The sequence below is a fragment of the Gigantopelta aegis genome, chromosome 3 (assembly GCF_016097555.1).
Source record: "Gigantopelta aegis isolate Gae_Host chromosome 3, Gae_host_genome, whole genome shotgun sequence".
Classification (NCBI taxonomy): Eukaryota; Metazoa; Mollusca; class Gastropoda; order Neomphalida; family Peltospiridae; genus Gigantopelta; species Gigantopelta aegis.
The window spans coordinates 4,478,090-4,620,689 of record NC_054701.1 but is presented as its reverse complement, the minus strand read 5'-3'; the positions used below and the strand labels follow the sequence as shown (position 1 = coordinate 4,620,689).

Sequence of the window (142,600 nt, the reverse complement as noted above, 5' to 3'; positions counted from 1 at the left end):
TAAATAGGTCAAGGCTAGGTGATGAGTCACACACCAAGTACGTCAAGGCTATGACTACACCAAGGTCGCACACCTGCCCAGTTATGCCAGTCACTGCTCTCTAAGTCGGTCATGGTGAGTCATACACCAAGTATGCCATACACACCCCAAGGTCAGACTGACGTCACACCTATGAATCACACCAAGGTCAAGGTCACGGAAAGTAGGCCATGGCCCTCAACAGGCCCCCATACTACTGCTGTTTAAAATTTATAAAAGTGCATAAAATAAAATGTTCAATAAAAAAACATTTCAAACCTATAACCACCCAATATACTCCTTTGAATATATTTAGTTTTTACAGGCCCGTAGGAACGACTGGGGGGGGCACTGACGGACTGAGTATAAACTCTATATCAGATTTTGGTTACAATGGCAAAAATTAATGTGATAAAGAAAAGCTCACAAGTGGGGGGCACCCCTCCCCACCCCCCACCCCAGTTCCTACGGGCCTGTTTTATTACGTACCGTCAAATTATTTTCTGGCAGAAAACCTGGTACCTTTGGCAGAGGTTGAAACAATTGGTCATCTAATTTTCGACTGTTACCATAAAATAATATAATTAATCACTTTTGGCATCTAGCAATTTAAAGCAAAATGAACAATAGTTACCATATGGAATAAGCATCATATATTATTTTGTTTTACCTGTAATATATTTTACCTGTAATATATTTTCATCAGGACTTCCTTCTTCCTCCATGAATGATTAAAAAAAATAACACTGGATATATTGTAATTATTGTTGTTTTATTCCATTATATAACAAATGTCAGTATGTGGAGCAAACTACCTGAAACAGTTGGTTTAAAATCATGATTACAAAATCCTAAAGATAAAAGGAACTGGTTCCTAACTTCACCCTCTACATATTATCTACATTTGTATAGACCTGTAGGAACGATATTTGAAGTGTGTGTGTGTGGGGGGGGGGGGGGGGGTACAGTCTCTAGTGAGGGATACAAACTAGATTGTTTTATCTTTATATCTTTATTTATGCAAAGTAGTGAAAATGTAAAACATACATTTTCATCCTAGAGTGTGTGATGGAGAACAAGCCCCTAGGCCCGCCCCTCCCCAGTTCCTACGGGCCTGTTGTATTTTATATTAATAAATGCAAAGACTACATAATAATATTGTCGATAAGACATATTAGTTGTAAAGTGATTGTCAGTAAGTGGCAACAGTATATTTTCCAACATTTCTGTGTTTCTGTACCCGGCTGTGGACAGTTTCGGCAGACTGGTAACACATTTTCTTAATAATTAAAAATAAACGGTTTAACCAAACACATTAAAACTTGGAGGGTAACTAGTTAAGAGAACAAAGTTTTTTGTTAAATTATTATATCTTGCTTTGGTGAGGAGGGGACGCTTTTTGCAAATTTGCGAAATCGGCCTATGGATTATCCACTGACGTGTCATATTTACATCTATAGATGCTGAACAAGATTTATGATGAAATATTATAAAATTGTGTGTGTTTTTCTTCTAATTAGGTCCATTTGCTTCAGTTTACATTAAAAATGTCATAAAAAATTATGTTTAAAAAAATGCTTGTATGCTAGTCTATGACCGTGTGGCTTCCTCGTCTTCGTCGGCAGTTGATTCATCCGAATTTTCGTCTAAGACAACATTTCCAGGATTAGGGACGAAGTCTCTAATAAGTGGTTCAAACTGATACGGTTTGATGCCATTAGCACAAGCTGGACACAATTCTTCGTCACTCGAATCGCTAAGTAAAGCGCTCGCCTAATGTGCGGTCGGTCTAGGATCGATCCCCATCGTTGGGCCCATTTGGGCTATTTCTCGTTCCAGCCAGTGCACCACGACAGGTATATCAAAGGACATGGTGTGGGCTATTCAGTCTGTGAGATTGTGCATATAAAAGAACCCTTGCTACAAATGAAAAAAAAAAAAATGTAGCGGGTTTCCTTTCTAAGACTATATGTCGAAATTACCAAATGTTTGACATCCAGTAGCCGATTATTAATAAATCAATGTGCTCTAGTGGTGTCGTTGAAAAAAGCAAAGTTTATCTTTATTCTTTCCCAGCCAGTGCACCACGTTTGGTACGTCAAATGCCGTGGTATTTGCTATATCCTGTCTGTGGGATGGTGCATATAAAAGATCCCTTGCTACTAATGAACAAAAAGGAAAAAAAGTGGCGGGTTTCCTTTCTAAGACTGTTTGACATCCAGTAGCCAATGATTAATAAATCAACGACAATGTGCTCTAGTTGTGTCGTTAAACAAAACAAATTTTATGTTTATCGTTTAAATAAAATAAAACTCTTATTCTCTTTCTTTATTTTAAAGCGATTATCTTGAGTTTGTGTTAAAACATGATTAAATGGAAGAGCCTTTTTATCGATGACAATTACGTTACATACATTTTCTTGTTTAGAATATTAGTGTTTTTATATAAAACGTGTGCATGCCTTTTTCATCCTTTTACATTTCGGCTCTGGGTTTTGTAGTAGTGGGCTTTGTGACCGTGAACTTGGTGGCTATGAACTTGGTAGCTATGGGCTTGGTGGCTGTGGACGTTTGTGACTGTGGAACGCCTGATATCATCGCTGTTTTACAGTGATCATGTGTGCAAGGCATCATAGCTGTATGCTTTCCATTGGGCTCTGTCCTGTGCATATTTGGGTTTTCTCAGCTAGTCTTGGCGGTGGCGATTCTCCTGCGGGCGATGCAGAGATACATACTGCGAATCTCCTGGGAGAGTGGCGGTCCTCATGCGAGCGATGCAAGGGAATGGGGCGTCATGTTGCTAATCTCCTGGGAGAGTGGCGGTCCTCATGCGAGCGATGCAAGGAAATGGGGTGTAATGTTGCGAAACCCCATGGGAGAGTGGCGGTCCTCATGCGAGCGATGCAAGGGAATGGGGCGTCATGTTGCGAATCTCTTGGGAGAGTGGCGGTCCTCATGCGAGCGATGCAAGGAAATGGGGCGTAATGTTGCGAAACCCCATGGGAGAGTGGCGGTCCTCATGCGAGCGATGCTAGGGAATGGGGCGTCATGTTGCGAATCTCCTGGGAGAGTGGCGGTCCTCATGCGAGCGATGCAAGGGAATGGGGCGTCATGTTGCGAATCTCCTGGGAGAGTGGCGGTCCTCCTGCGGGCAATGCAAGGGGATGGGGCGTCATGTTGCGGGTCTCCTGGGAGAGTGGCGGTCCTCCTGCGGGCGATGCAAGGGAATTGGGCGTCATGTTGCGGATCTCCGGGGAGAGTGGCGGCTCTCCCAGGGACGAGCACCTGATAGTGGATCACGGAAGCAATCACGGCTTTGCCTAAAACGTCATTTCGACTCTGCCTCTGATTACGGTATACGGTTTTGTCATTCAGATTTAATAATCACAAAATATTTAGTATTATATCCAAAGTAAATAATAAAATGAAACACTGTTGACAAATTTTACATCAAACCAAGCCAAACAATTTTACTCTTGGTTACTCTTTATTTTGTTAAATAAATTTTGCAAAGATAAAAAAAAAAAAAGGAAAAAAAAAAGGGTTCAAACAATTGGAAAAAATTAATTAAATTCTTAGTTGCTTTGCCGTTCATTGCGGTAATCGTGAGACGTAAGTGTAGGCTATGAAAAGGAGCACAATCAAATTCGTAAGTTAATCTAACTTTGGACCGGCCTCGGTGGCGTCGTGGCAGGCCATCGGTCTACAGGCTGGTAGGTACTGGGTTCGGATCCCAGTCGAGGCATGGGATTTTTAATCGAGATACCGACTCCAAACCCTGAGTGAGTGCTCCGCAAGGCTCAATGGGTAGGTGTAAACCACTTGCACCGACCAGTGATCCATAACTGGTTCAACAAAGGCCATGGTTTGTGCTATCCTGCCTGTGGGAAGCGCAAATAAAAGATCCCTTGCTGCCTGTCGTAAAAAGAGTAGCCTATGTGGCGACAGCGGGTTTCCTCTAAAAACAGTGTCAGAATGACCATATGTTTGACGTCCAATAGCCGATGATAAGATAAAAAATCAATGTGCTCTAGCGGCGTCGTTAAATAAAACAAACTTTACTTTAATCTAACTTTGTAACAAACGAGCTCAGAATAAAGGGAGTACATGTGTTTCATCCAGTTATTTAAACATCAGAGCTGTTAATTAATCCCTTAAAGGGACATTTCTGAGTGTGCTGCAATGTTTAAGATGTTATCGACTAACAGAGACTTTTTTGACGACTGTAATTACATATCAAATATATTTTTGTGCATAAAATATTAGTGGCTGTATATTAAACGTGTTTCTGATCGTCCTAATATTTGTAGTAGGTTAATTTTCATTTTATTTCCTAAAAACTATTTTTTCGTACGTACGAAATTATTTTAAGACAAACTCCAGTTTGGGCTTCTTACAAATATCAAGACGACCAAAAACACATTGAATACACAAACACTGATATTCTAAACAAGAAAATATATTTAATATGTATGTTTAATCGTAGAAATTTTTCGTGTGAAACGAACGCACCCCAAGTCTGTGAAATTTGTCGTGACGTAGGCATTGTTGTGCTTCGAGCGACATCTACCGGTGACATCAGAATACTAACTTTCAAAATTATTTCAAGCAATTGGGACATGGGGATTCCCATGGTATTTATCGATATAAAACCTGCTTTTTCACTCCATTTGATAAAAACGTGATCCAAGTGTGTTACAGGTTTGTAGATTAACCAAATTATAATTTATTTTCGCTGGATGGAACTAGGGTGTGCGGCTTTAAATGAACACAATGGGACTGGATAATTTCGTCAGAGACCAAATCCGGGGTGGACGTGCCTGAACCTTGATTGGATATGGGCACGTTAAAAAAAGTACCCTCACCCGTCCGGTGCAGTTTAGAGGGGTTTCCGGTTTAGAGGGTTAAATTTTAATGTTAAAAGATACGCAAATCATGGGACCGTATATATATATATATATATATATATATATATATATATATATATATATATATATATATATATATATATATATATATATATATATACGGTCCCATGATTTGCGTATCTTTTAACACTAAAATATATATATGTGGCATAAGAACTATTTTGTTTTGGTGTATAAATATTCTAGGCGACAAGACTACAGGTTATAAGGCAATCACTACTTGTAGACATGTATATACTGTCCCGGACCAGTTAACTGGCTATCCAGAGAACGGGCCCGGGGCGGACATGCTTGAAACCCCAGTGGTATATAAGCATGCAAATAAATATTGGAATGGAATGTATATACTCTGTAAAACGGTAAGTTTATGTTGTGAAGCTGAACAGTTCATTTCATTTAGTTCTCATATTATGGAGGAATGCCACATCATTAAAACAGCTCATTAATGTCTTAAAATAGCAAACATTCACCGGGTATGGCTGATATCATTCTAAAGACAGTTGCTAGGTAGTATCTATGTACTCTTTGTTAAAAAAAACTTAATTACGTTTGATGAAGTTAATAACAAAGTCAAAAGTCAAAATAATCTTTTATTTAAAGTCGGTGCTCAGTGTCAAAAAAAAGGAAACAAAAAAGGTTTTATAGATTTTAACCGACTGGTTTAATAATAAATGTAATAACAAAATAAATGTAATTATAAAATAAGAAAATTTAAACAACACTGACAATAATATTTAAAGATATTCCATATAGTAAATGACATACAATTCCACGAACACCCCACCCCACCCCCACTCTCCCCAAACCCTACGAACACAAACAAATCTAAAATAATAATAATAATAATAATAATAATAATAATAATAACAACAACAACAACAAATAACAAAAACGGCTCACATGCATACTAATATGGTGCTATGTTGGACTAAAACCGTAAAGCTACAAACAGCAATAGAACAAATGAGTATAAATCATTAAAACAAAGTACAGCCGAAATACTCGTCATAAGTGGAAATGTATCTAATAAAAACTAATCAGCAACATATTGTGGAGAAATGTGACATTAAAACTAAAATTATGTACACACATGACGTCTAGTAAACTAAAATTAATCTTCTATTCTTTCGTCAGTAACTACTCCACTAAATTCTCGTAAATCAAAATTCGTCAATAGCTAGTTCCTGCAATAGACTACAGCCTACTCGGATTATGCCATGAATGTATTTCAAGTGTTGGCATAATAATATTAGTTTTTAGAAAAAATAAAAATAATTTTAAAAATAAAATATTAACACAAATAAAACGGAATCAGTCACATATTTTTAATTTCCTCGAAGTATCCGAACAAGACATTGTTAAAACATTTTAAAGTTGAGTGGCAATCGACAGGAGCTTCTACTCTGTGACATACATAATCGAATATAATGTATTCCAGATTCCTCACAACAGTGATTTAAACAAGTTATACATTAATGTTTTAAATGATAAAAAATAAACGAGTTCAGTGGATTACAATCGGTGTTTCCCAATGTGCATTACTGAATCAGACAGTATTCCGTTACATGTTTAGGAATGGATGGGCAGTTTGGCCTATGCCTAGATATGCTTAAACCAGTATTATCATTCAACCAATATTGCTTATATTTGTATCATACAAAAATAAATTTAGTGAAATATATTTCACATACTAGTAATCATTTGTTTTGTGGGTGGTGTGAAAGTAGAAGCCAAAAAAAGACGTTTTTCAAAACCCTTACAACAATACTGACACACAAACAAGAAAGAAAGAAAGAAAGAAGGGGGGGGGGGGGGGGGGAGAAGAAATAGACAGAGAAAAATGCTGTTGTTTAGTGTACAGATATCATGAATTTGGTGTAAAAAGACTCCATCAATGTCCTTTAATCCAGAAACCATTTGTATCAATGTCATGAAATACAACTAGTAGAAAGTTCAGAATTCACACCTAAGATCAATCAATTAAAAAGCAGGAAAAAAAACACAGGCCCTATCTGTACATTTGTCATCGGTATCTACAAGAGAAAATGGTGATGGGGTATTAATTAATGTTAAATTAGGCACGGCCAGTCATCTTGTCAGTTCCGTCTCCAGTGAGTTGATTAAATAAACGTTGTCGATGAAAGTTTAGTATGCAAGCGTTCTGAGGCAGAGTGATAGGCAGCACAATAGGAAGAGTAGTGGTGATGTCACAGCCGTGATGACGTTTGCTTGGTTGCAGCCGGTGCCTCGGCAGGACATAAGGCAGCCGTTGTAGATCTTGCCCTTGAACTCGAACGGTCCACATGTGTTGAGCATGGCCGACATGCCGCACGACCGAACCAACATCGTCAGGTTCGAGTTCTCTAAAAGACAAAACACAATACATAAACTAAAAACCTCAAAACAATATATGAATGAATGAAAAACACCAAATATACCAACAGACGAAGACGTTAATTCAGAAGTGGTCTCGCGTCACAAAAGGGTTTAATGGCTACTGCTAAGACAATTAAAAAAGCAAAGAATACTCTTTGAAACAATGGAAGGAAATAGTTGATTAAATTTGGTCTTAGCTTTACGTTTATTCAAATACTCTGAATTTAAAACTTGGTCTGAGAGCTAGAGGAGAAACCCACGTCTGCAACATTATCTTTTTTTCTTTGCAACTAGCAAAAATGTTTTGCACACATGTATCATACGCAACCAGTTTTAGTGAGGTTTTCTTTCTTTGTGTTTTTCTTCTTTCTTTGTTTTCAGCCGGAAAGCACGCATGCTCACCCTCCAATGTAGATGAACTTTATACACAACACACATAATCAAGATTCAAGTCAATTAAAAAAAGGCCATTTGAGTCACAAAACGGAACCGATGAATTGGCATGTAACTATAATGAAAAATGTTAAAACTCATATAAGAACATATTTATAGTTCCATTTTGTATCATATTTATGTCCCGAGTGAAATAATTTTCAGTTGCCACGAGGGACATAAACATGATATAAAATGGTAGCGAGTTTAATATCCTATTTATTACCCATAATTGATCTTAATTTATATCACTCAACTCGTTTAGTTAACGTTCCAGGGCCCCGTTACACGAAGCGATCTTAGCCCTACTATTGTTGTAAATACCTACCATCGAGACCTTCAATTTTTTTTTTACGATCGTCAGCCCGCTCCACGACGCGGCGTAGCTTACTATCGTCGTAAATTACAGTGAAAATTTGCAATTGGTACGAGTCAGTTGTAAGCCACTAACGTAGCTGTCAAATGACAGTTAGATGATGATTTGATAATTTTCTAAGAAGGATACTAACTCTTTGTGTAAAAATGGATCTAATATATACCAAATACCTTTTATAAAACTCTGTGATCGATGAAAAACAGTCTAGGCCTAATGACCTTCACACAAAAATAAGGGAGACAACTCTCATGTCTTATGCATTCGGCAATTATCGCTCACCGAATAAATTGACAAAGTTACTTCATGGTTGTCCCATACCAATGAATACATCCAACATCTTCCGAAAAGACTGTAAACAATTTATTATTTAACTAATTCGCACTTCTTTACAAAGAATCTATTAATAATTAAAGGAGCACTTACGACTACCGTAAGGTTGCTTTGTGGAACGGCTGTAAAGTTTACGGTGCCAGTTGTAAAACTCACCTTAAATAACTACAGTTAACTTTAGCTACGATTCGTTCGTGGAACGGCTGTAAAGTTTACGGTGCCAGTTGTAAAACTCACCTTAAATCACTACAGTTAACCTTAGCTACGATTCGTTCGTGGAACGGCTGTAAAGTTTACGGTGCCAGTTGTAAAACTCACCTTAAATCACTACAGTTAACCTTAGCTACGATTCGTTCGTGGAACGGCTGTAAAGTTTACGGTGCCAGTTGTAAAACTCACCTTAAATCACTACAGTTAACCTTAGCTACGATTCGTTCGTGGAACGGCTGTAAAGTTTACGGTGCCAGTTGTAAAACTCACCTTAAATCACTACAGTTAACCTTAGCTACGATTCGTTCGTGGAACGGCTGTAAAGTTTACGGTGCCAGTTGTAAAACTCACCTTAAATCACTACAGTTAACCTTAGCTACGATTCGTTCGTGGAACGGCTGTAAAGTGTACGGTGCCAGTTGTAAAACCCACCTTAAATCACTACAGTTAAAGGGACAAACCCTAGTTACGTTTATTTGTTAACCATTACGGCGTTGTTTTTCGCTATTAAACCCCATTTTTCACAAATAAAATTGCACTTTACTTACATTTTATTATTTAGAATACACATTTCCATTCACCTGAAGTGCTTTTTGGTAATCCTGATGTTTGTAAAACCACGAAATGCATTTTTTGCATTTTTTCACAAAACGTGTTGTCGAGAAAAAACCGTTAAGCAAGCGAGGTCCAATCTATTTTTAATGTCACAGACGTTGGTATATCACGTGACCGTTATCATTTTGGTTCGGTTTGTTTTCTCGTGCACGGTTCGCGCAATCAACATCCGATTTGTTGTTGTTCATTTGTGAGATTTTTCTTCACAGTTCGTGAACATTTTCAGTAACAATAAAGTTCAGACAAGTAAGTGTCTCAATACAAAACGTTACAAACCCTTAAAACCAATAATTTTGCTAAGTCTTACGATATCTGGAGAGGGGATACAACCAGGACAGAACAGTTGGAACATGTCCAGGAGAGGTGAAACGAACGCACCCCAAGTCTGTGAAATTTGTCGTGACGTAGGCATTGTTGTGCTTCTACCGGTGACATCAGAATACTAACTTTCAAAATTATTTCAAGCAATTGGGACATGGGGATTCCCATGGTATTTATCGATATAAAACCTGCTTTTTCACTCCATTTGATAAAAACGTGATCTAAGTGTGTTACAGGTGTATAGATTAACCAAATTATAATTTATTTTCGCTGGATGGAACTAGGGTGTGCGGCTTTAACCTTAGCTACAATTCGTTCGTGGACCGGGGCCCTGTAAGGTTGTAGAACGCCAATCGATGACGTCACGAAGTGTTACGTCCCACTTGGCGTTCTCGTGGTTTTAGTGGGATGTATCACTTTGATATGTAGAACGCCAATCGACGACGTCACGAAGTGTTACGTCCCACTTGGCGTTCTCATGAGTCATGGTTTTAGTGGGATGTATCACTTTGATATGTACAAAGATATTTCTAACCATATGGGTAATAATATTAAGTTTTAAACACATACAATCTCGCAAAACATAAAAATATTTCCCAAAACAAATCTCAGTATAAATAAAAAAAGGTTTCTTGACAATTTGCCATCAAAGTCTCTAGGTTAAATCTCTTTGGTAGACTGGAAAATAGGACCTGATACAACAGCCAAGATAAAGCACCTGCACGTAAAGTTCTTAGTGTTTACAGTATCACTGATTACCAGTAACAATTCAGGTGAACTGCCTACCTTTTGCTGATTTAGCATTTTACCTTCACCCTTGTACTGAAATGAGATAAATTTAATTTACACAATTTGATGGTAATTTGTTATTTACGTAAAATGTTTTGTAAAAGAAAATGTAAAAAATATTGATTGAATACTTCATAATACGATTTTATATGAATTTTAACATTATTCAATAGAGAGTTACATGCCAGTCCATCAGTTCCCTTTTGACGCAAACGGACTATTGCACCACGACTGGTGTATCACAGGCCGTGGTATGTGCAAACGGACTATTGCACCGCAACTGGTGTATCACAGGCCGTGGTATGTGTAAACGGACTATTGCACCACGACTGGTGTATCACAGGCCGTGGTATGTACAAACGGACTATTGCACCACGACTGGTGTATCACAGGCCGTGGTATGTGCTATCGCTAACAGAAATGTATCATGGAACTACTAACTATATTTGCCCTTTATCTTGGTGCAGTATTTTGCGGGGAACACTCCCACACGATTTTCGACGCCCTGCTGACAGTCGGGGTCGTACGTCCCTGCCGCGGGACTAAAGGGATCCTCGCAGCTGGGGTTGCTGCCGTTCAGAGACGTGCACGTAAAACATCCCAGTGGCTGCTTCACTGAAACAAATAACAAGCTTTAGTCCAACACCAACAGTAATATGTTCAACAACAACAATAACAACAACAACAACAACAACGCTAGTTTCGGCTATTAGGTAACAGGGTAGCTTGAGTGTCCTATAACTCCCCCCATTGACTGTATATAAACAAAGGGGAGGGCTAGAGGACATTCGAGCTAGTGGCGAGTGTGGATGATTGTCATTGATGTAATATCAGACCCTTATCGTGTCATGATTTCTATATTTTTTTATAAATGTTTGTGTGATACACTTGATCACGGGAATTCGTCAATACGGACTACGCTTCATCATAAACATTCGCTTTTTGTTTACGCAATATATAAAAATACAAAATGTTAAATGGAGAATTAGACCCGATTATCCATTTGGCACGACATGTGACACAACCGTGACATAACTGCATAAAATTTAATACGCTTATTTATCACATTTATTGCTGTAGCCAGCCCCCCACACCACCTTTTGTTTGTGTGTCGCCTCACATGACGACTCATAAACAATGTGAGTGACAACCCTCCCCCAATGTGGGTGGCCTCAATGCAAAATCCTGGATAAGTCAGTGTTATAGTTTAACACAAGAACCTCAGTGTTCAAATACCTAATAAATAATACATATAGTCGCTATTATATAGTAGAAGCAACACAATGCGTTGTGTTATGTTTCAAGAATTCGTTTATTAATTTATACAGCTCTATAATGTATATATACAGCTAGCAAAATGTAAGACCCGTGTTAATACTTTATATTATATAAAACAAAACAAGTGTACAGTATTAAAAAAATATAGTGTTTCAGTTCATCATCAGATGTATTTAAAAAATATTTAAAGAAATAATTTTCCGTTACATGTTTCAGTTCATCATCAGCAAGGAGCTACTGCCATATGTATGTATGTATGTATGTATGTATGTACGTACGTATGTATACGTATGTATATATATCACAAAAATCCACTGAGTTATTATGTAATATTGTTTGCTTAATAGCAAATGCATCATACACTGTACTAATCCGCTGTAATAATGTAAGATAAATTAAATATCTACATTATACAATATGAACTTTACGCTACAACAATCCAAATGTTAATACCATACAAACTGTATATGCTTTACCGAGTCGAGATAAAAAAAATTCACTTATTACTAGTATTACAAAAGAGAGAAATATCTCAGAGATGATTTTATCTACTAGTAACATTTGATCTGTTAACTTGTGATACGATATCTATAATACCTAGTGAGTTTCTAGGAGTATGAAAAACATCTGCCACATTTAAACTGGCAACCAAACAAGTTTACAATTTACATTAGATGCTGACCTCTTGCCTCAGTTATCTCGCAGATAAACAAAACGAAAAGCAAGTGGTAAATCCTGTTCATTTGCGATCATGTGTCCGCTCTTCTTTAAAATCAGCCTGCCACTTCTGTGGTAAACAAGGACTAAACTCTCTTTGTAAGAAGGCGTTGTTTTGTCAGTCTGTTAAAACCGGATCGCCAGTAAAACCGCGCGATTGACTCCATATTGATTGCTGTAGGTCCGCCATTTTAGATTTTCTTGAGAACTGCGTTTCTACTTCTTCCGTTATTGACCGGTTTTGGACTGGCCGACGCGGGTTGGTCTTGAATGGTTAGTAGTCGAATGGTAATAACATGCCGCTGCCGAGAAGGCCTGACCATTCATCGCTCATTCGCAACGCTTTGTTATTAGGAACGCAATTCCTAACATGCTGGGAAATGCATTATTGCATACCAATCAGTGTTTGGAGGGATCGATATGCTATGCAGTCATATATATTTTTTTCTTCTGTTGTATAGTAAATTACAGACCTGTGAACTATAAATATAAATCAATTACTATTTTGATGGAAATATTAATAACGTCATTTTCGTCCTAGAATTATGGATTGTATTTATGTTTAAGAGAGCCATCCGATATTGTAGTGATAGTAATTAGTTGTGTCCATAATAATATGTGATATTGGTAGTAATAGTGGATATTCATGATCGACATTGACGGCAATTACTATAAGTGTTATTAGACTCTTGCGGAGCGGGGTGTAACTTAGTCGTAGAGCGTTCGTACGATGTGCGATGGGTTATAGTGTGTTCCAATAAAGTGCACAAATCACCTGTTTACTGACATATTTCTTTTATTTTCAAGAGTAAACACCATCTTGAGAGCTGAATTAGGTAGACTATAATTAAATAGATATTTACAAAATATTTACTTTTCTGTTTAATATGTAAGAAATAATCGACGAAAATTATTTTTTATTCTATTTCCGACAGCACTATATAAGAGAAAGAAATAGACATGATCTAAATGTCCGTAATTAGCCGAAGTTTGACGAACTGGGTAGAGGGTTTTCCTCTGTCTACGTGTTCTATTTTTAGTTGCAAGCGATCGTCATCAACGAGGTTCCGCGTTTCCGGCCTTTTCCTTGGCTGTCTCACCAGTTAGTGTTTATATTTTTCGGGGTTAAATGATATCGCTTTGCATCCACATAGTTGTGGTGTTAGATTATTATTAAAATAAACTACATCATACAAGAAAGGGCTATTTTATTGAATGGATTATTTTTACGTTCATACAGTTGATAATTGATCAAATATTTGCATTATTGTTCAACACATTTTAACATTTTATTTCTACGAACACCATCAATGGAGACAGTTTTAAAGAAAATGTGCTGCAGTAGTCAGTGTAATAGAAGAATATTTGGAATGGGTTCATTTTATAGCTGATGTGCCCTGCTCTTAACCATTTTAAAATGTAGAGCTGCCAAAAAGAAACAATCGCCTAACCGGTGAAACGCACCCCACCGCTTTCACGGCTCGCAGAGTATTTGAGAGTGGAGGGGGAGGGCGAGGAGGGGGGGGGGGGGGGGGCAGCACTATCGGTGCGATTGCCTGGCTGATGAAAATGTAGAGGTCCAAAGAGCCTGAAAAAGTAAGAGTAGATTATCAAAAGGCTGGAAATGTTGTATTTGAATACCCAACAGTACATAAAATAAAATATTGTGGTGAGTATGCCCCGCCTGCTACTGACCATGGTCGGGCTGCTGGTGCTCCCTTGCACCTGCCTGTGCAGGCGGTCCCACCTTTCCTATCCTGGACGGAGGAGCCTGCCGAGGCCGGCTCGTGTGCCCAGGACAGGCGTGCGGCACAACAGCTTGCTCTGAATGTGCATGTAAAGCCCTTAGCCCGAGTACTCTGACTGTAAGAGAGCTAGACGGACATTTGGACATAAACACGCTCTCATTACAGTCAGAGACCAACCTATGTCTTTTTTTGGCAATTCCTGACTACCAAACGGTAGGCAACGAGTCCCGCTCTAATACCACAACAATCCTATGTTTGACGTCAAATACCTTTACATCAATCATTTTCGAGTTAAGTGATACAAAAAAATCCACATATTAATCACTAATACACTTACTACAGAAAGAAACCCGACAGCACCCACATTCAGCTACGCTTCGTGACACTCGTCGCAACAATTGCAAAGCTCGGCGATCTATTTCGAGACGTAGACCACGTGATCGCGCACTGGGCAATTCCGCCTTGTGCAGCAGTTACAGGGGCCGTCTCATATCAAGTGAAGTTACAACATGGAAGAGTTGGCTAATGCCGTTTTGGATGAATTTGGATTTCATTACGTCATTAAAACAATTACACATTATTGATTCCATTTTGAATTTGAAGGATACATTTGGGTGTTATCGACAGGATACGGCAAAAGTATGTGCTACGTACTGCCTCCTCTTATGAAAGATAAAATAAGTAGTAATTTAATTTGATTATTTTATGTTTTATGAATTAGTCATTAGTACAGTAGTAGAGTGTGTGTGTGTGGGGTTTTTTTTCTCAACAATTACGTAACGCTCTTGAGGGGATGGGGTATCATAAGATGTATTCTGAGGCGTTAAGGGGAAGGATGGCAATGCTTGTTACTGCAAAATCAAAATTGAATCGGTGCATAGCTCATTCGATCTTTAAAACTTATCTTATAGTTGTTTTGCTATTCAGATCAAACTAAAAAATATTGAAATTTGTTTTGTTCAACGACACCACTAGAGCACATTGATTAATTAATCACTAGCTATTGGATGTCAAACATTTGGTAACTCTGATATGAGTATTGGAGAAGAAACCCGCTACATTAGCAATGGATCTTTTATATGTACTTTCCCACAGGCCACTGACCAGTTCTGGTGCATTAGTTGGAACGACAAAGAAATCAATTGGTTGAATGGATCCATCGAGGTTGTTCGATCCTGCGACGCGAACACTCAAACGACTGAGCTGAAACCCACTCCCTAAGAAATATGCGGAAATGACTCAAATGTGAAACTGTGGTGTAATATCTCATTAAAAAGCAAAAAGAAAAATAAAGAAGAAAAAGGCGGTAGGATACTAGTAAATTAAGTAATAAAAATAGTTCAAATTTTGTTTTGGGTTGGTTGTAAGTATTCTGTTTGCTTAATAACTAATTTCATATGAACGATCGTTTTATCCAAGCAAATGTAAATCACATATATGTATGGTAGTTAATAATTATTGACAATGAATTAACCTACATAGAACACAGCCCAATTGTTTTCAACAACTGAACAAAGACCGATTCTGTAACACAATACTCAATGATCAGTTGTAGACAGGAGTTCCGTCATAGTAGACAAGCTGACGCCTAGGGACCGATGGCGATGAGTTTCGCCGTATGCATGTATGGCCACAAATGACTGCCAGGTCCGATGTCGGGAATTAACCTGCTTATATCAGTTTGATGTTCAAGTACGCTACCACGATATCTGATCAGGGCCACAAACTGTACTCAGAACGAGAGGGTGTGTGGGAGTTTTAAAAAAAGGTTTAGAACTTTTTTCAGCGTAGAATGTAGCCACAATTAATGAGATTACCCATCGATACGCATTGGCAGTTAACAGTACGACAATGATATTTGTCGCTGATTTACAAGTTCTTTTTTGACTGACGATTTGTTTATGAAAATAATAACCGCTTGATATGAGACGGCCCCTGTAAGTGCTGCACAAGGCGGAATCGCCAAGTGCGCGATCACATGGTCTACGTCTCGAAATAGATCGCCGAGCTTTGCAATTGTTGCAACGGAGTGTCACGAAGCGTAGCTGAATGTGGGTGCTGTTGGGTTTCTTTCTGTAGTAAGTGTATTAGTGATTAATATGTGGATTTTTTTGTATCACTTAACTCGAAAATGATTGATGTAAAGGTATTTGACGTCAAACATAGGATTGTTGTGGTATTAGAGCGGGACTCGTTGCCTACCGTTTGGTAGTCAGGAATTGCCAAAAAAAGACATAGGTATTAGATGTAGGTAGACATAGGTATTAATGAGAGCGTGTTTATGTCCAAATGTCCGTCTAGCTCTCTTACAGTCAGAGTACTCGGGCTAGTAAAGCCCTATGACCTGACCTGACCGAGTATGCCCCACACCTCACCTAACAGTAACATGTTCAGGGCCCCTTTCCACGAAGCAATCTTGGACCTAATTGTATATGGTAGCTTAAGGTAATCTTAGGGCTAAGATCGCTTCGTGGAACAGGGCCCAGGCCCTTTGGACCTCCAAATTTTAATCAGCCGGGCCATTTTACTCACTACCCCCCCCCTCCCCCCTTCCTCCACAGTTTTAAATACTCTGTGGGTCCTGGATGTGGTGAGGATATGAAGAACACATTTTCCTAGCCCACCTGTGTGTGTGCGTGTGAAAAAGAGATGGTGCGCTTAGAATTTGGTTACTTAAGTTAAATTGTTATTGTGAGAGGGCCACAGGAGAGATTAGCAAAATGATGCTAACTGAGTTTACCCTCTTAAAATAAAGAATTTATTGTTATTATTTAGGGGATAATATCACTGTTTCGTTGTTAACTTTACAACCGTGTCCAGGGTATCGGCGCACTTGGTATTTTGCTCAAGTATGCTTAGGATGTTGTTAGTGTTTTTAACGAATTAAAGTTCAATTCCATTTTTAATGTTTAATCAGGTATCAACATATTTATTGTTAAGGGTACAATTAATATTTTTTTTAGAATTATCAACAGTTATGTCATAATTTCAAAATAAATTATTCACTTGCTTTCGTGTATATAAACGCGAAGTAGGTCAGCCTTATTGATAATAAGAATGTAAAAACCAGTCTAAAAACACCTTTCCCACATTTTTTAAATTATAGTAAACAGTATAATTATTTTTTTCTGTTATTTTTATTTAAACTAAAGGAAAACACAGACAAATGCAAACAAAACAAAAGTTTTACACCTTGATTGACAGTCATTCCAGTTCACAACTGTCACATTGTTACCAAAAAAAAAAAGGCGAAATAAGATCCATGTGTGCCACAATCTGCCCGAGAAAAAATCCATGTAGGCATCTTAGCCATGCATGACAATGAACATGTATGCATCTGCAGTACTGTGCCACTCAAGAAAAAGATTCCGAATCTGATCACGAGATGGGTCATGTGTGATCGTTCATTTTAATAGTAATATTTTTTAACAAGAAAACAAAAAAGTATTAAAATAATCCTGCGACTATAGTGTAGCATTTACGGGCTACAAAGTGAGGTCATGTGCAGGTTATAAATAGCGGGGTCAACGATCCACATCTGCTGCGCCGAATCACCGGACATGCAAATCGTTTTGGATACAAGGGAGTGTCTACATTTATGAACAATTTTGAAATGTTTATTTATTACAGACCAAACAATTTGTAGTGTATCTCAGATTATGTACTGCTTCATTGGTAAGAGAGACATTTTATTAAGTATTTCACAGTGTTCACATAGAAAATAGTCTTTGAATGCTTAGGTGTGCCAATACACTGGACAGCACTGTATAAGGATTTATCACAAAATTTGGATTTAGGGACAAATTTGTGAAGGGCCAGTAAGATTTTTTTTCAACTGGCCCAGCTGGTGACCATGGTTTTCATGTTGAATTTTCAACCCTGCACCAGGTGTATAAATTTTACCATTGTTAAGGAGCTTTAGCAACAAAAGTGCCATACGCTATTCTCTCTACCCAGGGCAATTGCCGTTGGTGCTGTTGTTACATTCAAATCCTGCAGGTAATAATATAGTCAACTAGTTTTGAAAATATGTGACATCATGAGCCACTGTTCATATCGAACCACGTGTAATTAATAATAATCCGAATCTGTATTATGGTTGATATTCTTTATTTCAGAAAAGACGTAGCCCAGTAAATATTTCAAGCCATGGCCAAGTCGAAGAATCACACGAATCACAACCAGAGTAAGTGCAGCATTGTTGGGAGTGGCTACAACTATTTGTGTGTGTTAGTGAAAAATGGCTCTTATACTACGAGATGTCACATACAGGTTTATGAGTGTAGTCTACTTTTATACTTATTAGACCCCTACCGGTCCAACTGGAGGGGACTAGTGGTTTTATCTCCGTCGTCCAGTTCCACACACAGTTTTCCCCGATGTTCTTTTTCACAATGCCTTGTTGAGTTGAAATTTTGTGTATAGCTTTATTAGGTTTATTATTTTTACAGATTAAGTTTGACTTTTGTGGCCATGTATCCATTTTTCACTTAGGATATATAATTTAGTTTTTCTGATTTTTTTTTCTGGTATTGCATCAGTATATTGAGGAATAATTTTGTGTATAGCTTTATGATGTAGTGTTACAAATCAAGTTGGACTTGCATGGCAATTTACTCATTTATTCAAGGTTTTATCACCTATGTTTCTAGACTCAAATAATTGGCACCCATCCCCACCATTCCTCAAAAGCTATGTCGTTTTTATTCAAAAAATTTGAGTAAAAAATTCCCAATTAATGTAAATAATTCTAATTTTGAAAACAATACATAAAACTAGATATTAATTTGAATAAAAACAAGTATATGTATGGTATTAGTCTTCACTGGTGCAGAAAATATTTCACTAGCCTGCCGGACCAGAACCAACTAAAATGTACTAGACGGCCAGAATGTCTAGTAGTCTGCCAGCCTATGGAACTATATATTTTATTGTTTAATAATAATATAATATAATATATTGACAAAAACATTAATAAAGACATTTGGTAAGTCATCAACATCAAGTGGCAAGTAAAATCAAGACCCAAACCTTGTTTGACAAATCAGTAAAGTTTTATTATTCTGGTAATGATGAAGTTCATCACATTTCTTTCATATAGACAGTGTTCGAGATTAACGGTATCCCGATATCCCAGGGATACCAGAATTTAATTTTGGATACCAGACTTCAAGAACCCAGTATCCCACCGGGATACCATATTTAATACTAAATTCTCAGGTGGGATACCAGATTTTGAAATGTTAGTATCCAACTGGGATATTGGCCAAAAATTTTAATCTCGAACACTGATAGATTTACAAAATTCAAGTGACATCTTTCAATTATTTAACAGAACAATATATTCCAATCACACTGGCAACATACTATCAACATAAATAAGCTATTTTTAGGAAGCATTGACTTTTGACCGGCTCTGTTTTGGGTATTTTGTGCTTGCGTATTTCGGAACTCCGAAGTAGTCTGTTGACAAAAATAAACAATACATGTATCACATTGACAGTAGTGTTATCCAAGTGCAGTGTTTCTGCCAGATATTTTTGTTTGGGTATGGCGCTATGGAATTGAATAGAACCACAGTCATGAGGGGGTATGGGGGCCCTCTCCCAGAAAGAAAATGGATTACGTTTAGGGTTAGGGTTGAGAAAATCATACAGTAATGACAAGAGTAATTAATTTTGTCAGGGCTTCTAGATTATGGTAGCTCCACTCCCGTGGCTAGTGATATTCAACGTTGGGCTAGTAAATAACTACTGTTACCATGCCAGACAGGGCTTCTAGATTATGGTAGCTCCACTCCCGTGGCTAGTGATATTCAACGTTGGGCTAGTAAATAACTACTGTTACCATGCCAGACAGGGCTTCTAGATTATGGTAGCTCCACTCCCGTGGCTAGTGATATTCAACGTTGGGCTAGTAAATAACTACTGTTACCATGCCAGACAGGGCTTCTAGATTATGGTAGCTCCACTCCCGTGGCTAGTGATATTCAACGTTGGGCTAGTAAATAACTACTGTTACCATGCCAGACAGGGCTTCTAGATTATGGTAGCTCCACTCCCGTGGCTAGTGATATTCAGCGTTGGGCTAGTAAATAACTACTGTTACCATGCCAGACAGGGCTTCTAGATTATGGTAGCTCCACTCCCGTGGCTAGTGATATTCAACGTTGGGCTAGTAAATAACTACTGTTACCATGCCAGACAGGGCTTCTAGATTATGGTAGCTCCACTCCCGTGGCTAGTGATATTCAACGTTGGGCTAGTAAATAACTACTGTTACCATGCCAGACAGGGCTTCTAGATTATGGTAGCTCCACTCCCGTGGCTAGTGATATTCAGCGTTGGGCTAGTAAATAACTACTGTTACCATGCCAGACAGGGCTTCTAGATTATGGTAGCTCCACTCCCGTGGCTAGTGATATTCAACGTTGGGCTAGTAAATAACTACTGTTACCATGCCAGACAGGGCTTCTAGATTATGGTAGCTCCACTCCCGTGGCTAGTGATATTCAACGTTGGGCTAGTAAATAACTACTGTTACCATGCCAGACAGGGCTTCTAGATTATGGTAGCTCCACTCCCGTGGCTAGTGATATTCAACGTTGGGCTAGTAAATAACTACTGTTACCATGCCCGATGGCTAGTAAAAAAAAAGTTGTCAAATGCTGCATTAAGTCTATTTTGTAAATATGAATATCCTGTTCCCACTCCTACCTCCCCAATCTTAGTGTTTTTAAGTTCTATTTCCCTGTTTAGGTGCCATATCTGATTATTACTATTAGTGAAATTGTATTTACTTTTAGGTAAAGTAGGGCTAGTGGATTTTTAATCATGGCCAGTAAAATACATTAATTACTGAACCCATGGCTAGTGGATTTTATATAAAAAAAATTAGAAGCCCTGAAAAAGGTTAACTTAAAAAAAAAATCTGCCAAAACATTTGGGTATGGCGCCATACCCGTTTTGCCCTCTGGCAGAAACCCTGAGGTGGTACATGTATTGTGTATTTTTGTATCATTCTGAACAATTTGTTTGAATGGTTTGAAATTCTAGCATGACAGATGCATAACCGTGGATTCAAAAACGCCACCAGTTGGTCAGAAAAAGACAGATCATCCGTCGGACTGGTAGTTGCATTTTTTAACCCGTCCATCAGAATTTTTACTCTCATTTGGCGAGCAGACAAGTACTTTCCGCACACCTGGCCCCGTGCTTATAAACCTTAAAGTCGAGACTTTTAATAAAGTCCAGACTTTAACGTCATGGCAACGCCATTCAAATAGCATTACGTTAAAGTCTGGACTTTATTAAAGTCTACACTTTAAGTTTTATAAGCACGGGCCCTGGTCTTTTTAATTCTAGAAAGGCTTACTAAGATGTTTTTTTTAAATCAAACTGAAAATTCTAAAAAAAATTGTAAAACAACACTAAAATTCCCAGTCAAAGCAATGGTTGTCAAGTCAAATTTTAGAAGTAAAACCCTGTTATTACAGAGTTATGGCCCTTGACTTTAGCAGATACAAACATTAGTTTTTTTTAGACTTTTTGTGTGCAATGCCTCAAGATATCCAGCTGAAATTTTGTATATAGCTTTATGATGTTCTTGGGGTTGGGACATAACCAAGTGGTAAAGCGCTTGCCTGATGCGCAGTTGGTCTAGGATCGATCCTCGTCAGGGAGTCCATTGGGCTATTTTTTGTTCCAGGCAGTGCTCCACAACTGGTGTAACAAAGGCAGTGGTATGTACTATCCTGTGTGGGATGGTGCATAAAAAAGAGCCCTTGCTGCTAATTGAAAAGAGTAGCTCATGATGTGGCAACAGCGGGTTTCCTCACAATATCTGTGTAGTCCTTAACCATATATATAATAGTAATTTTTTTTTATAAAATGTGTTGAGTGCATCATTAAATAAAAATATTTTCTTCCTTATCATGTTCTGTTGCAGATCAAGTTTAACTTTCATAGCAATTTACGTAGACAATAATTTCTGATAATTAGTCATCAAAATTGTAGAACCTAAGGTTTGTTTTCCATTATTATGTGTATGTATCATACATTGTTACCATGATTAAAAAAGAAGAAATTCGGATGAATTCTGATGATACAAGGAAACTGAAAAAAGTTTTCTCATAAAACTTGAAATTCTGAGGCGTTGATTGGAAATTTTACTATTTATTTCAGATTCGAAAGCTCACAGGAATGGTATCCACAAACCCAAGTCCTACCGATGTCCATCTATGAAGGGTGTAAGTTGTTTTGTACATTAACGTCAGTTCATGTTTATATCCTCCATTAAAACACCTCTGAGGATTGATAATTTGCATAACCCATTTATGGCTTACTCGAGACCAAATTCATGTCGCCCATTTCCTTTTTGTGCAAGTGAGCATTAAAGTCACAATGGTAAAGTGTGTGCCAAAAATAACAAAAACTACTGAAATATTAAGCCTAAATTAGCTTGAAATAATTCAAAATGCATTTCTGAATATCTACCACTCTTCAAATCACTTCATTTCACATCCTCAATTAATGTGATCCTTAAAGATCTTGTTAATGCTCAGAACAATCAGACAAATGTTGTGCCCAAATTGGTGAGATCTGAATCCCTGGACTATGAAAGATCTGCCATATGTATGGGATGGTTGCCCAGCAGACAGCGGATTATTTTGTCAAAAGTATTTTCTGTGTAGTTAAAAACTTCTGATCCTTGTCTTTTGGCAATGTAAAATACTACAGGTTTTTTATATACCATCTATGATGGGTTGTATTATGGTATGGTGTTGTACGTCCATCTGTTAACTTTTTCATGTCTGGTTAGGTCACTGTGACTTACTTTTCATGGTCTACTGCACATAACAGTAAATCCTTGTCCAAACGGTATCTTGCATACAGATGCATTCAGGACCATCAAAGCTCGCGTGTAGAAACAACTTGGGATGGTGGTGTGTCGCATAGTAGGTCACTGTGACACAAATAAATCAGATAATTGTCTATATTTTGAAGATCATAGGAAAATCTTGTTTAGCCTTTGAAGAAGTCAGGAATGTTTACTGTTCATCCATCACATTACAAACATTTCACATAATTATAATTGAATCATACCGTAACATATTCATTAGTATCTATGGTTTTCCATCAAACTCCAGACGGGCTTAACATGTACCTCACCAGTACTCTTGTTTACCATTAGCTTACACATTGCTTGCAGTGTTTGTCTTAAATTATCACATTTGGCAAATCAACATGTTACTGATCCTGTTATTTGCGGTAGCTCAAAATTAATTTGATCCAAAATAAAAAAGCTACATACCTTGAAAACTCTGAACAGAAGTGTTGATAATTTGAGTTTTTAATGAATCTAATGACTATTTTTGGAGAACATTTTGTTTTTAAAATCTTGATTAGTGATATTTCTAGTCAACTGAAAATTGATCAGCATCAACTGTTTAATAGTTTAAAATTGTGTAGTGATCTCTGAAACATGGGTGCGAATCATGATGCGATGCTGAACAAAATGTTGCTTGAATATAAGTAATACTATGGTTTCAGGTTGATCCAAAGTTCTTGAAGAATCTGAAGTTCTCCAGGAAACACAACAAAAGAGGCAAAGTAGTGGCTGCTGTTGCTCCCACTGCAGATAAGGGCAAAAAATAGACTGGAACACTCGACATCACAGAGACTGGAACCTTTATCCAGTTGTCATCACTTGAAATATGTACATGTTGATGGGGAGACAACAATAAAGAAATAGGTCTCCAGCTGCTGTTGTGGTTTTTGTTTTCACATGGAGTATCTTCCATTTGTTTCCCCGACTGATACATGTGTGTGTGTGTGTGTGTGTGTGTGTGTGTGTGTGTGTGTGTGTGTGTGTGTGTGTGTGTGTGTGTGTGTGTGTGTGTGTGTGTGTGTGTGTGTGCTGTTCAGTAGGCTAAAACTCCCTGTAAGGCTGATGGGAGAACTTAATGTATTCATTCATTGATAGCTATTTTCATGCTAGTAGCCAATTAAGGTTCAAGTACACTGTCCTGGGCATACACCTCGGCTATCTGGGTTGTCTGTCCAGGATGGAGTCTGAGGGTTAATGAGCGAGGTTTTGTGTAGTGGTCTTACACCTAGCCATTTAATGAACGAATGTTTAACGACATCCTAACAAAATATACATCAGCTATTAGGTGTCCCAAAAGGTAAGTACATGTATATGGAAATATTTATACAATTATGTAAAAAACTTTAAAGAGTTGTAGGTAAAAGCACACTGCAGTACAAATATTGAGGTAAGTCTATTTTAAAATTTGGTATAGAAAGGCGTGTTTCTAGTCCTTAAACCACCTCTGGGTGGGAGCCAACACCTAAGAGCCGTATGTCCAATAATTGGTTAACGTGGCAGCCACAAGTTTCACAGCCTTTAACATTCCACTAATGGAACACCAATTGGGATGGGGGAAACCATTCAGTCTACAGACAGCATTTTTATTTGGTTCAATAGATGTAGACCATGAGATCCCGATCACATACACACAGATATGGGGCTTGATTTACATGAAACCAGAGTAGGAACTGTATTCTGAATACAATAATCCAGTCAGTCGTGACTTGTGACGGTTGTGACATGGCTTCACTCGAGGGGAGTGTGTTGTGGTGTTGGTAGCAGACATTTCCTTATAGCTAGTGGACATTTTTCTATTGGGTTGGGGGATTTTGCTCAGTCTGTAGAGGTACTTGTGTCTCAGTATCGAACCACCTTGGTGGATCCATTCAGCTGATTGGGGTTTTTTAAAGTTCCAACCAGTATACCATAACTGGTCAAAGGCTGTGGTATATGCTTTCCTGTTTATAGGAAAGTGCAGATAACGGATCCCTTGCTGCATTAGGAAAAGTTTAGCGGGTTTCCTCCGATGACTACGTGTCCTAATTACGAAATGTTTGACATCCAATAGCCAACGATTAATTAATGTGTTCTAGTGGTGTCGTTAAACAGAACAAAAAAAACTTTCCCATTTGGCTTAGCTGCTAGTCTCTGGTTCAAATCCCCTTGTAGACATTTAAAGAATGGGATACAGGTCAGGCCCAAAGTATAACCAGAAAGATCTACTAAATGTATAATTTTGTTACTAGTATATAATTTATTAAAGGAGGGGACAATTAAGGCATTTGGCCTGGTATGCATATTCAATGATATATAATGCACATATTGCTTAATATCAACAAGTATAATCATATAGTTGATGAAACGGTTAAATGTGATGGCTATTGTATATAACGGGCACATCTATTTTGTACCATACCAGTGAATATGCCCTCTGGCGAGCTGGTGGTTACGTAATACCTAACGTGTCACGTCAGGAATTAGTCTTCGAACTGAAGAAACAAAACATACCTGATTTTTGTGGATGCATCGCATTGTTCTGTAAGGATAGCCATCCCAGTAAGCAAGCAATAATTGTATATTATTTTTCAATACAAAATAAACCATTGTCAAAGTGTTGAAATAACTGTATTATGTTTTGTACATAAATTAACCCATGTACTGAAATAATAATCGGTGTTTTCTTGGTTAATTGGTATTTTCTTTCCGTGGCCTGTACCCGTGGTTCCTGATTGGCAGGTGTATATTTAGACAGTCCCCAGACACTGGCTATACACACTAAAAAGACTTCTCTTTTATTAAGATCACAGGGTATTGTGGTGTGATAACCGTACGGATACTCCTCAAATCGTAATGGACATTATCAGCCGTTGTGCTTTATTACTGTAAGTAATTCTGTAACCTCTTGATTAAGTAGACTTTCCCATCTAAAATCACAAAACTGACCAATTACGTCGTCCCAAAGAAAAGTATCGATCACTTGGGTATTTTGAGTGGTCGTTTTTGCTATAAGGAATGTACCCTACCAATAGGCCTAATAATATGCATTTTTTTCTTTGGGTTTTTAAAAAAAAAAGAAATATTTTAACTCCATTTCGTTCTGTTGATGCAAATTGAAATATACTAGTATTTAGTTAAATAGTTTATTATACTATCAAGTCATTTATGTTTTACAAGTCGGGTTGATGACAAAAAAAGAAACTCAAAAGGGTACAAATGGGTTATAACTCCGATTTTATGTTTCCTACCGGTTCATGCTTTGTGAATATAAGGTCATTGCATGTCCCAAACACATTCCCACGGTTACATTCGATAAAACGCAGCTACTGTACAATAAAGTTCCAAAATGTGAATATTCGCAAAAACGCAGCCACGTGCAAACCATGTCACCACTGCACGTGCGTTGTCTGCACATGCAACATGAACACCGACAGTATAAAAGTGCAGGGTGTTCGCTTGCCTGGCCTCTGTATCTGGCCGACAGTTGACAATCCAGGACATGCCACGTCTCGGTGAACCGCAGAGAAACAATGCCATCGGCCGACTAGACGCAGGCGAATCCAGAACGGCCGTTGCCAGGGCATTCCATGTGTCCCCAAGCACCATCTCCAGACTGGGGGACCGTTACCAGCAACATGGATCAACACGTGACCTCCCTAGATCCGGTCGACCACGGTTCACTACCCCCGGGCAGGACCGCTACATCCGGGTACGCCACCTTCGGGAACGATCGACTACTGCCACCTCCACAGCCGCAGCAATACCAGGTTTGCGCAGGATATCCGACCAGACCGTACGGAACCGCCTACGTGAGGTAGGAATTCGTGCCAGACGTCCAGTTCGAGGTGTCATCTTAACACCACAACACCGTCGACTCCGACTGCAGTGGTGCCAGATGCATCGACAATGGCCTCAACTGCGATGGAGACAGGTGTGGTTCAGTGACGAGTCCCGATTTCTGCTCCGACATCATGATGGAAGATGTCGCGTGTATAGGCGTCGTGGTGAACGTTATGCGGCAAACTGCGTGCAGGAAGTGGACAGATTCGGCGGGGGTAGTGTCATGGTGTGGGCAGCCATCTCACACACTGGCAGAACTGACCTGGTCCACGTGCAGGGCAACCTGAATGCACAGGGCTACATTGACCAGATCCTCCGGCCACACATCGTTCCAGTTATGGCCAACGCCAACGCAGTGTTCCAACATGACAACGCCAGGCCTCACACAGCACGTCTCACAACGGCTTTCCTACAGAACAACAACATTAATGTCCTTCCTTGGCCATCGATATCACCGGATTTGAAACCAATTGAGCATCTATGGGACGAGTTGGACCAACGCCTGCGACAGCGACAACCACAGCCCCAGACCCTGCCCGAGCTGGCAGCAACCTTGCAGGCCGAGTGGGCCACCATCCCCCGGGACGTCATCCGTACTCTGGTTGCTTCAATGGGCAGGCGGTGCCAGGCAGTTGTCAACACACGCGGAGGCCACACCCGGTATTGACTCCAGATGACCTTGACCTTGGTGGTGTGTCCTATCACTTACTCACAATGGACTAGAGTGAATTGTGAACAATCCTGCAACATTTGGTAATTATCGGACTCACCATTCAATAATTAAATCAATTCTCCAAATGTTACGACAATGTGGTTTTGCGTTTCTTCTTTTGAAGAGTATATATATATATTCTAAGTTCAAGGGCCATAACTCTGTAAAAAATTAGATCATAATGCTATATACAATATTTCAGCTCCGTATATTTGAGGCATTTAAAAAAATAAACCCCATCTGTAAAACTATGTGGGAAAGATGAACATGTAGTCGTAAGGACGGAGACGAAACATCTAGTTGCCTCCCTTGGACCAGTAGGGGACTAGTGATGTGCAGCTTCTCTATCCTGTTGTACTGATCTCCCACAAATGTCTAGTACGTGAAATCAAGTGAAGTGTTTTCTTTCACCTTCCATACATTATTAGGGGGCAGGATTTAGCTCCGTTGGTCGAGTGCTCGCTTAAGGTGCCTGCGTCGCATGATCGCACCTCCTCTGTGGATCTATTCAACTGATTGGGGTTTCTCGTTCTAACCAGTGCACAACTGGTCAAAGGTCATGGAATGTGCTTTCCTGTCTGTGGGAAAGCGCATATAAAAGATCCCTTGCTGCATTAGGACAAATGTAGCAGGTTTTTTCTGAAGACTATGAGTCAGAATTACCAAATGTTTGACATCCAATAGCGAAAGATTAATTAATCAATGTGCTCCAGTGGTGTTGTTAAACAAAACAAACTTTAAACTTTTCATAGATTATATTAATGATTTTACAAAACAAAGCAACAATAACACTGATCCTTTGCATAATATATTTCATTTATTTTTGTTTAAATATTAAAATATAGTGACAAACACAGAACAATGGTGTCGCTCTCTATTCTGCTGGTTCACAATACATCTAGTTTGTTAGCACTTTACAAGACTATCACATAAACATACACAGCTAAAACTGTGCAAGGGTTAACTTTGATTCAATGCTGTTTTCTTCTTCACTGAAAGACTAGATGTTAGATAGATTCTAAAACATAAAATAAAAACTTCCTATAGGTATTGAACTGCACAAGCAGTTTGTTGATACATTTAAATATATTTCGATAAAACAATCCATTTGCATATAAACAGCAAAATATACAGGTTTTTATGAAAACTAGGGTATCTGAATTCTACAGTGTATTCTTGTATAAACATAAAATGTAAGTTTGCCTTGCGGAAGGGGTGGTCTCTCTAAAATTATTGCAATGTTTTATTAGGTGAAAAAGTTACAAATGGGTTGAGTACAACCTAATGGACTTTTATGTGAAGAAACTCTTTTCTTCAGTACTCGTCTCTACAAGCTGAGAAATGGAAGTTCTCCTCTGCAAACTGGGCATCTGGCCAGGGCTTCTATTCTTTACAAATGTTATTTTATTGCTCTAGTCCATCTTTTTAGGGGTGGGGGTGGGGGATGGCATGATGCTTTATGAAATATTTATCCCATGATAGCCTCATTTAGGGTGGCCATGTTAAAGTTTTGTATAATAGGACAAAAACCTTATGTTATGATCCATATCTCACCCCACCCCTCGGTTCCTACTGGCCTGTTAGTGAAGCAGTTGATATGGGCTTTAACTAACACCTGACACTTTATTAAAGTTTTTTCTTCTTCATCAAATTAAACAATTTAAAGACTCCGTGACACGTGTGTCATATGGAGAAAAGTCGAGACCTGTTTACAATACGTAACACACAGCAATACATATATACACATTTAGGGTTTAAGCTGGATGCCAAAGATAATTAGCAATTTGGTGAATTTGATCAGAAAATCTAGCCAAATTAAAGTAACTGCATTTAGCTAAACAGAATTATTTTTTAAAATAGGTATACACCTACAAATAAGTTTGTGAATGAACTATTTGGTGAATTTGTAATAACATACATTCGCCACATTAAATTTTAATTAACATTTGGCAAACATCAGCTTAAACCCTGACATTATGATAAACTAATGACAGACGTCGGTGAAACAAGTCCAAGACAACAGATTAATTAATTAAACATACACAAGCAAGTATTAAGTTTAATGCATCATTGCTGACTTCACCAGTATATTAATGCATAGTCACATGAAGATTTTAACATCAACTTTACGTTTAAAAACAACACATTATCATAGGAAGGTAAGTGTATCTCATCTGGTGTTTTGTAATTTGAAAACTTTAAAAAAGTAATCATATTCAAACCTATAGTGTAATTTGTTTATTTGTTATGACACAAAAGATTGGAATACATTTTACTGAAACTACATTTTATAAATTGTACTTATAATATGAATTCCAAATACATGTATCATCTTAACATTCTAGGTTTAATGCAGAAGCATAGAGCTGGAAGTAGAAAGTAGTATACTATATTCTATACAAATATGCTGAATCTAAATGAATTGAGGGTTTTAAGTTGTTTATAGGCAGTGAATAATCTTTTAATTACTGTCACCAAAATGCTTTTTTAAACATTACTTTTAATTTTTAAAATATTCACAAAATAGATATAGTTTGCACATCAACAACATTCTTTGAGCAACAAAAAACAATCACATATAAAGAATATGGGTACTCTAACTTCAGACATCTTGTGTTTGAGCCTGCTAGGTTCATTAAAGGTTACAATTTAATAGTGGATTATTATTAGCTACAAATAATTTGTGTCACATTATTAATAATTTTGTATTGCAAATACCATATTTAATGTAACAGACACCTCTATTCAACAACACTTAAATGCATATTCATTATATAGTTTGAGTAAATCATTTCAAATTATTAAAACATAACTATACTTAATTTTAAAAAATAAAAACAATTGCCACTAAAGTGGACAATGGGTTTGGTAGGATTTTATAACTGCATTTAAAAATGTGGTTACATCGTCAAGAATTATGTGATAGAACATAAATGTTAAAATGTAATGTTACACAAATTCTACAATGAACAAATTAATATTTACAGAAAAAAACTTTATAACAATATTGCACTAAAATTATTTGACAAGTCTACCTGTCAAAGGTGTTGACACTGTATGAAGTGTAAAGGTTTTAATCTACATCCCTCAGTTAAAGTTCTTAAGTAATGACAAACTCTATAAGAGGAGGCAAGACACACTAGAAGGGTGGCTGCTTTATTGAGGTGTCTATTAGAGCAGGTTTGACTAAGGTTTGTCAATGCTATAGGTAACACAGCTTATGTTAGTGAAACCTCTAAATTTTACATTAGTTTTTTAATCTGGCAACACAAGCCAACTGACTATGTTATTATGCAGTCCTATAACCATGATTACAGTGAATAATTTATATACACTTAACCAAGTCTTATAATCATTCACAACTGTTTCATCTAAACTATAATACATATTTATATTTTTACTGATCTATAAAATAAAAACCCAAATTATCATTTTAAAGCAATTCCAAATACATATATGTATATGAAAATTTATTTGTAGAAAAAAACAACATGAACATTGACAGCGAATATTAACAGACAAAGATACACAGCCTGCATGCAGATTTGATCCAAGAGATGGATCAGAGATGAAAACATTTAAATTTCTGAATTCTTCTTATTCTTTGATAAAACATTCACATAAAATGATAGTCCCTAATTTTCAAGACTAATATTTCCTGGATTGTCCATCTTAAGGCTATTTCCACTGACAAGGATACATCCCCAGATTAATATTGGTTATCAGTGAAATATAGATCTAAGTAGCGTTTTTAAAAAGTTAACTGGTGGCTAAAACAGTTATTAGTAAAATACAGAGGTATACAGCATTTTAAGAGAAATAAACTGGTGGCTGAAACGTCACAACTGTAAGCCATTTAAGAATCATTTAATATTTTGGGTGTGGGCTCATAAAATGCACTACAAAGTATTAGAGGGAAAGAAATGCTACCACCATACTGGTATTATTAATGACACATACACAGCCTGGCAGTAAAATTGTCTGGAATTGTATCATATTTAAAGGACTATCCTGAGTATTCAACCCTAGCAATTTAGACTTCTGTTTGTTCCCCCAAACACACATTCTGCTTTTTCCTGGGTTTTTTTTTTTTAAACATTGTCTTACCCATAACATGTTTTAAATATAAAGCATTATGCAAATAACTACATTTGGAATAACTTCTGGCCGAATTATTTAAAAATTTGTTTGGCCATTGGAAGATATAATAATTTTGTACATTTGAATTTATTTTCGACAAAAACCAATATTAACTGAGAAATGTATTGATATTATAGAAATATTCATATTCTAAGCAAGAAAATGTAAGTAAATTGTAATTTTAATAATGATGAAATATTTTGTTTGCTGAAAACGTTTTAAAATGGCTTCCAACACAGGATCGCCCCTTTAATTTTATTATATTCAGCTGATGGAACATGTAAAGATATTAATAGTATTAGCAATTGTTAAGCTGCTGGACAGTGAAAACTCTGTTATAATACTAGTGTCTCTAAGAAATGAGTACTAGGAATAAGTATATAAGTAACTGAACAATTAATATCAGTTAAACATGTTTAGCACCGTACAATAGGAACAAAACCTTCAACTATTTACAACAATAAGATATCTATAAACATACAGCAGTGTGAACATGTATACAGCCAGTGCTTGGCTGTGCCCTACATACGAACACTTTGGTTTGCATAGATTGTGTTATTACAATCATTTCAGGCTTAATGCCCATATACATAGAACGTATATGTCCGACATTAAAGTTTTTAGGTATGCAAGGCCACCAATCTAGGCCCATGGCAAATATAGTAACATGTAAAGCAAAAGGTAACACTATTTTAATATACCAGTAATAATACATTTACACAATGTGTATTTTGAGATTGTCTATTATATTAAACTTTGTATGTATCAAGTACTATCGACATATATTCATCAATATTATTAAGAATTGAAATTTTAATTTGACATTGTTAACTTTGATGTTGAAAAAGTTATATAATTTATGCTTTATTTGTACCAGATATATACTTAAAATAAAACACTAGCTAATACCTGAGGTTTATATTTAAAAATATTATCGATTATTTTTTAAATTTGTTGCTAAATTGTAGGTTTATTATGTAATGGCTTTTTCACAGATACACAAGCACCACTTATCGTATTACACATTAGTACATACAAAATTATATAACTATGTTTTCTATAAGTTTGATTTTAATTATGCATTTACATTACTAACTGATAAACACTTTAACTATTACATCACAAAGCCATAACAATAAGTTTGAATAAACTTGCAGATTATAAATGCTTTAAAAAATTCTCACACTAACAACTATTAATATTGATATTATAACATCAATACAACGTTTTAGTGGGTAACATGCAAGATCTAAACTGTACACTCAAAAATCACAAGTCATGGCCAACAGCTAAATTATGTGCAGTGGCTTACAAACTAAAGTTATCAATATCATGATTTACTATCATGAACCGAGTCTAATGTATTAGCTTAAAACCTGTACAAGAATTGTAATAATTGACATAAACACTATATTATGTCCCTTCAACATTGCTATTGACATTTTAGAAGAGAAATGGTAAAACAGTGTAATATGATTGGCTAATATCCACAGTGAAATATCCTATCAAGGAAAGAGAAATATTGTGTTGACATTGGCACATTGTATCAGTGAGGTCCTGCTTGGGTTGAGGAGGGGTGCAGGTGGAAATATATTTGATACAACAAATTTTATAATAACAATAGTCTTGAGCTGTGTAAAAATAATAACACATAGGACAAGTTATTTAAAATGTTAATCTTATAAAAATAACTGTATAAATCATGTTTAAAATCTAACATTAAGGCACTTGCTTGTATTTAGGTTCTGCAAAAACATTTTAAAAACTGTTGTGAATCTAGTAAAATTTGAGATTAACTATTTATATTAATATAATTATATAGATGTAAAAGAAACATTATTAAAATAACATTGCTAAGGCACTTCCTAGCATTCATGTTTATTATAAACATTTGAAAATTTGAAAAAACATAGTGAAGACAATAAATATAAATTTCTGAAGTCTCTACAGTTTATAGCATACATACTGGTATTAAGGTACGGTATGTTATCAAAATTATTTGTCGTGTTTTGACTTTTCCTACCACAATGAGAAAAGCACCAATAAAATATAGACCAGAAGTACGTGGCTGGATCATATTATTATACGATTAATTCTGCTTCTGTATTCAACAGTATGTAATGTCTTTATGTACAACAACTGACAATTACTTACTATAATTATATATGCACATATCTCTTGTACAAACCTTTCTCAGATCAGTTTTGGTTAATATAAAACAAATGATGTGAGAAATTCTGAATGCAAACGTTATTTACATTCAAAAAGACACAGCAAACAAGAACTCATTCTGCTTGATTGTCGGACTTCAACATAACATCACAGACACGTCAAACTGCAGGCTCACTTTCAAAAAGAGATTTTCACACTTGTTTTGAAAATATGCATATCAACAGATTTTTGTAAGACTTTATTGTCCATACAATTTAAACAAATTAACGATGCTAAAATATAACAATCTCATCAACACTGTAACAACAGCTTGACATGACGTTCTTAGGGTTGGTAAAATTGGCAAAACGTTGTATAGCTATAGAGACCTATAGTGATAGATCCCTGCAAACCCATATCATAATGGCAGACCAATGTTTTGAAAACAAATATGCCAGTATTTAAAACCCCACATGGTCCCACATGAAAAGAAACAAACATGCCAGTATTTAAAACCCCACATGATCCCACATGAAAAGAAACAAAATTTGCTGCAAGCACAGATATTGAAAGCCCTATTTCTCATTGGTGGGTTTAATACGAGGCATAAACCTCAAACTATAACTCAGTCAGAGGTTGGCCCCATAACAGCCATGCTTGAATAGTGTTTTTGATGTAAGTATGCCAAAAATATCCTATACACTCAAATTATGCTCAGATATACTTGGTTTACAATGAATTGCCCATCATTTAAGAAAGAAATTCATGTGCAAAGTCATTGCATTGTAACAGATTTTGAGTGGAAATCAAAACTGACTAGTATATGTGAAACACTACCTTCAGTTCATTGTCTCTCAAAGAGAATTTAAACCATGAATCATTAATCAATGAGAAATTGAGCCTTACAGACTTACGAAAACTCCATTTAATAACTATCACCAAGTTTTCCTATTTGCTTGCTGCACAAGTGTACAAGAGAACGTAAGACAATGAGATGTGGCTATATGTGGTTAATGCCTTGAGAACACGTTACAAACACCACTGAAAACACAGACACAGTGAACAGCGTCGTCAGAGAAAGGTCACTCTGCAGCGGCCGCCTTGTTGGCGTCGTGGTCGCGCAGGTGTCGGTAGATGCTCTGTACGTACGTGAAGACACACTTCCAGTCCGGGTTCTTCATCTTCACCATATCGTCCGTGTCAAGCAGGGGAGCAATGTCCGCCTCTTTCCTGGCAAAATAAAACAGTTCTTCACAATTAAAACTTGACATCTCACCTCCCCATCGTGTAATATAATTTCCTAATGCAAACACAAACACAGCTCGCTTGCTATTAATGTATATTTTGATTGTCTTGACACGACAAACATGTTTTCTGTCATGTTTTTTTTAGCATATGTATAGACTAAAATGTAGAAGCAACAGCAAAACATTAACACAACCAGCCCAGACCTTTCCATTATCAAACACGTGGGGCATCATCACATGTTATCTCTGTCAATATCAAGGGTTTTCCCGAATTAAAAATGACCATTTAATCTGGAGCATACCATAACGGATTCATGCATGTTACTGCATTAACTTTATGTGATGAACCAATACCTATAACTAAGTACCTAACACAAAGATGGTGTCGGTTATAAACTGGCTGCTAGGTCGTCCTATTGTGTAACACTTCGGCTGACACATTTCGATCTCAAGCCACAGAATAATAACTGAACTAAATTAAAACTAGCAATATCAGTTTACAACACTTTAATTTCACAATTGAAAATAACTTGACATGTATCAACTCACTCTGCAGTGTTAAATGCTAAATCAAAGTTGTATCTCCTGTTTTTCGGTGACAGTGCGTTGTAGTCGAATGCCTGTGGGAAGAAGTGGTGAATCAGAGCACAGAACGCCAGACCGTTGTTCCAGGAGCTGGAGAAGTTGGTGATCTGAATATTCTGAAATTAACCAATCAGAATCATCGTTAAATTAACCAATCAAAATATTTTTAAATTAACAAATCATGCAATTAACCAATCACAGTATTTAAGACAGAATAGTTAAGAATCTAATCAAATAATTTTCAATCATTATATGCAGTTATAATCTACTGAACAGTTGTACAAATATTATTTGTTTTTACCTTAAGTAAGAATGTTTGTGAGTAAAATCTTTTGAATTGTAATTTTTTTTAATATACTAACTTTGGAATAATATTTACAGAAAATATGGAATCATTTTAATTTTTTACTCATGAATGCTGATGAATTAAAAACTATTCTTTTAATGGAAGACAAACACTTCATTTTCCACTCATATAGTGAAGAAAACCGTGATATAATTGTGTGAAATAGCACAATGAAAGTGAACTAGGACTAAATCTACAGGAAAGCCATGCACTGAATTTAATTTTTAAAACTAACTTCATAACAGAAGATTCTTAAAAATCTAGAAACCAAAGCAAATGATCATTGTAAACAATGGTACTGGTACAATATTTATTAGAACTGAGCATTCTTGAAACTATTAAAACTGATTACTTCCTGTTTGTGTTCCACGTTAATGTTGATTTTAATGATCACACGATTAAATAAGTAGCAGATCTATCAACAGCAGCCAATTATAATCGTCAGTGAATATATTTATTTTAAAAAAAGCAAATAAAGCAAAAGAAGTTTAAAAGAAGTACAAATCAAAATAATAAATCTGAGCTTGTCATATAACACAAAATATCTGAAATCTTTCAAATAAAAGCTGATGGAACTGGTTCAAACCTCTTCACACCAGCAGTATAAAAATACAGTTTCAATACTTTTAGTATTCAAACAGTTAGCTTTCTTATAGCTTTTAATTGCTATAGACATTGGTTTGTGATGTATGCTGTCCTATAGAACATTGGTTTGTGATGTATGCTGTCCTATAGAACATTGGTTTGTGATGTATGCTGTCCTATAGAACATTGGTTTGTGATGTATGCTCTCCTACAGAATATTGGTTTGTGATGTATGCTGTCCTACAGAACACTGGTTTGTGATGTATGCTGTCCTACAGAACATTAGTTTGTGATGTATGCTGTCCTATAGAACATTGGTTTGTGATGTATGCTCTCCTACAGAACATTGGTTTGTGATGTATGCTGTCCTACAGAACATTGGTTTGTGATGTATGCTGTCCTACAGAACATTGGTTTGTGATGTATGCTCTCCTACAGAACATTGGTTTGTGATGTATGCTCTCCTACAGAACATTGGTTTGTGATGTATGCTGTCCTATAGAACATTGGTATCATACTAATACATTTAAACATCATTGCTGGTATCTTCATGTTGGAGGGACTGAAGCAGTTTGAGATAACGGTAGGTCGAGATGAACATAGTATTTTGTGGAAAAGTATACCATGAGGCCATTTATTGACCTTAAAAAGTTGAAGTTAAAGTTTTTTTGTTTAACAACACCACTAGAGCCACTGATTTACTAATCATGGGCTACTGGATGTCAAACATTTGGTAATACTGACACATAGTCTTGGAGAAAACCAGCTTCATTTTTGTATTAGCAGCAAGTGATCTTTAATATGTACTTTCCCACAGGCAGGACAGCATATACCACAACCTTTGATATACCAGCTGTGAGGCACTGGTTAGGATGGGAAAAGAAAGCAATTGGGGAAAGGGTTCATTGAGGGGGTTTGATCCCACAACCCACACATCTAAGGCGAGTGCTCTACAGACTGATCTAGATTGCAGCCTTCTTGACCTTCAAATAGCCTGGGACAAGATAACAGGGCTCACGATACCAACACTGGACTGTACTTAATAAAATATATCATACATTGTCAACAAAATCTTTAATAGAAGTGAAGTATTTTTAAATGCAAGCATATGTATACAAATGTAAAACAGCAAATTCTACTACTAACTAACTACACCAAGCTGTAATGTGTCAAATATGCTGTGATCTACAGAGAAACATCATTATTCAAACAGAAAAACTAAATCTATAGCTTTTACAACACGAAAGTAAAAACAGTTACTTGTATGTACAATGTATCATTATAATGTAATTGTAATAAGATTATGAACTAATATCTGAATTAATCATGTTTTCAACATTAAATAAAATGCTTATAACATTTGTATCATTTAATAATTAGTTAAATTACGTAATTTAAAAGTAATAACTGTGCAGAAAAAGGGTTAGGTTGGTTAGATACTGAAGACAATAAAAGCATGCAAAAGTATCAACAGAATATGAACAGACATGCAAGGCTCCAGTGTTTGTTAAAACCTACACCTCCACATACCATCAACACCATCAAAGCAAACCAAAACAAAACATTCAAAGCAACCAAATGCCCATGTCTGGGGAAACACACAAGAACTGAACAAAACCCAAACAAGATCATGCCAAGGGACACAACTCCCATCATGCGAGAATGTTAGATGCGCTACCTCGTACTCGGCTGTCTTTGACTTGCACCAGTCGAGGAGTATTTGTTTTATGGTGCTGGGAGAGCGCACCATGCCCTTACCTCCGCCCACACTTAATGGAGGAAAAAATAAACAGTATGGCAATGAAAACATGGAATGATAAACAAACGTGCTTCGTTGAAGTCATCTGTGGAATCTTAGTCTATCAAAACTCGTCCTGTGAACAGATATGCCTTCTAAGCATGCTCACTGCAGTCCATTGTTTTATTTTAACTACGTCATTATGTACTTTGTTTAATTCAACAAAACATTTTTAGAAGCTAAACTTTATTGTTATAAAACAATATATATATTTACCGTAAATGGAAATATTTTCACGTGCTAACTAGGGATTTCGTGGGAAATAAAGTTGTGATGACACCATCAATGAAAATAAAGAAAGAAAAACTCCTCACCATACAGGTGCATCAGTTATGCTATAGTCCTCACTGTAACTAGTAGCCAAGATCAGTTTCAAAGACGCACTGTATACCGGATCGTGTAATACTGACTGCACGAATACTCTATATATATGAAGGGCCTTCCAAATTATTAGCAAAATGTAAATAAATCTCATTTGTATCATTAATTAATGATCATGGATAGCATAATTCAGCTATGGGTAAATGTTTACTGTGACACTATGACATATCATCAAATTATATATTAATTTCAATAGTTGGCAATCAGCCATTCTTCATTTTCACAAATTGACCTTTAACCTTTAACTGATGGGCGTCATGTGACTCGCTATTTTATTTGGAGGTAAAACTGAGAAGGAGGGAGAGTCAGTGGTTAAATTATGGCCTGTACCTAAACGATGATACAATGTTTGGAGGTAAAACTGAGAAGGAGGGAGAGTCAGTGGTTAAATTATGGCCTGTACCTAAACGATGAAACAATGTTTGGAGGTAAAACTGAGAAGGAGGGAGAGTCAGTGGTTAAATTATGGCCTGTACCTAAACGATGAAACAATGTTTGGAGGTAAAACTGAGAAGGAGGGAGAGTCAGTGGTTAAATTATGGCCTGTACCTAAACGATGATACAATGTTTGGAGGTAAAACTGAGAAGGAGGGAGTGTCAGTGGTTAAATTATGGCCTGTACCTAAACGATGATACAATGTTTGGAGGTAAAACTGAGAAGGAGGGAGTGTCAGTGGTTAAATTATGGCCTGTACCTAAACGATGATACAATGTTTGGAGGTAAAACTGAGGAGGGAGAGTCAGTGGTTAAATTATGGCCTGTACCTAAACGATGATACAATGTTTGGAGGTAAAACTGAGAAGGAGGGAGAGTCAGTGGTTAAATTATGGCCTGTACCTAAACGATGATACAATGTTTGGAGGTAAAACTGAGAAGGAGGGAGAGTCAGTGGTTAAATTATGGCCTGTACCTAAACGATGATACAATGTTTGGAGGTAAAACTGAGAAGGAGGGAGAGTCAGTGGTTAAATTATGGCCTGTACCTAAACGATGATACAATGTTTGGAGGTAAAACTGAGAAGGAGGGAGAGTCAGTGGTTAAATTATGGCCTGTACCTAAACGATGATACAATGTTTGGAGGTAAAACTGAGAAGGAGGGAGAGTCAGTGGTTAAATTATGGCCTGTACCTAAACGATGATACAATGTTTGGAGGTAAAACTGAGAAGGAGGGAGAGTCAGTGGTTAAATTATGGCCTGTACCTAAACGATGATACAATGTTTGGAGGTAAAACTGAGAAGGAGGGAGAGTCAGTGGTTAAATTATGGCCTGTACCTAAACGATGATACAATGTTTGGAGGTAAAACTGAGAAGGAGGGAGAGTCAGTGGTTAAATTATGGCCTGTACCTAAACGATGATACAATGTTTGGAGGTAAAACTGAGAAGGAGGGAGAGTCAGTGGTTAAATTATGGCCTGTACCTAAACGATGATACAATGTTTGGAGGTAAAACTGAGAAGGAGGGAGAGTCAGTGGTTAAATTATGGCCTGTACCTAAACGATGATACAATGTTTGGAGGTAAAACTGAGAAGGAGGGAGTGTCAGTGGTTAAATTATGGCCTGTACCTAAACGATGATACAATGTTTGGAGGTAAAACTGAGAAGGAGGGAGAGTCAGTGGTTAAATTATTGCCTGTACCTAAACGATGATACAATGTTTGGAGGTAAAACTGAGAAGGAGGGAGAGTCAGTGGTTAAATTATGGCCTGTACCTAAACGATGATACAATGTTTGGAGGTAAAACTGAGAAGGAGGGAGAGTCAGTGGTTAAACTGAGAAGGAGGGAGAGTCAGTGGTTAAATTATGGCCTGTAATTATGGTCTGTACCTAAACGATGATACAATGTTTGGAGGTAAAACTGAGAAGGAGGGAGAGTCAGTGGTTAAATTATGGCCTGTACCTAAACGATGATACAATGTTTGGAGGTAAAACTGAGAAGGAGGGAGAGTCAGTGGTTAAATTATGGCCTGTACCTAAACGATGATACAATGTTTGGAGGTAAAACTGAGAAGGAGGGAGAGTCAGTGGTTAAATTATGGTCTGTACCTAAATGATGATACAATGTTTGCACTAACTGACATCACTGACCTTCAGTGATCCTTTCTATATTGAAGGGAATTAAATTAAAATTCCGCAATTATCACATTAATTTTTCTTGTGGACGTATTTCCCTTTACGGTATTCATAAAGTCATTCGATGCAGCTGACAACATTTATATAATGAAAAAATAAACCAAAACCAAAAACCCAAACAAAAACAACTAAAACGAAACAAACAAACAAAAAACTGGACATCATAGATCATGTTGTGTTTTATCAACAAAAGCAAGTTCTGTTAAGTCCATCTTGATGGAATGACAATGGTTTTACCGACAAGTACAATGTAGGTTTAAAACTTGACTGCAGTTCTACAGGTGACTGGAACTCTAGGTCAGTTTCTCGACTACATTTTGCCATTACAAACTACAGGAAACTGAAGGTTAATGTTTATTTAAATTACTCTATGTTATGTAGCAAACCCTACAAGTTCTAAATCAGGGTTGCTGAGTTTTTAACCCATCTTCAACACATCCGCCGGGAAATTCTGAAGATGTGTCCAAGACAGATGTGCTTGAACCTTAAGTGGATGTAAGCACATGTCAAATGGTTGACTGACTGACTGACTGTCCGGTTGACTGACTGACTGATTGACTGATAAGTTTTCATTAACAGTTGAAGGCTTTAGAATGTTAGGTATACTTTCACTCGACTTTCAGGATGCATCAGTTTTTGTTTTTAATACATGATGGATTTTAAAAATCACTTTAGAAGTAGACACACTTAAGTTATGCTGGAAAGGCAGTATGGTAGTACTAAACAAATTCAAGTTTAAGCTAAATGTACCCTCCAAAAAAACTAAAAATGAAACTGTTAAAATAAAAAAATGCAACAGCCCTCTAGATGGCACCTACTGCAATTTTTTATACAGATAGTACACAATATTTTAGTGGCCAAATGCAAAATATGGTTGCATATGCAACATAATGGGCTGTGCCAGTATATTTTAAAAATAAATTAGTCCCCAATCTGACAAATGAATTTCTGGTTAGCCTTAAACACTGTATGCCAGATTCCCACCTGAGCAGCTGTATGATGCGTTAGTGTCATGATAAATACACCAACTATAAAATCTGAAACAAATGCTTGTATTAGTAAACATTTACAACGTCTCATCTGTGTCAGGGTGTTAAGTACTTGACGTAAACGGTTCTAACACAATAACAAGACTAATTGCATGATGCGCTCAACATTGCAGGATACATTATTCAGTGGACATCAACGTTTGTACAGTGGACAACTGTGTCCAGGAAGCATTGCCATGACAACCACTGTGGGGCCACATGCGGGTGTAATACCTCGTAGTCTTTGGTCATGGCTTTTGTCCAGTTTAGCATGGACTCTTTAATGGAGCTGGAGCTCCGCACCATTCCACCTCCCATTCTTAGTATGGGCAAAAGAAAAACAGTCATAATAAGCATGAAATAAAGAGACACGTATTTCCGTCAACTGTAATTTGTAAATGTTTGGCTTGCTTCCCTTTAATGCAATTTCACATGTGATTCTGCTCTGTTATATACACCTCCTTTACTGGTTGAACAAATAGTATATTAAAAATTTTATAATAATTATTTATGTTAATGTATGCATGTCCGAATACCAGTACGGTTCCTGATTTTATATTATTTTAGTTTTTTCACAAATTTGGAATTGAGTGATCTCCCCTTGAATAAAGATCAGGGAAAAATGGAAGCACGTTTTTTTTTTTTTTTTTTTTTTTTTTTTTAAATGTATGTAACCTCACACTGCAAGTGACCGTTTTATAACAGCTCACAAATTTAATAACATAGTGCCGATAGACAGTATCTTTTCCAAATATGCACGATTGCCCATGTGCAGGAAGATAAAGTCAATTGTTGAGCAATTTTTCCAGATGTAAGTTTGCAATGCTGTTAACTCATAATGCAAAGAATTTACTAGCATATTAAAAGTACTTTGACAACATAAATTGTGTTTATAGTAATCCGCTTGTGAAGACGTAAATATGGAAATGCACATTTCCACACAAGGAAACTTGCACGATAAATTGTGCAAGGAATAGCATTAATGGAAAGCAGGCCTTACAGCTATTTCAATTGTGGAAAACACCCACAAAGACTGAGTGACTACTCTGTGTCAGGAAAGGCTTGTAATCTCTTATGCTTCCCACCACTTGCCTGGAGATTTAGGATATCAGAAAATGGATCATCTTGCAATAAAATTGTAAATAAATAAAATTTTATTGTAAACTTCACATGATTGCTTGCCTATCCGCATTTCAGGAGAATAATCTGCAGCTCTCCTCAAGTTTGTTTACAACACAAAGATATTAAAAAAAATTCTGTATATGCCAATCAAACTGTGAGATTTAGATTTTAATAGCCAGTACTCGAAAAAAAAAAATTTTTTTAGTTCCTCTGAGACAAAACGCACCAAAACATGACTGAATTAGTCAAAATGAAAATATATTTGGAAACCAAAACTTGAGTCCTCAAACTTGCACAATATTACAGAACTAAACTGAATAACTAAAAATATTAAATAGACTTGATATTCCATAAGTTGATTTCATTAAGAGAAGCCTATATCTCCATGAAGAGTGGAAATAACCAATATTATACACCAAGGATACATTGTCTCAGATGTGCTAAATTATTGTTAAACAATGTACTGAGTTGCCATTAAACAAAATTAATATTCCTTTTATTTCCATCTAATGGTAAAATCAATCCCAACTTAGAAATTTATTTTTAATTTTTGAAACCACCACAGTAAGGAAAATATATTAATTGCTAGTGAACACTGACTTCCATAGACGTCCATCAACACCAGCAGCAATAAGTGCAACAACTACAACCACTGACCAATGAAGACAAAATCCCTGACCAACCAGTGATGCTATCCTTTTGTTAACGTCAACCGAATCTAAAATCTATACAAAGTGTCACTCATTTCACTGGACTCTCACTCACTTCAACAGTTTGTCCTATCAGCTCACCCGTAAATAAAATGTGTTGAGTGCATCGTTAAATAAAACATTTCCTTCCTTCCTTGTGCAAACTCACAAAATCAAATGCACATACCTTGAAAATATGAGAAACTCCTGCATGTTTTCCTCATCTGTAGTAAAAACTTACTAAACTTTCAACAAAACCAACATGTATGCAAAACCATTTCTAGAATTATAATAAAAAATTCAAACTGAAATGATGATTATACAGTATAGTTTGACTACAAGAACACTACAAGATATTTACAAATGTTCATCCATCTTAGATACACCATCCTATATGATTCAGAACCTGACTTATTCCTGCTAGCCATTATATTACTGCATCAGTGGTTGTTAAAGATGGAAAGTAACAGAGAAGTAACAGAGACTGTTAAAGGTGTGAAATCCAGTACATTTTTATGAGAAAAGCTTTCTCTACACTAGCTGCATCTATAATATATTCTGCTGTACTGTCAGGTCAGACAGTTTGTCTCTGTCATGTGACCAGTCATGTGACCAGTCATGTGACCAGTACCTCATATTCCTCGGTGTTCTGTTTACAAAAGTCGAGAATCTCCTGTTTTTTGCTGTCACCATGTCTAGATATTTTGGTGGCTGCGTTCCTAGCCAGAGCCACGGTAGCTAAAGCACTGTGGGTGAAAAATGAATTAACAGACATCATGCAACACTTGTACAATATTGCTGATTACAAAACGTGCATTAATACTACTGGGTACCACCAGTGATGGAAACACTGGGACATCATACAGTCCATTCACAAATATCGACATTTTTATCAGTGTACAACGAGTATTCATTTTCACTACTTTTGTCCTCAGGTTGTGTGGTAAATCTAACTGATTTTGCAAGGCCAACATTGACATTCCTGTCCTCTGCCACCACAACCCCCACCCCCACTGTTTGTAAACTCATGAAAATGTTCTACTCATCATCATGTTATAGTGATGGCAACAGACTTGCAAAGACAATGTGATGTTGATTAAGAGAGCTTTGCTAATAAGGTCCTGCATTTGTAATAAAAGTAATGTCACATCAAATGCAGTGTTTTGTAGCATAAAACTGATTTCATATCACTGAGTGTGCAGCAGACTGAAGTTGTGTTTTCTGGCATAAAAACGGAAATAAATGTTTGTTAATCAGAAAAGAACAACATAACAATGTGACTGTATAATTTATCTTAGCAAGCTTGAGACGGACCTGGATCAACCCCTGCAACTGACCACGGCAATAAGCAATGACTTGGAGATAGCCACATAGTTTTACATTCTCCATGACTTTGTTTTTCGGACTAATATGGACTATATTTGCTTTGTTTTTCGGACTAATATGGACTATATTTGCTTTGTTTTTCGGACTAATATGGACTATATTTGCTTTGTTTTTCGGACTAATATGGACTATATTTGCTTTTCGGACTAATATGGACTATATTTGCTTTGTTTTTCGGACTAATATGGACTATATTTGCTTTGTTTTTCGGACTAATATGGACTATATTTGCTTTGTTTTTCGGACTAATATGGACTATATTTGTTTTTCGGACTAATATGGACTATATTTGTTTTTCCGACTAATATGGACTATATTTGTTTTTCCGACTAATATGGACTATATTTGTTTTTCCGACTAATATGGACTATATTTGTTTTTTGGACTAATATGGACTATATTTGTTTTTCCCGACTAATATGGACTATATTTGTTTTTCGGACTAATATGGACTATATTTGTTTTTCCGACTAATATGGACTATTTGTTTTTCCGACTAATATGGACTATATTTGTTTTTCGGACTAATATGGACTATATTTGTTTTTCGGACTAATATGGACTATATTTGTTTTTCCGACTAATATGGACTATATTTGTTTTTCGGACTAATATGGACTATATTTGCTTTTTTGTCCCACAGCATGTTTTTGTTTTCCATGGACATTTGTTTTTAATTGCAAGGGTTGAGAATGATTCTCAAGTAAAAAAAGCTGCTTGTGTTGAAATTTTGAATAAATGTTTTATTCTGAATTATCCATTATTATTGCTTGAAGTATTTTGGCTTATGACATCACTGCACACATTTAGAATCTTACTGTCACCTTGTATAAAATATGCCTAAAATACAATGTAATTTTTAATACAAAATGTGACAAATCTAGCAGAAATTAAAACAAAATATAAAAGTGATAACACTCATTTTGTGTGATCATCTGCTTGTTATTTTGTTCATTTAAGACCATTGGTCTCCTTAACATTTTGGGGTGTAACAATATATAGCCCTCGAAATTCAGCTCAACTTTCGACTGCAATTTATCATAAATACCGGTAATAACAAAGTAAACACCCTGTAATAATAAAATGCTGATGCAATAACTTTTTGTGGCAGTACTGCCGATTTCTGTCGTGAATTTTAAGTGCTGAATATGACCTGTATACTACTGAGAGGTGTAAGAACCTACTTTGGTTTGCTGGGTCCACTGGGGTTGTTAGCACCATCCATCTGTTTGAAGGCTGCCATGGCTCCTTTCGGACCAGCTGGCTTTGCTGAAGAAAAATACACACACCATCCATTTAATAATATTACTGAAGCTAAAACTATTTGAAACTGTGGAATATGTTGGAATAGACAACATAGCTAGCCTTTTGGGGCTACTCCAATTTACTGGTTTAATTAGATGAAAATATTAAAGAAAGCAAAATGAAGGCTACAATAATTGGTTTGATAGATGATGATTTTATCGAACATGTGATGCAATGTTAGTGGTGTTCTGATTATTGATTATAATAGTAAACAATTGATCAGTTGAGTTATAGCAATGTTAGGACAAATGACGAGATGCCTCATCGCCTGTCATAGAGAATGTTAAATGTAACTACTCCTATACAGATTACATGAGGAGATATGTTATATCTGCCAGCATTTGTGTCTCTTTTTATGGATATATAAAGAAAGCTGATAATGAAGAGCTATTAAAGGTAAAACTGGTGAGAGTAGTATATGTACTAGTAAACACGATGACAGGTGATGAGTAGATCAAGTTTTGAAAGGCGACTGAATATCAGAACTGTTTTCTTGCTATGCATACTAACAAAGGGTAGAACTTTTGTTTCCCGCTAAAAGAAAAATTACAAACCTATACTGCTAATGGATTAGGGATGGGTTTGGTGTGGACATAGAATTTGTCTTGTTAATATATTGCCTTCACTGAAATATTATAAATATAACTAAATAAAATAAAACATGATATTTTAGTCATATATTGATATAAAACAAACAGCATATCATGCAACAACTGTGTATAAAATGCTAAATCAAATTCCAAAATTCACAAATGTGCATGCTGTCATAAATTAAAATTATATCTAAGAAGAATAAAAAACAAGAACACTCCAAGAATAATAAATTAAATACTGCTATTCACAATTTGTCAAAGAATTAAACCATCCAATATTGTAGTCACACCTAACACCCACCCATCATACATTTCAATAAAATAATTAATTTACTATGATTTTCTAAAATTATAATAGATCATATTATAGGGAAGGGCTTGATAGGACAGGAAACTTTCTCCAACCATTATAAAGTATTACCTCCCCATGACTCAGTCTTCTGTGACTTTTGTACAATTCCATTATGGCTGTTCCACGACTCTGTTTGCACGGATATAGAACCACTTGTGCCAGGGCCACTGGCATTAGTTAGCTGGTCAAGTATGTGAATAGCCACGTTTTCTAACAAGGGAAAGGCAATGAAAACCAAACAAATAATAAACACAACTTCAAATCAATACAACAATCACAGCGGTTGGTTAAAAACTAAAATATCTGTTATCATAATTTTGAAAATAACATACATAATGAGTTGTTTAATTCTCTTCACTCCCATTGAATGGAATTTCTTTTATTGAACTAACAGTAATGTATGTGAATAGTATTGGTACATAAAGGTGTTAAATTGTTAATCAAAAGCATTTAGAAATTCTAATATTACATTGTTAATACCAGTACATATTATACACACAAAATAAATACAGTTGAATCCCATTGGCTCAAACCCCATCGGTGCTCGACCAATCAGGTAGTTTGACCTAACCATTCGGTAACAATGTTTAACTTGTGACTTTGTGTTTGGTTTGAGCGTTGCAATATATATTATGGTTACCGATATATGAACGATAGATGAACTTTGGGGACAAAGTGATGATAAACAAGATTTTTCTTTTAACCAACCAAAACAAAAACAAAAAATCCATGGAAAAACTCAATCCTTTGTTTTTTTTCCAAGGGGAACTTGCAAACTTAAAAAACTAATTTTGTGGAAGAAATTCTAGGTACATGTTTTTTGACATTTGGTCTGAATAATGTGGTGTCCAGAAATTGTAATTCTATTTTCATTCTCACACCATGCAACTAGTTAGAGAGCAGGCACACACACTGAGTGTTGTTATTTTTAACTCTGAGAGAATGTCTTCTCCAACATCACTTAGCATGTATAGAATAAACAATCAGAACTGAGGTTACTGTGGCATAATGTTTGTAATTAAAACAAGCTATGTTCTAACATGCATCATGCGAGAGAGAGAGAGAGAGAGAGAGGGGAGAGAGTGAGAGAGAGAGAGAGAGAGAGAGAGAGAGAGAGAGAGAGAGAGAGAGAGAGAGAGAGAGAGAGAGAGAGAGAGAGAGAGAGAGAGGGAGAGGGAGAGAGAGAGAGAGAGACAGACAGACAGACAGACAGACAGACAGACAGACAGAGAGAGAGAGAGAGAGAGAGAGAGAGAGAGAGAGAGAGAGAGAGAGAGAGAGAGAGAGAGAGAGAGGGAGAGGGAGAGAGAGACAGACAGACAGACAGACAGACAGAGAGAGAGAGAGAGAGAGAGAGAGACAGAGAGAGAGAGAGAGAGAGACAGAGAAGAGAGAAGAGAAGCCTCCTGTGGTTATTAACACTAGTATTAGCATCCACTTGGTAATGACTGATATTGAATAACACAAATATTATATTTTTGTCAAATGAGATTCACGTATTTGTGTATTCACAAATCTCTCCTATTTTTCTACTTTTCTGCAGTTCATTTGATAAAGAACACAGTTAAAAACACTGGTTTTTAGCCCAACAATAAACGGTACCTGTGATCAGTGCAGGTTTCTCCTCTGCTGCTGCTGTTTATTCTTTACCATTATCCATTGTTACATAGCTAACATATAACGATTTATAATTGATTAGGTGCCATTTAGATGATTGTGCATTATATCAACTGCCCCCTAACCATGACCATATAATAGAAACTTTCATTTCATAAAACTGATTCTAACGTTAACAATGTTCAAATGTTTTAATGTCAAGTGAATGACTAAACTGCCAAACAAAGCAAACAATAAACCAAGAAACTGACCTGCCCCTGGTTTAGAATACTGCATTCCACCAAACCCAGATGTCTTGGAAACCGTTTCTGTCTTTTTAATAGTTGTTGTCCGAGTGCCACCTGAAAACCGATATCTGCATTTAGTTTTGGAACATTATGTTATACAATGTGTTATGACTGTGTAATTTCAGACTCAGTTTGTTATAACTGTATGCACTTGTATAAAGTTTGAATGTGTCATTTCTTGTAGCCACCAGGGTTAACCTAAAATCATTTATTATGTATGTATTTAATTTTATTATTAATATGTTTCACAGTAATGGTGTACTGGTACATGTTCATATTGGTTAAATATTTCAGTCACAGAATTTTTTAAAGGCTTTTTCATTATTTGTAAAACAAAGATTTTAATTATTTTTATGCACATTCATATTCCAATAACTAAATGAAGAATTAATTAATGTATGAAAGAACGAACGAGTAAATGAACAATGAATGAAATAATGAATGAGTGAAGAATGAATGAGTGAAGAATGAATTTGTGAATGAATGAAGAATGAATGTGTGAATGAATGAATGAAATGAATGAATGGTGTGAATGAATGAAATATATTTTTCAAAATTTAATAAATATCCATGAACAGTAATATTTTCCAAAAAAGAAAAGAACACTGAATAACTATATTAAAGTGGTGACCTCCAGGTGTTTGTTCGACATGAGTGGCCGTTGTTGTGGTGGTGGTGGTGCCGGGCCGCGTGTGAGTCTCTTTGTGTGCAGCGATGTCCTTGTATGCGTCGAGGGCCTTCTGCTTCTCCTCGTCGGCCACCTTGTGTTTGTCAGTGATGGCGTGCTGGGAGGCGGCGAGGAACTGGTCCTGGCGGTCGCACATCGGCTTCTCCTCCTTGTAGCGCTGCAGCTTCTTCCGCTTCTCCTCCTCCGCCTGCTGGTGGCGCTTCTTGATCAGGTCCTCTGTCTCCTTCTCACGCTGCACGCGCTTTTCCTCACGCTCAACTACAACACATTAACATCGTGTTATATCATAAACATGGTCTCCTCATGCTGCACACACTTCTCTTCCCGCTCAACTACACACGTTAACATCATGTTACATCATAAACACGGTCTCCTTCTCACACTGCACGCACTTCTCCTCACACTCAACTACAACACATTAACATCATGTTACATCATAAACATTAACATCATGTTACATCATAAACATGGTCTCCTTCTCACACTGCACACACTTCTCCTCACACTCAACTACAACACATTAACATCATGTTACATCATAAACATGGTCTCCTTCTCACACTGCACACACTTCTCTTCACGCTCAACTACACACATTAACATCATGTTACATCATAAACACGGTCTCCTTCTCACACTGCACGCACTTCTCCTCACACTCAACTACAACACATTAACATCATGTTACATCATAAACATGGTCTCCTTCTCACACTGCACACACTTCTCCTCACACTCAACTACAACACATTAACATCATGTTACATCATAAACATGGTCTCCTTCTCACACTGCACACACTTCTCTTCACGCTCAACTACACACATTAACATCATGTTACATCATAAACACGGTCTCCTTCTCACACTGCACGCACTTCTCCTCACACTCAACTACAACACATTAACATCATGTTACATCATAAACATGGTCTCCTTCTCACACTGCACACACTTCTCTTCACACTCAACTACAACACATTAACATCATGTTACATCATAAACATGGTCTCCTTCTCACGCTGCACGCACTTCTCCTCACACTCAACTACAACACATTAACATCATGTTACATCATAAACATGATCTCCTTCTCATGCTGCACACGCTTCTCCTCATGCTCAACTACAACACATTAACATCATGTTACATCATAAACATGGTCTCCTTCTCATGCTGCACGCATTTCTCCTCATGCTCAGCTACAACACATTAACATCATGTTACATCATAAACATGGTCTCCTTCTCACGCTGCATGCGCTTCTCTTCCCGCTTAACTACAAACACATTAACATCATGTTACATCATAAACATGGTCTCCTTCTTACACTGCATGCACTTCTCCTCACGCTCAACTACAACACAACACATCATGTTACATCATAAACATGGTCTCCTTCTCACACTGCACATGCTTCTCTTCCTGCTCAACTACAACACAACACACCATGTTATAGCATAAACATGGTCTCCTTCTCACGCTGCATGCATTAACATCATTTTCCAGACTTATGTCATAAATGTAGTCTCTCTGCATTTGCTTCTGTTCTACTATACTGAACAAAATGGAAAACTTGACACATATTATTTGTCCTCTGATAACCTCACAACGATATGTATGTTCATTAATGCAGACATTTGTCGATGGGAGGGATGTCATAAAGAGCAAAACACAATATGTCATTACGATGTTTAATTGTGTAACATATTATGGCTTGGAATGTTGAAGTGGGGGTCCAAATCAACGTTCACATGATTTCAAATTAACTCATTATGCAGTGTCAGTATCACGTGTGACCTCCCTGGGCTTGGATAACTACCCAACACCGTCTTCTCATGGATCTCAGCAATCGTGTGAAACATTGAACCGGAAGTCGCCTCCATTCAGCCACCAGCGCCTGTCCCAATGCCTGCAGTGTCTGAGATGCGTTAACATGGTTTCTGACACATCTTCCGAGCTCATCCCAGACATGTTCAATTTAATTCATGTCGGGTGATCGGACTGGCCAAGCCATGACTGGGATACCGGCATTTTGAAGAAAGTTCCGTGTTAATGCCGCTGTGTGGGGGGTTGCGTTATCATGTTGAAAGGTCAACCCAGGCCCATGAATGGCACCAGCACCGGTCTAAGCACTTGGTCGCAGTAGACTTGGGCGGTCATGTTCCCCTGGATGACGACAAGCCTTGACCTTCCATTGCTGGTGAATGCTCCCCACACCATCACGCTTCCTCCGCCGAAACGGTCGACCTCTCTGACACAGCACTGAGCATGACGTTCACCACGTCTTCACCACGTCCTTATTCTGCCATCGGCGAAACTCATTGTGAATCGGGATTCGTCGCTAAAGACCACTGTGTTCCATTGTCTCTGAGTGAATCTGACATGGCGTCTCGTCCACAGAAGTCGCTGTTGACGATGTAAACGGGTAAGAATGGGACCAAAGTATGGCCTTCGGACTCTCAGTCCAGTGGTGCGCAGTCGGTTCCTGATGGTCTGTGTGGTTACCCTCCCTCCCAGGGGCACCCTGCTGGTGGAAGTTGCTGTCGTAAAGTGGTCACGGAGATGACGTAAACGGATGTACCGGTCCTCCCTTTGTGACGTCATACGCCGAGGACCTGGTCGGGGGTGATCTGCAACTGACCCAGTTTGATGAAGACAGGTCCTCAGGTTATTTATTGTTTGTCTGCTGCAACCAAACACATGTGCAACGACCATCACGGACTGCCCTCCATATAGATGCCCTATGGCACGATTTCGTTCTTCATTTGACAGTCTCTGCATTTCCAATAGCAACAAATTCAGTAGCGAAAGTGTGTTTTTCCAAGTGATGTGATGACAGGCTACAAGTTTCAATCGATTTGGGACGCGAAATGCAATTCGTGCCAATTCTGCACGTGCAAAACATGATTTCCATCAATTTGACCCGGCACATGCGCTCACGTGTTTCGCAAGCAATCTGATCAGCTTGTTGGCAAGCTAGTGTCAAGGTAATAATGATTCGCTCACTAAAATTTTATGAATGGCTGAGTTCCTTTTTATAAATGTATTTTCAAACTGTAAAGTTTTCCATTTTGTTCAGTATATACTAACTACAGATCGACTGAAAAGAATGAAAATCAATTTTTAAAACAGTTGTATATATTTGTGTACAGCTGTACTGATGGAAAGAAATAAAGGAGCACACACACAGTACCAGATAATATTGAGATAATACTGACTGCAACCAAAGCCACACCCAGAGTACAGGGAAGTTAACTGTGTTACTGGTAGACATACCCACGGTACTGACATTCAGTCCCACAGCCACCACCCAGAGTACAGGAAAGTTAACTGTGTTACTGGTAGACATACCCACGGTACTGACATTCAGTCCCACAGCCACCACCCAGAGTACAGGGAAGTTAACTGTGTTACTGGTAGACATACCCACGGTACTGACATTCAGTCCCACAGCCACCACCCAGAGTACAGGGAAGTTAACTGTGTTACTGGTAGACATACCCACGGTACTGACATTCAGTCCCACATTACATCTCTGTATTGTATACAGACATAACTACTTTAATAGTGAATTAAATTTGGTCTGAGATACCATGTGCTCCCTTATTGTTTTCTATCAGTATATATATATTTTCTCAACATATTTTTTCTTAAAGTCATATTTTGTCAAAGAATAAATCACAATAAATATTTGAAAATGGGAAGATGATAGACACATGTACTTACTTCTCATCTGTTCCCGTATTATGCGTAACCGAGCCCGGATTTTCTTTCTTTCATCAAAATCATCTGTTTTGTTCATCTAAAAAGAAAAAAGGTAACCTTACTACTCGTATAAAACTCCAGATCTTTTTAATGAGTTTCCCAGACAGGGCAGTACATACCATAGTATTTGCTGTAGAGTGATTGATACTAAGAGCCTACATACCTCAGTTGACAGCTCTACCATAAACATTACATACATGATACACCTTGAAAGCGTAACAGCTTAAAAGTAAAGTGGAGATAATTATGAATAATGTTTAGCAAACCTACATGGAGAGGTACAAGGTAACAGTAATGATCTTACGATGGTTGTCATGTTAATTAGTCAAAGTTTAACACTGAACTGAGATTCAAACAGTGGTAAAACTTACCAAGATTCAAACTGTGGTAAAACTGACCAAGATTCAAACTGTGGTAAAACTGACCAAGATTCAAACTGTGGTAAAACTTACCAAGATTCAAACTGTGGTAAAACTGACCAAGATTTAAACTGTGGTAAAACTGACCAAGATTCAAACTGTGGTAAAACTGACCAAGATTTAAACTGTGGTAAAACTGACCAAGATTTAAACTGTGGTAAAACTGACCAAGATTTAAACTGTGGTAAAACTGACCAAGACTCACTGTGGTAAAACTGACCAAGATTCAAACTATGGTAAAACTGACCAAGATTTAAACTGTGGTAAAACTGACCAAGATTTAAACTGTGGTAAAACTGACCAAGATTTAAACTAAGGTAAAACTGACCAAGATTTAAACTGTGGTAAAACTGACCAAGACTCACTGTTGTCAAACTGACCAAGATTCAAACTATGGTAAAACTGACCAAGACTCACTGTTGTCAAACTGACAAAGATTCAAACTGTGGTAAAACTGACCAAGATTCAAACTGTGGTAAAACTGACCAAGATTCAAACTGTGGTAAAACTGACCAAGATTCAAACTGCGGTAAAACTGACCAAGACTCACTGCGGTAAAACTGACCAAGACTCACTGTTGTCAAACTGACCAAGATTCAAACTGTGGTAAAACTGACCAAGACTCACTGTTGTCAAACTGACAAAGATTCAAACTGTGGTAAAACTGACCAAGATTCAAACTGTGGTAAAACTGACCAAGATTCAAACTGTGGTAAAACTGACCAAGACTCACTGCGGTAAAACTGACCAAGATTCAAACTGTGGTAAAACTGACCAAGATTCAAACTGTGGTAAAACTGACCAAGATTCAAACTGGTAAAACTGACCAAGACTCACTGTGGTAAAACTGACCAAGATTTAAACTGTGGTAAAACTGACCAAGATTTAAACTGTGGTAAAACTGACCAAGACTCGAGCTGTGGTAAAACTGACCAAGATTCAAACTGTGGTAAAACTGACCAAGACTCACTGTGGTAAAACTGACCAAAATTCAAGCTGTGGTACAACTGACCAAGATTCAAACTGGTAAAACTGACCAAGATTCAAACCGGTAAAACTGACCAAGATTCAAACTGGTAAAACTGACCAAGATTCAAACTGGTAAAACTGACCAAGATTCAAACTGGTAAAACTGACCAAGATTCAAACTGGTAAAACTGACACAGTTTGAGAACTGTGGTGTAACTGACTGTGGTAAAACTAACGATGTTTTAATCTGTGTGCTAATCGACTTACCAGCTTCATGAGCTCTTCCTCATCGTTACAGTCATCGTAGGATGGCATGGTTGCCTCCCCTGTTGTGCCAGCGTCCACCTGGGCCTGTTGCTGTCTCAGGTAATACGAGTTTCTCTGAAACATAACAACACACCATTATAATACTGGTTTGATACGAGTTTCTCTGAAACATAACAACACACCATTATAATACTGGTTTGATACGAGTTTCTCTGAAACATAACAACACACCATTATAATACTGGTTTGATAATTTTATCTTGCTGCGACTGCCACAGCATACAGATCACTATTACTTTTATAGCAGCAGGTGATCTTTTATATGCACTTCTTCCCAATCAGGACAGCATGTACCATGACCTTTGATGTGTTGCAGTCAAATTATGCATGAATTTCCTTTCATGTGAATGATATCCAAGCGTTTATTAATGAAACAGCTTTTTAAAAAATCGGCACTTGAAATGATTATGGCAAAGCTCTTATTATCTGCATGATAAAACCACTTTGGACTTCAAAACCAAATACAGATGTATGCATGTAGTTAATACTTTAAATATACATGTAGCTAAAAGTTTAAAGGTGTATCTCCAGCAGAAAGAAGTCACCATTTAGGCTTGCTCTGCGTGTACATGCATACTTTACTGTAGACTATCTTTGTGTCACGGTTAGCTCGCACTAAATGACAGGCAATTAGCAATGTAGTAGGCTATTGTTAAAGATAGAGGTATGTCCAGCTGACCTACAAATAACTCAACAATTACTACCTGAAAAAGTCAGGGCTCAGGGTTGAAAATTAGCAGTCGCCTGGTCGCCTGTGCGACCTTTATCGGCTAAAGGTGACTAAGAATTTTATAAAGATAGTCCGTGGGGCGACCATCGATTTCAGGGTCTGCCGAGTATAGTACCATTTGAAAAAGAAACACACTGAAACTGTATCGAATGTGACAAAACACAACATCTGTGCTGACGTGAACTACAGATCTGGCATCAGACGTGATAGAACATGCTCTATATTTTGACAGCATCATACTGACCAGACAGCCTCAACTTCTGTGATTTTGGTCTGGGCTTCTAAAAATAAAGTTCAAAACATTGCAGACACTGCATGTATTTAATAAAATCTTCAAGTAGTCGGCTGATTGGAATGGACTGGATATGCCATAATTATCTAGTAGACCTATTTTTTTGCATTTTAATTTAACATCAAACTACATAGGTTAAATCTTAGGTAATTGATGGAACATCCACGATAATCTAAACGACAAAACCATAATACATGATCAGAGCTGTATCTCTGCCTAGTGCAGTTACCGTATTGTTCCTATTTGTAGCGCCCGGCCGGGCGCGATGCAAAACACAAAGGGGGCGCGCTAATTAGAGTACTAGAACATGTTTCGTAATACGTGTGAAAAATCCTCGTATCAAACTGTCAATGCATCTGGCTCGCTGAGACATCAAAAGCTTTGCCGCCGAGTCACTCCTCCAGTGACATTTTCTTGTTCAAATGACGTAGCATACCGTACATCGTCAGCTGATTTATCGAAATACATGGTACTGTGCACGTAGGCATATAGGGCCTGCGGAGTATATTTGAAAGTGGGGTGGGGGAGGGGTGTGTGATTGAGACCCCTCATACTCGCCCACTTCATTTTGTCACCCAGTCTGAATATATTTTTATTTAGCAAAAAAAACAAAAAAACATTTACCCGTTTTTTAAACGGTGTTACGGTGTTGGTGTAAATACCTTCCAGTATGTTTGTACTTCCGGTTTTGAACAGCGTTAACGGAGTGTCGTGCGTTCATTCTGCGTGGAGATAACAGCGACATACATTTGATAAACGACATGTGTGACATACTGTTCGCCCATACTAGTGTCGTAGTGCTTCACCTGTTTGGATTTTATTTGTTTACCAATTATAATCATTGCAAGTCAGCAGTTAGGTGAGCCAGTTTTACTATTTTACGGGTACCGTTTCATGATACATTTCTTGTGATCATAGGGGGCGCTTATATTAGAGGGGGCGCTACAAATAGGAACAATACGGTAAATGGTATTTGGCAAAATAGTGGTTGATTCCATGAATCTCTATCTAGTGCCTCATCTATAGGACAGTCACTCTTGACAAAATCCTTTACTGGAGATTTCTTCCCTCTTGCGCAACTCAACCACTGAGGACTGCCACTCCCAGGCTAGTTTACTAAACAGCGGGGTTCCATTCTTTAGTCTCTTTGTACTGCATTATCAATTACTTCAGAGACCATGCAAGTGAAGCTGCATACCTTGGCTTTTCTAACATTTGGTCTTCACCGAAATAAATTAATAATGAAATTTAATCTGTATAATTTAATGGTAATTTGTAAAGAAACTTTTTTTTATTAATATTGTATTTCTTTTTCAAAAAAATATTATTTCTGTTGGTATGGTTTAAAACTTAAATGGTTTTATATAAATTTTAACTTTATTCATTATGAATTGCAAATTCATCTGTTTTCTTTTGACAAACCTCAAAACCACTTAAATATTGAGTTTTACCACCTGAAAACAAGAGTGAATGTTTCAAATATACCTATCCAAAATTGTTCTTGAAAAATAATGTTAATGTTTTGACTTTGAAATCCTTAAAGAATGGATAACCTTGCCTTAATTTATAGCTACACATTATCTGAATGGTTTTCAATTTAACTGATAAAAATAAGTAATAATTTAAATCAATATTTTCATCTGAGTACAAGTATTGTAACATCTAATAAACAAGTTGTTATGTTTTTTTATTGAGTAAACTTTCACAAAGACTGGACCATATACTTTTAACTGCGTACATGACACTGTAAACATGTAAAAGTACTGATGAAAACCATGTCTGTATATAGCGCTGATATTGAGATGAAAGCTTCTGTTATTTTGGTCAATGGAGAGAGCAGGAAAGAAACTTGGATTTGACTGGGTTATCTTTGACAGCTCTGTATCCATGTATGTTTGATTGGGGTTACTCAACTTTAGGTACAGTTTGAGGGTGCACGCCTTAGACCTCAAAATGGGACTAATTTACATGATTCTAATCATTTTAGGTCTAATACGTTTAGGAGTTTTTTTCAAACAACCCAAACCCACCATTTGGGCATGACAAGTTAGGGCTTGAAACAGGAAGTACAGGGATGTGAGACGGTCTGGAACAAAAAAGCTTACTGCGGCCAGGGTCCAGGGGCCGCTCAAGAGCCTCTGAAGGAAAACTGTTGTTTGCAATCCCTGGAACTGCCAAAAATTGCATTCAATGCTAATACATCTAAGCTGATTATAACTTATAATATAAGGCACACATCATAAACTTGAAACAATGAAAACATGCAAATGAACTTTGTGTGGTCAACAGTATTGAACATCATGTTTTTGTTTTTATAGACAAAATGAAAAAGCTCATTTACGCATTTCCGTGTAGTTCAGACATCCCTGTAAGAAACAAATATGGCCTGCTGGATAAAAAAAATAGCACAGAGTGAGGTGAGGGTTTGGTATAGTGTGTGAAACATGATGACCTCTGAGATGGATTTTGAGGAATTATGAAATTAAAATCCAACAGAATTAACAGTTGTATAGCAGATGAGATAATCATACAAATATCTTTCTCTTGAAAAAGGACAATTTTTTTATGGTTTTTGCAGATGAATGTCTATTTCACCTGCTAGGTATAAAAAATGGATGGCTTTTCGCTTTTTGCAGGCCGCTATTTCTAGCCATGGAATGTAAAACCTTGATCCAAACAAAACTATGAAGATATTACAGTACTTTTATAGCAGAGGCTGTATACAAAACTGTTAAGATATTACAGTACTTTTACAGCAGAGGCTGTACACAAAACTATGAAGATATTACAGTACTTTTACAGCAGAGGCTGTACACAAAACTATGAAGATATTACAGTACTTTTACAGCAGAGGCTGTACACAAAACTATGAAGATATTACAGTACTTTTACAGCAGAGGCTGTACACAAAACTATGAAGATATTACAGTACTTTTACAGCAGAGGCTGTACACAAAACTATGAAGATATTACAGTACTTTTACAGCAGAGGCTGTACACAAAACAACAATAACAATAAAACAGAAGCTATATACAAAACAACAATAATAACAATAAAGCTGGATAAGTAGAAAATGAAAGAGGAAGTAATTGTGAAATGTTGACAGAAAGATCTATGATGTTGATATGAATACAAAAACACATGTATCTGCATGTTCACACAGATGGTGAGTCTGAGAGTGTGTACAAGCCTCCATGCTTGCAGCAGTGATAACAACACATAACTTACGATGATGTGTACACACACACAGTGTATGAACCGGAATCGGTTACCAACATGTACATCATCACCAGCATATCAATTCAGAAAATTCAGAGATATTTTTTTAAGTCTGGCAAAATCATTTCACGAGTTGGAATGTCATCTAGTACGAGCTTCCTTGACAGCTGAGCAGCAAACACTGAAACATGTACATATATGACCGTGTCTTCGAAGTAATTATGACAGCTGAGCAGCAAACGGTGAAACATGTACATATATGACCGTGTCTTCGAAGTAATTATGACAGCTGAGCAGCAAACGGTGAAACATGTACATATATGACTGTGTCCTCGAAGTAATTATGACAGCTGAGCAGCAAACGGTGAAACATGTACATATATGACTGTGTCCTCGAAGTAATTATGACAGCTGAGCAGCAAACGGTGAAACATGTACATATATGACTGTGTCCTCGAAGTAATTATGACAGCTTAGCAGCAAATGGTGAAACATGTATGACCGTGTCCTTGAAGTAATTATGACAGCTGAAGCAGTTCACATGGGCATTCTTGTATAAACGGGTAATTACTACAACATGCAGGCTCAATGTTCGGAGTACAGTTTTATTGTGACAGTCAAAAAGTAAATAGCAAACAACTATATGACCATCCCGGTTGAATTGCAATGTTTTCAAAGAAAATAATAACATACACTCAACAAAATGAAATAAGGGTCAGTAGACTTTATGGAGATAAACACAGAAATCATGCATACAGTGAGGTTTTGTGCATTTCTGAAAACCACTAAAATACACATTCGACTAGGCTTTGTTACGCATTGGTTTGTATCGTAATGATAACCAGCATGAACGTCCACAAATGGTCAAATACAACATAGTTATCCCCATTCTAATTCAACAAATTCATTTTCTTGTTAAAAATTGTTTAAATAATAATTTTTCGGAATGAACATAGCATTAACAAAAACCTGGTCACTACTATTGTGTTTGAAGTAATTTGCTTTATAAAATAATTATAGCGCAATCAGGCTAAAAAATATGTTTTTACATGTAATATCCTAATATTGTTTTTATATTTTATTGTTTTATTAATAACTATACCAAACATTATTACCGATTTCACTTATTCTGAATACTCATCATGACACTGGTGCTTAATAATGAAGATTAATGTTTAATGACACCACTAGAGCATATTGATTTATTAATCACTGGCTATTGGATGTCACACATTTAGTAATTTTGACATATAGTCCTAGAGAGGAAACCCACTACCTTTTTCCCATTAGTAGCAAGGGATCTTTTATATGCACCATCCCACAGACTGGATAGCATATACCACGGCCTTTGATATACTGGCTAGAACAAGAAATAGTGCAATGGATTGATCCCAGACCGATTGTGCACCAAATGAGTGCTTTATGAGTGGTAATAAGGTCACAGATTTACATGCACAAACTGCTTCAGTGGTATATAAGAGGAATTAAATGTTTATTCCATGATGCACTCAATACATTTTAGTAATGCTTATATGGCATCAGACATGTGGTTAAGTAGCACACTGATACTGAAAGAGTAAGCCTACTATGGACCTGCAATCGGCTACGCTTTCCCATTAGTAGCAAGGTATCTCTTATATGCAGTATCCCATTGACAGGATAGTACATACCATAGCCTTTGTTACCCCAGTTGTGGAGCACTGGCCGGAATGAGAACTAGTCCAATGGGCCCACCAGCAAGGATTGGGCCATGACCATGTGCATCAAACAAGAACTGAAGCACTGGGATACATCCCACTCCAGTGGTAATTAATGCTGGCAGGTAGTGGGTTCGCATCTTGGTACCAGCACCAACACAAAGTGAGGTTTATTGATTCAATGAGATGTAATGCTAATACACTATTGTTCTCTCACTACCCACTAACCCAGGGTTGAAAATTAGCAGTCACCCAGTTGCCCTTTATTGGCTATGGGTGACTAAGAATTTTACAAAGGTAGTCCATTAGGTGACCATCATTTAGGGTCTGGTGAGTATGGTACCAGATGAAAAAGAAACACACTAAAACTGAATCAAATGTGACAAAACATTACAGATCTGGCAGCACAAGACATAGAACATGTTCTATATTTTTACAGCGCCAAAATAATGAATAAAGAATGGGGAACTCAATGGGAACTCAATTAACGTGTCCACATCCACAGAGGTTCAGGCACGCCCACCCTGGACTTAGCCTCTGACTTCGCCAGTGACCAATTCCAGGACAGGAGGGTATGAATAAAGATAACATTCATATAAAAACATATTAATTTATTAAGTTTTAAACCCATACCATCTTAAATAGCATTTTATTGGGGGTAAAAGATCAGTGTAAATTAAAACAAAAAATATTTACAAATTACCACCAAACTGCATAGGTTAACTCTATTTTTTCTGATACTGGTTTTAAGGCAATTGATGGAATGACAAAACTGTAATAAATGACCAGGGCCGTATCTCTGCACAAAGCAGAGTCGAATGGGCATTTGGCAAAATAGTGGATGATTCCATGGATCTCTATATAGTGCCTCATCTATAGGAGAAAAGCCACTCTTGAGGAAATTATTTACTGGGGATGTCACCCCTCTTGCATCACCACAAAGTTTATTCCATCCCTCTTGCATCACCACAAAGAGGACTGCCACTCCCAGACTAGTTTACTAAAGCATGCGCAGTTCTACCTTTAGTCTCTTTGTAATGCATTATATTTTACTTGAGAGACAATACAAGTCAAGCAGCAAAACTTGGCTGTTCCAGCATTTTGCCTTCACCCTGTATAAAAATGAGATTTAATACGTATAATTTAATAGTACTTTGTAAAGAAGCCTTTTTATTTATACTTGATTTCTTTTTTAAAATTTTTTTATTTGAGTTGGTAATGGTTTAAAACTTAATAACATGTTTTTATATGAATTACAACTTTATTCATTATGAAGTTAAACGCCAATTCATCAGTTTTCTTTTGACACAAACGGACTATATATGATGAGCACATGGTTATTATTCAACAAAACACATTCCAGTTTTGATTTTGGCTGTACAGTTAAATTTTAATTCTGATACTTGGAGGGCTAGTTGAATTTACCGGCCTCGGTGGCGTCGTGGTTAGGCCATCGGTCAACAGGCTGGTAGGTACTGGGTTTGGATCCCAGTCGAGGCATGGGATTTTTAATCGAGATACCGACTCCAAACCCTGAGTGAGTGCTCCGCAAGGCTCAATGGGTAGGTGTAAACCACTTGCACCGACCAGTGATCCATAACTGGTTCAACAAAGGCCATAGTTTGTGCTATCCTGCCTGTGGGAAGTGCAAATAAAAGATCTGTTGCTGCTAATCGGAAAGAGTAGCCCATGAAGTGGCAACAGCAGGTTTCCTCTCAAAATCTGTATGTTTGACGCCATATAACCATAAATAAAATGTGTTGAGTGCGTTGTTAAATAAAACATTTCTTTCTTTCTTTTTTTTAGTTGAATTTGAGAAGAGCCAGTAAGATTTTTCTTCAACTGGCCCTGCTGGCAACCATGGTTTTCATGTTAATTTTCAACCCTTCTAGCCATATCAACTAACCAGTTACCCTGTCCTATACAAACAGTCCTGGTAGATGTGTACATGTGTATGTATTAGATATAAGCAGAAAAATAAATAAAAATTAAGATTTACAAATGAACAAGTAAATGAAACATGCAGGCATTTACACAGCTTTAATTTCATCACATTTGTCATTATACAGTTTGATTTCAAACTTTGTTTTCACTGTATTTCCAAATATAATCATATAGATGTAAAAAAAAATATATTTCTGCAATTTTAATTAGATAAAATAACATTTATCTTCAAGAAAAGTTTGTTTGGTTTTAATCTTTTGCTTTACTTTATTATTATTTTTAATGGATGTCTTGATTATCTTTGTGATGATATAATAATAATTTTATTTTATTTTAACTGAGTTGATACCAAACTAAATAAGACATATTTACAAACAATAGAATACCATAATTTTTCACCTAATGTCAACAATACAGTAACATTTATACTGACCACAATATGCATGGAATGAATTTCAAAAGTGCATCCCGAAAGATCCATGGTCAGTTAGTGGTTAAGAAATGTCTCAAAGACCCACTATACTCTGTGGTGTATGTTAAAACTGACTCTTTAAACATCTGGGGGATTTTGTCAGCATACCTGCAGGTATTGGTCATTCTACATGGATTAAGGAAGAGATTTTAATCCACGTTATATTGTTTTTAAGTAGAAAAACCAAGGAAGTTAAGACCAAGATTAGCATCCTAATCCAATTAACATCCGTTTGCAAATCACTTATATGTAAGTTAATTTAGTATTAAATGTGTAGTACATATCTGGCTAACTGGGTAAGATATTAGTCTTGTTAGTCTTGTTGATTATGAAGAGAATAAATTCAATATTGTATGTCATAAATTATGATATTAAAGGAGTGAAATTAATTTCCAGTTGTCATGAGCTTTAGCAAGTGACAATGAATCTCTTTTCACAAGGTTCAGGTATGTTGAACTACATGTATGTATATGACACTGCTGTAAAATGTGTCACACAAGATCATACAGAAGATGTTCTACTGAAACCAAGGGTGCATTCAGCCTTGGCTGGAAGTGGCACTGAGACATGAACCCAGTACCTCCCAGAATCAAATCCAATAATGTGTCATAAGTTATGAACATGATCTCACAGATACTTAAAATCAGTTGAGCTAATAATAGCAGTGATGAACCATATCCAACCCATAAAATAATCACAAACAATGCTTCTACTCATTACTGAACACTTATAGTGACTAGTGTTTGATGAATACACAGCGTATTGTGTACAGTCTGAGCTGCAATCAGAGCAGAAAGTGTCTGGAGAGATGTGTAAGAATGACTTTAACAGCTGAAAGTTCACGTTCACTCACAGATCTGGGGGATCTAGCCAGCTTCTCCAAGGTGAAGAACGTATACTGATATACGGCTGTACAGCGTCAGTGAAGATTATTAGTGGAGCTGGTGAGAGCTACACAGATATAAGTACACATGTTCCATGTTTGATATCCGATAGTCTCGATTGGCTTTTCACCATGGAGAATACCCATTGCATTAGTTAATCACAATATCAAAGTAGTTGGAAGAAGGGAAGGAAACACATTTTTTTTGGAAGGAAAAACAAGTGTTTTCAGCACTTTTTTAACTACAGACAGTTATTTCGACAATAGTTATTTCAACACTTGGTTATTACTTGGTCCAGACAAACTGTTTAATTACACCGTAGCACATTTTCAACTACAGATGTTATTTCGACACTGGTTATTTCGACACTGGTTATTTCAACACTTGGTTATTTTGACACTTGGTTATTTCAACACTTGGTTATTTTGACACTTGGTTATTTCGACACTGGTATTTTAACACTTGGTTATAACTTTGGTTGAGACACAAAGAAAGAAAAGCTGCTGCCATCACATAGACTACTTGTTAAAAATCAACACAAAACTGTTCAGTATGAACTGTATGGTTTAAATATATTTTAGTGTATACAAATGCTAGTCCTACTATTGCTTTTGTAAAAGAGCCACAAACTGGACAAAGTGTCAAAATATCTGTAGACACTAACTGAATCAAATTTTATTTTAAAAACAAGGATGATTATTGGTAAATAAAAGCATTCTAGTTCTTTTTCAATAGGTATACCACACAGCTGCAGAATGGTAAACTACTGCAGTTTTAATTCTGGATTTTCAATAAATGTTTTTATAAAATTGAAATATACCCATTACTGAAAGTGAAAACATATGTTATGTCATTTTCAGATATCTTGGTAAAAAAAAAATATATTTCTGGTTTTAACCTTACTTTATAATGAAGTTCTGAACATAGTAAAATCTGACCTGTATTAGTCAATATTTTCAATACTCACTTCTAGAGGTTTGTATTTGTTTCAAGTTTAGTTTTAAGAATGAAACGGTCACAATGATCACAATGCATGCCCACATGGATGGGGCTTTGAATGAGACTCTAAAAGTATATTAAAATCTGATGTATGCACCCTCAACTGCAACCAAATGCAAAATAAGCCTTAATCCTACACACATATATACAGATGGGTCTATAGCAATACAGTTTTAGCTCGCCTCACTCAGGAAAATCACAGAACCACATATTTCAAGATCCCCATATAGGCATGATATACTGATGGAAAGACATAAGGGAACATACCAGAAATAACAGCAAACAGTAACTGCAACCCAAACCCTCATCCAAAGTAGGAGGAAGTTAACCATCTTATCGACATTCAAATCAAAATTAGTGAAATTAAACCCCACATATTATCTTTATACAGATATATCTACATCAGTATATGTGTAGTTTAAATAGAGGATAATAAATGAGTTACCAGTTATTAACAAATTTATGTCCCGAGTGAAATAATTTTCACTTGTCATAAGCTTTAGCAAGTGACAAGTGAGAATTATTTCACGAGGGACATAAATTTGATAATAACTGGTACCGAGTTTTTTTCTTCTATTTATTACCCCAACTATTTGGGGTTTTTTTTAAAGTTTTATTTTCGATACAGCCTACATTGGCTACACGTCCATGTATATAGAAACGACGTAAACTACTTTACTATTAGGTATTAATTTAACTTTGTATTTTATTTACGATTCACATATAATTTTAAAAAACCCAAAGTTCTATATATTCTGTAAAAAGAAAAAAATCTATAATGAATTGCATTAAACTAACATTTTATTACAAGTTTAACACTGAAACCAGAAAGACATAAATACAAACGCTTTAAACTATGTGACGTCATTGGGTGTGCTTTGCCAAATAGTAATGACGTCATATTTAGTACCGACAAAGTGATTGGTTTGTTAGTGTCAAATCGTCCAATAGTAGTGTACGTTAAACCAATGCATGATAATTTCTTAGTGAGAAATTATTATTTTTATTTTCCCCATTATGAATGCCTGCTAAGGTAATAATACAACATTAATGACAATGTCAGGCATGACAGAAGCAAGTAGACATTGGAGGACTGACTGAGATTGAGGACGTAAAGCAAAGTTTTTAGGGGGTTCGGTGTATGCTCTCTCGTAAAATTTTAAAAACTTGATGTTCTGAAATGAAATTTTCTGCATTCTACAAGTAAAATTTATCTCTGCCTTAAGATTTACTACCAATAATATTTTTGATTTAGAATTATTGGGGCCTGGATGTAGCATTACATTGTTTTAATATTACATTACGTACATGTACCAGAATCAGTCAACTAAAACACACTCATGTATTTTTATGATATTTTAAATCAGTTTCCTTGACACTAACATCCCTTCTCTTATCAACACCTGAATTGTACTCCACACACTTTTATTGGGCCTTGTTGACAAGGAAATTATTTACCCACACCTTTATTACATCTTGTTGACATCTCAAGTGTTTACTTCACACCCAAGGTATCACTGCCACCCACATGCTTCAGGAGACTTATCTCGGTGGTGTAGTGGTTAAACCATCGGCCTTAAGGCTGGTAGATACTGGGTTCACACCCAAGGTATCACTGCCACCCACATGCTTCAGGAGACTTATCTCGGTGGTGTAGTGGTTAAACCATCGGCCTTAAGGCTGGTAGATACTGGGTTCACACCCAAGGTATCACTGCCACCCACATGCTTCAGGAGACTTATCTCGGTGGTGTAGTGGTTAAACCATCGGCCTTAAGGCTGGTAGATACTGGGTTCACACCCAAGGTATCACTGCCACCCACATGCTTCAGGAGACTTATCTCGGTGGTGTAGTGGTTAAACCATCGGCCTTAAGGCTGGTAGATACTGGGTTCACACCCAAGGTATCACTGCCACCCACATGCTTCAGGAGACTTATCTCGGTGGTGTAGTGGTTAAACCATCGGCCTTAAGGCTGGTAGATACTGGGTTCACACCCAAGGTATCACTGCCACCCACATGCTTCAGGAGACTTATCTCGGTGGTGTAGTGGTTAAACCATCGGCCTTAAGGCTGGTAGATACTGGGTTCACACCCAAGGTATCACTGCCACCCACATGCTTCAGGAGACTTATCTCGGTGGTGTAGTGGTTAAACCATCGGCCTTAAGGCTGGTAGATACTGGGTTCACACCCAAGGTATCACTGCCACCCACATGCTTCAGGAGACTTATCTCGGTGGTGTAGTGGTTAAACCATCGGCCTTAAGGCTGGTAGATACTGGGTTCACACCCAAGGTATCACTGCCACCCACATGCTTCAGGAGACTTATCTCGGTGGTGTAGTGGTTAAACCATCGGCCTTAAGGCTGGTAGATACTGGGTTCACACCCAAGGTATCACTGCCACCCACATGCTTCAGGAGACTTATCTCGGTGGTGTAGTGGTTAAACCATCGGCCTTAAGGCTGGTAGATACTGGGTTCACACCCAAGGTATCACTGCCACCCACATGCTTCAGGAGACTTATCTCGGTGGTGTAGTGGTTTAAACCATCGGCCTTAATGCTTCAGCTGGTAGATACTGGGTTCACACCCAAGGTATCACTGCCACCCACATGCTTCAGGAGACTTATCTCGGTGGTGTAGTGGTTAAACCATCGGCCTTAAGGCTGGTAGATACTGGGTTCACACCCAAGGTATCACTGCCACCCACATGCTTCAGGAGACTTATCTCGGTGGTGTAGTGGTTAAACCATCGGCCTTAAGGCTGGTAGATACTGGGTTCACACCCAAGGTATCACTGCCACCCACATGCTTCAGGAGACTTATCTCGGTGGTGTAGTGGTTAAACCATCGGCCTTAAGGCTGGTAGATACTGGGTTCACACCCAAGGTATCACTGCCACCCACATGCTTCAGGAGACTTATCTCGGTGGTGTAGTGGTTAAACCATCGGCCTTAAGGCTGGTAGATACTGGGTTCACACCCTAGGTATCACTGCCACCCACATGCTTCAGGAGACTTATCTCGGTGGTGTAGTGGTTAAACCATCGGCCTTAAGGCTGGTAGATACTGGGTTCACACCCAAGGTATCACTGCCACCCACATGCTTCAGGAGACTTATCTCGGTGGTGTAGTGGTTAAACCATCGGCCTTAAGGCTGGTAGATACTGGGTTCACATACCACGGCCTTTGACCAGTTGTGGAGCAATGGTTGGAATGAGAAAAACCCAATCAGTTGAATGGATCCACCAAGGTGGTTTGATCCTGCAATGCAAGCAGCTCAGGCAAGCACTAAACAGATGCAATAGGTCAAGGACCGATGCAGATCCAAGCACTGAACAGATGCAACAGGTCAAGGACTGAGGCAGATCCAAGCACTGAACAGATGCAATAGGTCAAGGACTGAGGCAGATCCAAGCACTGAACAGATGCAATAGGTCAAGGACTGATGCAGATCCAAGCACTGAACAGATGCAATAGGTCAAGGACTGAGGCAGATCCAAACACTGAACAGATGCAATAGGTCAAGGACTGAGGCAGATCCAAGCACTGAACAGATGCAATAGGTCAAGGACTGAGGCAGATCCAAGCACTGAACAGATGCAATAGGTCAAGGACTGATGCAGATCCAAGCACTGAACAGATGCAATAGGTCAAGGACTGATGCAGATCCAAGCACTGAACAGATGCAATAGGTCAAGGACTGATGCAGATCCAAGCACTGAACAGATACAATAGGTCAAGGACTGAGGCAGATCCACTTTAGAATTCAAACTGACTGGCTTCATTCTCATTCATTTCAACCAGTGCTCCACAGCTGGCATATGCTAGCCAGTCTGTGGAAAAGTGTAACAGATGTTGCAGCAGGATTGTTAAACCCGTAATTTCATGAAATTCTTCAAATATTTAGCAATTAATTTAGCAAGTGAACTCAATGTTAGCATTTCCATAAATCTATGAAGTTATAAAACATGATATTCTGTTCTAATTAAGACAACAAAATTAATTATATACTTCTTAAAAGATATGAATTCTCCTTTTTAATTGTGAATTTATATAATGATAAACTATTAATACAATCAGCTGGTATCAACAATTTTATTAAAGATAAGTTACAAATAGAAAAATACATATATTATAAAAACAATTTACATACAGAATTTGACGACAATTGGGGACCATGGTTAAAAGTTCTAGAAGGCCACAACTGAGACACTTAATACTTTTGTTATGAGTATAATTTTAAGTATGACGCCAGTTTGGAAGTATATCAATAACTTCATTTTAAGTTTTCTCTTTTCAATCTTCTTTTTATTTCCACTTTTGTTACTGCTCCTTTTTTATATATTAGTATATTGTTTGCTATGTACTTTGTAAGGTAGTGAAATCAGGGCCCCAACCCTGACACTATCATAACATATTTCTGGGGCAATAAACTATTTTAAAAAAATAAAAATAATAAAAAATACAATCAGCTACATATTTTTAAAAGATAAAGTTTATTTTGTTTAACAACATCACTAGAGCACCTGATTTATTAATCATCGTCTATTGGATGTCAAACATTTGGTAATTTTGATATATATATATATATATATATATATATACATATAGTCTTAGAGAGGAAACCTGCTATATTTTTTTCCATTAGTAGCAAGGGATCTTTTATATGCACCATCCTTACAGACAGGATAACACATACCATGTTCTTTGATATACCAGTCATGGTGCACTGGCTGGAATGAGAAATGGCCTAATATGGCCCCATCGGCAGAGATTGATCCCAGACTGTCTACACATCAAGCATGTGCTTTACCACTGGGCTACGTCCCACCCCTATTTTTGAAACTTAAAGTCCATATTGTGATGGACGCCCTCAAGAATCACTGTTAAAATGGTGATGATACACGAAGCGAGAATATTTTGTGTTACCATGAGGTGGCACCCATTATGATTATACGTTGTGATTGTCAAGGCTATTGTCTTGCTTTCTTATGTTTTAGTGTTTTGGGGTTCTTTTCTGTTTAGTTTTTTGTATTTTTCTTTAATTAATAAAACTCCCGATTAGCATTTATATTTGTTTCAGTCACAAAGATGAAACAACTTTTCCAGCAAACACTGCCATGTTTGTGAATTTAATCTCAATCGCAAATATTTATTCATATGTGCAGCATGGTCACATTAGTCACTAAAAGTTATAATAATCACCACTAAAAGTGGTCTGTAAGAAAAGGTGTCCTTTCTATAGAGAATTTGTGACTGGAGATTTTAGAAGAAAATTAACAACCAATGAAATAATGTATCAGAAATAGGAAACCATTTAGAATCTGTTTTGCGTGTATAAAAATCCTGAAATTCCTGAAATTTCTATTATGTTGTTGTATTTACATATACATGTACTGGTGTACCATATTTAACACAGAAATACTGAGTGCAATTTTAATGTGTTAAAAAATTTAAAACCATGCACTCTTTTTTATATATATTTCTTTAAAGACGTTTTCAAAACAATGTTTTTTTATACTCACCAGTGTGTATATGCAAAGAGTCTAAACCATTGTTTTCAGAGTATACAAATTACATAAACACGAAGAAAACTACATGCGTCTGATGAAAGCCATTCCCAGAATGACCTGCTGATTGCAGAGGGTTCAAGGATATCAGCTTCCAGTGCACTTCACAATCCAAATAAACGGAAAAATATCGCCATCGGACTCCGTATTAGAGTATCTTAAAAAACCCGAATACTGCGATTCACTTTCTGTGAAGAATGCATATCGGTGCCTTCTGGGCAACCTTTATAGTAACCCTCATGATGCTCAATAACATATCAAGTACACTTTTGTCTTGAAAAGGTTAAACAAGTGTTAAAGAGTCGATGAAGCTGATACCCGGCTCCCCACAGAACTATCTAGCAACTCATGGTAGAGGCACCTGTCTGCCAATACCTGTAATTCTTTACACACACACAGTTCCTTAATCTACTTTTAATCCACTGCTATGACACAAGAGCAATTTTAAACGAAGAACAGGGGTAAAAATAGCCAGTACGTACCTGGGACGAGAAAAGGTATAATTCCTGGTGGGGTAAAATAACAGTTGATTTGCCAAACAGTGGAAGAAATTCCGACTAGCAGATTGCCTCTGGAGAAAGTTGTCCAGGAACCCAGCCTGTTACTAAGACAGGAGCATCACAGACTTGAAATAACTCAGGCTGGCTCAATCATGGGGCTCTCCACGGGTGAACCCTTGTCAACAACTCTCTAAAAACATTAATATCTAACAAACCACATAAACTGGATACCTCTCTGTAGCAACCTAGCCAATTCTAATTGCATTAAACAAACAAAATGGAGAAATGTTATTTAAATTTTTTTTAAACTATTAACCACACCTTGAGAGGGCCTCAGTGAGATTTGTGGCAGGAATATGGAGATGCCACTTGTACAGGTAAATCCAGCAATAAATAGCTTTCGGAGAAACAAGACCCGCTCGGCTTCTTGCTTCTGTTCACAAAACACAAACCATCTCTCCCACGTGTGCGATACGTACAGTACCAACAGGAGAGAGAAAAAACACCAAGTGGAAGATGCAAGTTGGCAGTTATTATTCAGCTAATTACACAATAAGCAGCAGAAAGGGTTTTGTGGGGGTGGTGTGCCAATGTGTTGGAGTAGAGGCAAACATGGTATAGATTAGCCTGTAATGCAGGTAATTACTGCAATTGCTTCATATTGTGTGTAGGATGCTTGAACTTCCACCAGGTACTGCATGGAGTAAATTATCTAACTGTGGTGGAGTGGTAGGTTTTATTAAAAACAACTGTACAGCTATGTACATGTGTGTATAGCCCTCATCAGTGGTAACTTGGGGGTAATCAAGCACACAACTTATCTCTACTAAAGAGCATATTTTTTTTTTTTTTTTTTTTTACAATTAGAACAACACATGCCAAGGGTAAAACATGGGTTGTGTACATAAAAATAATAAAATAACATAATATAATACTTTAGGGTACTGGCTTCCAAATCCCACCCCCATCCCGTCTCCGTCTCCGTCTCCCTCTCTGTATATATATATATATATATATATATATATATATATATATAATCAATGTAGCTATCCATTTATCTCTCTCTTATGCAAAAAAACCCATGACACACTCTCATCCTTTTCCATTCTATGAACAACGTACATAAATATCTACATTATTAATGCATGGACCGCTGGGAACAAGACGATGCACAAGGAAAGTTAAAAAAATTAGGTCTGTTCAAAGAGAGAATAATACACTGACCACTTGGTGAAGAATTTATTAAGATTGTTCTTACTAATATAAATACATTTTTCTACTTTACATCTTTGTTTAGCTTTGTTTTGGACATGTATAATATTTAATTGGACCCTTTGCACATTACATTTATATATAAAATATTTGGCTAATAATAGTAGCAGGTCAAAAACATTATCTGTTTTAATATTATCTTTATATCCAAATATCACTAGCTCAAGAGAAAGCTTTAAATTACATATATGCTTACATGAGTTTGATAACCAATTTAAATAATCATTCCAAAAGTTCTGAACAATTTTACATTTCCAAAATAAATGCACTATAGATTCTTTTCCTTCATGACAAAACGTACACGTTTCACTGTCAATTAATTTTAATTTATATGCGAAACTATTAATAGTTAATATTCTATGAAGTACTCTATATTGAAACCATCTAAGTTTTATTTCTTGTGTGGTTACAAATGGTTTTAAATAAATAGTGTGCCAATTAAGGTCTGAAATAAAATAATTTTGCCATTTTGATATTGCAGAATTTGGCTTTTCAGAAGTTACAAGTGTGTAATAATATGTGTCGAACCATTTCTGATAGAACAAAGTTTTCGCTGAACGGGAGAATCATCTAAAGGAATATTTGTTTCTATTATATTCAGTTTCGTCTTCCTAAGGTAAGCCTTAAGTGAGTTAATAACTCCTTGATACTCTAAAAAAGATGCATTTAATTTGTATAAATTATTAAATGCGGGTAAAGTTAAAAAGTTGCCGTACTCATCAACAAGATCACAGATTTGAGATACACCTTTCCCAAGCCATTTCTTTTTTAAAAAAGATTTGCTGTTAATTTTTATATTGGAATTATAAAAAATTGGCTCTGATAAAAAGTCTTCAAAAGATGAAACATGAATTAATGATAAGAAGTCACGGAATGCAATGATACAGTCTTTCCAAAATAGATTTGTTACATATTTTAAGCACAATTGGGGGAAATCATTACCAAATAGACATATGTTACGGAGTTGTGGAAAACATGCAAAAAGTATAGGTTAACAATTTTGGATCTTTGGTTTCCAATTTTCATAGCCATGTAATTTTCAAAGCTTTAGCATAGTTAAATATATCTATCATTCCGAGACCTCCATCATTAACAGGTTTACACAAAGTTATTATTTTTATCCTGTCTGGCTTTTGATTCCATACAAATTTAAATAATATCGTGTGCAATTCTTTCTGAAAAGTTTCCGATGGATTTGGTAATGTTAAAATCAGTATCATTAGCATACTGTGAAATTAGGTATTCTTTATTGTTTATTGAGATGCCTTTAATTTTCTTATTTTTACGTACAAGTCTTGCAAGAATTTCTACACAGAGAAGAAATATATAAGGAGATAATGGATCACCTTGCCTACAGCCTCTATATATATTAAATGATGAAGACATATTTCCATTAACTATAACACTTGATTTTATATTTTGGTAAAATACAGAAATCCAGCATTTAATATCTGTTCCAAATCCAAAAAAGTCAAGGGTTTTATGTATATGCATGTATGACTATGAAATGGAGTCGAATGCTTTTTCAAAATCTACTTGTAGAAATATTCCTGGAATATTATGCGATTCAGTATAATACAGAATATCATACAATATCCTTATATTGTCACCAATATAACGACCCGGCATGAAACCAGTTTGGTCTTCATTAATAAAAAAAATGAAGTACTTCTTTAATTCGTTCGGATATACACGCAGATGCTAATTTATAGACAACATTTAGAAGTGATATCAGTCACCAGTTGCTAGGAAAACGTTTCGGTTTATCACCTTTTGGTATACAAGTTATTATTTCCAGTTTCTGAGCAACAGATAATTCACCATTGATAAAAGCATAATTAAGGGATCTGAGAACAAAATAGCCTATGTTTTTCCAAAAACATTTGAAGACTTCTGCAGAAAAGCCATCTGATCCTGTACTTTTGATATTTTTTGTGCACTTCAATGCATTTGGGTATTATGTTTTATATTTTCAGTTAATTCGAACTTAGGCACAGAATGATCAGTCTATATCCATAATGTATATTAGAGTTTATTACAGAAGAATATAGTGAATTTAATATTAAGAAAAAATAAAGAGCATATTTACAAAGTACCTTGCTTGTAATACATTGGGAATCAGAAACTGGGAATTGCATAATTTCCATTTGATGTTCAAGCATGTCCACCCTGGGTACTGCAGCCTCTAACATGTACCAGTCTCAGGTGTAGAAAGGTGCCAAAAAAAGGGGGGAGGGGCATACACACACACACATATATATATAAATACATGTATAAATATATTAAAAAAACTGTGGTGGGAATATCTTTAAATGGGCACAATTAGAAATATACTTCAGTAAAGAAAATTGTAATGACTGGAAACATTAGAGGTGGAAATAAAAAGAACTGATTGCTCAGTCAAACAGACTGAAGTGATTGGAGCAATGTAGACAGGATGCACATAAGAATCCATCATAGGCGGCAATATAGGGGGGGGGGGGGGGGGGGGGGGGGGGGAATACAACAAAAAAAGAAGTACACACTAGATGGAAATTTTTATGTGCAATGAGGCTTATTTATCAATTGCATATATTGTTTTAATAAATAAAATGCGCACAAAATTATTTGGTTAATAAAATGAGCATAAAATAATTTGCTAAATGTGCTCATATTATTGTTTAGTAAAATAGAATGTGTACAAAATTAATTTGAATAATTATAGAGCTAAAAATTATAATACATGCATTATATTTCATCAATATTTTAATACTTCAATTTAATTTTTATAACTGAACAGAAATCCTATAAGCTTAATTTAAATGAAGTCATTATGAACAGTGATATCTATATGCCCACTTATTTAAGACTACATATATGTGACACCATAATGGACAAGGATTGAAAGTCTGAACTGGCAGACCTGACAAGTGAAACACTAACGAGTATCTACGTCTGTGAGTGCATTTCACGTGTGATATAAACCATATACCACATGGCTATACACACAACACAGTGCAGTAACACCAACATTCCCCTGGTTGCATACCAGAGTAATGGAGTGCATTGCTAATGTCACTGTTCCATCTTCCACACACGCTACACTAGATAGGCTTTTACAAGTTAAATATTTGCTCATCACTTCTTTGTAACCACACTGATATCTAGACTTAGATGTTGATGAATATGAAGGTGTTCACACAGCTCGAATTCCTACCAAAGCTAGTATACCACAACTAAATATATGATTATCAAAATTACCTGTTCTGTTGAATGTTAAAAACCTTCAAACGTTTCTCATTTATATTTTGAGACTTCAGTTTTGTTTATTTAATAATTTATTTAACAACTTATAGACATTTATTTCACCTATTGATATTCAGTTTTTTCATTCACCTTTTTTCTTTCAAATTGTTTTTTCACCTTTCATATTTATTTTTACCAAACAAAATAGAAAATAGACGTTCAATCTTTAAATAATCTTTGGCAGTCTTTACTTTTCAATTATCAGAGTCTGAGACTGAGTGAATGCCACGCCAAAACGGGATATCATCGATCACCATAGTGCTTCATGTTTTTATAGTGTACTGATTTATAATGGGTATTGCACAAATGGTTCTACTTTTTGTATCTACCTGAGCTTTTAACACCTTTCACCAAATCCAAAAATAAAATGTTGTGTGTTTGAGTTTGTATTCAATGAAAACCGATAGATATAATATAAATCCAGCCTGTGCTGGGCAGGTACGCAAGTTTCTTCATGATTATACATGTATTGCTGATAATTATACCTTAGTTAGTCATCACAATAATATCATGTTTGTATGTGTCTTGTTTGTATGTGTCATGTTTGTATGTGTCATGTTTGTATGTGTCTTGTTTGTATGTGTCTTGTTTGTATGTGTCTTGTTTGTATGTGTCTTGTTTGTATGTGTCTTGTTTGTATGTGTCTTGTTTGTATGTGTCATGTTTGTATGTGTCATGTTTGTATGTGTCTTGTTTGTATGTGTGTCTTGTTTGTATGTGTGTCTTGTTTGTATGTGTGTCTTGTTTGTATGTGTGTCATGTTTGTATGTGTCTTGTTTGTATGTGTCTTGTTTGTACATGTGTATGTGTCTTGTTTGTATGTGTCTTGTTTGTATGTGTCTTGTTTGTATGTGTCTTGTTTGTATGTGTCATGTTTGTATGTGTCATGTTTGTATGTGTCTTGTTTGTATGTGTGTCTTGTTTGTATGTGTGTCTTGTTTGTATGTGTGTCTTGTTTGTATGTGTGTCATGTTTGTATGTGTCTTGTTTGTATGTGTCTTGTTTGTACATGTGTATGTGTCATGTTTGTATGTGTCTTGTTTGTATGCGTCATGTTTGTATGCGTCATGTTTGTATGTGTCTTGTTTGTATGTGTCATGTTTGTATGTGTCTTGTTTGTATGCGTCATGTTTGTATGCGTCATGTTTGTATGTGTCTTGTTTGTATGTGTCATGTTTGTATGTGTCTTGTTTGTATGTGTCATGTTTGTATGTGTCTTGTTTATATGCGGGGCGGGACATGGCCCAGTGGTAAAGCGCTCCCTTGATGCAGTCGGTTTGGGATCAATCCCCGTTGGCAGGTCAACTGGGCTATTTCTTGTTCCAGCCAGTGCACTACGACTGGTATGTGCTATCAAAGGCTGTGGTATGTGCTATCCTGTCTGTGGGATGGTGCATATAAAAGATCACTTGCTGCATTAGGAAAAGTGTAGCAGGTTTCCTCTGATGACTACGAGTCAGAATAACCGAATGTTTGACATCCAATAGCCGATGATTAATTAATCAATGTGCTCTAGCAGTGTCTTTAAACAAAAAACCACACACTTGTTTATATGCATTAAAGTTTTATCTGTTATCTTTTATGTAGTAAAATAAATATTTTACCAGTTTGGCCTGTGAGATGATGTAAATGTGAGAAGACCATTAAGTGTACCAATACCCTGCTGGTTCCCACATGCAGGGTGTCGGTTCCATGTGAATATGATAAATGAGAAAAGGCCAAACAGCATGTTGTGTGTTAATGCCAGCAAAGGTTACAAACAATATCAAGGTTGAGTTTATACTATAATGCACTGCAAATAACAACTGAAAACACAACTTCCCCATCAACCCCAAGAAAAAAAGAAGAAAAAGTAATAATAAAATAAAAATAATAAATTAATTAATTAATAAATTAATAATAAATAAATAAATACTTTTTGTTTTAATCAGCTAGTGGTTGACGTTTTATTTAACCAGGAATACTACTGATCAGATAGAATCCAAATAGTGCACAACACAGGGCTTATACAGCTTTTTCAATTCACAATTTGAAGACAAAATATTCTAACCAACCAACCAATTAACCAACCATCCATTCAACCAACAAACCATCAATCCTACCATCCATTCAACCAACTAATCAACCAACCATCCATCCTACCATCCATTCAACCAACCAATCAACCAACCATCCATTCTACCATCCATCCTACCATCCATTCAACCAACCATCCATTCAACCACCCAATCAACCAACCATCCATCCATCCTACCATCCATTCAACCAACCAATCAACCAACCATCAATCCTACCATCCATTCAACCACCCATTCAACCATCAATCCTACCATCCATTCAACCAACCAATCAACCAACCATCCATCCTACCAACCAATCAACCAATCATCCATCCTACCATCCATTCAACCAATTAACCAACCATCCATCCTACCATCCATTCAACCAATTAACCAACCATCCATCCTACCATCCATTCAACCAACCATCAATCCTACCATCCATTCAACCAACCAATCAACCAACCATCCATCCTACCATCCATTCAACCAACCAATCAACCAACCATCCATCCTACCATCCATTCAACCGACCAATCAACCAAACATCCATTCAACCAATCAACCAACCATCAATCCTACCATCCATTCAACCAACCATCCATCCTACCATCCATTCAACCAACCAACCATCAAACCATATATTCAACCAACCAACCAACCAACCATCCATCCATCCATTATAAATCACTAATGATATATACTTGCAACCAACAATGGTTTAAGCATGCCTGTCTTGGGTACAGTACAGGTCTGTGCCATCTCTAAAATACTTTATAGATGGATTATCACATGAATGTATGTTCCACACACAAATTATTTCCAATGTGTTTGCTTGTACAGTTAGCATGTACGTGTCACAAATGGCAGTTATTATCATTTGTGTTGATTATTTCAGTAAATGCTTTCAATTTGACATCCAAGACATCACCACAGAATAACCAATCAGGTGTCTAAATTGATCCCCAACATGTCAGATATCAAAACATCTAGCAGTGTACTCTCAAAAGGGTATCTAAGAAAAGACAACTCATAGGTTATTAAAGATATCTTACATATGTATGATTACATTCTTTCTCACAGAAAACAGTGGCAAGTCGTTCTGTTTGCAGGTAATCTGTAACAGGTGTGTATTATCATGCAATGCTCGTTACTAACGATACCGTCTTCAACTAACAACCTCCACACTGGAACAATCTGCTACTGATGACTAATGCTTGGAAACAATCTAATATTCTGTCACCCAGTTCGCCTGACGATGAAACGTAAACAGAGGGTATTAACCTAGTGCTAACTATCTATTTCTTGCTCACTAGACAGAAGTAGCTAGCTTTGGCACAGGGATAGAAAATTCTGTCTACATAGCCCTTAGGCTAATGTTTGTCTTGTTTAATGACACAACTAGAGCACCTCGATTTATTATCATCAGCTATTGGATGTCAAACATTTGGTAATTTCAGACACAGTCTTAAAGGAAACCCGCTACATTTTTCCATTGGCAGCAAATGAATATTTATATGCACTTTCCCACAGACAGGTGAACACATGCTACAGACTTTGCTATACCAGTCATGGGTCACTGGTTGGGGTGGAGGGTGACCCAATCAGTGAATGGGTCCACTGAAGTGATCGATCCTCAGATACCTCAGGCGAATGATCTACCAACTGAGCCAAATCCTGATCCAGCCCTTAGGTTAGACAATATCTGAATATGCTGGATATGGCGAATGCTCTCCCGACTGAGCCAAATCCTGCTCCAGCCCTTAGGCTAGACAATATCTGAATATGCTGGATATGGCGAGTGATCTACAAACTGAGTCAAATCCTGCTCCATCCCTTACGCTAGACACTGTCTGAATACCTGGATATGGCGAGTGCTCTACCAACTGAGCCAAATCCTGCTCCAGCCCTTACACTAGACACTGTCTGAATATGCTGGATATGGACAGCCGGCCTCGTAACTCACGTTTTGTGACAAGTGACGACATAATCCATGTTTTTCAGAATTTTGTTGCATTACTTATTTGCCAAGCTGCCATTTCCGTCTGAATTATTATTGAATAAAATAGCTGTCTGTCTGTGTGTAGCGAAATAAAAGATCTGGTTAATTGGTAAGAAGTGATATTGACTTTTTTTTTGCATTTTTTATAGATAAAGTACCTCAATTAACATATGCTAGGCATCGGCACATAATACATGCTGATAAAACAATGTGCTGGAGTATTACTAAATAACATTTCCTCCTGTTTTTTAACTCTGTATTATGACTAATTGCATCAAATGAACATTGATTCATCAGTTACAGGACATCAAACATTTGGTAATTCTGACATATAGTCAGATGAAGCCCACTACATTTTCCCATTAGAAGCAAGGGATCTTTTATATGCACTTTTCCACAGACAGAAAAGCACATACCACAGCCTTTGACCAGTTGTGGCACACTCATTGGAAAGAGAAAACCCCCAGTCAGCTGAATGGATCCACCGAGGTGGTTCGATCCTGCGATGCAAGCACCTCAGGTGAGCACTGACCTGTATGAGCGAAATCCCGCCCCCATTTCAGTTTGAAATATAAGTATTTAGAGTATGTCCCAGGATATATACAACAAAAATACATTGTGGTGAAAATCAGGTCTGTAAAAAAGAAGATATTAATGGAATGCATACCAAGGTACTACCTCCCTCCCACCTGATCAAGATTGGCCACAATAACACAGGTAATTAACCAGCCACCAATACAGGTAATTAACCAGCCACCAATACAGGTAACCAGCCACCAACACAGGTAACCAGCCACCAACACAGGTAACCAGCCACCAACAAAGGTAACCAGCCACCGACACAGGTAACCAGCCACCGACACAGGTAACCAGCCACCGACACAGGTAACCAGCCACCGACACAGGTAACCAGCCACCGACACAGGTAACCAGCCACCGACACAGGTAACCAGCCACCGACACAGGTAACCAGCCACCGACACAGGTAACCAGCCACCGACACAGGTAACCAGCCACCGACACAGGTAACCAGCCACCGACACAGGTAACCAGCCACCAACACAGGTAACCAGCCACCAACACAGGTAACCAGCCACCAACACAGGTAACCAGCCATCAACACAGGTAGATGTAAACAGGGCTGGAGATTCTAATGGAGTGTGTAAATTACAATCCTGGGATCAAGTCTAGCAGACAATGCTAACAGCAAGACCAAACTTTATATGGAAAGCCTGCTGCCTTCTTCTGCCAGAGGTGCATGTATATATAGTATTCTCGTTTCCATGGAAACTGTCTGGTGTTGTTTTCAGTTACAGATAAATGATTATTTACACAAAATACTTTGGCTCTTTCGCTTACTTTTATTCTGCAATAGTTTTTTAGTTATGATATAGCCTGTGGTTAAGGGTGCCATGCATTACAAGGTAACACGTCTTCCCACGCTAAATGTGCACATATTTACAGACAGTTAAACGGGAATGTTTTCAGGAGGCATGTAGGGTGAAGATCAAGTATGTCACTTGGCAGGGCTGATTTCAGTTAATATATATTGCAGGCAGCACTCGCCATTTTCTGTAATGTGATCAATGTATGAGACTTGGGGTTTTTTCTGTTTTTTTAAATGTAATTCCTGTGGGGAGATTCATACATACCCACCCCCACCCAACTGGCATGCATAATAATACAACTGTGCAAGCTTGAATAGATTATCAGTACTAATTGTCAATGTCTGAAAGTCCACCACATTGTTTTAGTAAGTGGTAACAAACTGGTAGTCTAGGACACCAACACCTTCCCATATAATACGACAGGACAGTGTCATCCAGCCTAATTGTTTTAATCAACATTTACAATGTACAGGAAAACACCTCAAAACCAACCCTCTGAAAACAGGAATTCACTCACAACTGGATATTTCTCATGGACTCTTTTTTTTAAATATTAGTACAGGCCATAATTTCTTTAAACCAGATACCCCTCAAAACTGGACTTTGTACTCAGTCCTGTGGGTGTCCTGTTTAGAGAGGTTTCACTACATTAAGACAGGACACTGTCACCCAGACAATAGTTCAATCAGCAGCTACAAAATATAACATACAGAATTCATAAAAAACATAAACTTTCAGTGGTGATTTAGGAACATTTTGTTTTTCACTTACATACATCTTTAAAAATACCACTTTATAATTCATGATAAACTATATCATTCAGGGAGACAGATTGTTTTAGAATTGAATTTGATAATGGTCTCTAGGTCATGTACACAGAGCATAAAGGCAATAAACAAGGACTGCTTCTGAAGAAAGGACAGCTAGGTACCGAACAGTGATGAAAACACAGGCAAAGAGAACTTTTCTTTTATGTTGAAATTCCTTTCAAGTTTCCACAACACTTTGATCAGTTATCAAGGTATTTTACCTGGACAATCGGACATAGTAACCAGTGATATAGTATCAATAATAGTGATTGGTCTCCATTTTCTAAACAATGTCGGTTTTATCCAACATCAAATTCACAAATCATTACAACTGATAACAAAGACTTCAGAAAGATTTCTGCCTTACTTTCTTAGAATGTGTTACAGATTATTTTCTTCAAAACATCAGAAACATATCAAGTTTGTCTTCGTAAAGACAGAAATGTATTTACAGACATTTTTAATATCTCTGCAAAACAAATGAAATTCTTCTAAGATATTACCAAAGGAAAATGTCTTGATGCAGCTATGTATCCATTTTAAAATTATATTAGTTAGAAAGAAAAATAAATGAAAGCAGGTCTTCTAGATTATGGATTATGTTTAATGACACTGGCATGTGTTAAACTAGGCCTACTTGGGTATTATTTTGACCTATGTTTAATGACACTCTGGCATGTGTTAAACTAGGCCTACTTGGGTATTATTTTGGCCTATGTTTAATGACACTCTGGCATGTGTTAAACTAGGCCTACTTGGGTATTATTTTGACCTATGTTTAATGACACTCTGGCATGTGTTAAACTAGGCCTACTTGGGTATTATTTTGAACTATGTTTAATGACACTCTGGCATGTGTTAAACTAGGCCTACTTGGGTATTATTTTGACCTATGTTTAATGACACTCTGGCATGTGTTAAACTAGGCCTACTTGGGTATTATTTTGACCTATGTTTAATGACACTCTGGCATGTGTTAAACTAGGCCTACTTGGGTATTATTTTGGCCTATGTTTAATGACACTCTGGCATGTGTTAAACTAGGCCTACTTGGGTATTATTTTGGCCTATGTTTAATGACACTCTGGCATGTGTTAAACTAGGCCTACTTGGGTATTATTTTGGCCTATGTTTAATGACACTCTGGCATGTGTTAAACTAGGCCTACTTGGGTATTATTTTGACCTATGTTTAATGACACTCTGGCATGTGTTAAACTAGGCCTACTTGGGTATTATTTTGACCTATGTTTAATGACACTCTGGCATGTGTTAAACTAGGCCTACTTGGGTATTATTTTGACCTATGTTTAATGACACTCTGGCATGTGTTAAACTAGGCCTACTTGGGTATTATTTTGGCCTATGTTTAATGACACTCTGGCATGTGTTAAACTAGGCCTACTTGGGTATTATTTTGACCTATGTTTAATGACACTCTGGCATGTGTTAAACTAGGCCTACTTGGGTATTATTTTGGCCTATGTTTAATGACACTCTGGCATGTGTTAAACTAGGCCTACTTGGGTATTATTTTGGCCTATGTTTAATGACACTCTGGCATGTGTTAAACTAGGCCTACTTGGGTATTATTTTGACCTATGTTTAATGACACTCTGGCATGTGTTAAACTAGGCCTACTTGGGTATTATTTTGACCTATGTTTAATGACACTCTGGCATGTGTTAAACTAGGCCTACTTGGGTATTATTTTGACCTATGTTTAATGACACTCTGGCATTAAACTAGGCCTACTTGGGTATTATTTTGGCCTATGTTTAATGACACTCTGGCATGTGTTAAACTAGGCCTACTTGGGTATTATTTTGACCTATGTTTAATGACACTCTGGCATGTGTTAAACTAGGCCTACTTGGGTATTATTTTGACCTATGTTTAATGACACTCTGGCATGTGTTAAACTAGGCCTACTTGGGTATTATTTTGACCTATGTTTAATGACACTCTGGCATGTTTTAAACTAGGCCTACTTGGGTATTATTTTGGCCTATGTTTAATGACACTCTGGCATGTGTTAAACTAGGCCTACTTGGGTATTATTTTGACCTATGTTTAATGACACTCTGGCATGTGTTAAACTAGGCCTACTTGGGTATTATTTTGACCTATGTTTAATGACACTCTGGCATGTGTTAAACTAGGCCTACTTGGGTATTATTTTGACCTATGTTTAATGACACTCTGGCATGTGTTAAACTAGGCCTACTTGGGTATTATTTTGACCTATGTTTAATGACACTCTGGCATGTTTTAAACTAGGCCTACTTGGGTATTATTTTGGCCTATGTTTAATGACACTCTGGCATGTGTTAAACTAGGCCTACTTGGGTATTATTTTGACCTATGTTTAATGACACTCTGGCATGTGTTAAACTAGGCCTACTTGGGTATTATTTTGACCTATGTTTAATGACACTCTGGCATGTGTTAAACTAGGCCTACTTGGGTATTATTTTGACCTATGTTTAATGACACTCTGGCATGTTTTAAACTAGGCCTACTTGGGTATTATTTTGGCCTATGTTTAATGACACTCTGGCATGTGTTAAACTAGGCCTACTTGGGTATTATTTTGACCTATGTTTAATGACACTCTGGCATGTGTTAAACTAGGCCTACTTGGGTATTATTTTGACCTATGTTTAATGACACTCTGGCATGTGTTAAACTAGGCCTACTTGGGTATTATTTTGACCTATGTTTAATGACACTCTGGCATGTTTTAAACTAGGCCTATTTGGGTATTATTTTGACATTTGGTCCAGAGCTAAATTTAAAAGTTTGTTTTGTTTTGTTTAATGACACCACCAGAGCAGATAATACTCTTTCTAAAAAGCAGCAAGGGATCTTTTATATGCCCTTTCCCATAGACAGGGCACTACATACCATGACTGATGAACCAGCCATGACGAACTGGTTGGGATGGGAAATAACCAGAGTCCATTAAAGGTGATTGTTCCTATGACCAATGACGTGTCAAGTGAGTGCTCTACCACTGAGCTACAACCTCCCACCAACCTTCCAAAGTAATTAACAATCTGTCATGAGAGAGAGCCTCCCATATTTGGTCACGTACACCAGGGACCATATTTTCAAAGCTATCTTAGCATTATGAAATTGTAAAACCATCTAAGGTATGACATCACTATGGCGTGTGCTGTGATGGAATCACTATGGTGTGTGCTGTAGTGACGTCATAGCGTACAATGGTTTTATGATTTCGTATGGCTAAAATAGCTTTGAGAATCTCTATCCTGGCCTACATTTAACCAGGTGTTTTTTACTAACAGTTTGCAAATTATTCTAACTGATTCCCGAAGCTGTCATCCGGTTTAATATGTAACATAAAAAATCATCAGTAAGCATTAGCGACAAATGGCTGGCTGAACTCACACCTGATGATATGTTTGCCCACATGTCGCTATAACCCTATACTATAATCCTGTACTTTAACAGAATCAAATTCACAGCGATAGAATCAAATTTACAGCGATTGTTACGGTTAGCCTTTGTTAACATAACAAAGATGGTGAAAATTATCAACTTCTGAATATGATATCTTGTTGTCTTTAGATGTCCTTGAAGATTCTTGGTAGCTTTATTTATTTAATATATAGTCTACACCAAGCCTGGTTCAGTTGAATGTGAGCTGTCATCGGTATTGACTTTGGAAAAGAGCACATTGCTACTATAACTGATTTTATATTGGATCCCATTAACAGCCAGATGTCACCGATTGAGATTATCCACTAACATTATGTCTGCTATCAAACCGTGTATCTTATCGCACAGCCAGGGGATTAATGAGGAAATCATATTTACATTGTGTGTACTTGTACATAGCTGATTGACAGCGGATAGCGGCTCACAGCATCTGACAACTCTTATACCAGTTTGAAGCCATAAAGGTTTAGCAGATTGACTATATTGTCAGTGTGGGCTGGGATTCAATCTGATTAAAATTAGCTCTACTGGTCTACCAGTAGATCCAACAGCATTGTGTGGACTTCCATGTCCAGGTGACATTTTATCTATACTCTTCAAAAAAAGAAACGCAAAAGGGTACAAATGGGTTATAACTCCGATTTTATGTTTCCTACCGGTTCATGCTTTGTGAATATACGGTCATTGCATGTCCCAAACACATTCCCACGGTTACATTCGATAAAACGCAGCTACTGTACAATAAAGTTCCAAAATGTGAATATTCGCAAAAACGCAGCCACATGCAAACCATGTCACCACTGCACGTGCGTTGTCTGCACGTGCAACATGAACACCGACAGTATAAAAGTGCAGGGTGTTCGCTTGCCTGGCCTCTGTATCTGGCCGACAGTTGACAATCCAGGACATGCCACGTCTCAGTGAACCGCAGAGAAACAATGCCATCGGCCGACTAGACGCAGGCGAATCCAGAACGGCCGTTGCCAGGGCATTCCATGTGTTCCCAAGCACCATCTCCAGACTGTGGGACCGTTACCAGCAACATGGATCAACATGTGACCTCCCTAGATCCGGTCGACCACGGGTCACTACCCCCGGGCAGGACCGCTACATCCGGGTACGCCACCTTCGGGAACGATTGACTACTGCCACCTCCAAATCCGCAGCAATACCAGGTTTGCGCAGGATATCCGACCAGACCGTACGGAACCGCCTACTTGAGGTAGGAATTCGTGCCAGACGTCCAGTTCGAGGTGTCATCTTAACACCACAACACCGTCGACTCCGACTGCAGTGGTGCCAGATTCATCGACAATGGCCTCAACTGTGATGGAGACAGGTGTGGTTCAGTGACGAGTCCCGATTTCTGCTCCGACGTCATGATGGAAGATGTCGCGTGTATAGGCGTCGTGGTGAACGTTATGCGGCAAACTGCGTGCAGGAAGTGGACAGATTCGGCGGGGGTAGTGTCATGGTGTGGGCAGCCATCTCACACACTGGCAGAACTGACCTGGTCCACGTGCAGGGCAACCTGAATGCACAGGGCTACATTGACCAGATCCTCCGGCCACACATCGTTCCAGTTATGGCCAACGCCAACGCAGTGTTCCAACATGACAACGCCAGGCCTCACACAGCACGTCTCACAACGGCTTTCCTACAGAACAACAACATTAATGTCCTTCCTTGGCCATCGATATCACCGGATTTGAACCCAATTGAGCATCTATGGGACGAGTTGGACCGACGCCTCCGACAGCGACAACCACAGCCCCAGACCCTGCCCGAGCTGGCAGCAGCCTTGCAGGCCGAGTGGGCCACCATCCCCCGGGACGTCATCCGTACTCTGGTTGCTTCAATGGGCAGGCGGTGCCAGGCAGTTGTCAACACACGCGGAGGCCACACCCGGTATTGACTCCAGATGACCTTGACCTTGGTGGTGTGTCCTATCACTTACTCACAATGGACTAGAGTGAATTGTGAACAATCCTGCAACATTTGGTAATTATCGGACTCACCATTCAATAATTAAATCAATTCTCCAAATGTTACGACAATGTGGTTTTGCGTTTCTTCTTTTGAAGAGTATATAAATAACAATTTAAATATTGACCAATTTCACTTCTCCTTTTATAGCATTATTCATGAGAATACAAATTCTAAAAATATCGGGTGAGACTATTTATGCAATAGGCGAACTTGTTGGTCTATTTCAACATTAAAAAACAGGGGAAATTCCAGATATAAACTCTGGATTGTATACTAGTATAAACAGATTTTATGGCTATACCATCACAGTGTTTTTTTTCGTCTTGAAATGAATTTTATATAAAATTTTATATTGAAATTAGTTTCTTGCATACTTAGTAATTCACCCGAATCATTTCGTATAGCCTCGGCATAATCCCGAATGTTTTCAAATTCTTTTCAAATCACTGACCTGATTTTGCAAGTAAGGTTTTGATTGGTCAAATGAAAGGTCAACTGGACAAGAGCTCCAACGGGGTGCTGTTAGATCCACAGGTAATAATAATTAACCAGTGGAGCTAATTTTAATTAGATTGGGGCGGAATTTAGCTCAGTCGGTTGAGTCGTGTGATTTAGCTCAGTCGGTTGAGTCGTGTGATTTAGCTCAGTCGGTTGATCGTGTGATTTAGCTGTCGGTTGAGTTGTGTGATTTAGCTCAGTCGGTTGAGTCGTGGGATTTAGCTCAGTCAGTTGAGTCGTGGGATTTAGCTCAGTCGGTTGAGTCGTGTGATTTAGCTCAGTCGGTTGAGTCGTGTGATTTAGCTCAGTCGGTTGAGTCGTGTGATTTAGCTCAGTCGGTTGAGTCGTGTGATTTAGCTCAGTCGGTTGAGTCGCAAGATCCAACCATCTCGGTGGATCTATTCAACTGATTGGGTTTTTTCTCATTCCAACCAGTGCACCACAACTGGTCAAAAGGCATGGTATGTGCTTTCCTGTCTGTGTGAAGGTGCATATAAAAAATCCCTTGTTGCTAATGGAAATATTTAGCGGGTTTGCTATGAAGACCATGAGTCAGAATTACATTTTTACATGCAATAGCCGATGATTAATTAATCAATGTGCTCAAGTGGTGTCATTAAACAAAATAAACTTCTTTTTAAAAAAAATAATGTCAGTGTGGTATATATGGCATAAAATAATTAGCTACCCGTTAATGGAGTGCTCTCCCAGGTAGAAAATAGCTTGTCTATAAACATATTATATAACCCCCCCCCCCCACACACACACACACATTTCTAGCACCAGTTGTCTATATTATCTGTGGTCTTCAAACTGAGGTAAAATACACAAAACTTAATGTGTATACAGAAAGCATAGATCTTTTTTTTTTAAACCCACTGTATTACATAATTCAACATAGGGAACAACTTCTGTGTTAATTATCAAATGACTCAGTCTAATAAGGATATTTTCCACTACTAAGTACTCAGTCTGTTAAGGATTTTGTAGCCACTTGTTATACAACCTAATTATTGAAATTTCAAACCTATAAATTCAGTTTGGTAGGTTTTAACAGTCACGAGGGGAAAAAACAAAGGAATAAAAAAACAAAAAACATTTAAAAGACGATATTTGCCAAATAGTTTTTTAAAAAATCATAGTGACGTTTGTATAGTTTTATCTTGAATTATGAACGCGAAACGATAAACATGAAACCATTTTTTTTTAATCACATCAGTGAAAAAATCCCACAAATTGTATATATTGTTACATAATGGAATAAATAATATAAAAAAGGAATAAAAGTTATGAATTTTAATTCCCATATAAAAAGTACGAGTATTCAGTACTGTCCTGAAAATTAATAAAAGATGGCACCGTTGAAGCATTTGACAGCTTGAGCTAGCACAATGTCATGTTTAGAGTAAGAGATTAATAACGTCATCGCTGATTGGTTGAAATGTGACCTCTACTGGCTCTAGAGATAACCAGTACATGTAGATGTTATGCTCACTTCCACTTGTTAACAAATAAGTGGAAACCTTTTGTTAATTTTAAAATCCTTTATAATTATTGAATACATTACATTGGACAGTCAACAATAAATACATTTATCGATTATTTCAGTATATTTTATGCTATTTGAAGCAGTCTGTATTACACAAAAGCCTCTTGCTTCAGACTAGGACACTTGACCTGACAGAGCTCTTACACAGGTGTTGACAGGTGTTGATTGTAACCAGTTGCAAACTCTGGGTCCTTTGTTTTAATTGGAGTGTAATACCTTGATGGCTCTCTCACCAAGAGTAGTGTTATTGTTAATGTCTGTTTAATCTCTTGACCGGCTGTAGGTCTGACTTCAGTGACTGGCAATATATACTTTGGCAGACTTTAAAATCACAGATGTCTGAAACACCAGCCATATTGACCACTATTTATTTATTATTTTAAATCATGCACGAGATACCAATGTCTGGGCAGGCCAGTCCACTTGACGGATAGGAATTTGTTCCAATAATAGAAATAGACAGGTGCTTCGATCCGACAAGAATGACTAAAGTGGGACCGGCAAACACAGGTTTAAAAAAAAAAAATTCGGTCTCAGAGATCGAGAATCAGTCCCAGACCAGAAAAAAAGGACTTTTCCCCCGCCCCTGATACAAATGCTTAACTGTTGGGTCACAAGACTGTTTGTAGCTAATTGTTGCATCAGTTTAACTGCTATTATTCAACTGTTATTTTTCAACATTACTATGTACATGTTACAAAATAAAATTATTATGCTGTTCGTTTGAGAAATTAACCATACCATGTTAAATTGTAAACTAATTGCTTGCTATACAAGTAATACCTTTGTACTTCCAAGTAAATGAAAATAAGGGTGTTTGATCACTTGTTTGGGTATCATATGTAATTAACTTTAGCACCATGGTGAAGACGAGGTCAGTTTATGATTGTTTGTCATTGTGATGCAGGTTCAGTAATTTGGTGGTTGTCTTGGTGGGGTCAGAATGTACTGAAAACAACCATTGGTTCTCACTTTACTCATCTGAATCTGTAATCAGGGTGGTCTTGGTACCAGAGTATATGTACTATAAAATAAAACAGAATATTGTGGTCTATAAACTACTGGTCTTTATAGTGTGGTATTATTAGAACCAGGGTGGTCTTGGTACCAGAGTATATGTACTATAAAATAAAACAGAATATTGTGGTCTATAAACTACTGGTCTTTATAGTGTGGTATTATTAGAACCAGGGTGGTCTTGGTACCAGAGTATATGTACTATAAAATAAAACAGAATATTGTGGTCTATAAACTACTGGTCTTTATTAGTGTGGTATTATTAGAACCAGGGTGGGCATTAGGTGGGGTTCACTGTAGTAATGCACACGTGAGAAATTGTTTTCATGACGTCACTGCAAAACACATGTTTTTTGCCTTAGTAGGTTTTTCCACTTATTTTAGTAGAGATTCTTTCAGATTAAGCCTTACAAATGAGTGAAATTAGATATTAATAATATATGTACAAGTATGAATATGGACAAGCTACATACATATTAATATACTGCTCACTTTTTAAAACAAGACTGTTTCCCATATCTGGTATATCACATACCTTGGTATATTATACAGTTCTCCTGTGAACAAGACTAGTTTCCCATATCTGGTATATCACATACCTTGGTATATTATACAGTTCTCCTGTGAACAAGTCACAATGTCCAACAAAAACTTGTAGCCAACATAAAAGAATATCTCATGTGGAAGCTGCTGCTTTGTCACATCAGTTGACTATGGTGGACACATCATGTTATTTCCAAACCCAACCAGCATCCTAACAACTGGTATACATCAAAGGTTGTGGTATGTGCCATCCTGCATGTGTGGAAAATTGCAAATAAAAGATCCCTTTGGTAGGAGTAGCCTCTGTGGTGGCAGTGGGTTTCTTTTCTCACTATCCAGACCATGTGCTATGTCTAAATAAGACAACAGAATATATATTGCTGGTTTCTGGTCGATGCCGAAGTCATTAACGTTGCCTTGGCTATATGGAAAATGTGATGGGAAGCATTTAGTGTACCGAGACAAATGAGGAAGCACCATGGCCAATAAGGAGGAACCAAGGCAGATAAGGAGGACATTAAAAAAAAAGAGCAAAAAACAAAATGTATCTTCTGTGCAATTCATGCTTTTCAAAAAACAAAAAATATTACCGTATCAATTCGGGAACTTTGGTCTGACCAGAAACAAACTGTTTTTGTTTGTATGCTAGAAATTAAATAGCTGTAGCTTAAAATGTGCTTAAATTTTGTAAGACAAATATTCTTTTGTTTAAACCTTGATTAAACCATGCATTAGGGTGTCATTATAATGACATTGTCCATCTTCTGAAAGAAAAACTAGAGACATTTTCAAGAAACACGAATAGTCTGCCAAAAAACCATTATCAATGTATTTACACATAATTACATTTGCCTGCTTACCATCATGGAATTAGCCATGTCCATCATGCACTAAAACATCACTTGGATCTGGGCTGGGTACTAAAGGCAGTGTCAGCTACTTGAAAGGTGGTAAGATGTTACAAATTTAAAACATTACCTGAAGTATTCCAAACACTGAAATCTTAGTTCCGGTTACTGTAATCTACACCTCCAAGTGTACAAGCAATCAGAGTTGTTAATCATCATGAAATTAGCGAGAGAACTAAAGCTCATATAGGTATACTGATGAACTAAAGGAAAGCTCACAGGTATAGTGATGAGCTGAAGGAATAGTTAGTTCACTGGCAGAGATCAGTGATGGACTGATCAAACAACGGACTCCTCACAATGGTTTCATTGTTTTTCCCCATCCAGCTACCAATGCAATGCTCCATAACAGTATATCAAATACCATGGTATATGATATCTGTTTTGTTACCAATGAGAGTAACCCACGTATCTAGCTCTCTTTAATACCTATTACATCCTTGGATGGTAACTGCAGAAGGGCGCAGCATTTCATGTGAACCGTAGTTCGGTTTGCATGTCAATGATACATTTTTAAGATCATGCAAACAGTCATTTGGTTACACAGTGCTTTATGTCCTAAAATTAAAAGCTAAAAACTTCAAGGTACCCGGAAGTTTAAAAAAAAAAATTGTATTCCAAAATTGTTCTAAACTGATTTTTGGACACTTGGAACATAAATATAGCACAAAACCTGGACTTAGTTGATTCACTGTGTATGCAAACATTATTCTGTAACCAAACAAATGGTTACCTAGGTAAAAAAAAACATAAACATACTTCCAGTTACCTAAGATTTTGAAATACTATTATTGTTCCCTACCGCCTTTACCATTTGCATGCCCAGTTGAAAAAGCTTGAACCGTAGTTGGTTACAAGAAGGAAAATAGTTATGTCAATGGCTTCGGCACATTGTACAAATGTTCATTTTATTTGTGATTGATCTACATTGTTCACAGAAGTAAAGGAATATAGCATAGCTAGTTGAACCTTTATCTGACACCCAACAGCTGATGTATTTGTGTGTTGAGGTGTCGCTAAACATTGCTTCATTCAGCCATTGTGTTTATGTTTGCTTTAAAAAACTCATTATGCAAATCAAAATAGGTAATGCAATTTGCTTTTTTTAAAGTCAGTAAATAAGTATTTTAACATGCTCAACAAGGATTTCAGGCCAGTATTTTAACATGCTCAACAAGGATTTCAGGCCAGTATTTTAACATGCACAACAAGGATTTCAGAACAGGAGGTGTTTTTCGGTAGAACTCCTTTTCGAGTCATGCAAAGTTAGAATTTGTAGATGTCAGTCAGAAAATGAGCCTGTTATAAGCAGCACTGTGTATATTTAACAAACTTATTCAACAGATGAAGAATACTGCAAGGAAGGAAGGGAATGTTTAATTTAACAATGTACTCAACACATTTTATTTACAGTTATATGGTGTCAGACATATGGTTAAGGACCACACAGATATTGAGAGAGGAAACCCACTGTCACCACTTCGTGGGCTATTCTTTTCAGTTAGCAGCAAGGGATCTTTTATATGCACCATCCCACAGACAGGATAGTACATACCACAGCCTTTTTTACACCAGTTGTGAACCACTGGCTGGAACGAAAAATAGCTCAATGGGCCCACCGACGGGAATCGATCCTAGATCAATCGCACACCATGTGAGCACATTACCACTGAGCTACGTCCCACCCTTCCTCTTCTCACAAATACCCATCTTCACCAGGTGAGTGAGCGCTTTACCACTGAGCTACGTCCCACCCTTCCTCTTCTCACAAATACCCATCTTCACCATGTGAGTGAGCGCTTTACCACTGAGCTACGTCCCACCCTTCCTCTTCTCACAAATATCCATCTTCACCAGGTGAGTGAGCGCTTTACCACTGAGCTACGTCCCACCCTTCCTCTTCTCACAAATATCCATCTTCACCAGGTGAGTGAGCGCTTTACCACTGAGCTACGTCCCACCCTTCCTCTTCTCACAAATATCCATCTTCACCAGGTGAGTGAGCGCTTTACCACTGAGCTACGTCCCACCCTTCCTCTTCTCACAAATATCCATCTTCACCAGGTGAGTGAGCGCTTTACCACTGAGCTACGTCCCACCCTTCCTCTTCTCACAAATATCCATCTTCACCAGGTGAGTGAGCGCTTTACCACTGAGCTACGTCCCACCCTTCCTCTTCTCACAAATATCCATCTTCACCAGGTGAGTGAGCGCTTTACCACTGAGCTACGTCCCACCCTTCCTCTTCTCACAAATATCCATCTTCACCAGGTGAGCGCTTTACCACTGAGCTACGTCCCACCCTTCCTCTTCTCACAAATACCCATCTTCACCAGGTGAGCGCTTTACCACTGAGCTACGTCCCACCCTTCCTCTTCTCACAAATACCCATCTTCACCAGGTGAGTGCTTTACCACTGAGCTACGTCCCACCCTTCCTCTTCTCACAAATACCCATCTTCACCAGGTGAGTGAGCGCTTTACCACTGAGCTACGTCCCACCCTTCCTCTTCTCACAAATACCCATCTTCACCAGGTGAGCGCTTTACCACTGAGCTACGTCCCACCCTTCCTCTTCTCACAAATACCCATCTTCACCATGTGAGTGAGCGCTTTACCACTGAGCTACGTCCCACCCTTCCTCTTCTCACAAATACCCATCTTCACCATGTGAGTGAGCGCTTTACCACTGAGCTACGTCCCACCCTTCCTCTTCTCACAAATACCCATCTTCACCATGTGAGTGAGCGCTTTACCACTGAGCTACTTCCCACCCTTCCTCTTCTCACAAATACCCATCTTCACCATGTGAGTGAGCGCTTTACCACTGAGCTACGTCCCACCCTTCCTCTTCTCACAAATATCCATCTTCACCATGTGAGCACTTTACCACTGAGCTACGTCCCACCCTTCCTCTTCTCACAAATACCCATCTTCACCAGGTGAGCGCTTACCACTGAGCTACATTCCACCCTTCCTCTTCTCACAAATACTCATCTTCACCAGGTGAGCGCTTTACCACTGAGCTATGTCCCACCCTTCCTCTTCTCACAAATACCCATCTTCACCAGGTGAGTGAGCGCTTTACCACTGAGCTACGTCCCACCCTTCCTCTTCTCACAAATACCCATCTTCACCAGGTGAGTGAGCGCTTTACCACTGAGCTACGTCCCACCCTTCCTCTTCTCACAAATATCCATCTTCACCAGGTGAGCGCTTTACCACTGAGCTACGTCCCACCCTTCCTCTTCTCACAAATACCCATCTTCACCATGTGAGTGAGTACTTTACCACTGAGCTACGTCCCACCCTTCCTCTTCTCACAAATACCCATCTTCACCAGGTGAGTGAGCGCTTTACCACTGAGCTACGTCCCACCCTTCCTCTTCTCACAAATATCCATCTTCACCAGGTGAGCGCTTTACCACTGAGCTACGTCCCACCCTTCCTCTTCTCACAAATACCCATCTTCACCAGGTGAGTGAGCGCTTTACCACTGAGCTACGTCCCACCCTTCCTCTTCTCACAAATATCCATCTTCACCATATGGTGAGCGCTTTACCACTGAGCTACGTCCCACCCTTCCTCTTCTCACAAATACCCATCTTCACCATGTGAGTGAGCGCTTTACCACTGAGCTACGTCCCACCCTTCCTCTTCTCACAAATACCCATCTTCACCATGTGAGTGAGCGCTTTACCACTGAGCTACGTCCCACCCTTCCTCTTTTCACAAATACCCATCTTCACCATGTGAGTGAGCGCTTTACCACTGAGCTACGTCCCACCCTTCCTCTTCTCACAAATACCCATCTTCACCATGTGAGTGAGCGCTTTACCACTGAGCTATGTCCCACCCTTCCTCTTCTCACAAATACCCATCTTCACCAGGTGAGTGAGCGCTTTACCACTGAGCTACGTCCCACCCTTCCTCTTCTCACAAATACCCATCTTCACCATGTGAGTGAGCGCTTTACCACTGAGCTACTTCCCACCCTTCCTCTTCTCACAAATACCCATCTTCACCATGTGAGTGAGCGCTTTACCACTGAGCTACGTCCCACCCTTCCTCTTCTCACAAATACCCATCTTCACCAGGTGAGCGCTTTACCACTGAGCTACGTCCCACCCTTCCTCTTCTCACAAATACCCATCTTCACCAGGTGAGTGAGCGCTTTACCACTGAGCTACATCCCACCCTTCCTCTTCTCACAAATATCCATCTTCACCAGGTGAGCGCTTTACCACTGAGCTACGTCCCACCCTTCCTCTTCTCACAAATACCCATCTTCACCATGTGAGTGAGCGCTTTACCACTGAGCTACGTCCCACCCTTCCTCTTCTCACAAATACCCATCTTCACCATGTGAGTGAGCGCTTTACCACTGAGCTACGTCCCACCCTTCCTCTTCTCACAAATACCCATCTTCACCATGTGAGTGAGCGCTTTACCACTGAGCTACGTCCCACCCTTCCTCTTCTCACAAATACCCATCTTCACCATGTGAGTGAGCGCTTTACCACTGAGCTACGTCCCACCCTTCCTCTTCTCACAAATACCCATCTTCACCAGGTGAGTGAGCGCTTTACCACTGAGCTACGTCCCACCCTTCCTCTTCTCACAAATATCCATCTTCACCAGGTGAGCGCTTTACCACTGAGCTACGTCCCACCCTTCCTCTTCTCACAAATACCCATCTTCACCAGGTGAGTGAGCGCTTTACCACTGAGCTACGTCCCACCCTTCCTCTTCTCACAAATATCCATCTTCACCAGGTGAGCGCTTTACCACTGAGCTACGTCCCACCCTTCCTCTTCTCACAAATACCCATCTTCACCATGTGAGTGAGCGCTTTACCACTGAGCTACGTCCCACCCTTCCTCTTCTCACAAATACCCATCTTCACCATGTGAGTGAGCGCTTTACCACTGAGCTACGTCCCACCCTTCCTCTTCTCACAAATACCCATCTTCACCATGTGAGTGAGCGCTTTACCACTGAGCTACTTCCCACCCTTCCTCTTCTCACAAATACCCATCTTCACCATGTGAGTGAGCGCTTTACCACTGAGCTACGTCCCACCCTTCCTCTTCTCACAAATATCCATCTTCACCATGTGAGCACTTTACCACTGAGCTACGTCCCACCCTTCCTCTTCTCACAAATACCCATCTTCACCAGGTGAGTGAGCGCTTTACCACTGAGCTACGTCCGACCGTTCCTCTTCTCACAAATACCCATCTTCACCAGGTGAGCGCTTTACCACTGAGCTACGTCCCACCCTTCCTCTTCTCACAAATACCCATCTTCACCAGGTGAGCGCTTTACCACTGAGCTACGTCCCACCCTTCCTCTTCTCACAAATACCCATCTTCACCAGGTGAGCGCTTTACCACTGAGCTACGTCCCACCCTTCCTCTTCTCACAAATACCCATCTTCACCATGTGAGTGAGCGCTTTACCACTGAGCTACGTCCCACCCTTCCTCTTCTCACAAATACCCATCTTCACCAGAGTGAGCGCTTTACCACTGAGCTACGTCCCACCCTTCCTCTTCTCACAAATACCCATCTTCACCATGTGAGTGAGCGCTTTACCACTGAGCTACGTCCCACCCTTCCTCTTCTCACAAATACCCATCTTCACCAGGTGAGCGCTTTACCACTGAGCTACGTCCCACCCTTCCTCTTCTCACAAATACCCATCTTCACCATGTGAGTGAGCGCTTTACCACTGAGCTACGTCCCACCCTTCCTCTTCTCACAAATACCCATCTTCACCATGTGAGTGAGCGCTTTACCACTGAGCTACGTCCCACCCTTCCTCTTCTCACAAATACCCATCTTCACCAGGTGAGCGCTTTACCACTGAGCTACGTCCCACCCTTCCTCTTCTCACAAATACCCATCTTCACCAGGTGAGTGAGCGCTTTACCACTGAGCTACGTCCCACCCTTCCTCTTCTCACAAATATCCATCTTCACCAGGTGAGCGCTTTACCACTGAGCTACGTCCCACCCTTCCTCTTCTCACAAATACCCATCTTCACCATGTGAGTGAGCGCTTTACCACTGAGCTACGTCCCACCCTTCCTCTTCTCACAAATACCCATCTTCACCATGTGAGTGAGCGCTTTACCACTGAGCTACGTCCCACCCTTCCTCTTCTCACAAATACCCATCTTCACCAGAGTGAGCGCTTTACCACTGAGCTACGTCCCACCCTTCCTCTTCTCACAAATACCCATCTTCACCAGTGAGTGAGCGCTTTACCACTGAGCTACGTCCCACCCTTCCTCTTCTCACAAATATCCATCTTCACCAGGTGAGCGCTTTACCACTGAGCTACGTCCCACCCTTCCTCTTCTCACAAATACCCATCTTCACCATGTGAGTGAGCGCTTTACCACTGAGCTACGTCCCACCCTTCCTCTTCTCACAAATACCCATCTTCACCAGGTGAGCGCTTTACCACTGAGTGAGCGTGAGCTACGTCCCACCCTTCCTCTTCTCACAAATACCCATCTTCACCAGGTGAGCGCTTTACCACTGAGCTACGTCCCACCCTTCCTCTTCTCACAAATACCCATCTTCACCAGGTGAGCGCTTTACCACTGAGCTACGTCCCACCCTTCCTCTTCTCACAAATACCCATCTTCACCAGGTGAGCGCTTTACCACTGAGCTACGTCCCACCCTTCCTCTTCTCACAAATATCCATCTTCACCAGTTGAGCGCTTTACCACTGAGCTACGTCCCACCCTTCCTCTTCTCACAAATACCCATCTTCACCATGTGTGAGCGCTTTACCACTGAGATACGTCCCACCCTTCCTCTTCTCACAAATACCCATCTTCACCATGTGAGTGAGCGCTTTACCACTGAGCTACGTCCCACCCTTCCTCTTCTCACAAATACCCATCTTCACCATGTGAGTGAGCGCTTTACCACTGAGCTACGTCCCACCCTTCCTCTTCTCACAAATACCCATCTTCACCAGGTGAGTGCTTTACCACTGAGCTACGTCCCACCCTTCCTCTTCTCACAAATATCCATCTTCACCAGTTGAGCGCTTTACCACTGAGCTACGTCCCACCCTTCCTCTTCTCACAAATATCCATCTTCACCAGGTGAGCGCTTTACCACTGAGATACGTCCCACCCTTCCTCTTCTCACAAATACCCATCTTCACCATGTGAGTGAGCGCTTTACCACTGAGCTACGTCCCACCCTTCCTCTTCTCACAAATACCCATCTTCACCATGTGAGTGAGCGCTTTACCACTGAGCTACGTCCCACCCTTCCTCTTCTCACAAATACCCATCTTCACCAGGTGAGTGCTTTACCACTGAGCTACGTCCCACCCTTCCTCTTCTCACAAATATCCATCTTCACCAGTTGAGCGCTTTACCACTGAGCTACGTCCCACCCTTCCTCTTCTCACAAATATCCATCTTCACCAGGTGAGCGCTTTACCACTGAGATACGTCCCACCCTTCCTCTTCTCACAAATACCCATCTTCACCATGTGAGTGAGCGCTTTACCACTGAGCTACGTCCCACCCTTCCTCTTCTCACAAATACCCATCTTCACCATGTGAGTGAGCGCTTTACCACTGAGCTACGTCCCACCCTTCCTCTTCTCACAAATACCCATCTTCACCATGAGCGCTTTACCCATACGTCCCACCCTTCCTCTTCTCACAAATACCCATCTTCACCAGCTTTACCACTGAGTCCCACCCTTCCTCTTCTCACAAATACCCATCTTCACCATGTGAGTGAGCGCTTTACCACTGAGCTACGTCCCACCCTTCCTCTTCTCACAAATACCCATCTTCACCAGGTGAGTGCTTTACCACTGAGCTACGTCCCACCCTTCCTCTTCTCACAAATATCCATCTTCACCAGTTGAGCGCTTTACCACTGAGCTACGTCCCACCCTTCCTCTTCTCACAAATATCCATCTTCACCAGGTGAGCGCTTTACCACTGAGATACGTCCCACCCTTCCTCTTCTCACAAATACCCATCTTCACCATGTGAGTGAGCGCTTTACCACTGAGCTATGTCCCACCCTTCCTCTTCTCACAAATACCCATCTTCACCATGAGTCAAATCCAGGTGAGGTCGTAGATCACATTCCTCATTCGAGCAAATCACATGAAGCTTCAATTAATATGAACTAAAACCTTTACTGCAAGGCAATCAATTTGTCACTCTCCTAAATCTTACCAGGTGAGTGTGGAGGTGAGCGGGAGTGATCACTCAACCTTCCTGGTGAAGAATGAATACTACATATTGTAGGGGGCATGTTATAGACTGGCATTTCAGCAGGTTCGCATGTATAACAATTCCAGGCCACAATAAAACTATTCCATCATAATGGTACACTTGGCAAATAGACAAATGTGCATTAACCATGGTTATAACTGCATCATGGGTTAACAACTGACACTTTATAATATACACGACATGTTTATTCTGTGGTTTTTGTAGCATAATGTACCATTAACAAATTGGCAGTGATTTTATTGAAGTACAAAGAAACGTAACACCTGGCCTCATGAAGAGCAACAGAACACCTATTACTGACACTTGCTCAGTTAAGCCTGTCTATAACAGGCACTAAAAACAACCACATGTTTATAAAATATAACACGCAATAAATCATCTCTTCTACCTAATATAAAGACCACCTGTGTATAATCATCATATGCTGTAGGTTTCTTGGCTGAAATTGAGAGGTTATGACTTTTATTTTCAGTGACTTTAATATACAGTTTAAAATACCTGCATTTTGTTTGTAGAGAACAAAAATTAAGTGCCCTTTAAGGAGAAGTGGTTGTTATACAAAGTTGCTGTTTATAGACAGTTAATTGTTATACAACAGGGAACATTTTGTTTTCAATATCTTGATTAGCGATATTGAAAATTGATTAGCAATTACTATTTAATGATTTAAAATTGTACAGTGATCTCTGAAACTTGCGTGGCGAATCACGACGCGATACAGAATAAAATGTTTACTGTACAAGATTAACATTTGTAGCCAGGTGGTTGTTGTATAAAGCGGCCGTTTATAGACAGTTAATCATTATACAAGATTAACATTTGTAGCCAGGTGGTAGTTATATAAAATGGCCGTTTATAGACAGTTAATCGTTATACAAGATTAACATTTGTAGCCAGGTGGTTGTTATATAAAGTGGCCGTTTATAGACAGTTAATCGTTATACAAGATTAACATTTGTAGCCAGGTGGTTGTTATATAAAGTGGCCGTTTATAGACAGTTAATCGTTAAACAAGATTAACATTTGTAGCCAGGTGGTTGTTATATAAAGTGGCCGTTTATAGACAGTTAATCGTTATACAAGATTAACATTTGTAGCCAGGTGGTTGTTATATAAAGTGGCCGTTTATAGACAGTTAATCGTTATACAAGATTAACATTTGTAGCCAGGTGGTTGTTATATAAAGTGGCCGTTTATAGACAGTTAATCGTTAAACAAGATTAACATTTGTAGCCAGGTGGTTGTTATATAAAGCGGCCGTTTATAGACAGCTAACCGTTATACAAGATTAACATTTGTAGCCAGGTGGTTGTTATATAAAGTGGCTGTTTATAGACAGCTAACCGTTATACAAGATTAACATTTGTAGCCAGGTGGTTGTTATATAAAGTGGCTGTTTATAGACAGCTAACTATTATACAAGATTAACATCTGTAGCCAGGTGGTTGTTATATAAAGTGGCTGTTTATAGACAGCTAATCGTTATACAAGATTAACATTTGTAGCCAGGTGGTTGTTATATAAAGTGGCTGTTTATAGACAGCTAATTGTTATAAAAGATTACAATTTAAAGCCAGGTGGTTGTTATATAAAGTGGCAATTTATAGACAGCTAATTGTTATAAAAGATTACAATTTAAAGCCAGGTGGTTGTTATATAAAGTTATACATCAGGTTTCACTTCATCCTGTTTACAGTTAAAGTGATTTAATGTCTCCATAAAGATGAAGGAGTTTGACAGATGCCATACCGATTCATGGGTAACAAATAGGGGTAATAGGGCTAATCTCTCATCTCTTGTGTCTCTGTATACACTGATATAGACCTATACCACCGTACACACCATCAAAACACTCATACTCAGATTATACCGGCTACCATTGTTGCCAGTGGCGGGGAGGTTAAATGTGTAACCTTTTGTATAATAGGTCCCATTCATCACAGGTAAGACCTTGTGAAATAGGAAACTCAAACCAAAACTGGGCCCACGGGCTACAAAAGCCTGGCACGTTCAACACACGATCAACAATAGACTTAAAATGAACAGCTTCATTCCTGCGAAGAACATGATCTAAACATCAGGATTCAATAACTGCATTGTAGCAGATAGTTTACAATATTCTGCTGTATTCAAATGAATCCTGTAGGTGTCCTTTCCCATCAGTCTTTCTGTATGAGTAGTAAACTCATTTTGTAACATTGTCTCTGTTCTATTTCTATTATAATTATATAGATCAAGTTTTAAGTCGGATAAGAACTATATTGAAGGTAAGAAATAAGGAAGCACACAATAGTAACAATAAGCATTACTTGCAACCAAAACCCTGATCCACAGTATCAGGAAAATACTTGTGTTACCATGGCAGGGGTACAGAAAGTACTTGCAGGCTTGCCAAATGCGAGTAAAATATTTGATGGATAAGTTTTAAAAAATGCAAATGCCAGTCGGACGGGTGATCTAAACATTATTTTGTGACAGACCTTTTGTAATTGTTGTTGGTTTTTGTGTTTTCTTTGTAAACATGAAATGGCTCGTTTACATTGTTCTGTTTTGTACTTGCAGGATGTCACTTGAATTTTGTGTTTTCTTTGTAAACATGAAACGGCTCGTTTACGTTGTTCTGTTTTGTACTTGCAGGATGTCACTTGAATTTGGTGTTTTCTTTGTAAACATGAAACGGCTCGTTTACGTTGTTCTGTTTTGTACTTGCAGGATGTCACTTGAATTTTGTGTTTTCTTTGTAAACATGAAACGGCTCGTTTACGTTGTTCTGTTTTGTACTTGCAGGATGTCACTTGAATTTTGTGTTTTCTTTGTAAACATGAAACGGCTCGTTTACGTTGTTCTGTTTTGTACTTGCAGGATGTCACTTGAATTTTGTGTTTTCTTTGTAAACATGAAACGGCTCGTTTACGTTGTTCTGTTTTGTACTTGCAGGATGTCACTTGAATTTGGTGTTTTCTTTGTAAACATGAAACGGCTCATTTACGTTGTTCTGTTTTGTACTTGCAGGATGTCACTTGAATTTTGTGTTTTCTTTGTAAACATGAAACGGCTCGTTTACGTTGTTCTGTTTTGTACTTGCAGGATGTCACTTGAATTTTGTTAATTTATATGAAAGATATGCAAAAAACATTTGTCTTTATCAGAATAAAAAAAAATGTATTGATTTGTCAGTCAAGGTGTGGGGGCTTGATTTTGTTTGCCACATGATGTTGATTAATAATATATATAATTTGAAGTGAAGACAGTGTATAATAATATTGTTAAACAACATTACTACTCTAGAATAAAGGTGTCATGTTTAACTGCAATAAAATCTTACTTTAATCAACTATTTAATAGAAATTTTGTCTTATTGATAAAACAGAATTACGGTGTTTTAGAATATTTTCAGGTACAGTATATTCAGGTGGCCAGGTGCACGGTAATCAGGTGTCTTCGCTCGTTGTTATTAAACCCACACACAGGTGTAACAAATACGATACCATTGACAGTCTCTGTCACTATCTCATCAGACAATTTCACAAAGCAGTTGCCCATTCACCAACACACTGTAATCACCCAGCAAACAAGCACTTGTTGGAGGGGTATATGAGGTCTTCATTTATCATGCTGTGTAACTGCACGGTCTATACAATGACAACTCAAACACTACTCCAGCGGAGAGTATTTCGTTGATTGTCCGGCACCGATTACTAAACAATCACGTATTCTGTGATAAATGTTCTGTCAACATGTATCAACTCACTGCCGTCATTAAACTATAGTGTACTCTTGTTTGTAATACGGGGCGAGCAAACACGGGACTTGTACTGCAAATAATTGGTATTCAAACCCAACGAATGCATGGCCTGCATGCAAATAGTTGAGTAACATCCTTGTATAATTTTAAAAGTACTTCTCCCAGAGGAAATATCTGTGTGTATATGACATACACAAAGGGCTCGGTTCGAGTGAGGTAATATTTATACCTCCCGCTGCCTGATCAATAATTTACATAACACATGGCTGAGCGATCATTATGTCAAATACCAAAGTATGAGGTGTAACTGCACTGAATTAATTGTAGGTTGAATAGTACATGTATCAACTGATCTGTGTTACATAGTGGATAAGCCATACATCAGCCGTAACACTGGCTAGTGCTGGATTCACGGTGTAATACAAGTCTGACTTTTACTACTTGCTCATTCGGGAGGTGCAAGGCCACTTCTATGTAGTTATATATGTACTATGGACTCAGTTTGTACAGGGTCTTTGTACCAGGTAGAGACAATACAGAATGTTCAGAAAATAATTTATAAATTGAGTACATATGAATAGCAGATTTGTACTATAAATAGGTGGGTTTTTTTGTTTGTGTTTTTTTTCACAATACTTACATCTTAATTAACTAATGTTTATTATTTTTTCCTTAAACATCTCGAACTAGTTTCAATTTGTATTCCATATTCAAATTTGTTTGGGGATTTTTAAAATTTGATGTACTTTTTATGGTTGGTCTCAACAAAACTTTGTTCCATATACAATTTATATAGATGAGGGAATGCAAATGGGACTGTCCCCTGCTGATAATTGATCCTGTTACCCACTAGATATCAGGCAAGTGCTCTACCACTGAGTTGGAGTCAGGGCCCATGCTTATAAACCTTTAGAGTCCAGACTCAATCTTTAATGACGTAGCACACATACAATTTGTATGGTGTTGCCATGACGTTACAGTCTCAGAAGTCTAGACTCTAAGTTTTATAAGCCCCAGGCCCGAAACTGATCCTAGAGGATGATCAATGTTAGACTCCTAGAGGTCTGACAAGCCGGGCTTTGACCACATTCAGTAAGAGAACAGTGAGTACTTACTATGACAACACTGGGCTTCTCTTCTTGCTTCTTCGGAGGGAGTGACCGCCATCGTCTAACTCCGCCCCCGCCTTTTGACGAGCTCCTGTCATCTTCTGCAGAAAACTGCATCCTTAACCTGCTCACCATGGAAACAGGCTGCGTCACTTCCGCTTTATTTTCAAGTCTTATTTCCGTTTTCACGGTAACTGGTTCTGGAATTTCCTTAATTCCTGGAAACACGTTCGTAGTGGCTCTTCGGATCCTCGTCATCCTAGGAGCAGCTTGCTGTTTCCTTGGAGCACCTTCATAGACATTCCCTGACTCAGTCTGAATATTTGATTTGTCACACGCAGATCCAACTGGTGATGATGAGGAATCTGAGATTGTCTTTGAACTTGATTCAGTCTGTAATGGCGACACTGGTGGGTCGCCACGTACCTGCATACACACAAAATGAGATTCTGGAGAAACACCTGTAACGGTCCGATTGTCTGCTGCTGTAACAGGTAATGATGTTGAGGTAGACGAGCTGGGTGAGGCAAGAACGATGGTTGAGGTAGACACGTTCATGGGTGAGGTAGGTAGCGATGCCGACGTTGATCCTTTGCCCTCAGGTTCATCAGTAGCCACCATCGTGGCGGCAGGAGGCGCCGAGTTCTCTAGTTTAGCCTGGATGAGGTTTCCGATGATTCCAGCCGGGGAGAACCTCGACCTGCGCGGGTGGTGAATCAACGATGTCGGTGACGGGGTGTGGTCCGGGGAGTAGGGTTGCGTTTGAGTAGCCGGTATGGAGTAGGTTCTTGTGAGAACCCGGCCTGTGAGCGGTTTCACAGTGGTTGCGATGGTACTCTCTGATGGGGTCGGGCGGTCGAGGTACGGACTGGTCTGGGTCAGAGGTGAGGAGCGCGTTCTCGTCAAGTTACGACCGGCTCGTCTCAGGAGTAAGTTGCCGGTGTTGGTGGATAAATTCAGTGAAAGGGGGTCTTTACAAGATGTCGATGAACATTCTTTGTCTGTAATAATGATCAGGACATAAAACACATTAAATATATTACTGACATAATTACTGCATATTTGTAGGTTCTGATTTTTAAGACATAAAAAATAATCCTCTTTATGAGTCTTTATTTAAAATAATGTTCAAAACATGAGATACTTTTAAAAAGATATATCTGAGTAGAGAACTGCATATTAGTAAGAGCTGTTATGAAAATGACATAAAAAAACTTCCCAATTAATGTTTAATTTCTGACAAATGTGTTAAAAACATCCAGACACATCTATTACTCAATATGCACCCACAGCACAAGTTGACAAGACATGAATGGGAACAAGAAACAACAGTTAAAAGAAGTTGAAAGGGGTGTGATGCTGTCTGAATATAAGATGAGCTAAAAACAGGGAAAAAGGAAAAAACCAAAAAACCAACAGAGAGAGAAAGGAGAGCAGCAGGCTTTCATTTTCTTAACACCCAGGAGACTAAAACGTCACTCTTTTCAAACTGCTGAAATGGGGCAGGGCACATCAAACTAACTGGGGAAGAATCGCACCCATAAACATTATTGAAATGAAATTAATATACTTAGTAAATAAAGTTTAGCAATTTGGTGAATGTGCTTAAATAAAAGAAACCTTGTGACTTACCAAATAAAATTACAAATTAATTATTCTTCTATATATGTAATTTCCTAAATTTAATGACATTTGATTTCAAAACAATTACACTAATTGCTTCTGGTTTTGTATGTTTGTTGCAACTTAAAGAACAGGTCTCAAAGTAGATTGCAATATTTTGGACTCTCTTGATTATACTGATGGTAACTGCATGCCTCAAACTTGACAACCTCCAATACGAACCTTTAAAAGTGAGATTGCAGCTGGCAACTGCATGCCTCAAATACGACAAACTCCAATACGAACCTTTAAAAGTGAGATTGCAGCTGGCGACTGCATTCCTCAAACACAACAACCTCCAATACAAACCTTTAACTGTGAGATTGCCGCTGGTGAAAGTCTCTCCCAGACTGTTGTTTGCCACGCATTCATAGAGTCCGGAATCCTGCACACACGATCCCCGAATCTCAAGGCGTGCGAGGGTCCCAACATAGGACTGCACAAAGTCCTTCGTCTGTCCTATGATCATCCCATTCTTGCGCCATGACACGCTGGGTTCCGGTTGTCCGTGTATCTGACACTCGAGAACGGCACACTCTCCCGATGTGAAGGTAGAGTCTTTCAGAGGAACAACAACAACAGGACTTTTAAGTGAGGCTGCAAAATACAGGAGGTATTGTAGTCATATTTAATCATTAGCTGGAGCAATTTACAATACTGCTTTCAAACAGGATATTGGACATGAGTATTATATATATATATAAGATTTATTTGGGCTCTATTAAATATATGCTATAAAATAAGGTTCTAACTCTTTTGGGTTGGGTGATTTTCCTCCAGGTTATAGCAAATACGTGTATTTATTTACTTGATTTTACTATTTTACACATTAAAAATCACTCCCAACCCACAAACAAATCTCAACAACAAACATAAAAAAACCACCAAAAATTACAAACACCACCATAAAAAAAGTTTACTTTATATTTAGTGTAAATGTATACATATTACAAAGCTATAAGAAAATATGAATCCCCCAATTGTTCAAACACTGATGTACATGATTTGTGCGGTGTACCTAATTACAGTCCTAAATGTATTACAGATGCAGAACTGGGTGTTATGTAATAATTCCTTTTTTAGGGGATTATGTGTGATGAAATTTGTGAAAAATTGGCACTTCAAACTAAAAGCTGAATTTAAAAAAGGTGATCATCATCAGTTTATATTAGAAATGTGTGTATTTATATATATACTCTTCAAAAAAAGAAACGCAAAAGGGTACAAATGGGTTATAACTCCGATTTTATGTTTCCTACCGGTTCATGCTTTGTGAATATAAGGTCATTGCATGTCCCAAACACATTCCCACGGTTACATTCGATAAAACGCAGCTACTGTACAATAAAGTTCCAAAATGTGAATATTCGCAAAAACGCAGCCACGTGCAAACCATGTCACCACTGCACGTGCGTTGTCTGCACGTGCAACATGAACACCGACAGTATAAAAGTGCAGGGTGTTCGCTTGCCTGGCCTCTGTATCTGGCCGACAGTTGACAATCCAGGACATGCCACGTCTCAGTGAACTGCAGAGAAACAATGCCATCGGCCGACTAGACGCAGGCGAATCCAGAACGGCCGTTGCCAAGGCATTCCATGTGTCCCCAAGCACCATCTCCAGACTGTGGGACCGTTACCAGCAACATGGATCAACACGTGACCTCCCTAGATCCGGTCGACCACGGGTCACTACCCCCGGGCAGGACCGCTACATCCGGGTACGCCACCTTCGGGAACGATTGACTACTGCCACCTCCACAGCCGCAGCAATACCAGGTTTGCGCAGGATATCCGACCAGACCGTACAGAACCGCCTACGTGAGGTAGGAATTCGTGCCAGACGTCCAGTTCGAGGTGTCATCTTAACACCACAACACCGTCGACTCCGACTGCAGTGGTGCCAGATTCATCGACAATGGCCTCAACTGCGATGGAGACAGGTGTGGTTCAGTGACGAGTCCCGATTTCTGCTCCGACGTCATGATGGAAGATGTCGCGTGTATAGGCGTCGTGGTGAACGTTATGCGGCAAACTGCGTGCAGGAAGTGGACAGATTCGGTGGGGGTAGTGTCATGGTGTGGGCAGCCATCTCACACACTGGCAGAACTGACCTGGTCCACGTGCAGGGCAACCTGAATGCACAGGGCTACATTGACCAGATCCTCCGGCCACACATCGTTCCAGTTATGGCCAACGCCAACGCAGAGTTCCAACATGACAACGCCAGGCCTCACACAGCACGTCTCACAACGGCTTTCCTACAGAACAACAACATTAATGTCCTTCCTTGGCCATCGACATCACCGGATTTGAACCCAATTGAGCATCTATGGGACGAGTTAGACCGACGCCTCCGACAGCGACAACCACAGCCCCAGACCCTGCCCGAGCTGGCAGCAGCCTTGCAGGCCGAGTGGGCCACCATCCCCCGGGACGTCATCCGTACTCTGGTTGCTTCAATGGGCAGGCGGTGCCAGGCAGTTGTCAACACACGCGGAGGCCACACCCGGTATTGACTCCAGATGACCTTGACCTTGGTGGTGTGTCCTATCACTTACTCACAATGGACTAGAGTGAATTGTGAACAATCCTGCAACATTTGGTAATTATCGGACTCACCATTCAATAATTAAATCAATTCTCCAAATGTTACGACAATGTGGTTTTGCGTTTCTTCTTTTGAAGAGTATAGTAGAACACATTATAACCAGTGCAGGTGGTTAAAGAGTGTTTATCATAAATTATTAAACATATATTGATGTTTAGGGAAGTTATTCGTGACTAAGGGATAAACACGGTCCATAAATGTTTTATGTAATACCAGATAAGTCAATATTTGTTAATTTTGCTTAATGTTTCAAACCTGTTATAAAATGATTACAATTATTAATGTAATTTGTTTTCTGTACAAAAATATTGCACAAACATTTTTTATACATATTTAATGACACAGAAACATGAAAAAAACACCATTTCCTATATTTGCAATAATTGATCTTAATTTGTAGACTGTACTGAAAGAAGCACATGTTCTAATGAGACTTCTTACCATCAGTGAATACTATTTAAAGGTACATATAGTCATCTAAAACTAATGATAATAGATCAAAATAATGTCTTTGTGCGCCAGAAGTTTCATGACTTTTTTTGCAAGTACTTTTTTTTATAAATATACCTATTGTATCATCAGGACATGTGACAATTAACCCGGAATACTTCAAATGATCCATGAACAAAATCAATTACTCGTCTACAGATAAGATTTTAAAATTGTACATTATGGAAAAGCAGCTGATATTTATAACCTACAATTACATACACTGAGAAATACATTTTATTCGACCAGACGTTTTTGTTTTTGTCATTTTTGTTAATGCTTGACTTGACCTTTCTACCCATAACTCAAGAGAAAACATTTCCAACAAGACACAGAGTTTTAGACAGAAACACCAAACAGTGTTGTAATAGGAACAAGTACGTTTAAAGCTAAGCACATACATGTATATGTTTTTAAAATGATAATAATACAAAAACTAATTGGAGTATTATCTTCCATGGTGGTTTTGTTTGCCAATTACCAAACTAGCAGCCATCACAAGTCTGTCCACACAGCTGAGTTAACAAGCTGACACCAACCATCTCATATATTGTCATATACAACGAAAAAAAACATAACATACATACGTGCAAAACCCAATAATTCTCGGCAACAACCTTCGTGAAAAGGTCTGACCTATGCAGTATACTGTGAAGAAACGTTCACAGCACCCCATCAGTTTACCCAATAATTAGCTCTTTTCTGGCGACCGTGTGATCTCTAAGTGTTAAATATATCAGGTACATGTGGGACACTTCTGAAGAGAACCGCCACTCACCTCAAGGACAGGGTGATGATGATGGTCATTAGACCGATCACTGATCAAATGACCGTGCTGTTGTCCACCCAGGCAGGGTAACCCAAACTGAGGTCATCCAATTAAGTGGGACAAACAGGAGATGTGTGCACTACCACAACGAGACACCGCGATCTGAATCAACAGTCGAAGAGTAGCCGTCGCCAGTTAATGATGTGAATGCAAATCAACCAAACCATACGCAGAGAATTTTTAATGAGTTCCTGTCAGACGTTTTCATCCATATATAAATGAACATGTTGCAAAAAGGCAGTATATAGTGATCTTTTTAGACAAATTGGACAATTATTTCCCAAGGTTGCACAGTTCAAATTGGTTTTAACAACCCTATAACAAAACCATCGAAAATATGTCATCTTTTCGTGAAATTCTAACCTCCAAAGCCCAATTTCTCATCATGGTTTAACCATGATCTGTGATTCAAGTGGAACTTACCATCTATGGGTTTTTTCAGTCATGCAAGTATGAATTGAAAACCCCCACTGAGAGCATATTTAATTAAGTTATAAATAAGAGAGTGTGCCCAACATTATGTTGGTTCATATACTTGCATGAACCAAAACTATCTAAGTGCTTGAGTTTAATTTGAATCGGATATCATGGTTACATCTTTACTGAAAAATCAGACCGAAACAGATCAACGATGCTCTTGTTTGGGGTCCTAAAGACCCTGTCATAAAAACTCATCCCTCTAAGTGTAGGACTCCTGACATGTCAAACTGGTCATAGGCAGAGGATAGAGTATTTTTTAAAGTATTCAAATTTACACCTTTTCTCACACTAATCCCTAGATGTTTTGTCCATAAAGTATTTAATTTGTAAACTTGTGGCATACATGTACATTATTTAAGTGCTGTTTTATATTTCAAATGTATTTACCCGTTTTGTCTATATACCACATTGAGAAGTAAATTACATTGTATGTGCCAGTTGTCAGGTCTTGTAAGTTCTATACCATATACTTAGGTCTTTTTCCTTTGCAATATGTTATATCTAAGCAAGCATACCCAGAAAGCTTGGCATTATTTGTAATCTTTGAAGAAACTGTGTTTAACACACATGAGGTTTTTACAAAGAAAATGTCATAGGTTATTAAATGTTATTATTTACTTAGCTGCTGACCACTTTTCTTCAAAGATGACAAAATGTCAAGGTCTCTCTCAGTGTTTACAAGTGACCGTTTCACCTTGATAGAAGACTTGTGAAACACATGGTCACAGGAAAAGAAGAAAGGAAAAAATGTTTAATGACACCCCTGCACATTGTTAAATTAGCTGACATACACCAGGTTCTTGTCACACTTGGTATGGAGAATACAAGAAGAAACCCACTGCCACTGTGTAATCTACACCTGATGACCAACAGGGGTTCCTCTACATACAGGGAGGGAAGTACAGAGCTCAGTGGCAAAAACCTCACATGTGGACATTTGGGCAGATAGAATAGTAATAAAACATTTTTAGAGACAGCACAGTAATAAAACATTTTGACAGACTGAAAAATGTTTGGAAAGACAACTAGAGTAATAATAAAACAATTAGACAGAACAGTAATAAAACATTTGGACGGTCAAAACCATAATAAACATTTTGACAGAACAGCAATAAATATTTAGAGAGAACAGTAATAAACATTGGACAGACAACAGTAATAAAACATTTGGACAGACAGCAGTAACAAAACATTTGGACAGACAGAACAATAACAAAACATAATGATAGAACAGTAACAAAACATTTGGACAGACAGAACAGTAATAAAACACTTGGACAGACAGAACAGTAATAAAACATTTGGACAGACAAAACAGTAATAAAACATTTGGACAGACAGAACAGTAATAAAACACTCAGGAACTGTATATCAGAACAGTGCTATATGTTATGAACAGAGAAGTGGGTGTAGTCAGAACAGTGACGTCACAGGGTGATAATCAATCCCAACATGTTGGTGGAAATATAGATATATATATATATATATGAGACTCCCTGCTTCTATTTCAAAATCTTAGGTAACCGGAAGTTGGTTCATGTGAGTTTTACTTAGGTAAATGATTGTTTGGTTACGTGAATATAGTTCTAGTAACTGATGAATTAGACCTACCTCACTGTAAAATACTTTAACTACAGTTCTACGCTACATTGGTGGTTCAAATTTATTAAAAAATAAACTGATTTTCAATTTGACTTCTGATAGGGTACTTTTAATTTTAAAAATTAATTGTTCACCACGTAAACAATTGGCATTTCACATGATTTTAAACAACGGTTCTCGTGAAATATTATACCCTGGTTCAGTAGTAGTAGATTTTACAACCATAATGTTACAAACCAAATGACTGGATTTATGCTGAGGTGTCATTTCTTTGCTTTATGTGCACATTTTCATAAAACAAACCATGAAAATATCTTAGTACTATATTCTACGCAACTAACCTTCTTCTCGGTCTTGTGAGACAAGAGTTATCTCCACTTTGCTGTACACCATTTCTTTGTTTTCCTCAGCCTGTAAAAGAATTCAGATTTTATATTATAATACTCCACAATACGCTGATGAAAATTCAGTTTGTATATTATAACAATAGTCCACAATATGTTGATGAGAATTAAGGTTGTATATTATAACAACAGTCCACAATACGTTGATGAGAATTCAGTTTGTATATTATAACAAGTCCACAATACATTGATGAGAATTCAGTTTGTATATTATAACAGTAGTCCACAATACGTTAATGAATTCAGTTTGTATATTATAACAATAGTCCACAATAAGTTGATGAGAATTCAGTTTGTATATTATAACAGTAGTCCACAATACGTTAATGAATTCAGTTTGTATATTATAACAATAGTCCACAATAAGTTGATGAGAATTCAGGTTGTATATTATAACAACAGTCCACAATACGTTGATGAATTCAGTTTGTATATTATAACAGTAGTCCACAATACGTTAATGAATTCAGTTTGTATATTATAACAATAGTCTACAATACGTTAATGAGAATTCAGGTTGTATATTATAATAATAGTCCACAATACACTGATGAGAATTCAGTTTGTATATTATAAAAATAGTCCACAATACGTTGATCAGAATTCAGGTTGTATATTATAAAAATAGTCCACAATACATTGATGAAAATTCAGTTTGTATATTATATAAAAATAGTCCACAATACGTTGATGAGAATTCTGGTTGTATATTATCACAATAGTCCACAACACGTTGATGAGAATTCAGTTTGTATATAATAACAATAGTCCACAATACGTTGATGAGAATTCAGTTTGTATATTATAACAATAGTCCACAATACATTGATGAGAATTCTGGTTGTATATTATAACAATAGTCCACGACACATTGATGAGAATTCAGTTTGTATATTATAACAATAGTCCACAATACGTTGATGAGAATTCAGGTTGTATATTATAACAATAGTCCACATACAATACGTTGATGATAATTCAGTTTGTATATTATAACAATAGTCCACGTACAATACGTTGATGAGAATTCAGTTTGTATATTATATAAAAATAGTCCACAATACGTTGATGAGAATTCAGTTTGTATATTATATAAAAATAGTCCACAATACATTGATGAGAATTCTGGTTGTATATTATAACAATAGTCCACAACACGTTGATGAGAATTCAGTTTGTATATTATAACAATAGTCCACAATACGTTGATGAGAATTCAGGTTGTATATTATAACAATAGTCCACAATACGTTGATGAGAATTCAGTTTGTATATTATAACAAGTCCACAATACATTGATGAGAATTTAGTTTGTATATTATATAAAAATAGTCCACAATATGCTGATGAAAATTCAGTTTGTATATTATAAAAATAGTCCACAATATGTTGACGAGAATTCAGTTTGTATATTATAAAAATAGTCCACAATATGCTAATGGTTTTACTACATTGAAACTAGTACGTGAATCTAGGATTGCCTGATTGACAAATCAAAATAAAACTATCTTCTTTCCTGGCATATTATTAAACTAAACAATAACATTTTTTACACATTAAATAACTTATTGTGAAAACAATTCTGAAAATATTTAACTTTCATGTACTTACCGGTACTAACACTGAAATGTGTCACAAAAACAATTGTCTCATTATTGTTTTGGTAAACTATTCCACATCTATGTGTTACACACACCTACCTAATGATATCCGTGTATGAGGTGGTACCAGTTTCATTAAAGGTCTTCAGTGTATGAAGACACGTGTAACGGTATCAAGTAGTATAGTGCTATATAACGAATGTATGAAGACACGTGTAACGGTATCAAGTAGTATAGTGCTATATAACGAATGAATGAAGACACGTGTAACGGTATCAAGTAGTATAGTGCTATATAACAAATGAATGAATGTTTAACACCCCAGCACAACAAAATGCACATCAGCTATTGGGTGATATATAACACTCATACAAATATCCTCATTAGTTTATCTTCTGTATTAAAACAGCATGTCAGCCAACAGCTACCCTTTTCTTAATAGTACAGGAAAATCTGATGAAACTTGACTGAATTGCCGAGTTGTAACGGAATGTCATTCACTAGTAATTAACTCATACACACATGTATATTTAAGTGCACGAGGAAACGTGTAATCTTAAAGAACATAATTGACAACATTCCTTGAAGCTAATACCAGGAAATCCAGTACACAATGCTTCATTAATTTCCATTTCCATATCCTAGTAATTAGTGTCTTGATTAGTGACTACAGTTATTTAAGATTAACAGTCATTAGGCTGGCTTTACTTAACACAAATGATGAATGACCCAACACTTGAAAAAGAAAACTTTAAAACCACTAATACAGTGAAACCTCTTACGTTTCATCAGCAACACTAACTGGGCAACCCGTTTATAGCCTATACACTGCTTAATTTTGAATGCTCAAAGTTTATTTTGTTTAACAACACCACTAGAGCATATTGATTAATTAATCAGACTACTGGATGTAAAACATTTGATAATTTTAGAGTAAAACCATCAGTTAAATTTAAATAAGCAAGGGATCTTTGCCACACAGACAGCACATACCATGACCTGTAATAGACCAGCCATGGGGCACAGGTTGGAATGGGTAAAACCTCAATTAGAGAATGGGTCTACAGAGTTGCTTCGACGCCTGACCCAAGTGCCTCAGACAAGTGTTCTACCGACCCTTGCATCAAGAAATGTTTCACAATTAGACAATGTACACTTCACATTTTAAAGTTAGGGTTTGTTTTGTTTAACGATACCACTAGAGCACATTGATTTATTAATACTTGGCTATTGGATGTCAAACATGTTTCTAATTTTGACATTTAGTCTCAGAGTTAAAGTTTACTTTGTTTAACGATATCAGTAGTGCACATTGATTTATTCATCATCAGCTACTGGATGTCAAACATTTTCTAATTTTGACATATTGTCTAAACATGCTACATTTTTTCCATTAGTAGCAAGGGATCTTTATATGCACCATCCTACAGACAGGATAGCACATACCACAACCTTTGATATACCAGTCGTGGTGCACTGACTGGTACAAGAATAGCCTAATGGGCATACTGATGGGTTTGATCTTAGACTGACGATGTATTAGGCAAGCACTTTACCACTGGGCTATGTCCCGCCCTGTCATTTACATTTTAAATGCAACAAACTAGTTTACAGTCACGACAGGAATAAACATTCTTTCAACAGACTAGTTGGCAGTCACGACAGGAATAAACATTCTTTCAACAGACTAGCTGGCAGTCACGACAGGAATAAACATTCTTTCAACAGACTAGCTGGCAGTCACGACAGGAATAAACATTCTTTCAACAGACTAGTTTGCAGTCACGACAGGAATAAACATTCTTTCAACAGACTAGCATTCTTTGAACAGACTAGCTGGCAGTCACGATATGAATAAACATTCTTTGAACAGACTAGCTGGCAGTCATGATATGAATAAACATTCTTTCAACAGACTAGCTGGCAGTCACGATATGAATAAACATTCTTTCAACAGACTAGCTGGCAGTCACGATATTAATAAACATTCTTTCAACAGACTAGCTGGCAGTCACGATATGAATAAACATTCTTTCAACACACTAGCTGGCAGTCACAATATGAATAAACATTCTTTCAACAACCTAGCTGGCAGTCACGATATGAATAAACATTCTTTCAACAAACTAGTTTGCAGTCACGATATGAATAAACATTCTTTCAAAAAAACTCTCTGTTCAAACACTTTTGATTTGTGAAGCCCATAAAGCTTTGACGGTAATGAATATTAAATTTCCATGAGAACACTGCATAAAAGCATCAGAATGAAATGCCATAGGTTGTTAATGCAATCTAATCATATATCAAACAGTTCCCATTCCCCTCGGCCATTAATGAGATTAATCTACACTTCCCCTGATCTCAAATCACTCCACCATTCAATACACTCGGGTACACACGCAACATCAACACGGTCAATTAGGCGAAATCAACCACACAGATTTACCTAAACCATGTATAATGCGTGCAAGTCACACGGCTACATATCCTGGATTAATGCATTCTGCTCTGCAAACAACATTTAGTGGGGTTTTCTACCTCTGCTGATCACCCGCTAAAACTGGTGTGTTTCCAGCATATACAAATGTAAAGAGGCTTGTTTGTGGTTTACATTACGTGCCATAGCAATCGGTAACATAAGACAAGGGCCTGGCCCTTTACACGACAAGTGCCACTTGATATAAACTCTAAAGTTTAAAGTTAAAGCCGGCAGTAAGTTGACTAACACATGGAGCCACTCTACATGATTGGCACAGGCACTCTGTGAGATGGTCTCTTAGTACTGCAATGTTAACACAGAAGTCGGTATTATTCAAAACACAATGGGTAACCACTTAAATTAACGTGAAGAGGAATTTAATTATTAAGTAAATAAAAGAATCACATTTTTTCTTTTGTAACAAACATGATCTCAGTCAGGGGAGGTAAAGTTAAATACTGGTTAAACTTAATAAGATAAAATTCATATAAAAGACTTCTGGCACCATACCACCATTTCCAGAGTCATTACTTTGTGCACCAGGTTAAAATAGGTCTTCTTTAAAAAAAAAATTAAAAACCCCCAGAAAAAATGCCTTCTGAAATTTGTCTTTGATGATTACAAGTAAGCTGACCTCTCCAGCACTTGAATAACTCAGTGCTTTGAAGTCATGTTATTTCAAACGGTTAGGGCCGTAGACCCTAGAACTTTTCAACCTGTAAAAATAGACACTTTGGTTTGACATCCGATAGCCGATGACTAATAAATCAATGTGCTCTAGTTTGGTCATTAAACAAAACAAACTAACTATAAGTTTGGTTAATCTTCAAATTTGTAAGACATTTGCATAAAGTTACAACCGATGAAAGAAGAGTGTGTGACAATGAAAGAGGGAAATACCCTTACAGATACAATACAGCTTGTCTCCATAACCCAGGGCTAGCTCTGGCACTTGCCAAACTCACGCATTGCAAATTCCAAAAACAATTGACAATTTTATTTTAATTTGGCGAATAATTTCATGTAATAATTGATATTTTATTACAAAATAACTGGGTTTTTCAAGTTTTGAAGTTTAACAGATAATATGGCGAAATGTTCTGTTGCCCCAGAGCTAGCCCTGATTATTAACTTCTCTGAGGTATGTGCGGTTTTAAAAATATGAAAAATGCATTTTGTAGTACTAGGAAAACCAGGAAAACCAGGATGACATGAAACACGTCGAATGTACAGAAGTAGATAATCTAACAATAAAATATAATAAAGAATTTTTTCACTGCTCACCCACTATTCATTTTCAGTTACGTATGACCCTGTGTTATCATTACCAGCACCTACCTCTATGTTGTCATTTTCATCAATATATTTCACTTCTCCAATGTTGTCTGTTGTTGTTGTCGAGTATCCATGACAACACTTGTTGTCAGTTGCTGGTTCTCTTGTTGTCTTGGAACCGTTTTCATCAGATGCAATAAGCCTGTGTTTACTGTTAGAAATGAACACAGAGTTGTGATCAGCCAATGGTTGTTTTGTCTTTATTGCGGTTCTTCTCTCCGTGGAGTCCACCTCATCGTCCTCCTCACTAGAGTCCGGGTCAGAATCTACAGCTGCAATCAGAGCTGTCTCACTCTCAAACTCTGTCAACAAGTCAGAAAACGCCTGCTCTATCTCCATTGTCAACTACTAAACTGAAGCAATGTTGCCACATAAAAAAAAAACAATATCCAAACAGGACAAATGTTGGGGGGGTTTGTGTGAAATCTCAGAAATTAGAAAGCTCGAGTTTATACTGCATAAAATTAGATCAATTCCACAGAATAAATACAGATGGTCTATATTAACAACAGAATGGGTGTTTTAGGAATCCATGCTATAAATGTCACCCGCCAGTTATTAAGCAGACTTTCAAATAATGATTTATTTTGTCATCCATTTAATCCAATAGTACATCTTCTAAAGTCTCCACGTTTAGCTTCTTTGTGATGTGCTAGGTTCAGCACTGGGATCTTTCACCCTTCATTGTACTGCAAAAGTCTCAAGAACTCTGTAAATAAATTAAATAAAACCTGTGTTAAGCATTCACTTTGTAGAGCATTAAAATATGATATCATAGAAGGGTGACTGCTTAACACAAGTTAACACATACTTCAATTATTTACAAAAAACATTTTTATAGGATGGGAAGGACTATAGATGTTTTGGGGAAAATACTGAAGTAGCCCAGCACTTAGAGGCACGGACCTTAGTTAACAAGCAGAGTAAAATAATTTGTGACTACTATAGCTTTTCTACTACAGCTTTTCTCACCATTAAAATACACAGAACTTAAACTTCGTACTTAAATGATCAATTCCTGCAAATCAAAAGTCTTTCAAATTAGCCTGGTGTTCGTAGTAACTCTAAACCCATTTCACGTGAAACAGAAACGGTATGCGTATCTTGAAAACTTGAGTCGGTGACTTTAAGACAAGTGGCCGGTTAACAGAGGTGCCCACCAGAGTAGGTTTGATTGCCTACTTCAAAATCTAACAGTAAACTGTGAATCACCAACAAAGAGTAAAATTTATACAAACACTCGCTTAATTCAGCAATAAAACCAAGCCAAACATTTCTTCAATAATAGTGTCATTATTCAACATGTTAATGGCCCAAACTGTCAAATAAGTCAGCTGAATCTATTAGCTATACTGACATTTCAAACAGTTTACTAGATGGTTCATTTGTGTTTAGATTAAAACAATTTTTAATTTTATTTGTTTTTTTGTTTTGAAGAGTTTCTGGTTTAGAAAACAAAATCTTGCACCACCCAAGTGGGTGAGATTCAATCAGCTCTGTGTATTTAACAACATGCAAACATAAAATTAAAAGGTTCATACAATCCCCCCACAGAACGTTAGTATCAGTTGCACAGGATGTATACATGTACCTGTACCACAGTATTGTTATAAAGCTTAACTTGTTAACCTATGCAGAGAGGGATTAAAGCTACATTTCTGGAATTGTTTCATTTTATTCTCACTTGATTTTCATGCTTATATCTAATTCAGTATTTAAGCACAATGTCTTGGGCCCATACCTAGGCTATCTGGGCTGTCTATAGAAGACAAGGGTTGAGGTGTAGTTGTTGGTGAGAGACAAGTCAGTGTAGAGGTTGTATACCTCCCCATTGATCTGTTCAAACAGACTCTGGGTGGGTGACCAACCCAATACCTACCAACCTTAGGGCCAATGACTAACCATTATATCAGTGAGGTGGCTACTAAAATTGCAGACTAAGGTAACAATATATTTACCTTCAGCAATGCTGCACACTAGAGATCAAAGAGGTTATAAGATCCATCCCTTACAGAAAAACACTGGGGTTTTCCACATGATTGATATAACAAAGAGTGCACTTTTTTCTTCTTCTGTAAATGGGCAAATGCATGAATCTCAGCAGATGTTAACCATTTGTCACAAACTGACAACCAAGGTTAACATGTGGACTATAGCTCAGTGGTAGTGTGTGCTCATCAGAGGTGCCATGGGTTATGGGGTCTATTCCCCTTGGTGGAACTATCAGGGGTTTTCCAGCTAGTACTGGTATGGGGTGGGATCTAACTCTGTCAGTAGAACACCCCCTAACATGGTTGGGATCTAACTCCGTCAGCAGAACACCCCCTAACTCCGTCAGTAGAACACCCCCTAACATGGTTGTGATCTAACTCCGTCAGTAGAACACCCCTTAACATGGTTGTGATCTAACTCCGTCAGTAGAACACCCCCTAACATGGTTGGGATCTAACTCCGTCAGTAGAACACCCCCTAACATGGTTGGGATCTAACTCCGTCAGTAGAACACCCCCTAACATGGTTGTGATCTAACTCCGTCAGTAGAACACCCCCTAACATGGTTGGGATCTAACTCCGTCAGTAGAACACCCCCTAACATGGTTGGGATCTAACTCCGTCAGTAGAACACCCCCTAACATGGTTGTGATCTAACTCCGTCAGTAGAACACCCCCTAACATGGTTGTGATCTAACTCCGTCAGTAGTAACACCCCCTAACATGGTTGTGATCTAACTCCGTCAGTAGAACACCCCCTAACATGGTTGGGATCTAACTCCGTCAGTAGAACACCCCCTAACATGGTTGGGATCTAACTCCGTCAGTAGAACACCCCCTAACATGGTTGGGATCTAACTCCGTCAGTAGAACACCCCCTAACATGGTTGGGATCTAACTCCGTCAGTAGAACACCCCCTAACATGGTTGGGATCTAACTCCGTCAGTAGAACACCCCCTAACATGGTTGTGATCTAACTCCGTCAGCAGAACACCCCCTAACATGGTTGTGATCTAACTCCGTCAGCAGAACACCCCCTAACATGGTTGGGATCTAACTCCGTCAGTAGAACACCCCCTAACATGGTTGTGATCTAACTCCGTCAGTAGAACACCCCCTAACATGGTTGTGATCTAACTCCGTCAGTAGAACACCCCCTAACATGGTTGTGATCTAACTCCGTCAGTAGAACACCCCCTAACATGGTTGTGATCTAACTCCGTCAGCAGAACACCCCCTAACATGGTTGTGATCTAACTCCGTCAGTAGAACACCCCTAACATGGTTGTGATCTAACTCCGTCAGTAGAACACCCCCTAACATGGTTGTGATCTAACTCCGTCAGTAGAACACCCCCTAACATGGTTGTGATCTAACTCCGTCAGTAGAACACCCCCTAACATGGTTGTGATCTAACTCCGTCAGTAGAACACCCCCTAACATGGTTCTGTCATAGAATTGAACCACCTCAGTGGACCCATTCTCTGATTGGAGTTTTTCTCCATCCCAACCAGTGCCATGTGACTGGTATATCAAACATTGTGGTATGTGCTGTCCTGTCTGTGGGAAGTGCATATAAAAGATTCCTTGCTGCTAATAGAAAAATAAAGTGGGTTTCTTCTGAAGAATTTGAGACCAAATTACCAAATGTTTGACATCCAAAAGCTGATGATTAATAAATCAATATGCTCTACTGGTGTCGTTAAACAAAACAAACTTTAACTTTAAACTTTTATCAAATTGCTGTCATATGTCTGTGGCATCCCTTGCTGCTGTATTACATAGGAGTAGCCTAGGTGGGGGTAGCAAATTTCTTTTCTTACTATCTACACAAGGGCCATATAACAATACACCAGATAACAAATAGTTGTGCTTTAAAACAAAGTGCTGAGGTGCTTTCATTAAAACAAAACGTGCTGGGATGAAATTAAATATATTCAGTTTTTGCAATATTGTTAGCATCCAAGGAAATGTTTTATTTAATGATGCACTCAACACATTTTATTTACAGTTATATGGCGTCAGACATATGGTTAAAGACCACACAAATATTGAGAAAGAAAACCTGCTGTCGCCACTTCATGGGCTACTCTTTTCGATTAGCAGCAAGGGATCTTTTAGATGCACCATCCCTGAGAGGAAAGCACATACCACGGCCTTTCATATACCAGTCGTAGTGCACTGCCTGGAAAGAAAAATAGCTCAATGGGCCCACCAACAAATCTTGTCTTGTCACCACAGTTCAACGAACTACCAGCAATGATATATCTTATGAATGTTATACTGTCAATAAACATACACACACACACCACACACACACACCACACACACATGCACAAACACACGCACAAACACACACACAGACACACACACACACACACAAACACACACACGAACAAACTGTAGTGTCTTAAACTGTGTAAACATCCACCTTGTAAGATAAAGCTGCTGTCAGGCTGATCATCGGTAACCACGGCAACCTCGTGGAGTGTGTGTGATTAAAGCACTGACATCAAGTGACTGTGACATCATTGTGCATGATGGCCCTTCTGCACATGCTCGGTATCCTGGCTCTGTTGACCTGACGATTTATTATCTCTCTCACCTGCAGCAGTCCACCTGATCTGTAAACAAAAGGCTGAGTTATCACCTTGGTTGTAAACAAAACAAAACATACAACAGAAACAAACCACACAATACTGCTCTGCATACACTTCAAACACTCACTGTTATTCTATAACTGTTAACTAGGTTAGGTGGAATGCAATCATTCATAACTAAATATGATGGCGGGAATATCTGGTAGATGATTTCATTTAGAGATAGATAAAATGTAAGAACAATATTGCTGTTCCATTCCAAATTTTAAAACCCCAAACTTACTTTAGTATAACTGTTGATTTTTTTTACATTGAATGGATCATCATTTGTATCCATCCATCCAACCAACCAACCAACCAACCAACCAACCAACCAACCAACCAACCAACCAACCAACCAACCAACCAACCAACCAACCAACCAACCACCCACCCACCCACCCACCCACCCACAAGTACTGTAAGACATAAAATATTAGCAATCTTAAATTTGAGCAAAATTGACATAAGTGACATATTAGCGACATAAACCTTTAGCAAGGTCGGCATATTAGAAACTAAAATAAACCGATTGGTACCTTAAGCTGTAGTATCAGCTAAACTAATGCCAGTACTTCTGATCAATTTTGGCGTTTGATAGAAAATTGCAGTAATGTGCATGCTAACTAACTAATTGTTGTTGGCTATATCCGTTTTGGTTTAATCAACAGCATGTAACCAATGCTGTATGTTCTCTTCATCACCAACAAAACAATCACACAAACGTTTTTCACAACAGTCTGTTATAAGTCTTTAAATTTAATCCCTGAAATATTTGTGTCTTGTAACCTCGCTAAATTTGCTGCAATTTTATGCTCATTAATATTTCCTGATTTATAGTAATTATAATTTGATCTGAATGCTAACAATTGTATAAAAAACACCCACCCAAAACAAACATGTTTAATGACACCCGGCACATGACTGTTTATGAGATGTAAAACACATGGCACGTTGTTTTCTAGAGCAGCCAATTTTTAAAAGTATGGTCTGTGATTTACTTCTAAGAACACTCGCCTGAGGTATGATAAATCACAGGACAGATCATCCTCAACAGACTCAGGCTTTTACCAGTCCTGTTAAAGGTCGTGGTATGCACTGTCCTGTCTGAGAAAGTGCATATAAAAGATCTCTTGGTTCTTTATTGAATGAGTAGCAGCACGGTTTCCTTTATTTCTCTCTATCGATCAAATTGTGGAAAAAATCCATATGGATGAGACCAAATAGTCAAATTCTTAAAAGCATTGTAACCTTTTATCGAGCGGTCAGTGAAAAATGTTGACACATGAGGTGATATGAGAGGGTGACCCTGTACTGCTTTTCATGAACACACCACGACACACCAACACACCATGACACACCTCGATACACCAAAACAGCACAACGCACTGACACACCACAGCACCCCGAAACACACCACAACACACCAATACACACCACAACACACCAAAACAGCACAACACACTGACACACCACAACACACCGAAACACACCACGGCACACCAACACATCACAACACACCAACACACCATGACACACCGACACATCACGACACACCACAACACACCACAACACACCAACACACCATGACACACCGACACATCACAACACACCAACACATCATGACACACCGACACATCACGACACACCAACACACAACGACACACCACGACACACCAACACATCACGACACACCAACACACACCACCACACCAACACACAACACACCAACACATCACAACACACCGACACACCACGACACACCAACACACCAACACACACCAACACACCAACATGGCAGTCACCATCTACATGTATATGTACTTTTGAAAGTTAAAGTTTGTTTTGTTTAACGACACCACTGGAGCACATCGATTAATTAATCATTGGCTATTGATTGTCAAACATTTGGTAATTCTGACTTGTAGTCATTAGAGGAAACCAGCTAAAAAAAATTCTAATGTAGCAAGGGACCTTTTATATGCACTTTCCAACAGACAGGAAAACACACACCACAGCCTTTGTCCAGTTGTGGTGCACTGGTTGGAATGAGAAAAACACGATCAGCTACATGGAGCCACCAAGGTGGTTCAATCCTGTGATGCAAGCACCTCAAGTGAGCACTCAACCAACTGAGCTAAATCCCACCGCTACTTTTCAAAGAGATCAGTGGGAAATAAGAAAACCACACACAAACAACAAGAAGAAAAACCCAGGAATAAAGAATGCAGACACCCATAGTTTAATACCAACATGGTACATTACTCTGAAGCTTGGTAAATAAGAGTAAGTATAAATTATTTATGAAACCGTTAAAGCCTCTACGTCTTCATGTAAAGTGGAAGCTTTAAAGAATTCCTCGTGAAGGTGAAAACAAGGATGATCGCTGACCCCATGATGAGCCACCCGACACCTGATTTCACCTGCTTACAATAAAACAGCCGCAGCCAGCCGGTGTATACCGCTCAATGGTCATCTAGCTCTGCTTGAAAAACCCTTGAAAAATCCTCGAAAAGTGTAAGAAAAAGATAGATACTTTTAAGTGTCCCTCTGTTGTTGCCAGAGCACAATAAAGGATAATAAATCTCTCACACATTGACAAAACATCAATAACAGCTTCACAGTTTCTCCACTCTGCGTTTTTTCAAGTGTTTAATTCATATTTGCTGTCTCATCTCATGAATATTTCTTATATGTTTGATTTCGGTCAGAAGTATTTGTACACAGGACACATGAATAATATTCTGCAGTCTGGATTTATATACCTGGCTTTATATACACATTAATGTTCTTTAAAAAAAGGCAGAAAAACAGTAAACAGAAGGTGTAAACAGAATAACATAAATATCTAACCAGTGTATGTACATACATTGTAAAGACATGGATGTGTAGTACTAAACATTGTTCTCTTCTATTTATATGTTTATTGTTGTTAGAAAACTATACTGATCATGACTAAAGAGTGAGGTATTTAATTTGTAAGGCTACTAGTATATAAATTAAGTGAATTTCAGGCAATACAATAAGGCAGAAGTTAGGTTTGCAGCATGCAATTGTTTCTCGAGGCATGTACTATCTACCTACCAACCATATAACAATACTAAGTCATTTATTTGTATTAAATATATATATATAAATTTTAGTTTTAAAATATTAATTTCATTTCAATAAAAAATAAAATAACATATAAAATAAATAAATTATTGATTAATTCAAGCTAGTTATCCATCAAGTACAAAACATTATAGTAACATATTCTACATTTGTGTGCAATGAATATTGGAAACAATTGTGAAGCTAGTACTAAGGATACATAAGCTTAACACTTTGTTTCTTATTTCCTGTCACACAGGGCACCTAGTTCATCTACAGTCTGAAAACACAAGATCAGGTTTCTGCCTTAATGGTGTAACAGAGTTTGTGTTTTGATAACTCCCGCAAATTAAGTGGATTGTGAACTGAAGTGATCTCAGGCTGAAATGATAAACCCACCATATACAATGTACAGATTACACATTTACAGTTACCAATAAACCCACAGTACACAACGTACAGATTACACATTTATAGCTACCAATAAACCCACAGTACACAACGTACAGATTACACATTTACAGCTACCAATAAACCCACAGTACACAACGTACAGATTACACATTTACAACTACCAATAAACCCACAGTACACAACGTACAGATTACACATTTACAGTTACCAATAAACCCACAGTACACAACGTACAGATTACACATTTACAGTTACCAATAAACCCACAGTACACAACGTACAGATTACACATTTACAGCTACCAATAAACCCACAGTACACAACGTACAGATTACACATTTACAGCTACCAATAAACCCACAGTACACAACGTACAGATTACACATTTACAGCTACCAATAAACCCACAGTACACAACGTACAGATTACACATTTACAGTTACCAATAAACCCACAGTACACAACGTACAGATTACACATTTACAGCTACCAATAAACCCACAGTACACAACGTACAGATTACACATTTACAACTACCAATAAACCCACAGTACACAACGTACAGATTACACATTTACAGTTACCAATAAACCCACAGTACACAACATACAGATTACACATTTAGAGCTACCAATAAACCCACAGTACACAACGTACAGATTACACATTTATAGCTACCAATAAACCCACAGTACACAACGTACAGATTACACATTTACAGTTACCAATAAACCCACAGTACACAACGTACAGATTACACATTTACAGCTACCAATAAACCCACAGTACACAACGTACAGATTACACATTTACAGCTACCAATAAACCCACAGTACACAACGTACAGATTACACATTTACAGCTACCAATAAACCCACAGTACACAACGTACAGATTACACATTTACAGCTACCAATAAACCCACAGTACACAACGTACAGATTACACATTTACAGCTACCAATAAACCCACAGTACACAACGTACAGATTACACATTTATAACTACCAATAAATCCAGTTTGCAATCTTCTGAACACACATGGGTGGATGGATGGATGGATGGATGGATGGATAAGACAGATGGATGGATGGATGGATGGATGGATAAGACAGATGGATGGATGGATGGATGGATGGATGGATGGATGGATGGATAAGACAGATGGATGGATGGATGGATGGATGGATGGATGGATGGATGGATGGATAAGACAGATGGATGGGTGGATGGATGGGTGGATGGGTGGATGGATGGATAAGACAGATGGAGTATGTGTAAAAATGTGAAATGTGTCCGAACTGCCCAGCAGCATATGTTTCTTGGCTGGGTTTCAAAACGCTACAAAACTGAAAAACTATTTCTAGTATCACATTTCACTCACAACCAGTTTGTATTTAATTAAAGAGCAGCTGCCAGCAATCACAATTATTATGATTTACACACAACACATATTTACAAATTATATACAATTACCCTGCTTCCGGCCACCAAGTACAAATACATGCAATTATCACAAAAATGTTTACCACACTGGACAAATTTCACACAGAGCCAGCCTTGAACTTTTATAACTTAGACATCTGGTACTGTGTCAGGCTTCTAGTTACTTCTAAATTCCATAAACCATTTATGGATTACACAAAAACAATTTCACGGAACTAAGGTCCACAACAGTCACTCTTCGCATTCTTGTTTTGGCTTTGTACACAATAAATATAGCATATCTAACCGTAATTTCACTTCAAATTCATATTTCGTAAAAGGTAAAAAAAATTAATGACAAAATTTTCTTCAAACACATTCAGGTGCATTAGTAATGTTGAAACAATAAAGATTCAATAGCAATCTTGCATTGCAAGAGTGATGTATGAAACAATCACTTTCACAACTTACAAAGACTTGTGTGTAACTACGAAACTAAATCTCAATATCATCTACCGGAATTCCAGATCATTTAAGTTTAACTAGATATTCAACAACACAAAACATGTATTTTGATAATGATTCTAATTCAAGATATCATCACCGATCATTATAATCTAGATAATCATAACCAGATGACATCACTAACTACTAATCTAGATAATCATAACCAGATGACATCACTAACTACTAATCTAGATAATCATAACCAGATGACATCACTAACTACTAATCTAGATAATCATAACCAGATGACATCACTAACTACTAATCTAGATAATCATAACTAAACATCACTTATCACTAACTTAAAGAAGTCTAACTCCAGAAAAAAATATCAAACTACTAATTTAAGATAAATATAACTCTAGCCAACATTACCAACCACTGACCAGATTACCGAACACCTCGCCAACATTACCAACCACTGACCATAATACCGAACACCTAGCCAACATTACCAACCACTGACCAGAATACCGAACACCTCGCCAACATTACCAACCACTGACCAGAATACCGAACACCTAGCCAACATTACCAACCACTGATATCAGAATACCGAACACCTAGCCAACATTACCAACCACTGATATCAGAATACCGAACACCTCGCCAACATTACCAACCACCGATATCAGAATACCGAACACCTCACCAACATTACCAACCACTGATATCAGAATACCGAACACCTAGCCAACATTACCAACCACTGACCAGAATACCAAACACCTCGCCAACATTACCAACCACTGATATCAGAATACCGAACACCTCGCCAACATTACCAACCACTGATATCAGAATACCGAACACCTAGCCAACATTACCAACCACTGACCAGAATACCGAACACCTAGCCAACATTACCAACCACTGAAATCAGAATACCGAACACCTAGCCAATATTACCAACCACTGATCAGAATACCGAACACCTAGCCAACATTACCAACCACTGACCAGAATACCGAACACCTAGCCAACATTACCAACCACTGACCAGAATACCGAACACCTAGCCAACATTACCAACCACTGATATCAGAATACCGAACACCTCGCCAACATTACCAACCACTGATATCAGAATATTGAACACCTAGCCAACATTACCAACCACTGACCAGAATACCGAACACCTAGCCAACATTACCAACCACTGATATCAGAATACCGAACACCTAGCCAACATTACCAACCACTGATCAGAATACCGAACACCTAGCCAACATTACCAACCACTGACCAGAATACCGAACACCTAGCCAACATTACCAACCACTGATATCAGAATACCGAACACCTCGCCAACATTACCAACCACTGATATCAGAATATTGAACACCTAGCCAACATTACCAACCACTGACCAGAATACCGAATACCTAGCCAACATTACCAACCACTGATATCAGAATACCGAACACCTAGCCAACATTACCAACCACTGACCAGAATACCGAACACCTCGCCAACATTACCAACCACTGATCAGAATACCGAACACCTAGCCAACATTACCAACCACTGATCAGAATACCGAACACCTAGCCAACATTACCAACCACTGACCAGAATACCGAACACCTAGCCAACATTACCAACCACTGATATCAGAATACCGAACACCTAGCCAACATTACCAACCACTGACCAGAATACCGAACACCTAGCCAACATTACCAACCACTGATCAGAATACCGAACACCTAGCCAACATTACCAACCACTGACCAGAATACCGAACACCTAGCCAACATTACCAACCACTGATCAGAATACCGAACACCTAGCCATCATTACCAACCACTGATCAGAATACCGAACACCTAGCCAACATTACCAACCACTGACCAGAATACCGAACACCTAGCCAACATTACCAACCACTGATCAGAATACCGAACACCTAGCCAACATTACCAACCACTGATATCAGAATACCGAACAACTAGCCAACATTACCAACCACTGATCAGAATACCGAACACCTAGCCAACATTACCAACCACTGACCAGAATACCGAACACCTAACCAACATTACCAACCACTGATCAGAATACCGAACACCTAGCCAACATTACCAACCACTGATCAGAATACCGAACACCTAGCCAACATTACCAACCACTGATCAGAATACCGAACACCTAGCTAACATTACCAACCACTGATCAGAATACCGAACACCTCGCCAACATTACCAACCACTGACCAGAATACCGAACACCTAGCCAACATTACCAACCACTGACCAGAATACCGAACACCTAACCAACATTACCAACCACTGATCAGAATACCGAACACCTCGCCAACATTACCAACCACTGACCAGAATACCGAACACCTAGCCAACATTACCAACCACTGATCAGAATACCGAACACCTAGCCAACATTACCAACCACTGATCAGAATACCGAACACCTAGCCAACATTACCAACCACTGATCAGAATACCGAACACCTAGCCAACATTACCAACCACTGATCAGAATACCGAACACCTCGCCAACATTACCAACCACTGACCAGAATACCGAACACCTAGCCAACATTACCAACCACTGATCAGAATACCGAACACCTCGCCAACATTACCAACCACTGATCAGAATACCGAACCCCTAGCCAACATTACCAACCACTGACCAGAATACCGAACACCTAGCCAACATTACCAACCACTGATCAGAATACCAAACACCTAGCCAACATTACCAACCACTGATCAGAATACCGAACATCTAGCCAACATTACCAACCACTGATATCAGAATACCGAACACCTAGCCAACATTACCAACCACTGATCAGAATACCGAAACTGGGCTGTCTGTCCAGATCAGTGGGTTAGTTGTTAGTGACAAAGAAGGGGTGTAGTGGTCTTGAGTTGTTAAAACTAGCTCTGGGTGGAAGCCTGTACCGGGCTGCGAACCCAGTACCTACCAGACTGATGTCTGATGGTTTAACCACTACACCACCAAGGCCGGTAAAATAGCAATGAGTTTCTTCTCTATTCTCTAGACTACATACCACACTTAATTAATAGCCACTAATGAGCAATGTGCTGGGGTGTCGTTAAACAGTCTGGTTTCTGTTAATGAGATGTGAGGTGCCAATACATAAATAGTAAGATAAACAGAGGACTGTGGAACACCTCCCAGCTCTGTCCCGACTCTTACAGGTGTGAACACAGTATGAATGAAACAATGACCATTTGACTGTTGAAACCAGCTACCGGCTGAATTTGTAACTAAATATTGATTCAAGTAATTGTAAACAGGTGGTGTTTCCTTAAGACATTTGTACACACCTCAGATGCCCGCTGCATTGGTTAAATGTATTAAAGTAAATATTTATATATCACTCAAATATATTAATCATAAATAGCTGCACATAATGATATATAACACAGCTTAATGAAATAATCAACAGACAACCATGGGTGTTATATTTAAAACACCTTGCATAACAATCCACCTGCCTATAAATGGCATTACATAATGAACACTAATTGAAACATTGTAACCTGTTGATAAAGGCCACCTGCTCAAAAGACTGCATCTAGTATGTCTACATAGTAATGTATTGCAGGATTAGTCATCCTTAATGGACTCAGTTTTCCCCATCCCACCCTGCATCCCATGACTGGTACATCTGGTACATAAAACGATGTGGTCCCCCACCCCTCGTTCGATCTCTCTATCTCTGTCTCTCTATCTATCTCTTTCTCTCTCTCTCTCTCTCTCTCTCTCTCTCTCTCTCTCTCTCTCTCTCTCTCTCTCTCTCTGTCCCTCTCTCTGTCTCTCTCTTTCTTTCTTTCTCTCTCTCTCTCTCTCTATCTCCCGCTCGCTCTCTCTCTCTCTCACTCTCACACACAGACACTGTCTCTTTCACTTTCTCTAGAGCTCCCTCGTGTTTTCTTTCTCCCACCACATTCCTCTCTTTCTTTCTCACCTCATGTTTTCTCTTTCTCTCACCCCATCCTCCCCTCTTCCCCTCCCATCCTGTCTGTGTGTGTGTGTCTGTGTGTGTCCCTCCCTCCCTCCCTCCCTCCCTCTCTGTCTCTGTCTCTCTCTCTCTCTCTCTCTCTCTCTCTCTGTGTGTGTGTGTGTGTGTGTGTGTCAACTGTCTAATACCTTATTTGTGTAACTACACATGTAATACATACATGGTGTATATTAACAATAAAAAAATTAAAATGTTCACAAACACGACTTACCGATATAAAAGAAATCCAAAGTGTGAAAAACAACTAAACCACTCGAAAACACAGTATCCCGATCTGTTTTCGACTGTCACCCATATTCATGGGTGGTCTTAATTACTTTGGCATCACATGTATTACTTGAACACGAAAACCACGCAACTCAACAAACATAATGGACATAACATTCATTAATTTGACAATTAAACCGATTACCAACGGTTGCTGCTTTAGAAAATGTTTTCACGTTACAGCTTGATACATAAATACTCACAAATTTCGCAGATGTCTTTTCGGCTGGTCAGAAAGATGATAAGTTTCTGCACCACAGGAGTAAGGTGCAGTCACCGAGCGGGCAGCCTCAATCCGTATTGTCTAAATATTAAATAGGCCAATATTTACACCGGCCTGGACATTTCTTGAAACGCGTTCAAACTGGAATATCCATCAACTAAGGGATATTTCGCTTCAGTTCTGTAGTAATATGATTTTAAAGTAGTAATACACGTGATAATCACGTAGTTATCGACTATAATACTCTCACGTGTTCACGTTCAACGATCCCATTCAGTGGAGAACGTTGACAACTACCGCCGCTCAACCGTAGTCGACCTGTCAAAAAAGGTGCGCTGGGACAGTCCCGCCCACATTTCTAGGGCGCTCATTAAAGATAAAATAAGTTTACACAATACCTCGGGTCCACGGGAAGGTTGCTGGCGATGTGTGCTACATGTTTGAGTTGTTGGCACGTCTCAAAAGAAGAAGACGACACTAGAGGAACTGTCATTCATAAACGCAACCAACCACGCGGTCACCAAACGTCAATGTTATCAATGGTATTGTCAAAGCTTAAAATACGAACTCGGACATACGGTCGGAAAAGGCACGCTACTATTAACAAGCCGTCTATGGCTTGGCGCAGATATAAGTACCGTGGTTTATAATGAATACCAGTGTCTTTTATGTAATGAGTTATTTAAAGCTCTAAATTATAACTTTATAAGCGATGTTAATTAAACGAGATCTGATTGACAATGCCTTTATAAAGAGAGATATGGGCCTATTGCTGCGTACGGTTGTGGTTTGAGATTCCAAACATAATTATAACTTTATAAGCGATGTTAATTAAACGAGATCTGATTGACAATGTCTTTATAAAGAGAGATATGGGCCTATTGCTGCGTACTGTTGTGGTTTGACATTCCAAACATAATTACCGGTCTGGTATATTGATTGTTAAAAAAATACCCACCACGCAGTTAATAGAAATATTAGTGGGTCATTTACCACCAGGATGAAAAAAAGATAAAACAAGAAATTAATTTGTATAACTTCTGAATCGTCTCCGTCCCTCAATCGATGTTTGGGATGGGGTATGATTAGGTAATTAAGAACTGTTCAGTGAATCAATCAATCAATCAATCAATCGATCGATGAATGAATCAATGTTTAACGACACCACAGCACCAAAAAATACACATGGGCTATTGGGTGTCACAAAAGGTAAGCACTTTTCAAGGCATTTTATTTCACAATATGATCTAAATTTGGGGAGGGGGGAGGAGATGGGGTGGGGGGTGGGGGTATTGCTAGAGGAAGGTTTACTGCCTATTCACAATTTAATGAGTCAGCTAGTTTCTGGTATTTCATTCAACACATCATGTTTATACGGAATCAGCCCACCATGAAACCCTATCTACACGAAGAGCCATGCATGCGCAAATCAGGCCACCTTGGAACTATGCAGGTTACTACTCAACCTCGCTAAGGATTTCGGGTATGTACGACCCTGGTTAATGATCGATATATTAGTCATTGAGAAAAACAAAGTTACAGTTGTTGTTTTAACTAGAAAATATTGATTTTTTAATCATCGGCTTCTGGATGTCAAACATTTGGTAATTTTAACATATAGTCTTAGAGAGGAAACCCGCGACATATTTTTCATTAGTAGCAAGGGATATTTTATATGCACTATCCTACAGACAAGATAGTATATATACCGTGATCTTTGATATAGGCGGGAGAGATGTAGCCCAGTGGTAAAGCGTTCGCTTGATGCGCAGTCGGTCTGGGATCGAACCCCGTTGGTGGGCCCATTGGGCTATTTCTCGTGGCAGCCAGTGCACCACAACTGGTACATCAAAGGCAGTGGCATATGCTATCCTGTCTATGGGATGGTGCATATAAAAGATCCCTTGTTACTAATTGAAAAGAGTAGCCCATGAAGTGGCGACAGCGGGTTTCCTCTCTCAATATATGTGTGGTCCTTAACCGTAAATAAAATGTGTTGAGTGCGTCGTTAAATAAAACATGTCAGTCTTTGATATAGGCCTACTAGTTGTAGTATACTGATAGTTAATGTCTACTGAATCGTTGAAACGCGGGGCGGGATCTAGCGGTGTCGGTAGAGCGCTCGCCTGAGGTGCTTGCGTCGTAGGATCTAATCACCTCAGTGGACCCATTTTCTAATTATTATTTGTTTTCTGTTGCAACCAGTGTACCACGACTGGTTTATTAAAGGCTGTGTATGTTATGTCCTGTCTGTTGGAAAGTGAATTTAAAAGATCAATTGATGCTAATGGAAACATGTAGCGGGTTTTCTTTGAGACTACGACTAAACAATTTGCAAATGTTTGACATTCAATAATCGATCATTAATAAATCAATGTTCTTTAATTAGACACGTATAATTATGTTATCTATGTGGCATTACTGTTTGTCACGGTATAAAACTCTTTCCAAAGTTTAAAAAAAAATATATATATATATATATATATAAAACACTATTTTAAAGATAAATAAAAATAATGTTGGTTTGTTTTGTTTAACAACACCACTAGAGCACATTAATCATCGACTATTGGATGTCAAACATATGGTCATTTTGACTCAGTCATAGAGAGGAAACCCGCTACATTTTTCCATTAGTAGTAAGGGATCTTTTATATGCACCATCCCAGTCAGGATAGCACATACAACGGCCTTTGATATACCAGTCGTGGTGCACTGGCTGTGACGAGAAATAGCACAATGCCCACCGACGGGGATCGATCCCAGACCGACCGCGCATCAAGCAAGCGCTTTACCACTTGGCTACCTCCCGCCCCAAGTTAAATACAGTCCAGACTATTCCAGTATTACATAACCGAAGCGCACAGTAAAGTTAAATACAGTCCAGACTATTCCAGTATTACATAACCGAAGCGCACAGTAAAGTTAAATACAGTCCAGACTATTCCAGTATTACATAACCGAAGCGCACAGTAAAGTTTATTTGCGTCAAGCCTCACGGCCCGGGGGCTGATGGCATGTATTTTATATATACATATTCAGTGTTTACGATCAGTTAATTGATTATAAATCGACTTTGCATGTTCCCATGTTTGTGTATCGGCGGTACCCAGGGCTGTAGGCCTACCTAGCGCAGTGGAAGGGCTGCAGTCGAGTGCACAGGAAATAATGCAGTGGAATCTAGGGGGTAGTATTCTAGCCTTAAAGGCACTTTGTCCTGAAACAATGTTTTAAGGTACGTCTGTTCACAACTTTGTTCTTAGCTTGAAATACTTTGTTTTATCTAGCTACTTGGAATGTATTTGTGAATGAATTTGTTTGACATCCCACAACTGAAACGTGTTCGGATTTGATCAAGAGCCAAGTATACACATGTTTGTATCTGAAACCAGCTGACGTGATTACTGCACAGCACAGCACTTCACTCGAGTGTGTGATTACTGCACATCACAGCACTTCACTCGAGTGTGTGACTACTGCACATCACAGCACTTCACTCGAGTGTGTGATTACTGCAAAGCACAGCACTTCACTCGAGTGTGTGATTACTGCACATCACAGCACTTCACTTGAGTGTGTGATTACTGCACATCACTCGAGTGTGTCTCTACAAAGTACTTACAGAAACACAGTACTGTGAAAAGGGTAACGTTTGTTTTGTTTAACGACACCACCAGAGCATACTGGATGTCAATCATTTGGTAATTCTGACATGTAGAAAGGAAACCCGTCTGTAATATAAATCATCACACAGACAGGATAGCACATACCATGGTCTTTGGTATATCAATCGTGGTGCACTGGCTGGAACCAGAAATAACCCAATGTTCCCACCCACAGGGGTCGATCTAAGAGCGACCGCGCATCAGGCGAGCTCTTTACCACTCAGTCCGGGCTACGTTACGCTACGTTGTGTATTATAGCTTGTACTGTTACATACCAAGTTTGACTTCCATGGCGATTGACCAATTTTTCACAGATTTATGGCTCCTGAACTTTCGAGATTCGAAAATGTGCTGGGTCCGGTAGGGCACATGTATTGCTCTAGCAGTTCTCTAAGAATGCTTGTTCAAACTGCGGGCGGGGCGTAGCCCAGTGGTAAAGTGCTCACTTGATGCGTGGTCGGTTTAGGATCGATCCTCGTCGGTGGACCCATTTGGGCTATTTCTCGATCCAGCCAGTGCACCATGACTGGTATATCAAAGGCCGTGGTATGTGCTTTCCTGTCAAAATGACCAAATGTTTGACATCCAATAGCCGATGATTTATAAATCAATTTGCTCTAGTGGTGTCGTTAAAAAACCACCTTTAAACTGTTATATGCCAAGTTTGTTGGACCCGGTAGGTCACATGTATTGCTCTGACAGTTCTCTAAGAGCGCTTCTTCAAACTGCGGCTATACCTGAACACGAGAACCGGCGAATGAGTCAAATCCAACGCTGCTAAGTGTTTGTCTTTTAAGGGTGGGGCTATTGGTTTGTAAATTTGTGTATAGGCCCTTATCACCAGCTGACTAATATGTGGTTAACGCGGATAATCCGCCTGTAATGCACGGTTTCCATTGATTTAGATGTCCTTTGTCAACACCAGTTGATATTCTGATCAATAACATAAACAGCCGATTGCCGCGGGCGTCCACGTTGCTAATATATATCGCAACGAGCCGGTGTCACGCAGGGGATAAACAAATACCCGGTGTTAGGTTTGTCTTCACGCCATGCCAGACGGGAATAACACCTATAATAACCAATTACCCCACTGCGTGGGACACCAAGTGCGTACGTTTTGTACCCGCTTCATTGTGCAGTTTTCTTCTCACAAATGGCCTATATAGATAACATTGACATATCGATGGCTTATGCAGAGAAACAAAGATTTGCCGCTATAGAAGAATGCTGCGTGATTTTCCAAGTTTACCACTTTTCCCCCCTTCTAATCAAGCTTTAGTCTTTTCTTCTATTTGAAAAAAGAAACAAAAGAAAAAAGAAAAAGAAAATTGGTTACAGATCCCCAAACTTGTAATCCTTGATAGAACCCAACAATTCAGGTTTCAAACCTTTCTTGTCAAAACATCTCCCTGTCTGACCCCCCCCCCCCCCCCCCCCCCCGAGTCTCCCCCTCTTATTTGCATTTGCATATACTATTTAACTACTGGATAAACTTCTTTTTTTTTTTTTTTTTTTTTTTTAAACGACACTTTATTTTTGTTAATATAAAGTGTTCTAGTACTGTAACCTATTATCAACACAGACAACCTTTTTTAACGACTATATGTTTGTATATTGAACACATTTTCTTGGTTTCTGGTTTATTAGTATCTATATGTAATTTTAATCGCTAAATATATATAGCACCACCTTCTGTCCTGGCCAGGATTTCTGGTCATCTTCAGAGGTCGTGTCCAAGATGGACGTGCCTGAAAATTCAGTTCACATAGAGTTTTAACGGGAGAGGAGGGGAGGGGGAAGCGGGCGGGCTCCTCACCGGGAACGTATTTGAAAAACTAGGTTTTGACCGGTTATCACATCTTAAAAACGTGTGTGGTTCTTTCTCATGTTTCAACAGAACACCGCATCATGCCGCAGTCCACAAAAGACACTTTGTTTCGGCAAACTAGTATCGACGTCATAAATTGGGCAGCTGTTTCACCCGACCTCAACCACATCAAGAAACCTGTGAGATGAACATGGTTAACGTGCACGCCACCGTCGGCCATCACCGTCCAGCTTCAACCACCACCGACCAATATCACTTGACTGCCTTAATCTTTATTTATAGCAGCAGATATCTTCTTCTTACCCAAAGACGCTAAAATAGATGAATGTATTATAAACCAGCCATTTCTCCTCTCCCCATTATGAACGTGATCTTGAAATCCTTTTTTACGTGCCCCAATACCCCTTTGGTTCCAGGCACATCCCTCCAGGGCCAGTGAGACGGCCAAGGATAGCGACCACCAAGCAAAGGACCGCAACTCTAAACGCTTTTTATCATGTCGCCAAAAACGCGACCCCGAATACCTACATGTCGATTACGGCTTTACAGTCATTAACGGCCGACTTAATCGTTAAAATTCGGTAGTGTTCGTAAACTAGAATAATGAATAAATTGGTTTACGTGAGTCTAGCATCTTAGTTGCAAATTAAAAGTGGTAAAATTATTTTTCCAAATATAGGTTATCAATTTGTAACCCTTTATTAGCCATAAACTCCATTTATATGTATATGTTATTATGTGCAGTATTTTAAAGAACCGATTTATGTCACTAACATAAATATAAACCACCGTAAGTAAAATAATTGATTTATTAAAGTAATTATGATTGACCGGGATTTTTATACCAAGGGACATAACTTTTGAATTTCTCGCCACTAATTTTAAATTGTTTCGTTCGTAGCGCACACAGAATCTCAAACTTGCATACATATTGCTATTATAAACAAGACTGATTGATGCCAAAAATAAAATAAATAAATTGCAAACAAGATTTAATAAGCATAAATCATTTCCAGTCTAGATTTTGCCTAATATTTGACTAAATACAGTTATGGGCCAAAGGTTTTCAGTGTCACAGTGGCAAACCAAAAGTATAAATTTAATACATAAACATGACAATTTGGTATATTTACAATGTGAAAATGAAAGACAAGTATGTACTTAAACTATACATTAAAAAAAAGGTATTGCAATTTGTTCACATATGAATATTTATAGTTCACATTTATTTACCTGTAAATTAATTTTCACCGACAGCCCATAATGACCATAAAAATACTCTACACCAAATAATTGGTTTCCTACCCTGGGTTTCTGCTAGAGGGTACGCAGGTAGAGGGTACAATTACATGCATGTACTAAAAAATCTCGGAAATTAATGGATATGTTTTGTTTTAATTTTTTGATAGATTATAGTAAGATAATTGCTGTTTAAAATTTGTAAAATTGCATTAAATAAAATGGTCCAATAAAACATTTCAAATTCATAACTACCCAATATATGCCTTTGAATATATTTTGTTTTTATTACGTAACCTCGAATTATGTTCTGGCAGAAAGCCTGCTATCTTTGACAGAGGTTAAAACAATTGGTCGTCTAATTTTCGACTGTTACCATAAAGTAATATACTTAATCACTTTTGGCATCTAGCAATTTAAAGCAAATTTTACAATAGTTAGCACTTGGAATAAGCATCATATATTATTTTGATTTGTTTTACCTGTAATATATTTTACCTGTAATATATTTTCACCAGGACTTCCTTCTTCCTCCATGAATGATTAGAGAAAATAACACTGGATATATTGTAGTTATTTTTGTTTTATTCCAATATATAATAACAAATGTGTTTTATGTCAGTATGTGGAGCAAACTATCTGATACAGTTGGTTTGAAATCATGATTACAAAATCCTAAAGATAAAAGGAACTGTCTCCTAACGTCAGCCTCTACATATTGTCCACATCTGTACCGGCCTGTAGGAACGATATTTGAAGTGTGTGTGTGTGTGTGGGGGGGGGGGGGGGGGTATACAGTCTCTAGTGAGGGATACAAACTAGATTTTCATTTTTATATCATCTTTATTTATGTGGAGTAGTGAAAATTTTAAACATACATTTTTGTCCCTAGGCCCGCCCTCACACACCCACCCACCCCACCCCACCCCATCCCAGTTCCTACGGGCCTGATGTATTTTATATTAATAAATACCAAGACTACACAATGATATTGTCTACAGGACATATCAGGTGATTGTCAGCATGTGACAACATTATAATATTTTGCAACATTTCTGTGTTTCTGTGCCCGGCTGTGGACAGTTTTGGCAGACGGGTAACACATTTGCTTAATAATTAAAAATACACAGTTTAACAAAACACATTAAAACTTGGAGGATAACTAGCTAAGATAACACAGAAAAGTGTGCTAATTTTAGTTTTTTGTTAAAGTATTATATCTTGCTTTGGTGAGGAGGGGACGCTTTTTAGCAAATTTGTGAAATTGACCTCTGGAATATCCATTGACGTGTCATGTTTACATCTATGCTGGACAAGATTTATGATGAAATGTTATTACATTTTGTGTGTTTTTCTTCTAATTAGGTCCATTTGCTTCAGTTTACATTATAAAAGTCATAAAAAAGTATGTTAAAAAAAATGCTTGTGGTATGCTACCAAGGACGGAAAACCCATTGTAAAATGGAATGGAATGATTGTTTAACGTGCACATTCAGAGCAAGCTATTGTAGCACACGCCTGTCCTAGGCACAGGTGCCGGCCTCGGCCGGCTCCTCCGTCCAGGACACATTGTGAAAATGTTTGGTAAGATTTAAATAGGCACCCGATGTTCGCCTTCACGGTCTATTCCTTAACCTGGTTAGGGAGGTTGAATGCCTCAATGAGCCACCAGGAGCTTCAGCTTCTGTCAGGGACATCAAAGCTGGATTGATCCAATGGCAGAGTGGAGACTGATATGGACCAAAGACGAGGCAACCCTCGAGTGCGGAAGTCGTCCTGGGCTGCAGGGCGCACTCTAACAGACCACAACGACATGAGTCAACAGCTACTGTGACTACACTTTTGTGTCACCAAATGTTATGTTATGAAAAAGGAGTAGGATGGGTATTTTTGCAACTGTTTTCATGAAATATGGGTGCGGTCAGTGGGTAACGCGGTACGGCCGTTGCACTTTTAAGTTGGTGGTAATGTTCAATCAATGATAGCACGTGTTTGCTTCTCTCTGTCATTTTCAATCATATCACAGCGTGCGGCGTCGACAATTAGGTGACAAATTATTCCGTACTTGGATGGGTCACTTCAA

At 38.2% G+C, this 142,600-nt stretch overlaps 2 protein-coding genes and 1 long non-coding RNA gene across 3 annotated transcripts; all 3 read right to left on the bottom strand.

Moving 5' to 3' along the window:
- Positions 1–5,522: 5,522 nt before the first annotated feature.
- On the bottom strand, positions 5,523–12,493 carry LOC121367416. The gene is made up of 3 exons (XM_041491571.1): positions 12,355–12,493; positions 10,836–11,009; positions 5,523–7,308 (listed from the first exon to the last, which is right to left on the bottom strand). The coding sequence occupies exons 1-3, from the start codon at positions 12,413–12,415 to the stop codon at positions 7,091–7,093; spliced, it is 453 nt and encodes a 150-aa protein (XP_041347505.1). The 5' UTR covers positions 12,416–12,493; the 3' UTR covers positions 5,523–7,090.
- Positions 12,494–28,354: 15,861 nt separating this feature from the next.
- On the bottom strand, positions 28,355–119,326 carry LOC121367414 (smoothelin-like protein 1). Its single transcript, XM_041491569.1, has 13 exons — positions 119,208–119,326; positions 113,727–113,796; positions 107,685–107,972; positions 105,720–106,714; positions 55,415–55,528; positions 53,721–53,796; positions 49,936–50,250; positions 49,269–49,358; positions 47,470–47,610; positions 46,335–46,419; positions 42,188–42,272; positions 35,645–35,796; positions 28,355–35,078 (listed from the first exon to the last, which is right to left on the bottom strand). Exons 2-13 carry the CDS (start codon positions 113,776–113,778, stop codon positions 34,931–34,933), a joined length of 2,541 nt encoding a protein of 846 aa, XP_041347503.1. The 5' UTR covers positions 113,779–113,796; positions 119,208–119,326; the 3' UTR covers positions 28,355–34,930.
- Positions 119,327–119,330: 4 nt separating this feature from the next.
- LOC121367415 lies at positions 119,331–134,041 on the bottom strand. The gene is made up of 3 exons (XR_005957379.1): positions 133,763–134,041; positions 123,629–123,821; positions 119,331–119,913 (listed from the first exon to the last, which is right to left on the bottom strand). It is a non-coding gene; the product is annotated as an uncharacterized LOC121367415 (long non-coding RNA).
- Between the last annotated feature and the right edge of the window lie 8,559 nt (positions 134,042–142,600).

Excerpts from the sequence above, each read along its gene's own strand:
- LOC121367416 (XM_041491571.1), bottom strand. The coding sequence starts at position 12,415 with ATGAACAGGATTTACCACTTGCTTTTCGTTTTGTTTATCTGCGAGATA. Across the intron at positions 11,010-12,354 it reads CGAGATAACTGAGGCAAGAG|TGAAGCAGCCACTGGGATGT; the intron begins GTCAGCATCTAA and ends TATTTGTTTCAG. Across the intron at positions 7,309-10,835 it reads CAAGATAAAGGGCAAATATA|AGAACTCGAACCTGACGATG; the intron begins GTTAGTAGTTCC and ends TTTGTCTTTTAG.
- LOC121367414 (XM_041491569.1), bottom strand. The coding sequence starts at position 113,778 with ATGGTGTACAGCAAAGTGGAGATAACTCTTGTCTCACAAGACCGAGAA. Across the intron at positions 49,359-49,935 it reads TGTCGAACAAACACCTGGAG|GTGGCACTCGGACAACAACT; the intron begins GTCACCACTTTA and ends ATCGGTTTTCAG. Across the intron at positions 42,273-46,334 it reads AGTGGACCCAGCAAACCAAA|AATGGGAGGTGGAATGGTGC; the intron begins GTAGGTTCTTAC and ends GCCCATACTAAG.